Here is a 144,179-nt window from a genome sequence, read left to right as displayed (position 1 = left end):
GCAACAGAAGACAAACTGTGCATAAAGGGTGAAACAAAATAGATTAATAAATATTTTGCACATGTGTTTGCAAATATACCATACACAAATACAGGAGTGATTCCTGTATATCTTGAAGAGAACGGTATTATTCACATAGGAACTCATTTTTGCTCAGAGTTTTTATGATTTCTACATAATGTGGAGAAAATAATAGTAAAAATGTGCAGAAAACATAAAAAGTTGATGATAAATGCTTGCACAGGTGGAAGGAAATAAGTTGTTTGACTCAGCTAAAACATCCTACTTATAGGCCAGAAATAAGAGACAGAAAATGGATTGTGAAACATTCAATCTGTTTGGCACAGAGATTCAGATACAGGGATGAATAGACAAGACATACTATCATTCAAATTGAGGTTACTAGTTGGATTTACTGGATGCATTGAGAAATTTGGTAGCCACTGTAGGATTTTATAATAAAGAGAAAGATAAACAAAGGAAAGGTCAAAGAATTAAGAGTACAGGAAAAAAAAACCAAAATAAAACAGGGAACATAGCTGAATACCGACTTAGTTGGTTCTGATAAGATGTATGTGTAAATTGGAATTACATTTATTTTTTATTTACTTATTTTTTACAGTATTTCTGTTAATTAATTAATTTTTTAACATCTTTATTGGAGTATAATTGCTTTACAATGTTGTGTTAGTTTCTGCTGTATAACAAGGTGAATCAGCTATATGCATACGTACATCCCCTCCCTCTTGCATCTCCCTCCCAACGTCCTTATCCCACCCCTCTAGGGGGTCGCAAAGCACTGAGCTGATCTCTCTGTGCTATGCAGCTGCTTCCCACTAGCTATCTATTTGGTAATGTGTATATGTCAATGCTACTCTCTCACTTCGCCCCAGCTTACCCTTCCCCCTCGCCGTGTCCTCAAGCCCATTCTCTACTTCTGCGTCTTTTTTTTCCTTTTTTGAATTTTATTTATTTTTTTATACAGCAGGTTCTTATTAGTTATCCATTTTATACATATTAGTGTATATATGTCAATCCCAATATCCCAACTTATCACACCACCCCCCCCCGTCGCTTCCCCCCATTGGTGTCCATACGTTTGCTCTTTACATCTGTGTCTCAATTTCTGCCCTGCAAACCGGTTTATCTGTACCATTTTTCTAGGTTCCACATATATGCATTAATATATGATATTTGTTTTTCCCTTTCTGACTTACTTCACTCTGTATGACAGTCTCTAGACCCAGCCACATCTCTACAAATGGCCCAATTTTGTTCCTTTTATGGCTGAGTAATATTCCATTGCATAAATGTACCACATCTTCTTTATTTCTCTGTCGATGGGCATTTAGGTTGTTTCCATGACCTGGCTATTGTAAATAGCGCTGCAATGAACATTGGGGTACATGTGTCTTTTTGAATTATGGTTTTCTCAGGGTATATACCCAGTAGAGGGATGGCTGGGTCACATGGTAGTTCTATTTTCAGTTTCTTAAGGAACCTCCATATTGTTCTCCATAGAGGCTGTATCAATTTATATTCCCACCAACAGTGCAAGAGGGTTCCCTTTTCTCCACACCCTCTCTCCAGCATTTGTTGTTTGTAGATTTTCTGATGATGCTCATTCTAACTGGTGTGAGGTGATACCTCATTGTAGTTTTGACTTGCATTTCTCTAATAATTAGTGATGTTGAGCAGCTTTTCATGTGCTTCTTGGCCATCTGTATGTCTTCTTTGGAGAAATGTATATTTAGGTCTTCTGCCCATTTTTTGGATTGGTGTTTGTTTTTTTGATATTGAGCTGCATGAGCTGCTTGTAAATTTTGGAGGTTAATCCTTTGTCAGTTGCTTCATTTGCAAATATTTTCTCCCATTCTGAGGGTTGCCTTTTAGTCTTGTTTATGGTTTCCTTTGCTGTGCAAAAGCTTTGAAGTTTCATTAGATCCCATTTGTTTGTTTCTATTTCCATTTCTCTAGGAGGTGGGTCAAAAAGGATCTTGCTGTGATTTATGACATGGAGTGTTCTGCCTATGTTTTCCTCTAAGAGTTTTATAGTGTCTGGCCTTACATTTAGGCCTTTAATCCATTTTGAGTTTATTTTTGTGTATGGTGTTAGGGAGTGTTCTAATTTCATCTTTTTACATGTAGCTGTCCAGTTTTCCCAGCACCACTTATTGAAGAGGTTGTCTTTGCACCATTGTATATTCTTGCCTCCTTTATCAAAGATAAGGTGACCGTATGGGTGTGGGTTTATCTCTGGGCTTTCTATCCTATTCCATTGATCTATATTTCTGTTTTTGTGCCAGTACCATACTGCCTTGATTACTGTAGCTTTGTAGTATCATCTGAAATCAGGGAGCCTGATTCCTCCAGCTCTGTTTTGCTTTCTCAAGACTGCTTTGGCTATTCAGGGTCTTTCGTGTCTCCATACACATTTTAAGATTTTTTCTTCTAGTTCTGTAAAAAATGCCATTGGTAATTTGATACGGATTGCATTGAATCGGTAGATTGCTTGGGGTAGTATAGTCATTTTCACAATATTGATTCTTCCAATCTAAGAACATGGTATATCTCTCCATCTGTTGGTATCATCTTTAATTTCTTTCATCAGTGTCTTATAGTTTTCTGCATACAGGTCTTTTGTCCCCCTAGGTAGGTTTATTCCTAGGTATTTTATTCTTTTTGTTGCAATGGTAAATGGGAGTGTTTCCTTAATTTCCCTTTCAGATTTTTCATCATTAGTGTATAAGAATGCAAGAGATTTCTGTGCATTAATTTTGTATCCTGCAACTTTACCAAATTCATTGATTAGCTCTAGTAGTTTTCTGGTGGCATTTTTAAGATTCTCTATGTATAGTATCATGTCATCTGCAAACAGTGACAGTTTTACTTCTTCTTTTCCAATTTGTATTCCTTTTATTTCTTTTTCTTCTCTGATTGCCGTGGCTAGGACTTCCAAAACTATGTTGAATAATAGTGGTGAGAGTGGACATGTCTTGTCTTGTTCCTGATCTTAGAGGAAATGCTTTCAGTTTTTCACCATTGAGAATAATGTTTGCTGTGGGTTTGTTGTATATGGCCTTTATTATGCTGAGGTACGTTCCCTCTATGCCCTCTTTCTGTAGAGTTTTTATCATAAATGGGTGTTGAATTTTATCAAAACCTTTTTCTGCATCTATTGAGATGATCATATGGTTTTTATTCTTCAATTTGTTACTATGGTGTATCACATTGATTGATTTATGTATCTTGAAGAATCCTTGCATCCCTGGTATAAATCCCACTTGATCATGGTGTATAATCCTTTTAATGTGTTGTAGGATTCTGTTTGCTAGTATTTTGTTGAGGATTTTTGCATCTATATTCATCAGTTATATTGGTCTGTAACTTTCTTTTTTTGTAGTATCTTTGTCAGGTTTTGGTATTAGGGTGATGGTGGCCTCATAGAATGAGTTTGGGAGTGTTCCTTCCTCTGCAATTTTTTGGAAGAGTTTGAGTAGGATGGGTGTTAGCTCTTCTCCAAATGTTTGACAGAATTCACCTGTGAAGCCATCTGGTCCTGGACTTCTGTTTGTTGGAAGATTTTTAATCACAGTTTCAATTTCATTACTTGTGATTGGTCTGTTCATATTTTCTATTTCTTCCTGGTTCCTTCCTTTTCTAAGAATTTGTCCATTTCTTCCAGGTTGTCCATTTTATTGGCATAGAGTTGCTTGTAGTAGTCTCTAGGATGCTTTGTGTTTCTCCTGTGTCTGTTGAACCTTCTCCTCTTTCATTTCTAATTTTATTGATTTGAGTCCTCTCCCTCTTTTTCTTGATGAGTCTGGCTAATGGTTTATCAATTTTGTTTATTTTCTTAAAGAACCAGCTTTTAGTTTTATTGATCTTTGCTATTGTTTTCTTTATTTCTATTTCATTTATTTCTGCTCTGATCTTTATGGTTTCTTTCCTTCTACTAACTTTGGGTTTTGTTTGTTCTTCTTCCTCTAGTTCCTTTAGGTGTAAGGTTAGATTGTTTATTTGAGATGTTTCTTGTTTCTTGAGGTAGGCTTGTATTCCTGTAAACTTCCCTCTTAGAACTGCTTTTGCTGCATCCTTCTGCTGTTTGCCCTCTGGTGGATGAGACTATCTAAGAGGCTGTGCAAGTTTCCTGATGGGAGGGACTGGTGGTGGGTAGAGCTGACTGTTGCTCTGGTGGGCAGAGCTCAGTAAAACTTTAATCCACTTGACTATTGATGGGTGGGGCTGGGTTCCCTCCCTGTTGGTTGTTTGGCCTGAGGAAACCCAACACTGGAGCCTACCTGGCTCTTTGGTGGGGCTAATGGTGGACTCTGGGAGGGCTCACACCAAGGAGTACTTCCCAGCACTTCTGCTGCCAGTGTCCTTGTCCTCACAGTGAGCCACAGCTATCCCCCGCCTCTGCAGGAGACCCTCCAACACTAGCAGGTAGGTCTGGTTCAGTCTCCTATGAGGTCACTGCTCCTCCCCTGGGTCTCGATGTGCACACTACTTTGTGTGTGCCCTCCAAGAGTGGAGTCTCTGTTTTCCCCAGTCCTGTTGAAGTCCTGCAATCAAATCCCTCTAGCCTTCAAAGTCTGACTCTCTAGGAATTCCGCCTCCTGTTGCCGGACCCCCAGGTTGGGAAGCCTGACGTGGGACTCAGAACCTTCACTCCAGTGGGTGGACTTCTGTGGTATAAGTGTTCTCCAGTTTGTGAGTCACCCACCCAGCAGTTATGGGATTTGATTTTATTGTGATTGCGCCCCTCCTCCTCCTACCATCTCATTGTGGCTTCTCCTTTGTCTTTGGATGTGGGGTATCTTTTTTGGTGAGTTCCAGTGTCTTCCTGTCGATGACTGTTCATAAGTTAGTTGTGATTCCAGTGCTCTTGCAAGAGAGGGTGAGAGCACGTCCTTCTACTCCGCCATCTTGAACCAATCTGAGTTACATTTAATATTTTAACTTTTTAAAATCTGCAGGCATTTATAAAATAGACTATATGAACTCTGAGATCCTGTCCACGTCTAAGTTTAATATTCTGAGTTTCAGTTGCCTTTTGAAAGTTTAATTTGCATTCTTACTCTTCTTATCTAGGAAATAACTTGTAGCTTTTTAATATTTTGTAATTCAATCCTTCAGGAGTTCATCCAGGCATTCTTTCTTTTATTGTATACCTACGACAATATTTTATGACACTGTGGTGTATAGTGAGTACACAAAAGTGAATCAGATACCTTGACTGCCCTCAAGAAGGTCACTATCCGTATAGCAAGGATAGAGAGGTGTACAGGTAATTCGTTTATCTTTAAGATAAGAATAAGGAGTGAGGTTAAGAAGTGGGTTAAAGGTGTTTCAAGTAGGAGGAAATTTTGAAAGTGCACAAGTACAACCTGGGAAACGAGAATGCACAGTGCCTGAAGAAACTGCAGGTAGTTAAGTATTCTTGGGGAAAAGGGTGGTGAGTGATTGGGTGGCACAGTTAGGAGAGGCCACATAATTAAGGACTCTATTTGGCATGCTAAGGAACGTGGATTTTATCCTGAAGGCAAGGGGAAGTCAGATGAGGACTCCAATTAAGAATGTGACAAGATAAAATAGGAATTTACAATTTATCTGAGGATCAGGTGGAAGTGTGTTCAGACAATTAGAGGCATGTAGGGCAACTGGAAGACACAGTAATCCTGGCAGGAGTTATGCTCCCCTGGACCAAATAGGGGACAGTGGGCTCTCAGAGGCCACTGGGATAAAGCCCAGAGATATTGAGGAGGTGGAATTGTCTAAATGTGGTGAGGGTCCCACCCCAGGAAATTGGGTGGTCTGGAGAAGGAGCTCGAGGCAGATAGTTTAATCAAATTTCCCAGGTAATGCTCTTGCTTTGTCAGGTGTGAAACCCACCAGTGTAGATTGCTTCTCAAAGAGCTTGAGTGTCAAAGAAAAGAGGAGAGAGAGGATGCCAGTAGAGGGCCAAGGGGCACCTTTGGTTAAAGGTCAGAGCTATGACTGTTCACATCCCAAAGAAAATGAACCAGCAGGGAGGGAGAAGCTGAAGGAGCCGAGATCATAGAATTTTTCTTGCAGGGAAATGACTCTCAGTGGGAGCAGGATCTCAGTTCTGAGGTAGGAACTAAAAAAGTATAGAAATGTAGACACAGACAGTTGGAAAGGGAGGGAAAGGGACAAGGTTGAGGGAATTCTACCTTCTATCCTTCCACCACCACTGCCCCCCGCCCCCGCAAACCTATCCATCCCAAGCAGGTGATGAGAGAGGGCTGGTGAGAGAAAGATAAAAAAAGATCAAGAGCGCTGTTCAGGGAAGAAATTGTGTGTTTGTACTGGTACCAATGGGCACACTTTGTTATTTTCTTCCTACACAGTTGCTAGATTTAGCAAACAAAAATATGACACCCAGCTAAATTTGAATTTCAGACAAACGATGGATAACTTTTTAGTATGTCTCATGCAGTATTTGTGACACACTTAAACTTTTTAAAGTTTATTCTCAATACTAAGCTTATACATACTTTTAAAAATTATTCATTAGTTTTATAAAATTCAAATTTAACTGAGCATTCTGTGTATTACCTGGCAACCCTATACTAGAACTTGAAAAATCGGCCGTGAGGCTTATGACCTAATACTTAAAGTTAAGGTTGAAGTTTACTATGAAAGTCCTCTTCATTTATTAATACTTATTTTGTTTGTAAGCATGACACATTGTCAGCAGCAGACAGGGCCACAAACACATGCTTATAACATGGCAACAACTACAAGCAAGACTGATAAGCATGTGACTGCTGAGCTGTTTCTTTCCTACCTGCTCCTGTCCCATTTCCAGAAGCACCCTCCTTCACCTCTGGCTCTGGGAATCAGTGTTTCCTAACAGTGAATCATCTGTTAGGTTTCTGTTATCCAAGTCTGGAAAAATTTAATCATTTCTCTTATACTACCTTAAACCAGTTACCCTGATATTAACTAAAAGTAGGATAACAAACTGTCCTGGTTTGCCCATAAGTGAAGGTTCCCAGGACTTAGGATTTTCAGTTTTTTTGGTTTTTTAAAAAATTATTTTATTTATTTATTTATTTTATTTTTGGTCGCGTTGAGTCTTCATTGCTATGCGTGGGCTTTCTCTAGTTGGCAGCGAGCTGGGGCTACTCTTCATTGCGGTGCATGGGCTTCTTGTTGCGGTGGCTTCTCCTGTTGCAGAGCACGGGCTCTAGGCGCACAGGCTTCAGTAGTTGTGGCGCACGGGCTTAGTCGCTCTGCGGCATGTAGGATCTTTGCGGACCAGGGCTCAAACCCGTGTTCCCTGCATTGGCAAGCAGATTCTCAACCACTGTGCCACCAGGGAAGCCCGGATTTTCAGTTTTAACACTGGGAATATCCCAGGAGAAGCAGGATCTGCCTTGACCATGGTAGATTCCTTTAAGCCAGCGATGTCTCTGTGCTGATTATGAAGCTTTAATTCTGACAGAAGGATTATAATTTTTCTCCTCAAAAAAACTTTATCTTCATTACTTAAATTGTCTCTCTTTTATATGAAAGGTAAGAATTTATAAAGGAAAAGGTATATTTTTTATACATTAGGCCATATTACATTTTAGTTCTTAGGACATTCTTACTGGAAAAGTTTGTATTTTTTTTCTAGGCTAATTTGTTGTGCCATTTTTAAATGATTGGGTCAAGAAAAGAGGTGATCCTTATATATACGTTGACTTCATCCCTTATATACCAATTTGGAGATATCCTAAGGTTCATGAATAATACAGGATGACAAAATACATACACATGTATATATTTATATACTAAATGCAAAATACAAATGACTGGCAACCTGTCTTACTTTCAGAACTCAAAAATCTTAGTTTTGTACCTTGAAGTAAATTATCCTCATAAAAATTTCAAGGAAACTTGCATTCCACTGGCTCAAGCATATCTTTACCACAGGGCAAACAAAAACAACATAATTCTGGATCAGTGAAAACCTTCATTATGATGGCAGTTCTAGGGTCCTGATTTACAGTTGTGGAAGAAGCTAGCTACCAAACCAATACCAATTCTCTTCTTCTTACTTAATAAAAAAAACTTTGAGGGACTTCCCTGGTGGTCCAGTGGGTACGACTCCACGCTCCCAGTGCAGGGGGGCCGGGTTCGATCCCTAGTTAAGGAACTAGATACTGAAGGCAGCAACTAAGAGTCTGCATGTAGAAACTAATAGAAGTCCGCACGCCACAACTAAAAGATCCCGCATGTTGCAAGGAAGATCCCGCATACCACAACTAAGACCTGGCACAGCCAAAATAAATAAAACAAATATTAAAAAAAATAAAATAAAATAAAAATTTAAAAAGTTTGATTTTATTCCAAGTAACAATATGACCAACTAAAGAAGTCCTCACAGCCCACATTGCAGCTAGACATGGAATTCAGAAAGGATCCTTAATAGAGGGACAGCCAGCTTACAGGAACCCTTCTTACTTTTTATTTATTTATTTATTTTTGGCTGCGTTGGGTCTCCACTGCTGTGCACAGGCTTTCTCTAGTTGCAGGGAGCAGGGGCTACTCTTCGTTGCAGTGTGCAGGCTTCTCATTGCAGTGGCTTCTCTTGCTGTGGAGCACGGGCTCTAGGCACGTGGGCTTCAGTAGTTGTGGCACACGGGCTCAGTAGTTGTGGCTCGCAAGCTCTAGAGCACAGGCTCAGTACTTGCGGTGCAGGGGCTTCATTGCTCTGCGGCATGTGGGACCTTCCCAGACCGGGGCTCAAACCTGCATCCCCTGCATTGGCAGGTGGATTCTTAACCACTGCACCACCAGGGAAGTCCCTGCCACTTTTCATTTCATCCTGTTTTCTGTTTTGTTTTTTAGGGATGCTATGTTTGGGGGGAGGTTAGGAATGCACGAGGATGTTTATATTTGGGCATCAGGTTAGGAAGAGATGGTTGGCAGCCTTCTTTGGAGAAATATGAGGAACTAATACATTAACACACTTTCTAGGATCACTAGGAATGATGTAGCCTCAGAATTCTTACTTCTCAAAATGGCTTCAGGACTGCCCTTGTTTAGACTACGGAACAACATTTTTTTTAATTCAGATACAACTCAAATATGTGGATTAGGTTACAGTAGGTATTAGATAATCTAAGGGACCAAGAATGCTTTCTAACAAGACTATTTTCTTATTTTGAGCTTATTATATTAAGCTCTCACCAATATCAAAAGATCAGTTTAAACTTAATTTTGTCTTCTAATTTTCTGGATACAGGATTATTTAAGTTCAGAAGTAACTCAGACTGCTTCAGAGATGTTAGGTATTTGCCCAACTTTCTATTTTGATACTATGCACAGTAATAATTGAGGTCCACAAACTTTATCACACAGAATTATTTCCCTCAGCTTCCTTGTTATTTATGACTCTTTCTCTTAACTAGGCTAAACTTACACTTTGTAGTTCTCTCCATTTTTTGTTTGTTTGTTTGTTTTTGTCTTTACTAAAAGACCAATCAAGTAGCCAAAATCTATGCACCTTATCTAGCTGTCAAATTAGCTTCCGATTTGTCTCTTTCTCTCTCTTTTGTTTCCCCCCAAAAGGATCCAACTGTATTAACTTCCCATTATGAAGTTCTACAACAGTCTGGGCGGGGACAAATACCACAGCCTCACCCTTCCCTCCAGCTGGTTAGCCAACATTTCTATACAGGCGGAATTGCATTTAATATGAAAACAGGAGCAACTGGAATGTTGTTTAAGAAGAATAAGGTAGAAGCAATCCAGCTCTTTCTTTTGAAGGCAACGGAAGCTGGTATGTACCGATTATACAGACACAGACTTTAGGCCTGTCTCTAGTAGTGGCTGAGCCATTTCCTCTCTCTCAGAAGGAGTCGCTGCCCTGAGTCACTGCCTAGCTGTTGCTAGGTGCTTGTTTTCTAAGTAGTCACACACTCCACCCTCACTTCCCCACACACAGAGTTCTGGGGAATTGCCCCAATTTTCAGCTCTGCTGAGGTGGTTTGTGACTCATCCTCTTTTCTCTTTAATGACCTTTGAAAGCAACAGGAATAACCTTATTTTTATTTTATTTTATTTTTTAGTCATTTCTCTTGTAGGCCTCTTACTTATTTGAAAACAGGTATAATGAAGTCTAAAATCAATAACTCTGTTTTGTATACTATTTATATAAAATTGGCTTTCTATTCTGCTTCCTAGATAAAATATTTTCTTTCCATTGGGGGAAAAAGGGCAGGAGGATCTTATTTCCTATGGGACAGTGGATGATATTTCCCATTAAATGCTCTCAGTAATTGTCCTAAATAAGGTATAGAACTGCAATCCTAGGCATTCTATTTAGGTTCTGTTTATTCATAACTTTACATACAAGATCTCTCCTCAAATGACAAGGATTGCCAGCACAAGCAAAATTGCAGCATTTGATTTTTGTATTATGCTGCAATGTCAGGTAATTAAAAAAAAAATCTTAACTCCAGTATCTTTGTTTTATTTTATTGTTATAATTTAAAACTGTTATCATAACTAAATATCCTCACCTTTAATAAAACCTCCTTACCAATATTTTATGTTAGAGTTCTTGGCATGCTTATTAGCATTTTAACCTCCCATAAAGTGGAGAAACCCATGTGGATGGGCTATGGAAGATGTCTTTGTGTATGTACTTAATTCCCATCACTAGCCCTGGAGCCGACTGGATTAGAGAATTTTAAGCAGCCCAATTTTGTTGGAACATAAGGTGTGAAGGTGGGAATAGCAGGAGATGATGTAGGAGAGATAGTGTTAAAGAGCTTGAATTTTGTTATTTTAGAGTCTGTCGTAGGTCTGGAGAGAAAGGCTGGGCATAATCTAATTTTAGGAACTCTAAAATCTAATTTAGATCAATTCTCCTAAATTTAAGAAATTATATATTTCAAAAAATTTAGAGAAAAAAAGTAAAAGTCTCCTATATAGTTCAAGAAGGTTTAAAACTCCAGAAATACATTTCTCACTATATAACTCAAATGGCACTAGTAATCACATTGAGAAGTGTTATTGGTTAGTATACTCGCGAGTAGGTGAAGGAGGAGATATCAAAAGAAACAATGAGATTCACACTGAATTTTTTTGTAAACTCCATTTAAATTTATGTATATAGATATTTATTTTTATATATAAAATTTTTGTATATGAATTTGTATACGTGTGATATTACACACACACAGATGCATGTGTGTATGTCTATGTAGTGGAAATAAGAAGCATATAACTATGGACAATGTCAAATGATAGAAATATGTCTAAAGAATAAACAGATTATTTTTAAATACCATACATAGCAAGCTATTTCTTTTTTTTCCTTTCTGCTTGCTTCCCTCCCTCCCACCCTTCACTTCTTCCTTCTTTTTTTGGTTATATAAGAAGAAAGAAAGAGAGAGGGAGAGGAAGGAAGAAAGGACAGAGAGAGAGAGAGAGAGAAAGAGAGAGAGAAAAGAAGGAAAGAAGGAAAGGAGGAAGGGAGAAAGAGAAAGAAAGAAGACCAAGTTCTGGCTCCAGGGGCTGGCACCTGCATGTGGTGGGTCCCAGCCAGGCCTGCCAAGCCTCATGCGTGTTTGCAGGTTGGTCATTGCTGCCCAGTGCCGATGAGACATGATTGTAGTGCCATTGTACACAAAGAAGGCCTAGCAATTTTTATATAACCTATGGACCAGGTAGCAAGATGGTGTCTATGACAGAGAAAAAAACTGTACCTAGAACCTGGATGAGACACACGTAATATAGTTTGCTTAAGACAGTTTTAGAAACCATAAAATTTAATTATCCTGGAGTTTCAGGTGAGCATGATTTATGTAAGAAGAGCAGCAGCAAATCTAGGTTTTATGAGGTCTGAAATGTATTCAGTTTGGGAGAAGGGCCCTATTTAAGACAAAATAAAAACTAACAAATTCAAAATTTCTATGGTCTTTCCCAAGGCCTTGGGAAGGACTCATGCAAGCAAGGGACCCTAAAGCTTAAGCTTTAATCTGCCTTTGCTTCAATAAGGGACTTTCTTTGATGTGGCAGGACCTCATCCTGGACAATCACAAAACCATTTCCACCACCCAAACACATGTACTTTGTAGGACTCAAGAAGCCACATTCTCTGCCCACCTGAGCAAAAGAACATGGAAAAATGATTTGAGTGACAATTTTCTCAATTCTCCCCAAATGGTTACATAACTAGAACTACTCTAGATGCATAGGAGATAAGTTAATTTGTTGCATACAAGGGATGCCTTAGTGCAATTATGGCCTAATTTGCTCCGGGAACTAGTTGAGAAAGACTACGCTAGCTTCATATCTTCTGGTATTCTTTGCTGCAAATGTATCACTGGAAGCTACACAATAAAACGTGTACGATATATTTGTCAGAGTGACCACTTCTACTACTCTTTATTTTATTTTATTTTTGTTTTTTATTTTTTTTTGCGTACGCGGGCCTCTCACTGTTGTGGCCTCTCCCATTGTGGAGCAGGCTGTGGAGAGGCCTGGACGCGCACGCTCAGTGGCCATGGTTCATGGGCCCAGCCGCTCCGCGGCATGTGGGATCTTCCCGGACCGGGGCACGAACCTGTGTCCCGTGCATCGGCAGGCGGACTCTCAACCACTGCGCCACCAGGGAAGCCCTCTACTACTCTTTAAAGCCAGTTTCTACAAGACTGAGTCATCACTTTAGACTATGATCCCAGAAAAGGCTTACTCAGAGTGGACACATCTAGGCAGATATGATCTTCTGGTTATCAGAGGACTAATATAAATCATTAGGACCAAGAGGCAAAGATGAGGTCATAAGCAGGAAGTGAGGACAAACGTCCGGAACGATGGTGGTCAGAAAGTGGTATCAAGTCTAAACACAGGAAATGTTGCAACCCTGTTCTTAACTGGGGCTAACCACATGATACAAACACAAGCTTGACAGGATGGGTCCAAAGTGAGAACCAATGGTGTACTAATAATATAAAGAAAGCCTACTTCTCATTTTCTATGCTGTTCTAATATTTTCTCTCAAGGGAGAACAACTTTTTGGTGGACAATCATGAAATGAATATTAGTAAAAAAATAGAAACCTATGATTAAAGAAGAGGTTGCAAAGAACATGTCAATAAACTACATGAGATGAAGTCTCCTAACTTAGGTAAATTCCATGTCAGTTGTGGGATATAAAGTATAGTTACATATTAGCTATGCCTATGGGGAGGAGGCATCTAGAAGGATTCTCAGAAAAGGCAATGCTTGAGATGAATCTCAGAGATGAACAGAACATTACAGGTGGACAAGGCAGGGTAAAGAAGGCTAAGTAGTGTGAACAAGAACTTGCACGGGATGGGGGGCTTCCCTGGTGGCGCAGTGGTTGAGAATCCACCTGCCAATGCAGGGGACAGGGGTTCGAGCCCTGGTCCAGGAAGATCCCACAGGCCACGGAGCAACTAAGCCCGTGAGCCACAACTACTAAGCCTGCGCTCTAGAGCCTGTGCTCTGTGTGCTTCTAACAAGAGAAGCCACTGCAATGAGAAGACCATGCACCGCAACGAAGAGTAGCCCCCGCTCGCCACAACTAGAGAAAGCCCGCGCACAGCAATGAAGACCCAACACAGCCAAAGATAAATAAATAAAATAAATAAATTTATAAAAGAAAAAAAAAAAGAACGTGTACGGGTATCAGTGATGCTTGAGGGGCTGTGAAAGATGGATTCAGAGCAGGAGTAAAACAAAGATTATACAACATTCAAAAGAGGTAAGAAGATTATGCTACAAATTTCTAAAATGGTTGATCCCAAGGAGGATTTTAAATTGGATTACTAAAGAATGCTTCATGACCTTCTAGCTTCCAGCATGGATTAACTTGAAAAGATCAATACATCCTAACCTCGCCTCTCCAAATCCCACACATACCATTCATTACGGGCAGTAAAGGAATGTGTCTGAGTGCTTAAAAGAGGGGGAGAGGAGGAAAGGGGGCATTGGCTGAGGGGCTGCAATGAAAGTTAGTATAGCATGACCCTGGGGATTAAAGCAGGCAATGGAAGGCTATGCAATAGGAGATGTTAAGGCCAGATGATTGAGGAAAGCCAAAGAAAAAAAAATGTGCCAAGTTTCAAAAACGTTAGGAAAAAAGTTACAGGAATTCAAGGCAGAATATGATGCCAAAAATATGAATCTCAGGATAATAATAGCAAGTGCCAACAGTCTGGCATTAAATCAGAGGAAAGGGAGAAAAATAGGAGAAGACAGGAAGTAAGTCCTGAGTGGTTGCCCTAAAACATTGGTTTGTTTGTTTGTTTTAACATCTTTATTGGAGTATAATTGCTTTACAATGGTGTGTCAGTTTCTGCTGTATAACAAAGTGAATCAGTTACGCATATACATATGTTCCCATATCTAAAACATTGGTTTTTAAGTCGTGAAGCACCAGATGAGCATCACATGAGAATCTGTTAGAAATGCAGATCCCCAGGCCCTGCCCCAGACCTACCGAATCAGCAGCTCTGACTGGGATCCAGCAATCTGTGTTTTAACAAGCCCATCAGGTGATTCTGGCACAACTAAAGTTTCAGAAACACTTCCCTAGAATATCAGCTAGAGTTTGCAGCTTGCTTTAATGGGAGTAGGGAACTCAGTTTAACTCCAAGGGCCAGTTTCTATCTTGATTGTTATATGCTAAAGGTTTCTATTTTTAAAAAGCTACCCCAAATTTTTGCATTGTGTTTAGATTTCAGGGATCAGTCACAAATTGTTTTGTTAAAAAGGTCTGCTGCAGAGAAGAATGGCATTTTTTTCTAACCACTGAGAGTTACAATGAGCTTTTTATAGCACTGAAAATAAAAGACCTAAAAAAAGAGAAAACTTAGTGAACTTGCCGCTGATTCATTTGTACCAACTGATAAAATTTATGAACCATCATCAATTTTCACTCTAGCTATTATATCATGACTTTAGGCAATTATTTACAACAATGCTTCACAAAATTTTAACACTTACTCAAGCACAAAGGTTCCTATTGTGTATTTCATAACAGATAAAATCAGGTTCCATAGCACATCCTCTTCTTTTTGGGGACAGGAGCTTAGAGAACAGAAAGTACACTGTAAAACAAAATGTAATCTGATTTAGGACATTTATTCCTATCCTACTAAATCCAGTGAGCAAAAGACAATTTACTTGATGAAAAAATAAATGATTTTCTTCTCAAAGGGTTTATGAGTCAGGGTCCAGTCAGGAGACAGAAACCAAACCAATTATTCAAACAGGAAAAGTTCAATATAAAGAATTGTTAGATAGTAGAAGGCGGTCATCTACCGAAATGAGTAAAAGGAGTCCAGAAATGTCAGGTGCAGAAAACCCCAAAAAACAGCTACTATTTGTAGGCTGTGAATACAGACAATAAAGGAACTAAGTACAGTACCAAGAGAAGGCTTCCCCTACCCCGACCCCTACCCCAGACTAAGATTTGGACCTCTTCAGAAAGAAAGCAGCTACCATAGTAACACAGCCTGCCAGTAGCCCAAGAAGTTGCCAGAGTATAAGCTGGCACAGGTCTGTGGAAGAAGCCCACCATTGCTGGAGGAAGTGGTGAGTGGGCTGGAAGTGATACACTATTTGTCAGACGGTGAAGGCAGGCCAGAGCTGTTCAGGCATCTGGTAGGGAGATCATGACCTCAAGATATGATTGGAGCTCTTCTGCATAGTAGACTACTAATTTCCTGCTTTGAATAATCATATCTAAGGACTGGAATCTGGAAGGCAAGTGTCTTACTGAGGCTATTGCCTAGAGGGTCATACCAGTGCCCCCTACTGGCAAGTCTAATATTCCCTTAATGCATCTCAAAGAATTTCCTGGGTTCCAGACATACTATTCTTTGCCTCTATGTGTGGTAGCAACACAACTTCCCCTTAGTAATTGGGATCAGTTATACCAGCCAGTAGAGTAACTTTTTTTCCTGTCACCTTCAAATGACAAGGTGGTAATCTTATCTTCCAATTCGATAGAACCATTATTTTGTCTTCTGGTGGAAGCATTCCCTCCTGAGAACTAAGACCTTCAAACCAGTGGAGCTCAAAACTGCTAGGACAGGAAGCAAAGATTCTATAAGTGGGTTGCTAGGCATAGTAGTAAGAGAAGCCACTGCTACTTCTACCCCTTGATTCCTACTACCATACATTAGGGGTAGAGAGTACCATACAAGTCTCTGACTCAAAGTGTATAAATGTATTCTGTAAGACAGACTCCTTGGCTTCAGGGTATTTTTTTCTCCCAAACTGGAACTGTAATCGAGTTTTTACATTTACTAATCAATTAGGCCAACTGCTTCTAAGTCTCTGGCTTCATACATTTTTCTAAAAGATAGGACTTTTATGTTTGTTTTTAGAGCAGATAGTAAAAATGGCTTAGATCTAGTGTGACTTGAACCATAGTAGAATATATGACAAATGGATCATGATATACTTATAAACCATTTAGGGAAATATGGATTGAATGGATGGCTTGGATTAGAAAAGAGTGGAACACCCATTCCCAAAAGATTCACAGGTCAATGTCACCTGAGAGGGACATGTCTAGTATATCAATACAGAAGAGTATTCTTGGCCCAGTAATGTATCACACTGTGATAAATGGCATGGATCATGATATGATTGATGTTGAGGGCATACCCTTCAAATCTATGATAAAATAAAATTAGAAGGGATATAGAATAAATTGAATGAGTTAGGATATTAAAATCCTTAGACCTTAAATTTGGGACTTAATTTAACAAGATTAAATTTAACATAGAATCAATACAAATACTAATAAGCTCTTATGGAGTTATACAACTTGATACTAAAGTTCATATAAAAAAACAAACAGGCAAGAGTAGCCAGGAAAACACTGAAAAAAGGAAACACTACCAGGGAACTAGCCCTACCAGGTATTAAAACATAGTAAATATAAATCCTCCATAATTAAAATAGTGTGGTACTGGCACATGAATAGACAAACAGGCCAGTGGAATATAATAGACTAGATAGAATTAGATCCAAATATTTATGGAAATTTAGTACATGAGAAAGGTGACTACACAAATCACTGGGTTAAAGATAGACTTTTTAGTACATGGTGCTGTGACAACTGGGTAGCCATTTGTAGAAAGATAAAATTAGATTAATATCTCACACCATACACAAAAATAAACTCCAAGTGGATTAAGTATCTACATGTAAATTTAAAAACATCATACAAGTACCAAAGGAAAAATAGATGAATTCCTCCTCAACCTCCATGTAATGAAAGACTTTCTAATCATGACTCAAAATCCAGAAGCAATAAGAAAATAATAAATTTGACTACATAATAAATTAAAAAATTTTGCACAAGAAAGCCATAGGACTTCCCTGGTGGCGCAGTGGTTAAGAATCCACCTGCCAATGCAGGGGACATGGGTTCGAGCTCTGGTCCAGGCAGATTCCACATGCCGTGGAGCAAATAAGCCCGTGCACCACAACTACTGAATCTACGATCTAGAGCCCGCAAGCCACAACTACTGAGCCTGTGTGCTACAACTACTGAAGCCCATGCACCTAGAACCCATGCTCGACAAGAAAGAGAAGCCACTGCAATGAGAAGTCCACGCACCTCAACAAAGAGCACCCCGTTTGCTGCAACTAGAGAAAGCCCGCACGCAGCAATGAAGACCCAATGCAGCCAAAAATAAATAAATAAATTTATTAGAAAAAGAAAACATAAACTAAGACAAAGTATAATTGACAAATTGGGAGAAATGTTGATGATACATAATACAAAGTGCTAATAATCTTAATATGCAACTACTCTTAAAATTGAGGGACAGTAGCTAAAGCAGTGCTTACTAGGATATTTGTGGCATTAAATATTTATATTAGAAAGGAAGAAAAGTCTCAGATCAATAATGTAAGTTTTCAATTTAGGAACTAGCAAAAGAAGAGAAAAAATAAAACTAAAGCAAGAAGAATGAAGGAAATAATAAACATTAATCAGAAATCAATCAAATTGAAAACAGAAAAGCAATACAGAAAGTCAATGAAAAAAAAAGCTGGTTCTTTGGGAAAAAAAGTAAAATTGATAAACCTCTAGCAAGACTGACAAAAAAGAGAGAGAGTGGCACAAAATACTAATTCAGGAATAAAAGAGGGGATATCACTACAGACCCCACATCCAATAAAAGGATAATAAGCAAATATGATGAACAACTCTATGCACACAAATTTAATAACTCTTATGCACATAAGATGAAAAGAACAGTTACTTGAAAACATAAAGAAATCTTTCCCTTCTTTCCATTTTCCCAGGATATTATAACATTATCTTCTGATGATCCCAACCTATTTTGGTTAAAAAAAGCCAGAATTCCAAAGTGCAGTTTGTTTTAATATTTTATTTTTTACAAGATAGAAGTTCCTCCATATAAATAAAATGGATTTAATTATAGTTAGAACAAAGAAAAGTAATCCTGCTGAAAAACACCCCCAGGTTTTTCCTCACTTAACTGACATTCAAAGTAATTTTATAACTTAGTTTGCATGGTGAAAGGCAATATAATTATCTTGTTTACGAAACACAACACATGATGACGTACTGCAATTCCAAATGCCTGCTTCAAACATTGTTAAATGTTCCCTTTAGAAAAAGTGTATCAATGAAAAGGCCCATATTTATTTTAATCAGTGAGTTCTATTTCTATGAGTTCTATATTCTATATTCTATTTATGTAGAACTAGAGCTCTATATTCTAGTTTGGGGAATAGAAACAATTTATCTCATCAGCTTCATTAATAGTTGCTTCTGCTCAGATGGAATGTTAATATAGCTTATGACAACTACTAAACGTTAATTAGTACACATAATTTTCCAAACAAATGGCTAGAAAAAGAGTGATTCTATAATTCATAACTCTTATTTTAAAATAATTTAAGTACTTATTTTTGCTTTCTCTTAGTATATAAACTAGAATTATAAATTTATAAGACCGATATAAAGGAGTGTTATAGGCTGAATTGTGTCCCCCCCAAATTCTTATGTTGAAGTCCTAACCTCCAGTACCATAGAATATTTGGAGATAGTACCTTTCAAAGAGGTCATTAAGGTACAGTGAGGTCATATGGGTGGGCACTGATCCAACATGACTGGTGTCCTTATAAGAAGAGATTAGGACATAGACATAGTAACAGAGGAAAGACCATGTGAGGACACAGTGGGAAGGTGGATATCTGCAAGGCAAGGAGAGGGGCCTCCGAAGAAACCAAACTGGCTGACAACTTGATCTTGGGCTTCTTAGCCTCCAGAACTGTGAGAAATAAATTTCTGTTGTTTAAGCCACTGAGACCGTGTTACTTTGTTACAACAGCCCTAGCAAATGGACGCAAGGATATTCAATATTTTTTCCCACGTGTTGAAAAATGTCTGCAGTATGCTAGGCTCCGTGGGGAATACAAACATTTTAAGAAACAGTTGTTTCACTCAAGAAGTTTAGAATATTCAGACTTAAGTGGGTTGAAGACTGTGGCAGATCTTATATTCTGTAATAAGCAGAAAGATATATATATATATACATATATATACACATATATACATTCTCTTATAGCCTTTAAAAGTAAACAGAACGCTGAGTTTTCTCTTCATGATGGATAAAACAAATCCTACAGTGTTTTTTGTTTTCTTGCACTGTAATATATAAAGCCCCATAATAACATGTAAATGCAGTTTAATCATGGACAAATTATTAACGAAGAGCATTTTTTTCTGCTCAACTGCACTTTCACAAGAAGTACAAGCGCAAATAGTAAACTTTATACTACATTTAACTAAGAATGTATTTAGGATCTCCAAACAGATGCTCATTAACACTGAATACCCACTGAAAGATAACAATCTGAGGCCAGGGGACTGACAACTAGAGCTGAGTAGAGACAGGGTCCATGCACCAATGGAGCTAGAATCCAAACAGTTGTATCTGGGATTTTACTCTTCTTACAAAACAGGAGCTACTCTTGTATTTGTGATTGTTCCGAGGAGTAATTACAGGAAATTTCTTTCCAGTAAAAAGTTTTGAAACTTACACACTGCTTTTTGCACTGAAAAAACAACAACAACAACAACAACTGTGCTATTAGTTAAAAGAAGATATGTTGATAAATGAGAGTGTTGTCTGTTCTCTGTGGTTTGGTACAAGCTGTATAATCCATTCCCATCCCACACATCTACATTACTCAACTCTATCACTGAATAATTGAAAGTTAGCCTTGCATTTAGGCACTTACTGCATTGTCTTCTCATACATTCTTAATACTGTATTGTTAATAAGTTGATAATGTACCCCCTTGGATTAGAAATGAATAATCAAAGGCACTGAACTCTGGGAATATGAGCTGTCAGCTTTCCTTTCCTCACTAATATTGAGTTCATTACTTTGATCACTTGGGCCAGTGGTTAGGGTTAAGGATAGCTCATACTGCTGAACACTGAATCAGTATTTGGGGGAAGCTCCTTCTGGAAATGAATTAATTTTATCAGAAAGGGGCAGAGGCAAATTCACAGACAGACATGTTCATAGTACTTGCTAGGAAAGATTTTCAACACATAGTTATTGCTAAAAACTATATGAAGCTTTCTTAGGCTTGGTCTATAACTTTTATGATTCATATTAAACAGATTAATTCCATTCATTCAGTCAGTCCACAGAGATTTGCTGAATGCCTACTATAAGATGCTATCTTATGTCAAGTTCCCTAGAAGCAAAGCCTGAGATGGAGATTCTCGTTGAAATGATTAGTTGAGAGCGTGATCTCAGGAGAATGGGGGTGAGAGAGGCAGGTTAGTACAGGGGATAAAAGCTTAGCAGGGATGTAATCTTACTGGGATGCTAGCTTCAGTCCAGTCCCATGGGAAATTCTTTTCTCATCTTGCGGGAAGGCAGCCAGCTTTTGTGTCTCTTGTCAGTCAATTATTTGATGGGGGCTATATCCCTCAGGGTGTGGCTGCTCCAGTCTCCCGTTCCGCTGAAGGGAAGAGAGCAGTTCTCCTGGGTTAGGGACAGCTGTGAGTTGCTAACAAGAGATACTCATAAGTGCTAGGGGATGGACAGACCAGCCAGATCAAGCAGGGTGGGCACTAAAATAGTCCAGCAGATACGGTACTGACTTGTTAAATTTTTAAATTTTTGAAAATTTAGAGGTAGAAAGTACCTTAGAGATTACATAAAAAATTACCACTCGTTTTCCATATAAGGAGAACCGAGGTTCAAAGACAGTCTTAGAAGCGCCCGATTTGGCATAATACGGATTAAAGCACAAATCCGACTTCCAGCAATTTAACTTTTATTATATCCCAATTCCTAATTCCAGAAATTTTTCTTTTGATTAGTATATAGGTAGCAGAAAACTCACCTCTAATCTTTTTCTTTCAGAGAGCAAAAGGACTTGATAACATATTTTGGAACAAAATTAATTTTGTAATGGGAAAGAATTAACTGCTCAAGGTCAAATTACTGGACTTCTCCTTCTTGCAATGAGTTTAAGAATTCAACATCTAAATTTAGATGAGAACAAAAAAATAAAAAGGCAGCCCCAAACTGGCAATAAAAATAAGAGACAAAAATCAATTTCTTCCTATCACAAGTGATGAGGCAGAAAAACCCCAGGCTGGAATAATGCTAGAAATAAAAAGCAGAAAGAGATGCCTCATCACCGGATTTTTTTTTTTTTAACAGAGCTAAGTATTTTGATCACATTTTATGAGGAAGAATCTTGAAAGAAACTGCGAGTTAGGATTCTATTTTTGAGTCTTTAGACTTGACAAAACCAGGAATTTTCCTTTTCTCTTAAAGCATCTTGGCTTTATATATATATTTATGCTGTCTTTAGGAGTTATGTAACTGTACCAAATAGTCAAAATGTGAGGATTATAAATTCTATTTACTGTACCTGTTTATATCAGGAGTTCTTAACCTGGAGTCCTTGGATGCCCAAACTGTCCATGGATAGAATTCAGTGGGTAGTTGAACTTGATGGGTAAAAACATTTACATCTTTATTTTCAGTAATATTTAACTGAAATTTAGAAAGTCCTCCAAGTATGAATGTTGGCAAAAATCTTAGTCTCTGTGACCTTATAAACCAATAGGAATCACCGAGACTTTCAAATCACAGTGAAGTTGTTGAATATCTCTAAAAATACCACTTATGCTCATCACTCCCTCAAAAGTACTGCAGTGTTAGCTCTCAGCCTCCCTGTCCACAGACACCCTTGCATTGGAGCTGGCCAAATGCAGAGCAACTCTGGGCCTCCATATGGTGAAGCTATATAACCTCATAATAGAAATTTAACTCAAATAGCTTTAGAGATTTTTGCTATTCCTTGAGAGACTCTACCCATTCCTTGTTAAGCAAGCTATGGAAACTTTAATTAGATTTACGATAATATGTTTTTAAGAATCTGGATTGTCAGCACTTGAAGCCAAAAAACAAAAAGTGGAAGTCAACTGGATGTCATACGACATGTATATTGCTCTGTCAAAGAAAGTTTATCATTCTTATTCATTTTAAGTAACAACAGCCTTCACACTAAGAGTTGGGAAAAATAAAATTTAAATTTGAGTTGCCTATATTTTAAATCTATTGTTATTTAGTGTATTTTTTAAAGCTCATATATTTTTATAGTACAAAAATAATATTAAGTTTTTCAATATTTTGAAATATTGAAAAATTTTAAAATATTTTGAAATATTGAAAAAATTTTCAACATTTTTTCAATGATTTTCTTTGTAATCCTATATATTCAAACCATTTATTTTCATTTAATAAAAAAATATTTATTGAAACATAACAAGCCAGCCATTGCTAGGGACCACATGATGAGTATATCTATCTCATATATAACAGCAATAAATTTTTAACATGCATAACTTATTTAGTACTAATACAAATGTCCACATAACCACAAAGATGAAAATCAATCAATCTACATTTTTTTCAAACACTGTTGTCCCTTGAATTGCTCTTAAGCTCACCTAGGTTCTTAACATCAGGGCAGCTTTAATGGTCCTACTTGGCTACACACCGGCACTTATTCATGCCTAGTTAGACACAGAGTAACATATCAGATTAAAGGGGGAATGGATTTTACAATTAAAAAATGCAAACTATATAAGAAGTGCTGACTACATTTGAATTTAAAAACATTATTACTAGTAGGAATCCATAGGCTTTATCAGACTGCCAAAGGGGTCCATGTTATAAAAGAAGGTTAAGAACCTTTGATTTAGGTGCAAGTTGTTATTTATGCAAATCATGACTCTGAATGGTTGCTCTCACTGGCCTTCGCTTCTGTGTTCTGATTTAAATCATTTTTATTATTTCCTTAACTCATATTTCTTCCTATATTTTTTACCTTTAATGAGATATATTTCACATACCATAAAATTGCTCATTTCAGGTGTATAATTCAGTCATGCAATTAGTAGCTTTATTGAGTCAGTTTTAGAACATTTTCATCCCCCTAATAAGATCACTCATGGTTATTGATGGTTCTTAGATCATTATTAGGCATACTGAAATTGTATCTCACCTCCTCCTCATTGATTATAGTGTTTTCTAGATTATAAGAATTCACCTATAATGAAAGTCCTATGACTATGTTAACACTTAGCATGGCATGACTGGTATACATTTTAAAAACAGGTTTAATGAAAAGATATTCATTCTAATTAATTCAGGCAGTAGTCATCAATAGATGCTAACACTGGTGTGTAAATTTTTGAGGAGTATTAAGATAGTTACATAATCTCAAAGTATGTTTCCATAAAGCATTTATTAATTATAAGAGATAATAATGTTACAGTGGAGAAACATGAAAGATACCACCTTAGCCAAATGATCAATGTTAACTTCAACAATAATGGGACAAATAAACAGCATATGCCTCCTAATGTGGTACACTGAGAGGAACACAGCCTCATTTCTATGATATTCCTACCAAAAGTGCATAACTTGAATCTAATCATGAGAAAACATCAGACAAACCTTAATTTGAAGGGCACTCTACAAAATCCTTGTCCTGTACTCTTCAAAAATATCTGCTTCATAAAATACAAAGAACATCTCGGGACTTCCATGCTGAAGGAAAGTAAAAAGATATGACAACTGAATGTGATGCATGATCTTAAATTTCTTTTGCTATAATTGACATTACTGGACAATTAGTGAAATCTGAATAAGGAGTGTATAGTAAATAATAGTGTTATATCAGTATTAATTTCCTAGTTTTGAAAATTGTACTGTGGCTATATAAGATGTTCTTGGTTTTAGGAAATACACACTGAAGTATACAGCAGGAAAGAAGCATTGTATCTGAAACTTACTCTTAAAGGATTCAGAGGTTTGTGTGTTGGGGGTATGGTTGTGGGTGGGTATGTGCAAGCATGCTTGGATGCACGCGTGCACACACACGAGAGACAGAGAGAGAGAGAGAGAGAGGGAATGAAGAAGGTTGTGAGTACAATAAAAGTTAACATTTGAGGAATCTGGGTGGCGTGTATTCCAGAATTCTCTGTACTACTTTTGAAACTTTTCTATAAGTATGATATTATGTTAAAAGAAAACAAAATAAAAAACCTTTCTAAGTGTACTCACTGTCATACCAAATACTGAGAGTTCTGATACCCCAATTTATACTCCACTCAGTTATTTTTAGCTACTGGTAAATTTTGTCCATAGATTTTTCACTGTGTCCTATTTGCTTTTTTCATTTGAGTATTCGTGCTCTCCTCTTTTGTTTATTATTTCCCTAGGGCAGATGATGCTAAGCTGCAAACATACGGCCATTTTCATTTTCTGCCAATCACTTACAAACAAATGCCCCTAAAGACCAATAGTTGTGATAAGCTAAAATAAGGTGTGGAAATGTTGAGCAGAATGAGTCATATATTTTGCGAGTCAGCAGCTTTGGTTGGCTGCTGATTCAATTCGTGAACTTGGGAAAAAACCCGTCATTCCTTTGTGCCTTATTCTCCTCATAATCTTTTTCATTATGGAGTGTTGAAAGGATTAATTTATGATTGTACATCACTTTGAATCTCCATGATTTAGGTATTAAGGGAGTTACCACAATTAAATATTCCTATAAATAGCATACTTATGAAAATCTTCTCCTTGGTATTTTCATAGTTGCTTTAGAATTATAAAAGCTTTTCATAATGCTCAAAATATTACCAGCCTTGGCTTGTGGTAAACTTTCATCCTATAGACATTGTATTATTGAATATTATTGAAGACAATAGGAATTATGCAAGGGATTTATAGATTACCATTGTTTTGCCTATTTTATCTTTTCATTTCTAGACTGGAAGTGCATAAATTAATTTTTTCCTTCAAAGTTTTTGCCCTCTGCACAAGGTCTGCTGTATTTGCTTGCATGGTACCCAATCACCTTTTCGCTGGAATTGAGTTTAGGTTAGGGAAACATGCCTCCTCCAACTCAGTTCATATGGTTTAGTCGGGACTGACCCAGGAAGATGGGGTCCTTGATGCAGATCTGGCCAATCAGAGAGCACACGCCCTGTCTACAATGATTGTAGGAATAGGCAAGTGATACCAAGGACCATGAGTCCCTCTTATGACTCATTCTAAAATTATTAAGAAACAGGTGATCTCCTTCATCTGGGATTGCTTAACTGAGAAAATGTAAGCTTAGTCTTTCTAGTAGCTATCTTGTCATTATGAGGGGACAGCACATCTAAGCCTGTTTCCAATCCAGATAAAAGCAAAAGTGAGAGGTAAAAGGAAGTAAAATTTCCCAAAGATCATTTGAGTACCTAGATTGGGTATGCCTGTACAGAGATAACAGTTTGCTAATCTGGGTCAATGCTTTTTTTTTTTTTTTTTTTGACTTAAGTTGGTTGAGAGAGCTCCAACAAAATCATTTTGTACATGTGGCAGAGACAGCTGGTTGCTTATTCAATATCCACTTTCCTCTTTATCCTTAGTAACATAATCTCAATTTGATTCAGGGTACCAATTGTCCTAGCTTTAAAAAAAAGTACTTCCCAGCCTCCTTTATAGGTAGGAATGACCATATAACTGGTCAAAGAGATATAGGCAGAAGTCATAGGCTGGGATTTATTAGAAGACTTATTAACAGAAAGCTTGGATGAGTTTTTCTGCTCCTCGCCCTTCTACTTATTCCTTCCTGAATTAATAACATATGACAGTTGCAATTCTAGTGGCCATCTTGTGCTCTTGAGGATGGAAACCATGTATTAAGAAAGGATTCCCGTTGTCGTTGTAGAACTTCGTACCAGTGTGGATAGCCCACTTTTGTGTTTCTTACACGTAAAATGATAAACTCTTAGGTATTTAAGCCACTGTAGTCAGGCTTTTATTGCCAGTAGCTGATAAAATTCCTACTTGATATAATACAACTCTGCAATTGAACATCAATGGTACTTCAGGAGATGCCTGAATTTATTTTCTGTGAAATGAAGAGAAACGAGACAAGAGTATTTTTGCTTAAAGTTACAGGTAATTCTCTTTACTTTTGCATCATTTATGAATGTTAGGTGACAAGCAATTAATAATAATGGCTGCTACTTCTTCAACCTCTTTTCTGATCCTTTCTATACAACGAAGAAAATTTTAGATGGGTCAAATGTGGTAGCTCAGAGTCACAAAGCTCGCCAATATGAGCTTGTAGATGTTCTCATTTTTTTGGCCTTTTCCATTCTTATGATTATTGTCCCATTTCAGGAAATCATCAGTCTGTTACTTGGGGCTTCCTGCATCCAATCTTTTGTTTGCTAAGCCCAATTCTCTGCACTAGCATCAACGTTATCATTCAAATATACATCATGATTTTAAAAACTGCTTAAAAAAAACAACGACCTAAATAAGCTGGAGAGTGACAAAAGTCAGGTAGAAGCTGGAGAGAAGTCAGAACTTGAAGGAGATAGTAACAGGTTATTTTATCAGGTGATTTTTAACAGGCAGTCTCCAGTAAAGGAGCTAAAACTTGGATGGAAACCCACAGTCATACTGGCTTAAAGAAACAAGAAACAAAGCACCAAGTTTAGGGTGATCACTGCAGCTGGAAAGAAAGAGAAAAAATCTCTTAAAAGAGAGATCCAGAAAGGGAGAGTTCCAAATTCTCTGCTCAGATCATAGTTGAAACCTGAACTCTACTTGCACATGACAGATTAAAGGGGCCCAGATAAGGCCAAAAGATTTGAACAGAAATTTAGCTGCTGCCCTCTACGGGGAAAACAGATTTTGGAGTGTGAGTCCAGCTATGTTAACTACATATTAAAAAACAAACGAGCAAACACCACTATTAGAAAACTAGGAATAGAGAGAAAATTCTTCAACTTGATAAAGAACCTACAGCTAATATGGTGAGAAACTTAAAGCTTTCCTGATAACATCAGATACCAGGCAAGGATATCCCTCCTCACCACTGCTTTTCAACATCATACTGGAAATCCTAGCTAATGTAGTAAGACAAGAAAAGGAAATAAAAGTTATACAGATTGGAAAGGAAGAAATGAAACTGTTGTTGCTTGCAGATGACATGATTGTCCATGTAGAAAACCCAAACAAATCAACAACAAAAAAATAACCTGCAATTAATAAGTTATTATATCAAGGTTGCAGGATACAAGGTTAATATACAAAAGTCAATTGCCTATATACTGGCAATGAACAAGTGGAATTTGAAATTAAAAACACAGTATCATTTACATTAGCATCCCCCTTAATGAAATACTTATGTATAAATCTAACAAAATATGTACAAGAGCTATATAAGGAAAACTCCAAACTCTGAGGAAAGACATAAAGAAGAACAACATGAATAGAGAGGTATTCAATATTCATGAGTAGGAAGACTCAACATCATGAAAATGCCATTTCTTCCCACTTTGATCTATAGATTCAGTGTAATCTCAATCAAAATCCCAGCAAGTTATTTTGTGATTCTAACGTTTATATAGACTAAGCCCCAAAATAACCAATTCAACACTGAAAAAAATGAACAAAGTTGGAGAACTGACACTACCTGATATGCTTCGAGACTTACTATAAAATTACAGTAATTAAGACAGTGTGGTATTGGGACTTCCCTGGCGTTCCAGTGGTTAGGACTCTGTGCTTCCACGGCAGAGGGGGCTCGGGTTCGATCCCTGGTCAGGGAACTAAGATCCCACACGCCTCGTGGCCAAAAAAATAAATAAATAAAAGATAAATGAGTAGGGACTTCCCTGGTGGTCCAGTGGTTAAGACTCTGGGGGTTCAGTCCTTGGTCGGGGAACTAAGATCTTGCATGCCACCAGTGCGACAAAAAAAAAAAAAGACTAAATGGTAAAAAAAAAAAAAAAAAAAGACAGTGTGGTATTGGTAAAAGACTAGACAAATAGATCAGTGGAACAGAACAGAGAGCCCAGAAATAGACCCACATAAATATAGTCAACTGATCTTTTTTTTTTAATTGACGAAATTGACATACATTATATTAGTTTCAGGTGATTCAATCTTTGTATTGTGAAATTATCACCACAATTAGTCTAGCTGACATCCACCACCATACATAGTTAAAGAAGTTTTTTTCTTGTGATGAGAACTTTTACCATGCACTTTCTTAGCAACTCCCAAACATGTAATACAGTATTACATCTATACATTACATCCGCATGACTTACTTACTTTATAACTGCAAGTTTGTATCTTTCCGCATGCCAAATAAATACCATAAGTCCAAAGACAACTAAGTGGTGACACACATCACAAAGGGTTAATTTCCCTAATTAAGAGAGACAGCCTACAAAATTAATAAGAAAAGGATTGACAACTCAAAAGAAAACGAGCAAAGGATTATGAACAGTAAGCTCATGGAAAGGAAATACAAATAACTCCGACAGTGATAGCTCACTCATAATAAGAGAAATATATAATACATCTGCAACTAGATACATTTTTCATCTATTAGATTGGCAAAATTCAAAAGTTTGGTAACACTCAGTTGGCAATACTATAACAAAATGGCTCCATTGCTCCTGAGGGAATATAAATTGGTATAACCTTCATGATGTCAATATCCATCAACATTACACACTCACATGTCCTTTTACCTAGCAATCCCACTTTTGGGACTTTATCCTTCAGACATAATTTTCACATGTATAACATGGCACATGTATACAAGATTATTATTGAAGCATTATTTGCAATAGAAAAAGACTGAAAACAACTCAAAAGTTTATCAACTGGGGACTGGTAAATAAATTGTGATATATTCCTAAAAGGCACTTGCTATCTACTATACAAATGTCGAAGAAAAAAAGGAGTAATCTACAATAGATTTATGGAAAGATTTCCAAGATATATTAGTAATAAAAGCAAGATACAGAATAGGGTATATGATATGGTGCTTTTTGCATAAGAAAAAAAATAGATTAGAATAAGACACATATATATCTGTATATTCATAAAGAAATTCTGGAAGGATACATAAGAAATTAATAATGAATGTTTACCCATGAATGTGGAGGGGCTGAGCATTGAGCTGAGGGAAACATGTTTATGTTTTATTACATATGAAAGAATTACATTTAAAATGTGTCATATTTCAAAGAATAAAACCCAAAAGGTTGGGGAGGTAGCCAAAAGGGGATAGTGCTAATACCAACCTGGCTCCTTTGCTGGGAAATCTTGTTATTTTGTTCTGGATTTATCCAGCGCCATATTTAGAAAAGATTAAATAAAAACTGTGAAATTAAAAAAAAATACAATTGATAAGCCTCTATCCATATTGGTCAAGAAAAATAGAGAAAAAAATAAAAAATAAAATGTGTCATATTTTACCTATCATGTTCTATATTTGCAACTGGAAGGTTTTCATTTTAGTTCAGTCTACCTTACCAGAACCATAAATCTTGGTAAGAAAAAAAATTTTTTTAAGTAAAGGCTATTGGAAAAATAAATGGACAGAATTAATTTTAATTGCCTGCCATTTCTAAGTAAAATAAATGATAATGATATCTCTTTTTGTTTGGGAATATATTTATTATTTTAACAAGAAATAGGATATTCTTTTTAGTAATACATTTATATTATTTAAATAATAACTATATCATTTTTCAGAATCCAGCAGCTTTTAAAAGAGAAAATAAGTTTCTTTAGTTAAAAAACAGAACAAAAATGTTTGAGCTCCCTCTGCTGGATCTGTAGTAGCATATCAGAGTAAATTTTGGTTTTATTTAGAAACAAACTTGCTCATGATTAATGCCATTAATTCATTTGCCAATATTTAAGAGAGTAATTCTAAACTGTGTTTTCCAAAATTTTATAAATGTTAAGTTTTGCTAATATGTCACTAATATTGCCAAGTAAGATGAGCATTTCAATACAAATCTTAAAACGTTATTCAGTATGTGCCTTTAATACATCCTTAAATATGGTACCACATAATTGGGTTGTACAGGAATGAATTCTACATACACCACAATACGTAAAAGAGAACTTTAGTTTTTAAATTTATTATGGCTTTCAAGCTACAGTAATCATAAAACCTACCTGTTGGGTTAGCATATTAACATTTAATTGATTTAAAATATATGCATATTTTGAAGTTAGAAGGAATATAAAATATTTGCATAAACAATGGTTAACATGACAATTTAGAGTAACTGTAAATATTGTTTTGTTCTTTGTCATGATAGCATAATCTATGATTACGATGTGCCATGCAAAACTACTAGCTACTTCTCTTCTCTTTTTATTTCTATATTCCAGACCATTGATTAGTGTCTCAGTGGTGACCAACTTATCCTTCTATTTATCTACTAAATTATTTAATTATTTTCTGCTTTACTTAAATTTCTTTAACGATGCCTTAAAAAAGCAATTCAGGTTTTCATCTTTCTGTTTTATCAGTTGTATTTTCCAGTTGTTTGTTCTACTGACATTCCTCTTTCAAATTACTCATGCTTCTTACGTAAGATGTTGTTTTTGTTGGTTGGTTCATGGGTTCAATTCTGATTGTTGAAATATTGGGAATTCCCCATGTGGTGGAAGATAAAGGTGTTTCTAGTCAATGGTGTGCTGATGTCAGCTGTTAGCAGCTTATGAAACGTGACTGTTAATTTTTCAAGAATTTTGCAAGCTAGTTGTTAAAAACAGCTTCTATTAAAAATGAAATTATCTAAACTTAAAATAACATTAATTCTATTAAAAAGGCAAAAAAGTACTCAAAACTGATTTCCTAATTATTCTACTTTATTTTATTATTATTTATGCCACTCAGGTTATTTACATCTATTGTATATGTATAGTGAAAATACTGTATAATGGTGTGTTACTGCAAATTTCTTTCCAACTCTGCATTCAGTGACATCATGTCAGTAACTTGAAATTGGCTATGGTGGGAGCATTTGGAAATGGCAAGTGCTACAGAGCTGGGCTTGATTTATTGTTTTGTTGATTGTCTAGATGTAAGAAAGTGATGCAGAAAATGTTACACATATAAGCACTTGGCAAAAATCAACTAAAACATTTTGTGAGAACCAATTTGTTGTATGGAATTTATAATAAAGAGTATTGTATATTTCATTATTTGTAAATTGTGTGCTACACATCTTTTATATCAGTACAACTTATATACATACATATGTATCTATACATTTTGTTTTCTAGAAAGGCAGTTGATAAACATTAACCAACATATCATTAAAGTCTCTATCCCACAAGGTAGTATAGGCAGGCAAACAGCCAATTCTCTGCTGAGACTGCTGAAGGAATCACTGATGTGGTATTCACCCAGCCTCAAGGGTAGTGCCATAGCTTTAAAATAAATACGTCCACAAATTCTTTCATACATCTCACTTCTAAAGGTGAGTACTAATTCCTTCCCCCTTGAATGTGGGCTGTATTTGACTCTAATGAGTAAAATGTGGTGAAATTGAAAGTATTAGACTTCCAAAGCTAATTCATAAAAGATATTGTGGTTTCCTACTTGCTCTCTCTTGGATTGCTTGCTTTGGGGGATGCCAGCTGCAATGTCATGAGGCACAAACATCCTCATGAAGAGGCCCACATGGTGTGGAACAAAGGACTCCTGCCAACAGCTATTTTGGAAGAAGATTCTCTAGCCCCAGACAAATCTTCGAAGACTGTGGCCCCAGCAGACATCTTTACTGCAACTTCACGAGAGACCCTGATCCAGAACCTCTCAGCTAAGAAGCTCTCATAGATCATTATTGTTTCTTCAATTCCCAGTAAGTCTTTCACAATGATAATTTCCACTGGTTTTGTTTGGCCTATACGGGTGCTTGTGTGTTTTACTTGTGATTTGAATTTGCCTTTTAGACATACAATTCCCAAATTAAATTAATATCCATCTTCTGGAAAATTACATGCAAATAAGGTAATTATTGAAGAAAAAGAATCAGAATTTGATTCCTGTTAAAGTGTTATCTGTGATTACATGCCCTGTCCTCCAATTTACGCTGGTAATAAATCCCTCTTCCTTGGTGAAGAGACAGACATAGACTCAAGCTCAATCGATTAGCTTCTTTATCCTGATCATTTGTATCTTGAACAGAGAAGCCCAGGGTAGGTGGTTGCTATTGTGTCATTGGAATGCAGGAGCACCCTATAGAAAAAGTCCATGAAGGAACAAATATTGGCTGCTCTGATTCTTAGAGGTGTGCTGGTTCCTATTGCCTAGGCTTGCTGTTCAGCACTCTTTGATGCCATAAGTTACCTTAATTTCATTCAAAACATGAATCTCCTTTTTTTTTTTTCAGTAAGCGGGCCTCTCACTGCTGTGGCCTCTCCCGTTGTGGAGCACAGGCTCCGGGCGCGCAGGCTCAGTGGCCGTGGCTCACGGGCCCAGCCGCTCCGCGGCATGTGGGATCTTCCCGGACCGGGGCACGAACGCGTGTCCCCTGCATCGGCAGGCAGACTCTCAACCACTGTGCCACCAGGGAAGCCCTGAATCCCCTTTTATAAAAGTAAATCAGCTACGAATATTGGCTGAATGAATGATAGAAGGAAAGTTAGAGCTGTGTCATAAGAAAAATACATGTTGATAGAGACCACGAGCCTGAGCATGTGTTTGTTGGGCTCTGTGTCAGTTAGTGTTCACTACATAACTAACCACCTCAAGTTAATGGCTTAAAAGCATTTATTATTTCTTATCATTCTGTGAGTTGCTGGGACATTATAGTTTGGGCTGGCTGGGCAGAAGCTGAGTGGTTTAGGATGGTCTTTCTCACACATCTGGTGGTTCACAGGCTGGATCTAGTTGGGACTTCTTCACATGGTGGTCTGGGGTTCTCAGGGTTCAAAAGGATGTGCAAGTACTTTTCAAGTTATTGACTTGTATCACATTTATCTCAGCATATTTGCTTTAATCTCATTTAGTCAAAGCAAATCACATGGCCAAGTCCAAAATTGCTGTGGGAGGAAACTGTGAAAGTGGATATGGAAAGTGTGAACAAATTGCAGGGCCATTACTGTAGTAATTTACCATGGGCTTGAAAGTATGAGTAGAGATAGCCTTTAAACTCCTTTGACTTTCTAGCTCCTTAAAATAGAAGACAAACCCAAAAAAACCTTTGTTAATTCTTTTTTAAACCAGTTCATTTTATTTTTTCCCCTTTATCTGGGAGAATGACAAATATCAAAGAAAGGCCATTAAAAAAAAAACAACAATCTCTCTTGTGACTAATGTTTCACTTTCTGGTACCCTGAGAGATAGACCAAGTGTCAATTACCATCATGAGCACAATACCATCACAATTACTATACAGAACCGCCCCCCCCCCCCCCGCCAATGACAAATGACAATTTAAAAAAATGTATTATCTTATTATTCCCATTTTAGAAATGAAAAAATTAATGTGCAGAAAGTTTAATGACTTGTCCAAGATAAATCAAGGCATCAGGATTCAGACCCTGCTGGCCTAACTACAGCTTAGGCTCACCACATGCCTACCATTGCCCCTGGTAGGGACAACCACAGGGCCAAAGGAACAAGTCAATCTTAGGTTAAGTTAACCAGTTAATGCAATTAATCCACGAGCATACTCTACAGAAAAAAATAATAATAAATAATTTCCTTCATTTCCAGAATGTACAGTTAGGGCTCACTAGCTGCTGCCATTACCTTTTCCCCGACGCTGTGAAGAAGTAGAATGCCATACCCCAAATTAACAAAGATCATCACTTGTCCAGAGACAATGAAGATTTCTCTGTGCCCACAGCTCCTAATGAGGCTACCTGTCATTAGTCAAATAAGAAAATCACTAGATTGGTAACAGAAAGGTCAACACTAACACATCTGCTAATTGTCTAATGAGCCCATGTCCCAGAAAATCTGAGGGAAGCTCCATTGCCCAAGGGGGATCAGAATTTTATGCCTTAGTTTTTTGGACTATTTCTTGCTGTCCAAGGAGTAACACTGGGTTACTATTTTACTGGACACTACTTAATCGATACCAGTAAATGCCAATGATGTATGCAAAGAGGGGTGGGTCTGATACAGAATGTGCATGGATTAAGGTCCAACAAGTCCCCTCCTCTTGGTCCCACCACTGCTCTTGCCTCTCCTGACTACTAGCTCTCCATGGCATTTGACTGCCTGCTGTGTTTGGAATATTCTGCACTTTCACAAGCTAAAAGAACACACACTTCTTGGGGCTGTATGGCAGAACAGGCTCTGTAATCAGACAAACCAGGTTGAAATCTTGGCTCTACCAGCTCCCACTATGTGACCTGCCCAAACTCCTGAGTCCTCTGAGCCTCAGTTCTCTCATCTATACAGTTGGGTCATGAACGATACCTACCTTATGGGATTGATGTAAAGAGTAAATGCATGTCAGATCCCAGAACTCCATAAATAAAAGCTACTATTCAAGAATCTGGATTGACTGAAAGCGGTGACATAAGAATATCTCTAAGTAGTACTTTTCCCCTAAAGGTCTCTGCTTAACACACTTCTAGACCTTCTCTTTTGTAACTGCCTCCAGCATGAGTACCTTTGGTAATGACATATCTCTTTCCTTTGGGGATGCATTATGACCAGAACTGTTTTTCAGAGCCAACAGTGGTACTGAGAAGAGGAGCATCCTTTTAGTCAAATGTGAGAGGTGACTGTGAAGTCCAAATCTGGTCCCAATACACAAGTCTATCAGCTGTCACCACTCCCCATCCTATGCATTCAGATTTCCTCAAACCTCACCATTCCCCAAGTGAGCAGAGACTTTCCTGCTCCCAGGGCTTCTCACAGGGTTCCTCCTCCGAATAGAACGGCACAGCCTTGTTTCTCTGACCCATTCAGAAATATCCTACTTATCCACCACACCAGCCCATTCAACCCTTCTGTAAAGCTTCTTCTCTGCCAGGGAGGCATAATGGCACAGCAGTTAAGAACAAATGTAAGAGCCCAATAACAGTGCTCAGGAGAAGCATCAGAAAAGGTGGTGATGTGCATGGACCACGAAGCCAGGCTGCCTGGGTCTGAATCCTGCCTCTACAATGTGGTCATGAGCTCTGTGATCTTAGATGAGTTACTTTATGTCCCCATGTCTCAGTTTCCTCAATAGTTAAATAAGATAAAGAATGGTGGTTACTTCAAAAGTCTATTTTGGAGATGAGATAAAGCACCTAGAATAGCACCCACCAAATGTTTGTCTAATAAAGTCCTCAATCTATCACTTCTTAGCTGGGTGACCTTCAATGGTTTAATTAACCTTTCTGTATCTCAATTTCTTGACTTTAAAATGAGGATAAGAAAAATAGCACCAATTTCATAGGATTGTTGAGGATTAAATAAAATAATATATGTAACTTGCCTACTACATAATTGTATATAGATCTTTGCATATGGCAGGATTTAAACAAAATGGTAGTTTTAAAAAAAAGTTAGTTATTTTTCCTGAACTCTGTAACGCCTTACTCATATATCTATTACAGCACATATCAGATTATATTGTAATAGCCTAGACTGGGAACTCCTTGAGGACAGGAAGTTTGTCATTAATCTTCTGGTAAAGGGAAAACCAGTTCAGCTGGCAACTAGGATGTGAGGGGGGAACTGAAACAGAAACCACAACTTGCAAAACTATATAATGAGTCACAAAATAGAAAAACTGTACAAAACCATGATATGCAAGACAAACTAAGTTCAGACCCTTAACGACATCTCATGGTGTTCTAAATAAGACAACAAACTAACCTAACAATAACTCCACACAAAGGCATGTCTTCTAAAGATAAGACCGCTGATTATTCCAACAACTTCCTAGTTTACAAATTCTGACCTGTCTCTGCCAAGGCCATCCAATGACTAACTAGAGTCCTGCAAACTCTGTAGATAATCTTCCTTAACTTCCACCTGTTAAAATGTTGAACTCTCCATTATGTGTGCACCTCCTTGCTGCAGCAAGCTAATAAACCTTTGTTTGAAAAAAAAAAAATACTACCTATTGTACGCTGGACACTGGGAATAAAACCGTGAATGGAAAAAGCTTTTGCCTTCAAGGAACCTAATCTTTTAATGTGGTAACAGACAAATATTAACAATACAGTGTGATATAATTATAAGCAAGGTAAGCACTGTGAACACTTGGCCTAGTCAGGGAAGTCTTTCTGGAGGAAGTGATTTTTAGGATAAATCCTGAAGGGTGATTAGGAGTTAGGTAAAGAATAGGGTTGGGCATGGTAAACATTCTAAACAGCAAGGGCTCCTTGTTCGAAGAAGAGAATAAAGGACAGCATGCTTGGAATAGAATAAAGGACAGCTAGGAATAGATTAAGGACTTTATAGGCCCCATGCATCAAGAATACTGCTAAGTTCTTCCATTTGAAATTCAAAATAAAAATTAATGCTAATTATAAAACACATGCAGGGAAAAAGGCACACAAGACCCAGGGCACCACCTCCAGGCACTTGGAGGAAGGAGGGTCAGTGCAGAGCTGGAAGAGCACGCAGCCAGGCGGGGGGTCGCAGCTCCTACAAAGGTGCAAAGAATGTCAGTAAGAGGATACTCTGTGGCTGAGACCACTGGTAAGAGGCTTCTGGCACTTAAAATATCAGAGCCGTGTGGCTGACAGGGTCTTGGTGCTCCCGTCGGGTGTCAGGCCTGTGCCTCTGAGGTGGGAGAGCTGAGTTCAGGATATTGGTCCACCAGAGACCTCCTGGCTCTGCTTAATATCAAACAGCGAAAGCTCTCCCAGAGATCTCCATCTCAACGCTAAGACCCAGCTCCACTCGATGACCAGCAAGCTACAGTGCTGGACGCCCTATGCCAAACAACTAGCAAGACAGGAACTCAACCCTACCCATTAGCAGAGAGGCTGCCTAAAATCATTCTAAGTTCACAGACACCTCAAAACACACCAGACACAGCCCTGCCCACCAGAAAGAAAAGATTCAGCCTCATCCACCAGAACACAGGCACCAGTTCCCTCCACCAGGAAGGCTACCCAACCCACTGAACCAACCTTAGCCCCTGGGGGCAGACACCAAAAACAACGGGAACTATGAACCTGCAGCTGGCGAAAAGGAGACCCCAAACTGAGTAAATTAAGCAAAATGGGAAGACAGAGAAATATGCAACAGATGAAGGAGCAAGGTAAAAACCCAGCAGACCAAACAGATGAAGAGGAAATAGGCAGTCTACCTGAAAAAGATTTCAGGGTAATGATAGTAAAGATGACCCCAAATCTTGGAAATAGAATGGAGAAAATACAAGAAATGTTTAACAAGGACCTAGAAGAATTAAAGAGCAAACAAATAATGATGAACAACACAATAAATGAAAATTAAAATTCTCTAGAAGGAATCAAAAGCAGAATAACTGAGGCAGAAGAACGGATAAGTGATCTGGAAGATAAAATAGTGGAAATAACTACCACAGAGCAGAATAAAGAAAAACGAATGAAAAGAACTGAGGACAGTCTCAGAGACCTCTGGGACAACATTAAACGCACCAACATTCGAATTATAGGGGTTCCAGAAGAAGAAGAGAAAAAGAAAGGGACTGAGAAAATATTTGAAGAGATTACAGTTGAAAACTTCCCTAATATGGGAAAGGATATAGTCAATCAAGTCCAGGAAGCACAGAGAGTCCCATACAGGATAAATGCAAGGAGAAACACGCCAACACACATATTAATCAAACTATCAAAAATTAAATACAAAGAAAAAATATTAAAAGCAGCAAGGGAAAAACAACAAATAACATACAAAGGAATCCCCATAAGGTTAACACTGATCTCTCAGCAGAAACCCTACAAGCCAGAAGAGAGTGGCAGGACATATTTAAAGTGATGAAAGGGAAAAACCTACAACCAAGATTACTCTACCCAGCAAGGATCTCATTCAGATTTGATGGAGAAATTAAAACCTTTACAGACAAGCAAAAGCTGAGAGAGTTCAGCACCACCAAACCAGCTTTACAACAACTGCTAAAGGAACTTCTCTAGGCATGAAACACAAGAGAAGGAAAAGACCTACAACAACAAACCGAAAACAATTAAGAAAATGGTAATAGGAACATACATATTGATAACTACCTTAAATGTAAAAGGATTAAATGCTCCAGCCAAAAAGACACAGACTGGCTGAATGTATACAAAAACAAGACCCTTGTATATGCTGTCTACAAGAGACCCACTTCAGACCTAGGGACACATACAGACTGAAGGTGAGGGGATGGAAAAAGATATTCCATGCAAATGGAAATCAAAAGAAGCTGGAGTACCAATTCTCATATCAGACAAAATGGACTTTAAAATAAAGACTATAAGAAGAGACAAAGAAGGACACCACATAATGGGGTGGTGGATCAATCCAAGAAGAAGATATAACAATTGTAAATATTTATGCACCCAACAGAGGAGCACCTCAATACATAAGGCAAATGCTAACAGCCATAAAAGGGGAAATCGACAGTAACACATTCATAGTAGGGGACTTCAACACCCCACTTTCACCAATGGACAGAGCATCCAAAATGAAAATAAATAAGGAAACACAAGCTATAAATGATACATTAAACAAGATGGACTTAATTGATATTTATAGAACACTGCATCCAAAAACAACAGAATACACTTTCTTCTCAAATGCTCATGGAACATTCTCCAGGATAGATCATATCTTGGATCACAACTCAAGCCTTGGTAAATTTAAGAAAATTGAAATTGTATCAAGTATCTTTTCCGACCACAACGCTACGAGACTAGATATCAATTACAGGAAGAAATCTGTAAAAAATAAAAACACAGGGAGGCTAAACAATACACTACTTAATAACCAAGAGATCACTGAAGAAATCAAAGAGGAAATCAAAAAATACCTAGAAACAAATGACAATGAAAACACAATTATTCAAAACCTATGGGATGCAGCAAAAGCAGTTCTATGAGGGAAGTTTATAGCAATACAATCCTACCCCAAGAAACAAGAAACATCTCAACTAAATAACCTAACCTTACACATAAAGCAATTAGAGAAAAAAGAACAAAAAAACCCCAAAGTTAGCAGAAGGAAAGAAATCATAAAGATCAGATCACAAATAAATGAAAAAGAAATGAGGGAAACAATAGCAAAGATCAATAAAACTAAAAACTGGTTCTTTGAGAAGATAAACAAAATCAATAAACCATTAGCCAGACTTATCAAGAAAAAAAGGGAGGGGCTTCCCTGGTGGCGCAGTGGTTGAGAGTCCGCCTGCCGATGCAGGGGACACGGGTTCGTGCCCCGATCTGGGAAGATCCCACATGCCGCAGAGCGACTAGGCCCGTGAGCCATGGCCGCTGAGCCTGCGCGTCCGGAGCCTGTGCTCCACAACGGGAGAGGCCACAACAGTGAGAGGCCCGTGTACTGCAAAAAAAAAAAAAAAAAAAAAAAAGGGAGAAGACTCAGATCAATAGAATTAGAAATGAAACAGGAGAAGTTACAACTGACACTGCAGAAATACAAAAGAACATGAGAGATTACTACAAGCAACTCTATACCAATAAAATGGACAACCTGGAAGAAATGGACAAATTCTTAGAAAAGCACAACCTTCTGAGACTGAACCAGGAAGAAACAGAAAATAGAGACAGACCATCACAAGCACTGAAATTGAAACACTGACTAAAATTCTTCCAACAAACAAAAACCCAGGACCAGATGGCTTCACAGGTAAATTCTATCAAACATTTTGAGACGAGCTAACATCTTTCCTTCTCAAACTCTTCCAAACTATAGCAGAGGGAGGAACACTCCCAAACTTATTCTATGAGGCCACCATCACCCTGATACCAAAACCAGACAAAGATGTCACAAAGAAAGAAAACTACAGGCTAATATCAGTGATGAACATAGATGCAAAAATCCTCAACAAAATACTAGCAAACAGAATCCAACAGCACATTAAAAGGATCATACACCATGATCAAGTGGGGTTTATCCCAGGGATGCAAGGATTCTTCAATATATGCAAATCAATCAATGTGATACACCATATTAACAAATTGAAGGAGAAAAACCATATGGTCATCTCAATAGATGCAGAGAAAGCTTTCGACAAAATTCAACACCCATTTATGATAAAAACCCTCCAGAAAGTAGGCGTAGAGGGAACCTACCTCAACATAATAAAGGCCATATATGACAAACCCACAGCCGACATCATTCTCAATGGTGAAAAACTGAAACCATTTCCTCTAAGATCAGGAATAAGACAAAGTTGCCCACCCTCACCACTATTATTCAACACAGTTTTGGAAGTTTTAGTCACAGCAATCAGAGAAGAAAAAGAAGTAAAAGGAATCCAAATCAGAAAAGAAGAAGTAAAGCTGTCACTGTTTGCAGATGACATGATACTATACATAGAGAATCCTAAAGATGCTACCAGAAAACTACTAGAGTTAATCAATGAATTTGGTAAAGTAGCAGGATACAAAATTAATGCACAGAAATCTCTTGCATTCCTATACACTAATGATGAAAAATCTGACACAGAAATTAAGGAAACACTCCCATTTACCATTGCAACAGAAAGAATAAAATATCTAGGAATAAACCTACCTAAGGAGACAAAAGACCTGTATGCAGAAAACTATAAGACACTGTTGAAAGAAATTAAAGATGATACAAACAGATGGAGAGATATACCATGTTCTTGGATTGGAAGAATCAACATTGTGAAAATGACCATGCTACCCAAAGCAATCTACAGATTCAATGCAATCCCTATGAAACTACCAATGGCATTTTTCGCAGAACTAGAACAAAAAATTTCACAATTTGTATGGAAACACAAAAGACCCTGAATAGCCAAAGCAATCTTGAGAAAGAAAAACAGAGCTGGAGGAATCAGGTTCCCGGACTTCAATACTATGATGCTACAGTAATCAAGACAGTATGGTATTGGAACAAAAATAGAAATATAGATCAATGGGACAGAATATAAAGCCCAGAGATAAACCTACACACATATGGTCACCTTATCTTTGATAAAGGAGGCAAGAATATACAATGGAGAAAAGAGAGCCTGTTCAATAAGTGATGCTGGGAAAAGTGGACAGCTACATGTAAAAGGATGAAATTAGAACACTCCCTAACACCATAGAAAAAATAAACTCAAGATGGATTAAAGACCTAAATGTAAGGCCAGACACTATAAAATTCTTAGAGGAAAACATAGGCAGAACCCTCTATGACATAAATCACAGCAAGGTCCTTTTTGACCCACCTACTAGAGAAATGGAAATAAAAACAAAAATAAACAAATGGGATCTAGTGAAACTTAAAAGCTTTTGCAAAGCAAAGGAAACCATAAACCAGACTAAAAGACAACCCTCAGAATGGGAGAAAATATTTGCAAACAAAGCAACTGACAAAGGATTAATCTCCAAAATTTACAAGCAGCTCATGCAGCTCAATATCAAAAAAACAAAACACCCAATCCAAAAATGGGCAGACCTACACAGACATTTCTCCAAAGAAGATATACAGATTGCCAACAAACACATGAAAGAATGCGCAACTTCACTAATCATTAGAGAAATGCAAATCAAAACTAATGAGGTATCCCCTCACACTGGTCAGAATGGCCATCATCAAAAAATCTACAAACAATAAATGCTGGAGAGGGGGTGGAGAAAAGGGAATCCTCTTGCACTGTTGGTGGAATGTAAATTGATACATCCACTATGGAGAACAGTATGGAGGTCTTTAAAAAACTAAAAATAGACCTACCATACCACCTAGCTGTCCCACTCCTGGGCATATACCCTGAGAAAACCATTATTTAAAAAGCTACATGCACCCCAATGTTCATTGCAGCACTATTTACAATAGCCAGGACACGGAAGCACCCTAAGTGTCCATCGACAGATGAATGGATAAAGAAGATGTGGTACATATATACAATGGAATATTACTCAGCCATAAAAAGAAACAAAATTGAGTTATTTGTAGTGAGGTGGATGGACATAGAGTGTGTCATACAGAGTGAAATAAGTCAGAAAGAAAAATGCATATACCATATGCTGACACACATATATGGAATCTAAAAGAAAAAATGCCTCTGAAAAACCTAGGGGCAGGACAGGAATAAAGATACAGACGTAGAGAATGGACTTGAGGACACAGGGAGCTGGAAGGGTAAGCTGGGACGAAGTGAGGGAGTGGCATGGACATATATACACTATCAAATGTAAAATAGGTAGATAGTGGGAAGCAGCCACATAGCACAGGGAGATCAGTTTGGTACTTTGTGTCCACCTAGAGGGGTGGGATAGGGAGGGTGGGAGGGAGATGCAAGAGGGAGGAGATATGGGGATATATGTGTATGTATAGCTGATTCACTTTGATATAAAGCAGAAACTAACACACCATTGTAAAGCAATTGTACTCCAATAAAGATGTTTTAAAAATAAATAAATAAATAAAATACATGTAGGAAAGTCCTTCTGGTTTTTCTCATCATGTGTAGTTTAGTACTTTAAAAGAAATCTTGAATTCTCTGAAAAATATACTCATGTTCCTGCTTTGGCACTTCAGCATATATGAGTTTGTCTATTGCATCATGCACTACTGTTTCTTTAGGGAACTACAAATACTTTAGTGTGGCAGCACTGTAGAGTGTGAAAGGTAAGAGATAAAGCTGGAGAACTAGGCAAGCACCAGTTAATGAAAGATCTAGTAAAGATGTAGTTAAAAGATGTGGTCTTTGTTGTCTACTGACCTGGGTTCAATCTCTGCCATGCTTGGGCACTCACTGTATATGACTGGGCAACTCAAAGCCTTAATTTCCTCAGCAGTAAAATGGAAATGCTAAGCTGTGATGATTAACATAATAAATATAAAGTGCTTAGCACAGTGCTTAATATAAAACACACTAAATTTCAGTTCGGTATTTTTTTAAATAAATTTGTTCTTCAGCCTGAGAAATGGGGAGTCAATAAAAAGTTTTAAGTAGTGAGATGATTAGAATGGGATTTTATGGATTTCTTTGCTGCAGTGTATAGTCTAGGTTGAATGACAATGAGTAGATTCTAGGTGTACTTAAGAGGAAGACTCAAATAATAATGGGGCTTCCCTGGTGGCGCAGTGGTTAAGAATCTGCCTGTCAATGCAGGGGACACACGTTCGAGCCCTGGTCCTGGGAGATCCCACATGCCGCAGAGCAACTAAGCCCGTGCGCCACAACTACTGAGCCTGAGCTCTAAAGCCCCCGAGCCACAACTACTGAGCCCACGTGCCACAGCTACTGAAGCCCACGTGTCTAGAGCCCGTGCTCCACAACAAGAGAAGCCACTGTAATGAGAAGCCCGCACACCGCAATGAAAAGTAGCTCCCGCTCGCCGCAACCAGAGAAAGCCCACGTGCAGCAACGAACACCCAATGCAGCCAAAAACAAACAAATAAATAGTTATAAAAAAAATAATGATTGGATGGAGTTTGAAGATATATATGCATATATCTATATGTTGCATGTATACATATATTACATATTTATACATACACACATATTTACAAAGTCTCCTATATAAACTGCCACAGATGATGATAGGTGTAAATCTCAGTTTCCAGAAGAATCAAATATGTAACATTATTAAAATCTTCTGTCAGTGAAATGATGTGATAATCTGTCAAAATAATTTAAAATGGGCTAAGGAGAGAAGATGGAGTGTCAATGAAATAAAATTGACCAGGAGTTGATTACTGTTAAAACTGGATGACAGGACTTCCATGGTGGGGCAGTGGTTGAGAGTCCGCCTGCTGATGCAGGGGACACGGGGTCGTGCCCCGGTCCGGGAAGATCCCACATGCCGCGGAGCGATTGGGCCGGTGAGCCATGGCCGCTGAGCCTGTGCGTCCAAAGCCTGTGCTCCGCCACGGGAGAGGCCACAACAGTGAGGCCCGCGTACCGCAAAAAACAAAAACAAAAACAAAAGCAAAACCTGGATGACAGGAAAGATTATACTTTTTTCTGCTTTTGGATACATTAAAATTTTTTCCATAACAAAAAACATTTTAAAAAATATACTAAGGTAGGGAGACCCAGAAAACAAAAAGATCCCTGGGGGGCCTAATAGACTGGCTAGAATACAAGTTCCATGAAGGCAAAGACCTTGCCCGTCTTGTTTACATCTGTATCTCCAGGGTCTAGAGCAGTTCATACCCACACAGTAGGCTCTCAGTGTGTATTTGTTGAAGGAATGAACGCTGGAGAACAAAAACCATAACCTAAGTGAGTCTGACAGCTTAGACTGAGAGCCAAGATTCCTGGGGATCATCTTTTATGCTACATATGATATCTCCCTAGCTACTGTAAGGAAAAAGAACTCGAGAAAACCATCCCAAGAGAGAGCAGAGCAGATTCACAAACTTCACTTTGGTATTCCATGAGAAGTAGGTATTTACAATGGTAATATGCATTTGATCCCTAGAAAGCTTCTCTGGGGACTCTGTCATATCATTCCATGCCATTGCTTTTTAAAAAACAAATATTTATTGTGGAGATGTCTTTGTCTTGTCTTCAAGCCAAGAATTAGAAGAAAACTATGTATACCCTATCCTCTCCTTCCCTCTCTTATGGCTAATACTACTATGGCTAATAGAAGACACGGAAGGAATAAACAGTCTTTTGAAGAAGGTTCATCTCTACATTTTGTTCTTATTTCCTTAGTAGCCTTAGGACAAAACTGTCTATTACAAAAGTAATGATGTAGAACCTTAATTAGGGTTTTTGAAATTCAAGCCCACTCTTATGGGGGGCAGAAACTGAGCAGAGGAAAACGACCAATAACACTGAAACAACAGACATCAAGTACAATTAAATGCCCACATGAGGCACCCTCTAAAGTTTTAAAGCTGCACTGTTCAGTACCATAGCCACTAGCAATGTGTGGCTACTGAGCATTTGTGATGCAGCTTGTCTGAATTGAGATGACCTGTAAGTGTAAAAATACACGCCAGATTTCAAAGACTTAGTAACAACAACATAGTAAAATATCTCAATTATTTTTATATTAATTGCACAGTGAAGTGAAAATATTGTGGATAAGTTACAGAAAATATATCATTAAAAGTAATTTCACTTTTTTTTACTTTTTGAAAAAGTAACCACTAGAAAACTTAAAATTTCATATGTGGCTCACACTATATTTTTATTGCACAGCATTTTTTTTTTTTGTTTAGTAATTTTCCTCTCCTTACGTGGAATAAAATAAAGAGCTCAGGGTATTAATAGCACAACTCCTAGTCTTCTTTCTCTGTACTGTTTTGGGTCCCTTCTATAAAAGTACTGCTATAGGAGTCGTTATAAGCAATTATAGGTATAAATGGAGTGCCCACTGAAGAACTGGTGATTGTCCCACAAACTCTTTTTTTACTAGAAGTGCTCTGAACTTATTAAGGGGGAAATGATAGAATGTCCTCTGATCCCAATTTACACTATCAGCAATTGCTGAAGTGTTTCCTCTTAAATTACCTAAAGATATACCTTACCACAGCAAGCATTATTTTTCTTTCCAAGTCATCAGTGCCTAGTCTCAGATGAGAAAACTGTATTCCCTTTATTAACATGCTCTTGATTCACTTTTTTTTTTTAAATAAATTTATTTACTTTTGGCTGCTTTGGGTCTTCTTTGCTGCGCGCGGGCTTTCTCTAGCTGCGGCAAGCGGAGGCTACTCTCCGTTGCAGTGTGCATGCTTCTCCTTGTGGCTCACGGGCTCTAGAGCGCAGCCTCAGTAGTTGTAGTGCACGGGCTTAGTCGCTCTGGGGCATGTCGGATCTTCCCGGACCAGGGCTCGAATCCATGTCCCCTGCATTGGTGGGCGGATTCTTAACCACAGCGCCACCAGGGAAGTCCAGCTCTTGATTCACTTCTAGCGAAATAAAAATCCTGGCATTATTATGTTAAAAGTGATTTGCCTCCCTTCTGTTTTTATTTAAAAATTCCCAAATTTAATTAAGCTTTTTCTTTTAAAAGAAGTATGTACATATGTTCATGTTTTCAATTCATCCTGTCATACTGAAAAACTTTTCAATGGTTGTGTATCATATTTTAAATAAAATCTAGTTCAAAAATCTTAATGTGGCTCTTGTTTACCTAATTTGACCTACAGCCATGTTTCCCCCTAACTTGATACCCTCCTACCTCTCTGGCTTTCTTTAAGAGCCTAGCTCTTCCTTACCTCTGGAACACCCCACAAGCTATTATGTCTGCCTTGAATATTCCTGTCTCTATTTTGTTTCACATGGCTAACTTCTACTCATTACTCCCTTTCTTAACCATTTAAACACTATATTCTAAGAGAAGCCATGCTTGAGTCTTTCCAGTCTAAATTGTTATAATGGTTCATATTTCTATTTTCTTTCATAATACCTAAAATAATTTGTATTAAAATTTAATTACAAAAATTAAAAAAAATTTTCCTATATGATTTTCCGTTAAATGTCTCCCTTTCTAAATTAGGCTATAAGCTCCATAGGGCAGACACCATGCCTTGTTTGTCCATACTGTATTCTCAGCAAGTAGTAGTATATCTGAAACAGAGCCGACCTTCAGTAAACATTCGTTGAGTGATGAACTGGAAAGACCCAACAGAGTACAAGAGTTGCAAACATGAGAAAAGGAAGTAACTGATGAAACAAGGTACTAAAGAGGCCACAGGGGATAAAGTATATGTGCATTAAAAAATAAAACGATAGGGGCTAAATCAATGATGGCCATAGAAAGTCAAAGGTTTGTTAGAATGTATGTCCTGAGAGACATCATATTAAATGAAGGTGGCTAAGGATGGTTTCAAAGAAGTAATTGGGCCAGAAGGGACGGTTAGATTTTATTAACTATAATTTAAAAAATATTTATAAAAATAGAATGAATCAGATGACTTGTGTCATAGGTTAGGTTCTCTAGGAACTAGATGTTGAGGTGGAGTTAGAAGTACAAAAGGTTTACTGGAGGATAGCATTTGTGAAAGAGAAAGGGAGAAAGTAGGATTAGGCAGGGGGAGGCATCAGACTGCCATGCAGGCCTGAAAAAGCCTCTGTCATCCTAATGTTGACATTAGGTCCTTATACTATGCCTTACTCAATCTTTAGTTGAGGATGGGCATGGGAGAGAGCGGTAGCCCTGAAAATAGTGTAACTTCAGCTTGGAAGCTCAGGTGAACCCAGAAGAAGTTAATGACTGAAGGCTGTCAGCTAACTACATGCCTTCGGCAGTGAGTCCTTTCTCAAAAGTAGATCTGAGCAAAGTACCTGTGACTGCGACACAGGATGCCAATTCAACCCAAATTAATCTATAAATTCAATAAAGGATCCTTTTTTTTTTTGCTAAGCTCAACAATCTTGTTCTAGGAAGTATTTAGTAGACCAAGGGTTCACAGTTAGCTAAGTCAAATTTGAAAGACAAGAGCAAAGGGGAGGGATTTTTCACTATTACATATTAAGACAGTCTATAAGACAATGGTAAATAAAAACAACATGGTACTGGCGTCATCATGGACAAAGAGACCAACTGAAAAAGAGGTCAGAACCAGAGCCATACATAAATGGAAATATGAATGTATGATAAAGGTGGCATTGAAAATCAATAGGGAAGGGAGAGACTGTTCAGTAGAATTATAGAGAAGAATTGGCTTGCTGTTTGGAGAAAAAATAGGCTAGATCCCCACCTTACACCAAATAAAGGCATGTATTCCAGAGAGAATATAGACCTAAACGTGATTCTCGGGACAGAGTACTGACTATACAATAGAAGAAAAAATACAGAATATGTTTGTGATGTTGAAATACAGGCTAAGTGTTTAATCAAGACCCCCAAAGCACCACTGAGAGTAATAAGACTGTCTCCACCAGCTAGGTGAGAGAACTGGAAGAACCTAAGGAGGAGTTAAGTATACTCTAGAGAATATTCCTAGGATCAGGGCAGCTAAGTAAACTATAAGGAGATGTAGGCCTACTGGGAGGTATATCATTATGACTTGCCTATCGAAAATATTTCCCCTGTCTCTACTTCCTTCTTATATCCTTCAACAAACATTTCTGAGTTCCACACACTGTGCTACATGCAGAAAGAACAAACAGGAATCAACTTGAGTCCTAGTCCTTAAAGAGCTCATAATCTAGTTAGACAGACAGATGAAAAACTAAATAAGACGTTTTAACTCCTATTCTACAGGTAAGAGCCAAGAGGCAACAACCTTTGCCTAGGGCATCTGGTATTTGAGCTATAAGGAAAGTCATTCCAGGCAAAAGGAACAGCGCTAACAAAGTCACAGGGCTTTGAAGGAACATGGTATGTTGGAAAATGTTAAGGAGGTAACCTAATAATGGACATTCTGAAATGTTTGTTACTGAATACATAAAGTAGTCTATGGGGGTTGTTTTAGTCTTTTCTTAGTTGCACTGCTTATCACATTAGCTAATTATCACCTCTGAAGACAAAGCCAAAGAAGATGAAGCACTGAAGTGATGAGGGATAAATGATAATAGTTAAGAAAGAGAATCATGCTAGGAAGCACTGATGACTAGTCGTGGAGTGATAACAAGCACTGTAACTAAGGATTTAGAGGTGGAAGAGATTGCTATCAGCTACATTGTTCAGGGAAGATTTCCTGGAAGTGGCAGGGCTTCATTTGATCATTCAAAAAATTGAGAAATGACTGTATATATCAGGGGCTGTGCATGGAACAGGAGATTCAAAACCATAGTCTACTAATGAACAGATAATCAGATAATTGCAAAAATAAAGCAATGAGTGTTACAATAGATGCAAGCACAGGCTGATGTCATAAAACCTCAGAGGGACTCCTGCTTTAGAGCAGGGAAGTCAAGGATGGTTTTCTAAAGGTGATGCTGTATGCACTGAATTTAATGGACAGGTAGGATTCAAGTGTAAGGGAGGGAAACACATTTTGCAATGGATCAGTTTAGTGAGAGAACACACCTCTTTCAAGGAGCATGAAATAGTTCAGGGTGGCTGAAGCGAAGGCTGAAAGGCAGTGAAAGAAGTTTCTAAGGCATATAGGAAGAGTTTGATTTTAAAAGGTCCTTTACAGATGTTAAAGAATGTAGATTTTTTATCCTGAAGACAACGTGGAAGTTGATGAAGATTTTAAGCAGGGAACTAACATGATTAGATCCAAATTTTACAATAACTGCTATTAAAGGCAATGATGATGAAGGCAACTGAAGATGAACTGATAAGAAAGCAGCTAAGAGGCAGAGAAATTAAAAGCCTGTTACTATTGTTTAGGAAAAATAAGGAAGGATTCAAAAATACAGTAGTAGTGGTACTGAGAGAGAAGGATGGGCAAGGTTTGAATAGCCAGAGAAAGAAGTAAGTGGAAGCATTCCCTGTGGAAATGATGTGAATAAATGTTTGGAGGAGGGAAAGGTGAGCAAATCTGTTTCCGTGGATTATATAGCATTTAACAGAAGAATGATGATTAGCTGGAGTGCAGAGCCAGAGTTACCCAACAGTTGGTGATGAGGTTGAAAACTGGTGGAGTCAGTCCGCGGCAAGGCTATTAAACAGGCAGGCTAAACAATTAGGATTTTACATTTTCCCTAGCAATATTAAATTTATAAATCATTTTTTTATTGTGGCAAAATATACAAAAATTTACCATTTTAACCTTTTTTTTTTTTTTTTTTTGCGGTACACGGGCCTCTCACTGTTGCGGCCTCTCCTGTTGCGGAGCAGAGGCTCCGGACGCGCAGGCCCAGCGGCCATGGCTCATGGGCCCAGCCGCTCCGCGGCATGTGGGATCTTCCCGGACTGGGGCACAAACCCGTGTCCCCTGCATCGGCAGGCGGACTCTCAACCACTGAGCCACCACGGAAGCCCTCACTTTAACCATTTTTAAGTGTACAGTTCACAACACTCACATTATTGTGCAACCATCAACACCGCCTATCTCTAGAACTTTCTCATCAACCCAAACTGAAATTCTTTACTCATTAAAAAATAGCTCCCCATTCTCCCCTACCCCTCTTGCCCCTGGCAACTAAGTGATAACAAGTTGATAAAAATTCTATTTTTCTGTCTCTAGGGGTTTGGCCACTCCAGGTACCTCACATAAGTGGAAACACAGAATAGCTGCCCTTTTGCATCCAGCTTATTTCACTTAGCTAAATCACTTGTTAATTAACACCTGGTTAATCAGTAGCAGCCTTCTAATTTGCATACTACTTTATATGCTATATTTTAAAACAAATGTCAAGCTTTTCTGACTTTATCAAATCTTTTCCACTTAGTGCTTAAGGACACTTCACTCTAGCAAATTATAAACTCAGAGTTCTTAACAATTTAGTCTACCACTGTGTCTGCCATAAAAAGCTTTTTATTGTTCTACTTTAAATGTCTATATTGTGAATTATTTTCATTACAGTTAACAGGCACTAGACTTTTTGTAAAATTCCACCTAGTACCTTAATGGAAGTAAATAATAGCAAATAGAACAACTGAGGCAGGAATCAAACTTATTTGACCACCCAGGAAAAAGGAAGTTACTTTATTTAGGATGCTGATATGAAGGCTCTCTTTTGATATTATGTAATTTCCCTATCTGGGGCTGAATCGGCTCTAAACGGAGGGAATTAAAAACACTAACACTAAAAAAACACAAAAAACCCCCCCAAAACCACAAACACTCATCTCCTTTCTGGCTGGGGAAAAGTCCGAAAGTTTCAGATGTTTGGAAACTATTTCAGCACTGTCAAGGGTTGAAGGAATCCCTAGGTCATTAGTGCTCTGCCCATGCATGAAGTCGAGTAATTCTGGACAAGACTTAACTAAGCCTCTGGCAGTCTCAGTGCGTTATATTAGACCAGCCCGTTCTTCCCAATCTTGTCCACAGCACATGCAGAATATAGTACTGCAGGACCCTGAGGTAAACGGAGGAGGCAGCACAGCGCAGCACACCTGTAATCCCCAGGTCGCCTGCATCCCGCCACATCCGAGTGGACGCTCTCAGAGGAGCGCTCCCGTCGGTCGTTCCAGCCGATGCGCCACGCCGTCAGTTACAGAGGACGGGCTGGGGTTCCCGCTGATTCTGAAATCAGCGGCCTTTCCCTCCTTGCAAAAAAAAAAAAGCCTTTATTTCTTAAGAGAATCAAGGCGCGAAAAAGCAAAGGGCCCACAAACCACGCAAAGACGCAAAACTCGCCGAACTTGCCTAGCGCGCTCTCCGCAGATCTTACGTCTCTTCCCAGCAGGCTCCGGGAGTCACCGCGACACTTCAACAATTCTCGCGAGATTTATCGGCAGCCATCTTCTTGGGGGTGCTGGGAGCCGGGAAGACCCCCGAACCGTTCCCATTCAGCTGCCCTTCGTCTTCGCTTTTTTCACTTTTGCCTCTTCTGCGTTGCCAGCCAGCACCTGGTCTCAAAGCTGAGAGAAAGCCCGGGTCTAGGAGCGTGTCGCGCTCTGGTCCAGGAAGATTCGCTGGGGTGGAGAGAAGGGGGAGGGCCCGGGCAAACAGTCGCTGCCTCAGCCGGGGCCGGGGTCCGGGGAGGGGAAGTTCCTGGCACCCCGTGGACTCGCGGCCTGCGGCCGTCCCCCCGGAGCTGTTGGCCCATCGGGGCTCGCGGGAGCCTGCCACCGGCGCCTCCCACCGCGGCCCACGCGGGCGGCGCGCGGAGGAGGGGGCGGGGGCAGCGGCGGCTGTAGCGACCGCGACCTGGGCGGGCGGACTAGTGTGACGGGCCTCTGGGCCGCTGTGGATGGTTTCTAAAATGATCATTGAAAACTTCGAGGCCCTCAAGTCCTGGCTCAGCAAGACTCTCGAGCCCATGTGAGTATCCGGGGGCTATTTCCTTGCAGGGGTGGAAGTGGGAGATAGGTGGCCTCACGGTTGCCTCAAGTGCCTTCCGTGGAGGCCGAAGCGGTGAACGCAGGTCCCAGGGCTCTGTGTTTTCTCGTCCTCTACCACCCTCGTTCCCAGGTTCAGAATACGCCTGGGAGCCTGAGCTGACCTTTACCTTATCGCTGAGTTGGTTCTTAAACCAATGTCTCTTCCTCTTGTTTTCCCGTTATTTGTAGACCGACCCCAACAACCTACACACACAACTCGTATTTGCCCAGGGCCCCCAGATCAATTTCTTCTGGTGAATCCGAGCATAATCCGCTGTCCACTAGACTATTTTTGTTTCTTTAAATGAGGTGAATAGCCCTTATTACGGATTAGAACAGTTCTTGTCTCAGCCACTCACGTTTTACCTACATACAATCCCTGAAAGAAAGGCCATGTCTCCCATGTGCTGTCTGGCTCATCAGCACCTCTGTTAACTGAAGATGTAACAGGTGCTAAGGTGCCCAGTAAAATTCCCCTTTCCCAACTACACGTTTCTTAGGTTGGAGGAAGAAAATGCAATCTATCCATATGGACTATTTAGCAGTTTTAAGTAGGTTTCTATAGGTGGACTCTGTGCATGTGTGTGTTTGAGGGGGTTCAGAGTGCTGAAATGCATTAGATTGGAAAAATTGAGTGTTTTAAGGATTTATCTTTTAATACACGCAAAATATGGGCCAAGTGTTTTATCAAAATTGGTTGATTTACAATAAACAGCTTAAAATACAATGGGGAATATCCATTCATTTAATAAATTTATTAGGCTCCTTCTATGTACTGTGGGAGGGTCAGGGCTAAAGTTTTTAAATTCCAAAATCAGTAAGACATAATAAACAAGTAAATAAGGTAATTTCAGGTAATAAGAGTAATGATGATTGTAACAGTAGAGAATCATGTAAAAGAGTGATTAGAAGGCCTCTCAGAGGAGGTGACATTTGAGCAACACCTAAGGAACAGAAGGAACTATCTGTGTAAAAGTCTGGAGAGAGAATGCTCCTTACAGAAGGAACAGCGAGTGCAAAGCCTCTGTAGTGGAAATGATCACGGTGTGATCTGGGAAGAGAAAGCAGGCAGTTGTGGCTGCAGGGAACCTTGTGATGGGGGAGAGGATGGAAGGTTGTGAAGTTTGAGAAGTATGCAGGGGCCAAATCATGTAGGATCTTCTAGGCTGTGGTCAAGAGCTAGGATTTAATTTAAACTATAATGGGAAGACATTAGATGATTTAAAGCAGGCAGGGATTGATTTGATTTTGTTTTAACTCTGCCTGCTTCGTGGAGGTTAAGGGGTCAAGAAGAGAAGTAAGGAGACCATTCTGAAGGACGTTGTAGGCAGAGCTGTAGATAGTTTGCATTAGGGTGATAGTGGAGACAGAACTAAATATGTTTAATGAATAGATCTGGTAGAACTTGCTGATCGATTGGGTGTGAGAGATAAGGGAAAGGGAAGTCAAGGGTGATAACTAAGAAGTTAGCCTAAGCAACTGAATCCGTGTTGGAGAGAACAGGTTGAGGGGAGAAGAGTAGGTTGGTTGGTTTTGATCATTAAGTGTAAGGTATTATATACCTAAGTGAGATGTCAAATAAGTAGTTGGTTATGAGTCTAGAACTCAGGCCAGGACTAGAAATATTTGGAGTCATGCAGATAGTGTTTAAAGCCGTGAGACTGGGAAGTTTCTGAGGAAGAATGTGTAGATAGGGAAGCGAAGAGAGTCCAGGTCTGAGGTAGGAAGAAAATTGGGATACATGTCACTAATGAAACAAATGTATGACAAAAGAGGAGGGTTGTCAACTTGATGTGATACTGCATAATGGATGAAAAAGGTGGAGGCAGATTAGTGGCCCTTAGGTTTGTCAAGGTAGAAGTCATTGGTGAACTAAGTGAAAAGTTTCACTAGAGTAGGGTGGTATGGATAGAAGCCTTGTTTAAGTGGATTGGAGAGGGAGTAGGCAGGAGTGTAGTAATAGTGGTTGAGAGGGAGAACCCTGGAGCCAGAATGGCTGCCTTTGAATTCTGCCTCTGCCACTTAACCAGCTGTATGATACTAGGTAAGTTACTTAGCTCAGTGCCTCCTTCCTCATGTCTAAAATGGGGAAAATAATGAGTATGTGTTAAGAAAATCTTTGAACACTGCCTGGTTTGTAATTAGCACTCAATAAGTGTTCGGTGAACAGAAAACTTAGAAGAATGTTTTGAGTTAAAATAGCATTCCCGGGGCTTCCCTGGTGGCGCAGTGGTTGAGAGTCCGCCTGCCGATGCAGGGGACACGGGGTCGTGCCCCGGTCCGGGAAGATCCCACATGCCGTGGAGCGGCTGGGCCCATGAGCCATGGCCGCTGAGCCTGCGCGTCTGGAGCCTGTGCTCCGCAGTGGGAGAGGCCACAACAGTGAGAGGCCCGCGTACCGCAAAAAAAAAAAAAAAAAAAAAAATTAGCATTCCCTTTTTTTTTCACTAATTGAAGATTATAGCTACTTTGCTTGTAATTTTTCTTGAGTTTTAATAAAGCATCTTCGGGTATCATATAGCCTACTCAGATGACTGTAGCAGTGCAGTCATTACTGCTGGAATAAAGCACTACTTGTAGAACCTAGACAGTGATAGGAGCTGGGATTGGTCCTTTTATAATGTACACTACTGTGGTAAAAATGAGCCCTTATCCAAGTTCCTGTCCCTTTAATTGCATTTCAGGTGAATACTTTTTTTTTTTTTTTTTAACAAGCCTGCATCTGACGTTAATTTATTTATTTTTGCTGTGTTGGGTCTTCGTTTCTGTGCACGGGCTTTCTCTAGTTGCGGCAAGTGGGGGCCACTATTCATCACAGTGCTTGGGCCTCTCACTATCGCGGCCTCTTTTGTTGCGGAGCACAGGCTCCGAACACGGAGGCTCAGTAGTTGTGGCTCACGGGCCCAGTTGCTCCACGGCATGTGGGATCCTCCCAGACCAGGGCTCGAACCTGTGTCCCCTGCATTAGCAGGCAGACTCTCAATCACTGCGCCACCAGGGAAGCCCCTCAGGTGCATTCTTTTAGATGACTTTTAACGCTGATTACAGTTATTTAAGATCTATGGTTTCTAACCTTGGTTTTGTGAAACTTGAAGATGTATTTGTTATCTAAAGAGATTTTTTTGCTTTACTTCGTAATTGCCATATAGCACCTATTTGAGGCAGGACCATATGAAGCACAAAGGATAAGACAGAACTCGAAACGTGTATAGAACTTTTTTAGCTATTTGTGCTAGTAAAGTATCTGATGGTTTTGGACTTGCCTCGTAGTTTAAATGTATTAATTCAGCACATATTTATTGAGCACTTAATCTACTCTGTGCTAAGCACTGTGTTAGATATTGGGGAAATAGTAGGAAACATGACATGAAATGACCATCTTCATATTGTTTACCGCTTAGCACGGAAGACCGATGGTGAACAAGTAACCATAAGACTAGTGAGTGTTATAAATCCAGAATGCTGTCAAAGTATATGTCTGGGAGGTCAAGAAAGGCTTTCCTGGCATGATAATATTTCATCTCAACCGGGATGGATGAAGAGCAGTTTGCTGGGGCAAAAGGATGGGAATGGAGAGCTGTGACAGCAAGGTTTTAGAGGACAGATGGTATGAAGGCCCTAAAATAAAGGGAAAAAGAGGTGTCTTGGAGGAATTGAAAGAAACTGAAAAAAGAGCCAGTGGATAGCTCCAGAGAGAGGAGCCAGATCGCACGAGACTCTTGAGTCATTTTAAGGATTTGGGATGTCATTGAAGGGTAGTGGGAAGCCAGTGAAGGGTTTTAGGGGAGGAAAGTTTTCATACGGACATTAAGAAAAAAAAAAAAGTCAACCTGGTTGCAGTTTCAACATGAAATAAAAGTTGGTAAATCTGTATTTTATTTGATTATAAGGTCTGTAGGTATATCAAGATTCTGAGTTTTTTTCATAATTTATTGAAAATATAGGTGTTAAAATTGTCATCTTGAAATACTTGATGTTTTTGTTCTCCCAAACATTTGCTTAGTCATGCATGCTAATAATAAAATTAGATGTTGGTCTTCCCTTTTACATTGATTTCTTTTTCATAATGTGCAGTCCTGGAAAAGAATTAAGCTATCTTCTTTCGATGTTTTTTTTGTTTTTTTAAACAGAAGAGGTTTTCTGCTGTATTTTAAAACTTTTTCTGAGTTTACACATCACTGAATGTGGTGATTTAATAAAATCATGGATTATTTTTAGTTTAGGGGAAACCTCAAAATCTAATCAAACCCCTTAATTTTTCAGAAAATAAAATTGAGAGACAGATGGACTTAATGATGTGCCCAGATTTTGTTGAGTTTAGTAGTAAAGAACAAAACGCCTAGTTTTGTGCTCCTGCTACTATGTAGTGCTGTGGAGGTAGCATTGTGTAGTGGAAAGAGAACATTTTTGTGTCCACATAGACCAGTGTTCACATCTCAGCTCTGCCACTTATTAACTGAGTAATCTAGGCAAATGAACCTCCCTTTTCCTTGTTGGTGTGATAGGGAGAATTATACTTGTTTCTTTCTGTAGTTGAAAGGATTAAATGAGACATTTTAAAGAGCCTAGCCCTTCCCTCCTTTCTTAAATACCGGATTGATTAAACACAAATAGGTTACATTACTATTATTGCTACCATTAACATTTGAACACATTGTTAAAGTTTTGTATTTCAAGTTCTGTGAGGTAAATACTGTACCTCCATTTTGCAAGTGATGACCCCGAGGCACTAGAGCATGAAGTTGAGATACTTGCCCAGAGTCACAGCTTTTACATGTGACTAAACAGTGATTTAAACTCAAGTTTTTGACTCTGGAGCCTTGTTCTTAATTTACTACAACACAATACAATGTATTGTTTCCTATTACTCTGTGTGTGTGTATATACACTTTTTTTTTTTTTTTTTTGCGGTACGTGGGCCTCTCACTGCTGTGGCCTCTCCCGTTGCGGAGCACAGGCTCCGGGCGCGCAGGCTCAGTGGCCGTGGCTCACGGGCGCAGCCGCTCCGCGGCATGTGGGATCCTCCCGGACCGGGGCACGAACGCCTGTCCCCTGCATCGGCAGGCAGACTCTCAACTACTGCGCCACCAGGGAAGCCCTATACACTTTTTTACTATTACATTTTTGGAGTAGTAGCTGCTATTGTAAAGGAACAAAGTTCTAAAGCATCATGGTTATCAGTGCTTTAGAGTTTAAGAAAGAAACCTAGAGTTTTTGTAGTCTTTTCCTCTTCACCCACGCTTGTTATTAAACCTTTCTTACCACATTAAAATTTATTTTTGTTCCAGTTTTACAAGAAGAGCTGAAAGGTGATCTTGTTATTTCTGAACTTTATACCTGTTTCCCTCCCTTGATCTTTTTTTTTCTACAGACTCCTTTGGGCACAGAGTCAGTCTCCCATTCCTTAAGGAAGAAAAGCTTAGCAACAATAGCAAAAAATAAAACAAAAAGTTAAATCATACTTCTAGTCACTTTGCTAGCTTTCTTTTCCTGTCAGTGTTAAATCTTGAAACAGTAGTCAGCCTTTAATTTTTCACTCATTTGCCCCAGCCATTTACTTCTTAATGCCTGTAATATAGTTTCTTGCTACTTGTATTCAACCAAAATTGCTTACCTCAATGTTACCAATGAATTTGTTTATTAAATGTAAATACTTTGTATAAATTTTAATTCTTTGACCTCTGTATATAACATTAGACAGTGTTGATAGCTGCCTTTTTCTTTTTTTTAAACTTCTCATGCCTTGGATCCATAATATTTTGGTTCTCTTCTCAAATCATTCCTATCTCCTTAAGTTCTTTTTCTTGCCTTTGAATTGTATTATTCTTAGTTCTGTTCCCAAGACTTTTTTTTCTTAATCATTCTACTCCTGCTCCCTCATTCACATTCATTCCTATGGATGGTTTCCATTGTAATACGTGCCTGTGGTTTTTAAAAACTTTGTGTGTGTGTTGTAGATGCTTTGAAAGTTTGATTAAAGACTGTTTTCCCCAGGATACTGCATATACACATTTGCATTTGAATTTTAGAGCTTTTCCAACACATACCTGTATGCATTTATTTTTCACACAATTATGTTTAGGCTTAACCACTTCAAAGTTTTAAGCTCTTAACTCCGATTGCTAGCTCTGTACCTGATCCTCTCATCTGAACTTCAAACTATTGTATGTTTCTGAAAATAAAAAGTTCACTTATTTCCATTTCATTTCTCTAAATTATCTGGGCTTGAAGTTTCATTTTTTTGGCTTCTCCTCCCTTCATTTCTTTTCTCCCATTCGAGTTGGTCATTGGGTTCTGTCTCTTTCTTTTAATAATTCTTACTAATGACAGTGCTCAGTAGGGGACTCTTCACTCCTTATCTAAACCATTGCAGTTTGTTTCCTAACAGACCTCCCTATCTCCAGTCTTTTTCTCTCTTCCAGTTCTTCTGGCCTGGATGCCCAACTTGTTTATATCCTATTGTTAGATCAAAATCTTCAGGACTCCTAAGTAATTAATTGCATACTTTTTAACTTGGTTTTCAGGACTCTAATGTCTGTTTCAAATTATCTTTCCAGTTTATATCTTCCTACTTTTTATGTAAGTCTTAATTTCAGCAAAACTGAACTTTACATTCTGATTCTTTATCACATTGGTCATACTGTCCTTTTCCCCTCAACTTTAAGTAGAAGGTAAGTGCTTCTGCTTCATTGAGTGCTATTTGCTAATGCTTGTGCATTCATTGTATGTGAGCTAGGTTCTGTTATACCAATTTTAAGGATGAAGAAGTTGACTCTTAGGAAGATTAAGTAATACACTTCATTCATAGCTTATAAATGATAGAGACAGGATTAAAAACAAGACACTTATATTCCAGAGCTTTGTTGTGCATTATCATGTACTGCCTTTCTCCGTTTCTTTTTTATGTTGAAATCAAAGGTCAAGTGTGATTCCAGTTCTTCCAGAAAGCCATTTATCATCTATCCAGTTGGAAGCAGTGACTCTCCTCCATGACTCTCCTCTCCTAGCTCTAGTTTGTACTCATCACTTGCAAACTTGTTCAGTAGTTAATTCTTACTTGTTTTAAGGGTACTGTTAAGAGTCTAAGGTCCTTGAAAATAAACTCCAAATCTTAAGGTTAAGTGTTCTCCTGTTCTGTGTGAGCACCCAGCACAATGCCATGTGTGGGGTGTGCATCTGAGTTTCAAATGCATTAGTTGAAATTTCTATTTTGTGCACCCATGACTTAAGAGAGAAGAGGCATTTCTGTAAAACTTTTATTTCAGAGAAGCAGATAAGTGAGCAATTTGAAGATTTACTAATCTCAGGGCCTGTTTTGCTTTATTTTTACCTTTCAGCAGTTTCAAATTTACTAAAGCTTAAGTGATTTTTTTAAGGGGGAAAGGACACTGAAGAGTATTAACATTTACTCATTAAAGTATTAGTGAATGCTGCTGTATGCTAGATTGCGCACCTCCATGGAGCTGCACAAAAAATTATGTATGGTAATTCTAGTCTGATGAATTTTACAGCTGGTAGAAGAGTTTTTCTGTAATTAATTATTGGCTAAAATATTTTTCATGACCTTCATTACCACATTTTACTGCTGCAACCTTAGTTGGGTTTTCCATCTGAGTGATGAGTAGTTAAAATGCATTTAGCATTTTCTATTTTAGCAATTCCTTTTCTTTGGCTTACAGTCTTTTCAAATGAATTATTTTACATGCATAAATCAAGATATAGGGATAGTATTATGAACAAAATGGAAAATAAGATATTACAGTGTTTGGTGTGTACATATTGAGAATGAATAACTCAAACTTGAGCTAAATGTAGGCTTCTAGGAATTTTTTCTCTTCCTCCTGCTTCCTTAGTCCCAGAGAATAGAGAATGAGTGAAACGAGTGGATGGTAAATGCTTCCTACTAGACTTACTCACTACCCTCCTACCACCTTGTTTCTGTGGGAAAATCCTTTTCAGTTTACAGATTGTAACTTCTGAAATAGGTAAAAGTTTATTTTTAACTTAGGGTTATATTTAGTATTTTGTGTGTATATGAAACAATGGAGTATGTTGGAGATATGTTACTCATTGGTTCTCACTGCGATATTTTGCTTATGTACAAGCAAATATGTTTATATATATTTTTCTCTTTTTTTATATAACTGGTTTCATACTTGGAGGTCATTCAATATAATACATAAGAGACTTGCCCCCTTTTTAACGGTTGCATGGCATTTTAATGTAACGTGTGTACCATAATTTATTTAACCAGCCTTTATTGATTTACTGAAAAAATAGTACTATGGTGTATATATCTATCATGTGTCAATTTATACTTAACATAAACATTAGTTGCATAAGGTTTTTTTTTGGCAGATTCTTTTTTATTTTTTTAAATTTTAATTTATTTATTAATTTTATTTATTTTTGGCTGTGTTGGGTCTTCGTTTCTGTGCAAGGGCTTTCTCTAGTTGCGGCAAGCAGGGGCCACTCTTCATCGCAGTGCTTGGGCCTCTCACTATCGCGGCCTCTCTTGTTGGGAGCACAGGCTCCAGACGTGCAGGCTCAGTAGTTGTGGCTCACGGGCCTAGTTGCTCCGCGGCATGTGGCATCTTCCCAGACCAGGGCTCGAACCTGTGTCCCCTGCATTGGCAGGCAGATTCTCAACCACTGCACCACCAGGGAAGCTCAGTTGCATAAGTTTTGACAGTTATATATGCCTATGTAATCACCGTATAAAACAGGATCTAGAACATTCTCTGGAACATTCTCTTGTGCCTCTTTCTGGTTTTTTCTTTCCCTCTCCAACAAAGGCATCTACTTTCTAACTTTGGCATTATGAATGTGGCTGCTATGAATATTCTTATTCAAGTCTTTGTGGAAATATTTTTTTTGGGGAAATACCTAGGAGGATATTTGCTAGATCATAGGGTAGATAGATGTATGTTTTCTATTATAAGAAACTGCCTAATTGTTGCTACCTGTGATTTATGAGAGTTCCAGTTGCTCCATATCCGCAGCAATATTTAGTATTGTCAAGGGTTTTTTTTTTGTTGTTTGTTTTTAAACCTTTAGAGTGAGTATAAAATGGCATCTTTCCTTTTTTGGACTGACAGTTTAATTCTCTTTATGGTTTTAATTTGCATTTTCCTGATGACTAATGCTATAGAGGACCTTTCCATGTGCTTATTGACTGTCATATCTTTTGTAAAGTATCTAAGTCTTGCTTATTTTTAAAATTGGGCTGTCTTTTATTGTTGACTTATAGGAGCTCTTTATTCATATACAGTACATGTACTGCAGATTTTTTCCCCACTCTGTGACTTTTATACAGTAGTCCCCCCTTACCTGTGCTTTTGCTTTCTGTGGTTTCAGTTACCTGTGATGAGCTGCTGTTTGAAAATATTAAATGGAAAATTCCAGAAGTAAACAATTTATAAGTTTTAAATTGCATGCTGTTCTGAGTAGCATGATGAAATCTTGCACTGTCCTGCCCGAGATGTGAATTAATCCTTTGTCCAGCATATCCCACCTGTTAGTCACTTAGTAGCTGTCCTGGTTATCAGGTCAGCTCTCATGGTATTGCAGCGCTTGTGCTCAAGTAACCCTTATTTTACTTAACAATGACCACAACACGCGAGAGCAGTGACGCTGGCAGTGTGGATATACCAAAGAGAAGCCATAACGTGCTTCCTTTAAGCGAAAAGGTGAAAATTCTCGACTTGATAAGGAAAGAAAAAATTCAGTACTGAAGTTACTGAGATTTACAGTAAGAATGAATCTTCTGTGAAATTGTGAAGAAGGAAAAAAATTCTTTCTGGTTTTGCTGTCACACTTCAAACTGCAAAAAAGTTGCAGCAACAGTGTGTGATAAATGCTTAAGATGGAAAAGGCATTCAATTTGTACTAAAGTATTTTGAAAGGAGGAGAGAGAGACTACACTTACATAACTTTTATTCCAGTATATTGTTATAATTGTTCTATTTTATTATTGTTGTTAATCTCTTACTGTGACTAATTTACATATTAAACTTTATCATAGGTATATCTGTGTGGGAAAAAATGTAGTGTATATAGGGTGTATTTGTGGTTTCACTGGTTTCACACCCCCCCTCCCAGTGGGTGTCTTGAAACATATTTCCCCCATGGATAAGGGGGGACTATTGTATAATGATGTCATTTCGTGAGCAGAAATTTTTAATTTTTATTAAGTCCAATTTATTTTTCTTTTATGGTTAGTGCCCTTTGTGTCTAAGAAGGCTTTATCTCCTCCAACATCATAAAGATATTCTATGTTCTAGAAATTTTCTGCCTCTTGGTTTTATGTTTAGGTCTGTTCATCTCAAATGAATTAAAAAAAATGCATATGGAGGAGTTTGGGTTTTTTGAGCACAAGCCACCTGTTCTTACTTGGCCCTGCAGTAATCGTTTCTCAGTGCTAGACTCCGACATTTTGGTTTGTTTGGCCTAACTGTGTGTCTCTCAGGCAAACGAACTTGCGTTTGGTATCAGTTTTGGTGAGCCAGCCCAGTAGTCTATTCCTGTGGCAGGTTGACCCTGGCCAGGAGCAGCCTCTTCCCTGAGTCCCCAGCAGCTGCCAAAGCTCATTTCGTTCAGAGGCACTCAGAAGGACTCCCAGACAAGCACTGGCTGCCCTGGCTCAAGGCTGTTTGGAGTCGAGAAACGAAAAACAAACAAACAAAAATGGATGTGGAATGAGATAGGGCTAAATGGCTCCTTTTTTTTCTTTAATAAGTATATTAAGTTTTCCAGAAATGGTTCCTAAAAAGACATTCCTTTTCCCATTGGGTGACTTGGCACGTTGGTTGATAATTAAGTTATGTATAAGTCTATTTCTGGATTCTGTCTTGGTCCAATGATATTTGGCATGTTGGTTGATGATTAACTATATATGAGTCTATTTCTGGACTCTGTCTTCGTCCAGTGATATTTATTTATTATGATGCTTATACCACACTGTCTAAAGCCAACTGCCTTTATAATAAGTTTTAAAATCAGGTTATATAAGTCCTCCTAGTTTGTCCTTTTAAAAGATTGAGTTATGCTGGCTTCTTGGCATTTCCTTATAAAGATGAGAATCAGCCTTTCAGTTTCTGCAAGAAAGCCTGTGTGATTGTTGATAGGGATGTGTTGAATGTAGAGATCAATTTTAGAAGAAAGAACATCTTCATAATATTTAGTCTTCCAGTTGATGAATGTGGTAATCTCTCCATTTATTCAAGCTTAATTTCTCCTGGCAATGTTTTGTAGCTCTCCGTGTGGAGTCCTTGTAAATCTTTTGTTAGATTTTTTTTCGCTGGGTATGTGATGTTTTATAAAATCATTTTAAAATTTAATTTTTCAATTTTCTTTGTTATTTATAGAAATATGATTGATTTTTGCATATTGACCTTATTCTGCAACTTTCTAAGTACACTTATTAGTTATAGTAGCTATTTTATAGATTCTTTGGAATTTCTTTTACCAGTCATGTCATCTGTGATTAATGACAGTTTTACTTTCTGATTTTTTATGCCTTCATTTCTTACTGAACTGGTTAGGAACGACAGACAGTACAAGTTAAATTGATGTGGTAAGCGTGGACATTCTTGTTTTGTCTCAGTCTTTGGAGAGAGAGACTTAATGTTTCAGTATTAACTGATGTTAGTGCTAGATTGTTTTTTTTGGCCGTGTCAGGTCTTAGTTGCAGCACGCGGGATCTTTGTTGAGGCATGCGGGATCTTTTGTTTTGGCGTGCAGGCTTCTCTCTAGTTGTGGCCTGCGGGTTTTCTCTCTCTAGTTGTGTTGTGCGGGCTCTAGGGCGCATGAGCTCTTTAGTTGTGGCGTGCGAGCTCAGTCGTTGTGGTGTGCGGGCTTAGTTGCCCTGCAGCATGTGGGGTCTTAGTTCCCCGACCAGGGATCGAACCTGTGTCCCCTGCATTGGAAGGCAGATTCTTTACCACTGGACTACCAGGGAAGTCCTCAGTGCTAGATTTTTTTTTTTTTTTTTTTTTGCGGTACGCAGGCCTCTCACTGTTGTGGCCTCTTCCGTTGTGGAGCACAGGCTCCGGACGCGCAGGCTTAGCGGGCATGGCTTACGGGCCTAGCCGCTCCGCGGCATGTGGGATCTTCCCGGACCGGGGCACGAACCCGTGTCCCTTGCATTGGCAGGTGGACTCTCAACCACAGCGCCAGCAGGGAATCCCTAGATGTTTTTTATAACTGCCTTTTAAATACCAGATTGAGGAAATTCTCTTTTATTCTTACTTTGCAGAGTGTTTTTGTCATGAAAAGGTATTGAATTTGTCAAATTCTTTTGTCTACATTTATTGAGATGATCATAGGGGTTTTCTCTCTTTTTCTGTTAATATCGTGTATTACATGGATTGGTTTTCAAATGTTAAGCCAGCCTTGCATTCGGGAGATAAACCCTGCTTGGTCATGATGTATTATCGTTTTCATACATATTACCGGATTTGATTTGCTAATATTTTGTTAAGAGGTTTTGGTTTTGTTTATGAGGGCTATCTGCATTTTATTTTTTCTTTAAAATGTTTGGTAGACTTCACTGATGAAGCCATCTGAAACTGAAGATTTTGTTGTGAAATGGACTTTTTATTACGAAATCAGTTTCTTTAATAGGTGTAGGTCTGTTTAGGTATTCTGTTTCTTCTTGTGTCACTTTTGGTAATTTATGTTTTTCAAGGATTTTCCTTTTAAGTTGCCAGATTTATTGACATAGAGTTGTTTCTGTTGTTGCCTTACTATTCATATAATGACTAGAATCTATTGTGATGCTCTCCCTCCCCTTTTAAAAATTATACCTGACGTTGGTAATATTACTCTTTTATTGACCAGTTTTGCTAAGTTTATCAATTTTATTCATCATTTCCAAGAACAGTATTAGCTTTGTTGATTGTTTTCTGTTTCAATATTATATTTTTATTATTTCCTTTTTTCCTACTTTGAATTTAGTTTGCTGGCCTTTCCCTCTTTATGTCATTGGTTTTATATTTTTCTTTTAGTTTCAAAAGCTTGGAGCCTGGAGGTAAAGCACAGGCAAGTATCCAGAATCTTGTTAATGCTGAGATTCCAGTTTTTATGAAAGGGAAAATCCTGATCATGCCCTCAAAACATTTGAAGCCAGTGGTGAACTGAATCAAACTAAAGCTTCTTACAAAGCCCAAACCATGTCAATTACAGAACAAGTGACTCCACTCTAGTGGCCTGACGAAAGGGCATGGCATTTACTGAAGGTAAATCTTATTTACTTCAGTCTCCATTCATCTCAGTGTTCTTTTACACAAAACGTTCAACATAAGATCAAATAACAAGGAACACAAAATAGTAAGAAAATAAGATCCACATGAGAAGAAATAGTGAATGGAAACATACCCAGAGATGACTCAAATAATAGAATTATTAGTCAAGGACTTTAAAATAACTATGATAAAAATGCTAAAGAATTTATTTGAACATGTGGACAGCATGCATAAAGATATGGGGAACTTCAGCTAATACACGGAAGCTATTAAAAAGAGCTTAATGGAAAAACCTAGAAATGAAAACTGTAACAGAAATAAAGAATTCTGCTTTGCAACAGACTGGACACCATAGAGGAAAAAAACAGCAGTGAACTTGAATGTAGGAAAATAGAAAATATCCAAACCAGAAACAAAGGGACAAAAGTAATTTTAAGATACATCTGAGATCTGTAGGATAGTATCAAGTAATCTAAAATACAAGTTACTGAAGTCTTAGAAAAAGGAAAGAAAAATGAGGCAGAAAAAATGTTGGAAGACATAATGACCAAGGACTTTCCAAAACTGATGAAAGACATCAGAACATAGATCCAAATTGGCAAAACCAAACAGGATAAAATACACACACACACACACACACACACACACACACACACACACACACACACAGCCTTAAGCATATTGTAGTCAAACTGCTGACCAAATAAAAAGAATCTTAAAAGTAGCCAAAGGGAGAAAAAAAGACAGATACAGGAAAACAAAGACTTAAATTGTCGCTAATTTCTCTTCATAATCATTGGAGGACAGTGGCAATAGAACAATATCATAAAACAACTAAGTGTACAACCACTCAACACTTACCAACTAAAAACACAAGAGTAGTTCTGCAAGCAAGGAAGGAGAAGTAGAAGAGATCTACCAAGGCACTCCCAGCTTTCAGCTAGCAAAGTCTGAGAGTAGAACAGGAGGGCTGAGCAAAACTCCTCTTAGGCATTCCAGGCCTTCACAGAGAATTGGGTGGTTACCCTACAAAAGAAAAGGGAAGGAGCAACAAAACAACTGCTTTGCCTATATTCTCCATTTATTAATTTTCCGCTGCTTACTGGCAGTTTAAAAGTTGATACGGAAAAAAAACCCCCAAATCTTGAAGTCAGTTATTATAAATAAAAAACATTTGAATGATGTCAAGTCCTGCATATAAGCACTAATAGCAGTTCAGCAGATCATTTGTTGCTCTTTTTAATATAGTTTAAGTGCAAGAAGTATTTTGAAACCTATAACTTAACCTTTTTAGGGCATTTTAAAAAGAAATTATCAGTGTGACTCTTGTTATTTTTATATATTTTCTTTAATGATAGCTGAAGTACTTATTTTACATTTTCAAAACGTTTAATTTTTTATAACAACAGACTGTGAAAGAGATATATCTTATTTTGAAAACTGTTTTATAAACTTGTACTTACCAGGCTGTGAAAGTTTTTCAAGAACTTTCTCAAATTGGATTGTGTTAAAGTTTTTTTTTTTTTTAATTAATTAATTAATTTATGACTGTGTTGGGTCTTTGTTGCTGGGGGTGGGCTTCCTCTAATTGAGTGGGGGCTACTCTTCGCTGCGGTGTGAGGGCTTCTTATTGCAGTGGCTTCTCTTGTTGCGGAGCATGGGCTCTAGGCGCATGGGTTTCAGTAGTTGTGGCACATGGGCTCAGTAGTTGTGGCTCGCGGGCTCTAGAGCACAGGCTCAGTAGTTGTGGCGCACGGGCTTAGTTGCTCCGCGGCATGTGGGATCTTCCCAGACCAGGGCTTGAACCTGTGTCCCCTGCATTGGCAGGTGAATTCTTAACCACTGTGCCACCGGGGAAGTCCCTGTGTTAAAGTTTTGAAGCTCCTGATGACATTGAGTGCCCCAGATTGGATGAATAGTTATGTTCTATGAGGAATTATGACCGTTCATTATGGGTAGGAAAAGGTTTTTGACTCCAGCTAGCCTTTGTTGGTTTCAAATTAAAAAGATTTTATTACCATGTTGAAGTGTTTGGACATTTTGGGGACTAGATTATGGGATACTGGGAAGGTTAATTAAAGTAGCAGAGTAACTTGGTCACATCTCTTTTTAAGAATGAAACTATGGTGTTTAGAGATTTGATTAAGTTGTAACATTTTGGAGACAAGGAAGATTAAATCGTTTTTTAATTCTAGTTTTAAGAGTGAGTTGTAAAATGCCTAAATTTGGGCTTTGGCAGGAGGTAGGAAGAGAGAGGTAATATACTTAGAACATATGTACTGGATATATATGAGGGCCATTGAAGCAGTCAGAATATGGAAGAAAAAGCAACTAGGAAGGACTTGTCAGAATGCTTGTGAGCTTTTTTATTGACCTTTTTTGGTATCTGTGACAGCTTTTTAAACTGTTGGCATACCTTTGTATTTGTAATAATTGGGTTTGACCTAAACTGAGAATTTTTTTGTGTGAGTTTCGGTTGATATGCCCCTGACTTAGTATGCTATTACATACTGTGATAATTAGTAGATACTTCTCAACCAGTGTGATTGGTTCTAGGGAAAAGGTAGACATAGTTACCTAGTCTGAAACAGACGAGCACACCAGTAGTAACATTTGAACAGTGGTAGAAATATGTGCAGATCTTAAGGTCTGGCAATTCAGAAAAATTATGTAAAGTGTTTCTACCTAGTAGAATTTAGTTATTCTTTATCCTTCCCAGAGGCTCAAACTTTGCTCATGAGTGTTCAGAAAAGGGAATTATATGGCTTTTGAAAAAGACCTAGAGGAAAAAAAATTTTTTTCAGATTACATACTGAATTATTTTTAAGTTCAGTTAAAGTTCCTGGGAATGAGAGTAGGGGAGTGCAATGACGATGAAAGCTTTGCATCTTATTCCTAAAAAATGCCCCACTTTGTCAGATTGTATGGTTCAGCACCTTTGTTTTAAAAATGAGAAAACTGAAGCCTAGAGAAATAAAATGCTAACCCAGAATTATATAACTAATGAATAAAGTAAGATGATATCAGACTAGAAATCTGAAAACCCCTGGGCTTTTGGAGTTCATTTCTGTGCTTTTTTTTTTTTTTTATAATACCAGACTGCTTCAAGGAAAAGCTGTTAGTTTGGCTTAGAAGACAACATAGATTTGAAAGGGAATAGTGCTTAAAATATAGTAGCTAGATTTTAACACCTATTCTAAGGGGGTGGCAATAATAGGCATCTTATTACTTCAAATTTTTATTTTATTTCATTCTTTAGTGGTCCATTTGTTCCGGTGTTTGGCAGGTTAATAAAATGCTTTCTTATTTGCAGTCATATTTATTTGTAATTATTTCTAATTTGGCAGAGCAGCTGTTCTCTCAGATAAGGAAACTGAAGCTTAGTTTCTTTAGTCCTGAGATTTGTGAGGTGAAAAGTATCCCCTTTTTAATGAAAAAATTTCGCGTGATTTGATAGCAGTATTAGAAAACTGTTGTGGCAATATTGGAAAAAATCCAGAAGTATACCATACAGCCACACAGCATTAGCCCGAATTTTTTTTTTTTTAATATATGAGGAAACAGTTTGTAAGAATTTAGTTGAAAACAGAATGACAGAACTAGGTTTTTCACATTTCTAGTCTTAGTGCTATTTCTTTTGGATAATTCTGCCCCTTCTTGGTCAAGAGAGAAAATGTTCCTTAGCCTCTCCTGTCTCTTAGTAACTGAAGGGAATAAGCGCTTCAAATCTGTTTTGTAACTAGGTAAATGTGAATCCACATATAAGTAACTGAAGGGGTGGCCTTTGGAAGCCCCAGAGCCCTTTCCCAGAGAATTTGATTCTTCCTCAGCTGTGAATTAGAATGTAAAACGTACAAGAAATAATGGAGTTTTGTTGTGGGCTGCCATATCAGCATTTCATCTGCAGTTCCACTTTTCTTTTAAGAGAGAATTCTGTGACATGATTCTATAACCACACCTATCTGTGCTCAATTTGCTCTTTGGGCTACTGCTTTTTGCACTGAGCAGTATACAGTCTGATTATTGGGTCTTTGGGAGTGTGAAGACTGACTTTGTCTTTGAATTAGACGCTTAACACATACTTTCTGAATCACTTCTAAAGCAGCGATTCTCAAATGTGGTGTGAGGACTCCTAGAGCTTCCTGAGACCCTTTCATGGAGTCTGTGAGGTCCCCACTTTCCCAACTGTATACCTGTGTGAGGCCAGATTTTATATTTCAACCAAAACAGGGTATCACAACAGATTGAATATAAAAGTAGATGTAAGTATCAGTCTATTATTTAAGGCAGACATTAATAGTATTTGCAAAAAAAAAGAAAAAAAAAGAACCATTGTCAATCTTCTTACTAAATTTTCATTTTGGTGTGGGAATGTAACTTTATTCACAAAAAAATATAGGGTACAGGTTTCCCCTGATATCTGAAATAGAGTGTTCCTGTGAAACTTTTCGTAAGCTGAAATGGCGTAAAGTGAAGAAGTAGTTACTTTAGGACACATCTTGTCAATGGATGCACAAAATAAATTGAGATAAAACATAGCTGCTCACAGATACAGTTCAAAGCTATGGCAGCTTGATGCTGAGATGCCCAGTGTAGTTCTTGGGGAAGGATCTGGGCAGTGCCACTCTGGCTGCTTATGATACGGGCTACCTCTATACAACTTGCTGCAAAACAAATGCTGGACACTATTTATATTTTTCACCTTTTCTCATAAAAGTGAAAATTCTTTCTGAATTTCTTGTGGTTAGTAGTTACCAATGTAGGTATTCTGTAAAAGCTTCACAAAGGGGCATAAAGCAAACTTTTGAAAAGCAGGGGATTCCTGTGTTTAGTTTCAGGTGAGGCTATTAGTTATCGAGCTCTGCCCATCCCTGCATTGCAGTGGGGGTATAGCTCAAACTGGGAGAAGGTCAGTCATTTTCAAGGACCAATATGATGCTCTGGGAGAGAGGGGAGGCTATTTTCTCTGGCTTCACTAGCTGTCAGAATAATGTAAGCCCAGAACTGCTCAGGGCTATTTTTGTTGCCACATGTGCCTGCCTCAAAATAAAGCAAGTTCAAAGGAAAGCAGAATAGAAAGGGAGTGTCCTGGTAACATCATTTTAACTCCTGGATCCAGCTCTGCCTAAAGTCAATCCTACTCTTGGACTTCCCATTTATTTATATCAATAAGTTCCTCCTTTTGATTACTCCTCCTACCCCCCACCCCCAGGTATTTATAGTTAAATCATAATGGATTTATTTAGTTATTTTAAACTAAATAATTTAGAATTTTCTCATTTTTAAATTTTAATATGGTAAATACTGGCTTTTAAATAAAAGCTTTTCCGGGTCCTCTGTCATTTTTAAAGTGTAAAAAGATTCTGAGACCAAAAAGTTTGAGAACCACTGCTCTCAAGGTAAGGAGAATTCCTGCCATTTCTTGGGGGTAATATAAGGGAATGAAGGAACTAACTGAATAGTATTCAGCATTATAATTACATGTTTTGTACTAAGTTTGTGCAGTGATAAGTGGTTCATGTGATGCTCATGGATGTATCACGTTTACATATGCTTATTTTGTGGTGGTCATTTTATTTTGTAGAATAAAGTGGGTATGTAATAATTCTTTATGAGTAACCTTTGCTGTAACTAATTACTACATACAAATAATCTATGTTTTACTCTTTTTTTGAATTGGATGAAACCGTATAATAAACTATGGTAATTGAATTTTTCAATGTATATAGTATGTTTGTTGCAATGGAATTTGGGTTTTTAAAAGAGTAATTCTGTGTACAGAATATAATTGCATGACTTTGATGTAAATTAGATATTTTTCTTGAATATAAAGTGAAAATTTGGTAGGAACAGACGTGGGTGTATATCCGTGTTCTAAAGTGACTGAGTTAACATATTTAAATTTAATTTTTAATTCCCACTGCCACCTCCAGCTCCTCCTTCTCAAGATTACTGAAAATGGAAGCTTGGGTAAAATTTCATCAGTTATCTTCCACTGAATTTCTAAAGCCTCCAAAAAACTTGGGCAAAACAAAACAAACTTCTTTTTGAAATATTGTACTGGTGTGTTAGCTTTTTGTTTTTTGCTTCACTGTCTCGTTACTATTTTGAAAGTACTAAATTAAAAAGTAAAAACTAATATGATGAGTGTGTTAGGAAGATTAATTAGAACCTTTATATCTAGGGGTGATTCTTTTTTTAATTGAGGTATAGTTGATTTACAGTGTTGTGCTGATCTCTGCTGTACAGCAAAGTGACTCAGTTATTTGATTCATGTTTTTTGAAGTTTTTCTTAAGAAAATTAAGTTCTTTTCGGAGATTTTATTAAAACATTTGATTTTCTGCATTGCTTTGGCTTTTCTAACTTATTTAGTGCATGTGCTCTCCTTCCCAGATACAGCTGGAGGAGAAAGACCCTCTTAGATATTCACCCATGCTTTTCAGGGGTATTATTATTAGTTGTATCCTTAACTGAATATATTCAGAGATTGATACAATTTTATTTTTATGCCTTTAAAATCATTGGTTTGAATGACTTCATAGTGATCTGATGTAAATTTTAAATCCTTAACAAAGGTGAGAGATTAGAAATCCAAATGTGCATGACACATTTGGATGGAATGGAGCACTGGACTCCTATCCCTCATGAGTCAAGTATCAGTAGATACCCACCTCAGCCCTTTCCTGTTGGTTCCCTCTGCCTGGGCTGACCTTTTTCCAGAAAGCCAAAAAGCTTGCTTGCACTACATTCTGTTCCCTATTTAAATTCTGACCCTGTTTAAATATCCTTACCTGATAATCTTATCTAGGATCTCCTCATTCATTCCTTCTCCTCCCTCCGTTTTCTTTCTTCCTCTTTTTTTCCCTTCATTCCTCTTCTTCTATACTTTATCCCATTACCTGGCATTTTTTTTCTCTTCGGAGCACTTGTTTATATGAGAATGCCTTCTGTGTGTGTATTGTCTGGCTACACAAGAATCCCTAGCAAGTTATCTGATAATGATATCCATTTACCATTCTGGTCATTTTCTAAGAATGTTTGACTTTGTTTATATATTTATAAAAGGTGGCACCTAGAAGTGAAAGCAGTGGCACTCCCTACTGCATGGGAGAGCTGCACTGTTTCCTCTCTGGTTATGATTTGTTTTCCTCCATTTTAATGCTTTATCTCATTTGACTTTTGTAAGTTGAAATACTTAGTTGCTTCCCCTTTACCCCACCTTCCACAGTGCTATTGGTAAGCCATGTCTTCTTTATTTTGTAGTTTCTGGTTTTTGTTGTGTTTTCCCTGCTCCCCTCCTTCTATCCCCTCACTGCTTCCACCCTCCTACCCCCAACACACACAGAAGGGTAATTGAAGTTGGAGCACTCTGTGGTCAGAATTGTACTTTATTGGCAGATTATGTTTTTGCTGGGCTTAGAAGTACTTATGGAACAGAGACTTAGTGGGAATTCAGCCTGTTTTCTAAGGTAGGAGTGAAGTTTGTCACTGTTTCAGTATTATTTTTTTGTCCTTAACATTTTCAAAATCTGATTCTTTTTTTCTCTTTCCCTGATCTGAAAGAAGATTTCAGCCCCACTTTTCTTTCACATGTTTCTAGAATGCTGGCAGTGTAGCAGAGGGTAAAGACTAGCTTTGACAAGATAATGTGTCATTCAAATCACAAACCTATCATCAGCAGTACCAACTGGTATAGTAAAGTACCTCGTGAACTATCTTGCTTACCATGGAGACAGTTTTTAAAAGTAACCCCTTACTATCAGAATATAGTTTTCTTTTGATTCAGTAATTTAAACATTTTTACTTCATTAATTTTGCATAGCAGATTATTATCGCTAGATGTTCAGATGAAGTAGCATTGGTACTTTTAATTAAGATAAATAGAAAAGAGAACACACAGTTTGCCTTTTGTCCCTGATCCATAACATTTTGGTATATTATTAAACTTCTGTGGTTCAAATTATTTTTTACTTAGCTATAATTTGTAACTACATACCTTTTTTTGTTTTCAAAAGTTATTAAAATAAAAATGAAGTGGCTTCCTATAGGACTTAAGAAAAATTACCTCCCAAATGCATATTTACCTGTTCTGTTGTTAAATGTGAAATTGTAAACCTTGCTTCTACTATGTAATTTGCAGTCTAACAAATTTTAAAAAGTAATCTATCTTTCAGACGGTTTTAAGTATTTAACATTTTTTTGTATGGTAGTTAATTCATTATGATTGTTGTGGCTTTTTTTGGTTCTTGATTTGGTTTGAATTGCTTCTAATAGAAGATGTTGAGCAAAGATTGTTCAGGAGTTTATCTTGCTGTTTTATAAAACTGTATTCTAGGCCACAATAATTTTTTAAAAATCGCAAAAGTCTTTCTCCACATTTTTAGCTGCTAACATTTTAATTCACTTTTAAAGTGTCCTGTTTAAAAAATAATGGAGGGAATGGAATAGATTTGGTGTTTAGCTAAGAGAAATATAAAGTGACAGTTATTAGAAAGGCTGTTATTAAGTTGAAAATTCACTACAACAATCAAACCAATACTCAATCAGACTATAGCATTTGGACTCAATGTAGAGATTCTGAATTTGTTCATTAACAGTTGCAATAAAACTGTATAACACAGTGATAGTATTATGTATCACAGTGATTTCCAGTAAACTGAAGTATGTTCAGCTTGGTGTCTAGTTAGGTTAATGTTTAGTTGATTGTGCTTATTCAGGTTACCTAACATGGGAAAGTACTGTTTCATGGTCTCTCATGCAGTGTTACCAGATTGCCAGATATAAGTGTATCTATAGATACATCATGAGGTTATTGTCCCATTTCTTCATGCTTATTTCATCACAGAGGCTGACCCCAGCCTCTCCAGTTTCTTTGAATTCGTTGTCCAGCTCTTTCCTATATCCTTATCTGTGGACTTTTTGCTAAAGGAAATTCCTTGTTTAATTGGTGTTTCAGAAAAATGGGAAAATTCATGGCCCATTGTCTCTGGAGTCATATCATCACCTTCACTAGCAATTAAGTGAAAAGCAGGCTCTAAAATTTTTCTCACAAAATTACCAACATGAATATTATCTTTAATATTGTGCATTTAATATTAATGCACAATATTAACGTTAGCATTATTAATATTAGCATTATTTAATAATGCTCATTGTGATAAACATGAAAAAATTAACTTACCACAAATCACTTTGTCTGCATTTAAAAAATTGTTGGTATAAATAAATATATTGAAATAAATTTCAAAGAGAAAGTGTTTAAAAATCTCATGTACCATTGAAATGATTTTTTTTTTTCCTGTTTAGGTTATAACCCACTTCAAGTCTTTGTAAATAAATGGAAATAGATCTATGAGAAAAGTTGATATATAATTACTAACAGATTACCCTGAAACTTAACTTAGTAGCACAGCAGACCTTTATCATCTCATGACATATATCATTCCTGTGGGTCAGAAATTTGGAGCAGGTTAGTTAGGTATTTCTGGCTCTGAGTCTTTCATGAGATTGTGGTCAAGCTTTTGGTCAGTGCTGCAGTCGTTTCAAGGTTCCACTGGGTCTGTAGAATTGGCTTCCATGTTCATTCATGTATGGGTCTTGGCAAGAGACCTTAGTCCTCCCTGGAGCCCTCATTTCATAGCCACATGGTGCTCTCTGTAAGGCTGCTTGAGTGTCCTTGAAACATAGCAGCTGATTTCTCTAGAATATATATATAATTGCAAATGACCTAGATGGTGTCTGACCATAAACATCAGACACCATCACTTCTGCCATATTCTGTTTGTTTAGAAGCAAGGCACTAAATTGAGCCTACTCTCAAAGAATGGGGAATTGGGCTCTGCCTTTTGAAGGGAAGATTGAAGAGTTTGAAGTCACAGTCACCACAAAGATGTACACTAAGGAGTCTTAACATTATATAATAAATGCTGTACTAGTTCCTTAATAGAGTAATTCTCAACTCTGATACTGTATCAGACTTATCTGTACAGCCCTTATAAAACAAACAAAGCAAAATGCAGATGGTTGTATTAGACCTGTTGATTCACTTGCAGTCAGATTTTCCATAGGTGCAGCCTGTGCAGCCAAAGCTGTCCAGTGTCTTTAAGATGTACTTTTTGATTCAGTGACATGTTACTGCTATAATTCTGTAAAACTGTTACTTTCCAGATATGTATAGGAATTAAGACTTTTTGGTATATGTATTAAAGTATTTTCTAGCTTTAATGTGTATAAGTTCCTTATTAATATTCTAGCATTTGAACTTTTGGTAGAACATGTGGAATTTCTATTTTGTGTTTAGTATTGTTAGAGTTAAAATTGCTAATAGTTGTTACAATAAAGAGCGATAAAAATGAATTGAAGGATGTCATGTATCATGTATGTATCTGTTTTTCCTCAAATGAACTATTAGGTTATCCTGTCTCTCCCCCTCATTTGTAGTCATCTCTCCCTACTGTAATTCCCTAATGTATTTGTCTTTTTTTAAAAACTGTAATTGGTAAGTCTTTTTGTGTCATCAGTGTCCTTTGAAAATTTAATTTACTGAGCATTATTTATGTTACTGGCATGAAACTAAGAGAAGCTAGGAAGTTAAATCTAAGCTGGGGGTGGATTCTAACTTGGGATTTTGCCAAGTTGGTGGCATAGAAGAAGAGTAGAAAGAAAGTGAGGCAAACGTGGCTGAGGAATTTAGAGGTTGTTTGAAATAGTGGACTCTGAGGGGAGAGTACAAGAGGAAGTAAATTAGAGGAACTGTGCCTTGGACAGCAACTAAGGGAGGTATTGTAGGGGGCTTTTACTAGGATGGATAGGGAGTTGGTGGCTGTAACTAGATGTTTGTAGCAGTAAGTAAATTGGAGGTCTGGTTTTTGGGTAGCTTGTTGTAAGAGCAATTTGGTGTAGTGGTTAAGAGAGCAGACTTTAGAGTAAGAAATTTAGGTTTAAATCTTGGTTCTGTTACTAATTTACATGTAGTCTTGGGCAGTTTGCTTAACTTTTTCCTGAGCCTCAGTTTCATCAGTAAAATGAGAACTAAATATAGAATGTAAAGTGTGGAGCACTGTTCATGGCGCAAATGAGGGTTCAGTAAATGTTAGTGCTTAGCTATTGCTATTATTTTATTATTATTTACCCTAACTTGTAAAATGATCTTTAATTAAATAGGTAGCAACTTTAGCTTAGTTGAAAAACAATTATCTGCTTTTTAGCAATTGGATGGGCATGGTTTGGGCATCAAAAACTTTCCCTCTTCCCTCCTGACCCTGTTTCTTTTTCACTTCCTACTCCCTACCCCCATCAACAAATAACCATAGTTACTTGTTTATACTTATAGCTATTCATTATTCAGACATAAGCCAACCCAAATATATAATCTCCTTTTCTTCCCACACAAATGGTAATACGCTATACAAGTTTTTTCTCTATCTCGCTTTTTAAACTTAACAAATTGATAGGAAAATTTCTCCATGATATGAAAACTTCCTCATTCTTTTTTGTCCTTTTGCTGTATCCCATTCCCTTGTGTAGATTTAGTATACTTTTTTTTTCCAGTCCTCTGTAAATGGACAGTTGCAGATTTTTGATTTTACAATCAGTGTGACACTGAATGACTTGTACACATATCATTTTGAACATGTAAGTATATCTGTAAAGTTAATTCATTGAAGTAGAATTGCTGGGTCAGTTGTATTTGTGATCTTTTTACTGCCATACCCTAGGAGCTACCAGTTTACCCTCAGCAGCAATAATGTATGAAAACTGATTGTTTCTGTCTTGCCTCCAGAATATGTTTCCATATATTTAGATTTTATCAACTTTATAACAGAAAAATGATATTTCAGTATAGCTTAAGTTTGAATTTCTCTTATGGATGATGTTATATTTTTACTCATATTTAAGAATCATTTTTATTTCTTTTTCTGTTTAGTATTTCATTTGACTTTTAAGTCTTTTTTACATTCTTAAGTTTTTGCTTCTTTTGTATAATCAAATTACTCTTGTGCAATATATGGATTTTCTCTCATAATTCAAAAGGTCTTCATTACTCCAGAGTTGTAAAATAACTTTTTCTTGTTTTCTTCTAATACTTTAATGGTTTCATGTTTTTACTGTGGTATATGGAATAAGTTATGGGTCCAACTTAATTTTTTAGAAAGACAGCTGCCAAGTTTTCTCAGTACCATTTATTTTGTAGTTCATCCCTTCTTCCTTGACTTGGATGTCACCTTTATAAAATTTATGTTTCTATATATATTTGGGTCTATTTCTAAATTTGCTTTTCTTTCGTTAAAATTCTGTATTGTGTGGTATGTTTTCAAGTTTCCCTTTATTGTCCTCTTCTTCAGGGTTTTTCTGACCATTATTTACCTTGTTCTGGGGGAGAATAGGCTCTTGGTTTTTTTTGTTTTTGTTTTTGTTTTTTTTTTGCGGTATGCTGGCCTCTCACTGTTGTGGCCTCTCCCGTTGTGGAGCACGGGCTCCGGACGCGCAGGCTCAGCGGCCATGGCTCATGGGCCCAGCTGCTCTGCGGCATGTGGGATCTTCCCGGATCGGGGCACAAACCCGTGTCCTCTGCATCAGCAGGCGGACTCTCAACCACTGTGCCACCAGGGAAGCCCGCCTCTTGGTATTTTTATTGGTACCACACTAATTATTAGTTTTTGATGTTTTGGTGTTGTTTATAATTTGTCATAACTTCTTTTTTTTAATAATAGAGCCTACTGAATCTTTAATACATGTATTAGTGTGTATTTGGCAGAATACTGAATGATGACTACATATACCACGTAAAGCATATTAAGATAAGGGAGAGAAACTTATATTTCTTCATTGCTTTCTATGAACCAGATGCTTTTTTACATATATTAACTCATTTAACTATCATGCTATTAGTTTGTAACTGGAATTCGTAGAATGTGCAATTGTTTATGGTTAAATTTCCTTCAACATTGCTTTTTTCTTCAGCTGTGATGCAGATCCATCAGCCCTGGCAAAATATGTTCTCGCTTTGGTAAAGAAAGACAAAAGTGAAAAAGAATTAAAGGCGTTATGTATTGATCAACTGGATGTATTTCTTCAAAAAGGTAAGATCTTTGGTTTAAAAATACTAATTTAAAAAGTTATTTAAAATAAGATTCAGAGAGTGTTAAAGGAATTCAGTAAGAGACAGACTCTAACTGTAACAAAGTTGAACAAATAGTATTATTACTGATTATATCCATAGCTTATTTATAATGGAAATCTTTTCTTTCATTAATGTCCATATGCTTATTCTTAAAGAATGCTGTTATTTTTTTCTTGAGAGATTAAGAAAATGACTGAAAGATAGTACTGCTTAGGAACCTACTTTGGATGTTGTCTAGCACAGTGCTTCTCAAATTTTTTCACCTTGCCAGCATTTAGGTAATGATAATATTTCTGTTTGGCACACTAGGCAGGATACATGGAGACTAGTGATGGCTGGGAGCGACTGACCCAGAGGCTCTAGCCATTCTAGCCCTCAGCATCCTGAGAATTGAATGGATCAGTATTACCATGGGACTTGTGCCATAGTACACTGGTTGGGAAGCTGTTGGTCTTAGTATAATTTTTAGATTTATAAAAATCAAGGCATATTTCATCATACTGATGTGGAGAAGTAGAGAATAAATATCTTAGCAAATGATTTTTAATCTATGCTGGTTTTGGTTTTATTTTTAGAGACACAGATATTTGTGGAAAAACTTTTTGATGCTGTGAATACAAAGAGTTATCTACCTCCTCCAGAGCAGCCATCATCAGGAAGCTTAAAGGTAGAATTTTTTCAGCACCAAGAAAAAGATATAAAAAAAGAAGAGGTAAGAATTTGTGTTAAACTTTACATGTTCTTTAAAAACATATTTGGAGTGATTAAACTGAGTTTTATTTTTTTTAATTTATTTTTAGTTTTGTTTATTTTTATCTGTGTCAGGAGTCCTCAAGACCACCTCCAGGTTTGATTATTTCACTAGGAGTACTCACAGAACTCAGAGTGTATAGTCATACTCATGGCTATGATTTCTTACAGTGAAAGGATACAAAGCAAAATCAGCAAAGGGAAAAACGTATATGGTGCAAAATCTGGGGAAAAACAGGAACAGATTTCCAGAGGTTTCTTCCAGTGGAGTCAAAGCAGATATGCACTTAACAAGTAGTGACAACATGTGTGAACCAGGGGTGCTCATTAGAGACACAGTGCCCAGTGCCCAGGGTTTTTATTTAGTGCTGGTTACATAGGCATCTTCAGCCTCATATGTACCAAAATTCCAGACTCTGAGGAGGAAAGCAGATGTTCAGCATAGACCATATTGTTTATCCAGACAGTTTAGGCATAGTGAGCTATTGTTATCAGGGAATGATGTGAACCTTCCAGAAATTGTTGTTTGCAGATGCCAGCTAAGGGCTTACCTTATCAGCAGGTCTTTCTAAAGATAACAGTCTCAGGAGTGCTTTTAATTCTTTTCTGCACAGTATTTATAGGTATGGACTCTTATTATCTGTGTTCTATGAAAATACTTAGATTGTCAGTAGATCGGTTTGCTTCTGCCTACATGCATTTTGTAGGGGACTTTTTTTTTTTTAATAGATTTATTTATTTATTATTTATTTTTGGCTGTGTTGGGTCTTCCTTGTTGCACACGGGCATTCTCTAGTTGTGGTGAGCGGGGGCTGCTCTTCGTTGCAGTGCACGGGCTTCTCATTGCAGTGGCTTCTCTTGTTGCGGTGCGCAGGCTTCAGTAGTTGTGGCACATGGGCTTAGTTGCTCCATGGCATGTGGGATCTTCCCAGACCAGGGCTCGAACCCATGTCCCCTGCATTGGCAGGCAGATTCTTAACCACTGCGCCACCAGGGAAGCCCTGTAGGGGACTATTTTTAAGGTAGTCAAATAAAAGGACCTTCACAGGGCAATGTAAATGACTTCATACTTTAAGAGGTGTTTACCTTTCATACAAGATTACCCTCTTGTTTAATAATCATATAATAGTTCAAATTTCCTCAGTTTGATGTTTAAAGATTGTAATTTTAACAAAAATAATCATTGACAATTAAGCTATTAATATAATATATCCATGGTTAGCCTAGTTTTAGGTCAAACAAATCTTGGTTAAATTTTTACCACTGTTTGGGGCTTCCCTGGTGGCGCAGTGGTTGAGAGTCCGCCTGCCAATGCAGGGGACATTGGTTCAAGCCCTGGTCCAGGAGGATCCCACATGCCGCGGAGCAATGAAGCCCATGTGCCACAACTACTGAGCCTGCGCTCTAGAGCCCACGAGCCACAACTACTGAGCCTGAGTGCCACACTGCTGAAGCCTGCACGCCTAGAGCCCATGCTTTGCAACAAGAGAAGCCAGCCAATGAGAAGCCTGCGCACTGCAACGAAGAGTAGCCTCTGCTCGCCGCAACTAGAGAAAAGCCTGTGCACAGCAACAAAGACCCAATGCAGCCAAAAATAAAAATAAATAAAATTAATTAAAAAAAAATTTTACCACCGTTTTGTGACCTTGAAATTATTACTTTTCCAACCCTTAGTTTACTCAGCCGTGAAATGGAAATATTATAGGACTGTTGTGAGGAATAGTAAAATAAGGTCTGTGAAGCACTTGGCAGAGTGTGTGGCACAAAGTAGGTTCTCAGTAAATGATAGTTGCTATTATTGTTGAGACATTGTTGTGTGTTGGGTGTGGTTGTGGCCCTTGGTTTTTTTTCACCTGATAATCTGTTTTTTTCCAGATTATATAAGTAATATATGTTCGTTATGTTTACATATGTGTTATATAATAATATTTACATATGTATGATATGTATTGTAATTTACATATGTATTTACATATGTATTATATAATTCTCAAATGTATTTTTGTCTCTGTATATCTGAACATATTTGCACACATGTGTGTGTGTGTGTATATATATATATATATATATAGTTACATGCACATATACATAAGACACCCCCATCACTTCTGTCTTCAGAGGAAGACCAGAAATAATTTTATAACTGCATGTTTTGTACCTAACGGTATAGGGGGTCTGTTAGTAAGGAAGAATGGGATAGTGGATATTGTCTTGGCAACTGCTTATGCAACATAGAGATATACAATAATTTATTTAAATTTTACCCATTGATGGAAGTCTGGATTGGTTCCAGAATTTTTTCCAGATAATTGCAAATTATATTTTAATTCTTGGAAATCTTGAGTAAATCATGGGCTCTTTGTTTGAGAAGCAGTAAGCCTTAGTCTTACATCTGTTGATATAATAATATTTCACCACAGTTGTCTTGAGCAGTTGTGAAGGATATTTATCCCTCCATCTTTCAGAACCGAAATGTCAGATGGCAGTCTGGATTTTAAATGCTGTGGGTGTTGTGAAAGTTCGCAGTTGGGCAGGTACCATGGAATGTGACAGTCTGTCAACCTAACTTACTTACAAGAGTGCATGGAAGCAAACTGAAGGGAAAAAGTGCATCAGGAGGGTTTTTTGTTTTGTTTTGTTTTTGCAGGGGGGAAGGTTGAAATGGATAGGAAGAGTAGAACAAAAAAAGTACTTACAAGAAAGAAAAAGGCAAACTGTTAAAAGAAGGCTTTTAAGTATTATTTCTCAGAGTTTGGTCTGTTGATAGGATTTCCATTTAATTTATCATCCAGTGTGAGACACTTGACAGTGAGAGGCTTTTACCCAAAGGAATGCTGAAACAGCTGGCATAAACTGGGACATATTTATGCTATCTGTAGACTATGTGCATAAGAATATCTTAGGGTTTTTATTAAACATGCAAAATCTTGAGCCCTATCATATTTACAGAAGCTCATGTTCAATATTTTCTGAATTTGTTTATGCTCTGAATCCTTTTTTCTCTAATAACACCTCTTAATGTCCTGTGGAACCAGTTTTTTGGGCAGCATGGAAAACTGGTCTAGAGAAAGTAGCACTGATCAAGGGAATGTTTTTCAGGGCTGCATTATATTAATTATATAATATGAATTGTAGGAAAGAGGAATGTATAGCTGTCATACTGCTGTGAGAAACTAGAGAACTGTTTTCACTTGTTTATTTTCACAGGTATTTTTTTCTCAAATGTTTTCTTTTTCTATGACTTGGTTAGTTCTAATGCATTCTCCTTTAGTCCCTAATGTGTTTGGTGCCAGATCAAATCCATGAAACCAAAACTTGAATGGACTTTTGAAAGAAGGAATAAAATTGGCTTTCCATTAATGATGTGTAAAATGAGGACACTTGCTTAAAATGTTTTTCTTGCTACTGTTATCTACGATAAACATTTATGAATTTCTTTACCATTCACTTTAACTTTCAGCAAGCCTGTCTTTTATTGTTAAATTAAATGATTGTACTTAGAAGACAAATTTATTTTGTTTAATGCTTTCACAAGAAGACTCTATTGCTCATATTTTAATATCAGTTAAGTCATTGAAACAGTAACATGGCAAGGAATAACTGTTGTTAAATTTGCACACATTTTTCTTTGTGTATCAGATCACAAAAGAGGAAGAGCGAGAGAAGAAGTTTTCTAGAAGGCTAAATCACAGTCCTCCTCAGTCAAGCTCCCGATACAGAGAAAATAGGTGATTGATTCTTTGAACCATGTTCAATGTTTAGACATTACTTTTATTTTATATGAATATTTAGACTTGATTTTCTTTTACATAGGGGTAAGTAATATCTACTCTTTTATTGGTCTAGGAAAGTGATAACTCACTCCTTTTCTACCAAGAATATCTAGGTGTGATTTGTTGGTCCTGGAAGTGAGATTTAGAACAGTGCTTGGCATATGTTGGTTATTGTTATTATTTTTATTCCTAACTGCAAATTCCAGTGAAGTCTTAATGTGAGACCTTTTTTGCCCAAAGTTTCCCTTTAGAGTAAATACATTATTTTTCCCATTAAGGCTTCAAAAGCATTTAGAGTGCAGTGCATGTAATATATACCTATAAGTATGAGACTGTGTACAAGACAATATATACTACAGGACATATGTACAGATCCCTTAATGTATAGATGCATTTGTGTATAAAATGAAGACTTCAAAAGAGTTCTTTTTTTCCTTAGAGGTTTTAGAGTACTTTAGCAGGTCATGTTCAGGTTTTCAGTTTTTTGAGTTTCCTATGTTTGTATTCTGATGATGGGATAAAGAATCATGGTACAAGAATAAAATAGAACTTTTGCATTTAATTAGAGTTTTTCCTGTATCCACTTAAATATTTTCATAAAAGTGATCATATATTTCTTTAGAAGTCGTGATGAGAGGAAAAAAGATGATCGTTCTCGCAAAAGAGATTATGATCGAAACCCTCCTCGAAGAGATTCATACAGAGACCGGTACAATAGAAGACGAGGGCGAAGTCGCAGTTACAGCAGGAGTCGGAGTCGAAGTTGGAGTAAAGAGAGGCTTCGTGACAGGGATAGAGATAGAAGCAGGACTAGAAGCAGAAGCAGGACCCGAAGCAGGGGTAAATAATCCACATATATGTGTATTTTGGTTGGCACTTTCATTGTGAAAAAAATTCTGTATTTGAGGGTTTTAAAAATTGTTTTAATTTTGTCAGTGTTATCTTTATTTTTTTCTATTTTGATGTATTTTGTGGGTCCAAGTGAATACTTTTTAAAAATTTCTTTAAAAATTTTTATTTTATACAAATTAAAGCTACAATGAATTACCACTGTACACCCATCAGAATGATTGAAATTAAAAAGACTTGCTTTACCCAGTGTTGGTGAGGATGGAGATAAGCTGGAACTCTTTGGAAAACACTTGAACAGTATCTTAAAAATGTTAAGCCTGTACCTACCAAATGATCCAGTCAGTCATTCCACTCCTAGGTGTTTACTTAAAAGAAATGAAAGTGTATTTCCACACAAAGACATACACAGATGGTCATGGCAGCTTCATTTGTTATAGCCAAAAGCTAGAAACAATCCAAACGTCCATCAACAGGTGAATAGATGAACAAATTATGGTATATCCATAGAATGGATAAAAAGGAAAGAACTATTGATACATGCAGGAAAATGCATGAATCTCAAAATAATTATGCTGATTGAAAGAAGCCACACAAAAAAGTGTGTGTGTGTGTGTGTGTGTGTGTGTGTGTGAGAGAGAGAGAGAGAGAGAGAGAGAGAGACAGACAGACAGACAGACAGACAGACATAGAATTTTAGAAAATGCAGACTAATCTATGATGACAGAAAACAACTCAGTGGTTGCCTGGGATAAAGTAAAGGAGAGATGGATCATAAAAGGGAACAAGGATACTTTTTGGGGGTGATGAGTATGTACAGTATATACCTTATTTTGATTGTGATGTTTGGTTTCACAGGTGTATACATCGATCAAAATTCATTAAATTGTACATTTTAAGTATGTTCAGTTTATCATATATCAGACCTCAAAACTATGAAAACAGTTAAAAATTTTCATTTCAGATGTGTGAGTTTACAGGAGTGTCTCATTTCCAACATGCATATTTTTCTTTCAATGTGTATTATTGAAAGGGATATATTGCAGGCAGTAGAACAACTAAACACCTTAAGAGTAAAACACCTTTACTCAACTTAGATTTTTACTACCCTTGCGACCTTTATTGTATAGTTACTTTTAGTCTTTAGGAAGTAATATTTATGGCTTTTGTATAAGCCCTGTATTTCTCTGTTACTCTTAGAGTTTTTCCCCGCCCCGTGATCTAGGTGTATTAGGCCTTTCTGCACATTGCTTCACTTAACTGATCTCCTTAATGTCTTTTCTCTTTCCTTGGTAAATTTTCTTTTCTTGGCCCAGTTAATTTCTTTGTGTTTATTATGTACTCCTTTTTCTTCCTCTTTACACATCCATTCTCATCTTCAACAAATAGTGTTCAGTGTATAAAGCCATGCTAGGACCTTTGAATGGATGACAACTAAATATTCACCACAGAAAAAATAACCATACTTGTATATTTTGTTTTGTTGGCTAAAGTTATGCATACTAAGATTGCAATGAAGAAAATTTAAAAATTCTCTGCTAAGTAAAGCTCAAAGAAAAATCTCATTAGGTACAACAAGTTTATGTGTGGTTTTTTAGTTTAGGTCATATTGAAAAGAAATTGCTTATCTTGGAACATTGTATATACATTGAATAGTTTTTAAAAGGTGGATTGTGTAAAATTTGAACTTTTTCTCTATGTTTAGCAAAAATATTGGGTTGGCCAAAAAGTTCATTTGGGTTTTTCCATAACGTCTTATGGAAAAACCCAAACGAACCTTTTGGCGAACCTAATATCTATTTCTTAGCTTGGGGACATGTGTGTTTTTTGTTTAATAGAGTGTAGTTTTATAAGTCATTTATATTTTATTGCAGAAAGGGATCTGGTAAAACCTAAATATGACCTGGATAGAGCAGATGCATTAGAAAACAATTATACTCCAGTCTCTTCGGTACCTAATATTTCATCTGGCCACTACCCTGTACCTACTTTGAGCAGCACTATTACAGTAATTGCTCCTACTCATCATGGTAATAATACTACCGAAAGTTGGTCTGAATTTCATGAAGACCAAGTGGACCATAACTCGTATGTAAGACCACCAATGCCAAAGAAACGGTGTAGAGACTATGATGGTAAGCCTGTCAACTATTTCATGAGGTATCGAATTAATATTTCCAGCTGAGTAACTTCTGTAAATTTAGGTTATACACGCTCAAAGACTTAACCTATTGGAAATAGTGGGAAATTAGTTTTAAGCACTTCATGAATTCCTCAGTATATTACTGAAGTCTTCATTAGTCACCACTGACTATTGAATATTAATTTAAATAGTGTTTATTTGCACCAAGTCTTAACATATTTTTGGAATTTGCCAAACAAGAGTAATATCTACTGAGTAACCTACCAGGGAATTGGCTACTGAAACATTCTTGACAAAACTTACTTCTTTAGAAATCAGTGGTTATTAGAATGTTAGTAAAACCTAGAAATGTGAATATCACCTATATAAGCATTTTATAAATGAATTGAAGACTCTTTAAGATTTTACTGTAAAAGTTTTGTAAACTGTATTAAAGCTGTATCATGTTGCTAGCTGGGTATACTCATTTTAATTTGGTAATATTTTTTAGTGGGTATGTTAGCTATATTTTCACTTAATATATATTTTATATTACTGGAAATGAGTAGGTAGCTCTTGTGATATGGTTACTTATATTTGCCCAGTATTAAAAATATTCCTATTTTTAAATATCTCCACTTTTTTTAACTTAGAGAAAATGTATATGTCCAGCGGTTTTCATATTTCTTTCTAATTGTTCTTCCTCACAGAAAAGGGTTTCTGTATGAGAGGAGACATGTGCCCTTTTGATCATGGAAGTGACCCGGTAGTTGTAGAAGATGTCAATCTTCCTGGTATGCTGCCTTTCCCAGCACAGCCTCCTGTTGTTGAAGGACCACCTCCTCCTGGACTCCCTCCACCACCACCAATTCTTACACCCCCACCTGTGAATCTGAGACCCCCAGTGCCACCGCCAGGCCCATTACCACCCAGTCTACCACCTGTCACAGGTAAGTAAATATGTTTGCCTATGCTTATTATCTATCCATTCATAGTCTTTTATAAAAGTTGATAGTTTGATGCTTGATTTTGTTAAAAGTATCTAAAGTAATCCTATAGATGCCTGTTAGGAACTAAGAGTAAGATGCTCCCATCTGGAATATACTCCTTATTTTTCAGGCTGTGCCAAACCTATGGTTTACTGTGGTTTAGGGTGGCCCTGAATTATGCATGTTACTGATGAATCCCAGCTATCTGTAGTCCTTTATAGCTTAAGACAAACCTGTTTTGGAATACATTAAATGAATATTTTACCCTGAAAAACTCATATAGTTGTAAGAGCTTGGTGTTTGTAGATATTATAATTTGCTAAAGGAGAATATCACGTTTGGATATACAATAACTTATTTTATTTGTTTGCTTTCAGATGATATTTCTTATTCTTTGGTTTTGACAGGACCACCACCTCCACTTCCTCCTTTGCAACCATCTGGCATGGATGCTCCCCCAAACTCTGCGACCAGCTCTGTTCCTACTGTGGTAACAACTGGCATCCATCACCAGCCTCCTCCTGCTCCACCCTCTCTTTTTACTGCAGGTGCGGTTTTGGCCCTCTCTGTATTAATAATGTAGTATAGTTTAGAGAAGAGTTTTAGGTGAGGAATTTAAAAATGTCTAGAGAGTGAATTGCTCTATCAAGTCTGTTTTTCTTACTAAAATTATATGGAATAAAATGTAGACATGGTGAATGCACATTAAATATAAGTTCTCAGTTACACTTTTTAAAAAACTAAGTTTTTAATAACATTTAATTTTTATAAGACTATTTTTAAAAATACATATGCATGTTAGTTATGAATTAGTAATATGTTACGTAGTTGACTTTTTCTATTATCAGTATAAAAAAATTACCAAGAGGAGTTTTATAATTGTTTTTTAATTGCAGTTTTTGTATTACCAGATACATATGACACAGATGGCTACAATCCTGAAGCCCCAAGCATAACAAACACTTCCAGACCAATGTATCGACACAGAGTGCATGCACAAAGGCCTAACTTGATAGGACTAACATCAGGGGATATGGATTTGCCACCCAGAGGTACTATGATGAATCTTTTCTTCTTATCATTTTCATAATATCAAGAGTGGCAAAGCATTTGAAAAGAACAGTCGGTCCTGTGTTTATTGGAGTTGAGTAAGGGATGATGCTTATGTTTGTTCCTTGGATCCTTTGGTCTCACATGAGAGAGAAGGTAATGTGTGGTACCCTATTTGTGGTGTTGGTGACATTTTATTCTGTCATCCAAGGGGAAAGGAATTTCCCCAAAGTCCTTATTTTCTAGCTTTTTGGGGGTGTATGCTATCATTTGCAGTCTTAATTGGTTCATTTAAACTCTTTAAGAATAATGCTTTAATTCCTAAAGATAAATTCTTTTGTAGTTTAGATCATGAAATTAGCTGTACAAATTTAATGCTTGATACATATTTTATTTTTGTTTGCTTTTGACATGTTAGAATTTGATACTGGTTTGCTTATAATACTTTAAGCAAAAAGAATTATATTTTAGAAAGTGACTTGTTAGCTTTTAAAATTTTCTTAGAGGAGACAGACTTTTTGGTATAATTTCTAAATGGGAGAAGAATATAGAATTTAGACTGGTCCACAAGCCAGGGCAGGAAAAGTGCTATACAGAGGTGCAAACTGATACAAAGGTTCAGAGGAGGGAGAGTTCACATTAATTTGAAAGATGGAGCAATGTTGTCAGACATTATAGAAAATATTATACAGGCCAATAAAAATATATCTTTTTTCCTAACTACTTCAACTAACTTTTAAATCCCATTTTCTTTCCAATCTTTCCTTGCCATCTTTTATTTCTAGTAAAAAAAAAAAAGTCATGCATTGTCAGTTGTGAATAAAAGTCCAACTTGTTTAAATAAGTAACAGTCTGTACCTAATGTGGTTTAGTAAACTTGTGTTTACTTACACTTTGCACTTTTTTTGTTTGTTCATTAGAAACTGTCAGATTCTGAGCATCTACTTTGAGTGTTCAGAGAACTTTCTGTGGTGGAGGACTGAGGAACATTTTAATTTCTATCCTGTGAGATCACAGGACAACATTTCATGTGGATGTCCCTTTCCCCCCACACCTTTTAAAGTCTCTTTGAGGCATTCTAATGACTTTCATTAATAACAGCAATAGAAAAAAGGTTTCTTAACAATTTTTATGTAAGGGAAATAAGATTGTTTGTAATTGAAAAGTAGCCACTTAAGATTATGGCTGTTCATGGTATTTACTCATCCCTTGAGTGTCTCCTACCTGACTAGTTCAGAGAAAAACCCTTCCTTCTTTGGGTCACTACTTAGCACTCATTTTCTTTTCATTATACCAGTATTCCTTGCTCTTGCTGGAACCATCAAATCATCTCATTCTTACCTTGCTGCTTTGGAGTGGCATAAATGTATGCCACTATAGATCAACATTTATTAGATCCATCCCAAATCTAGGACAGTTTTTTGCTGGTGATTGAGAGAAGACAGAAGGATCAAACCCCTTGCACATAAATCTTACCATATAGAAGTTGGAATTGTGGTAATTTCAGCTCCACATGCATGTAGTTACAAGTTATAGGAAATGGCTCTATTGAGATATAAATGTCTGGTATGCCTACTTAGAAATTTGAATGCCTTTTCTTATAGAATCATTATACATAATGATTATTTTATTACTTTTTAAATTTCTTTAGGTACATCATGTACTATTTCTGTAAGCTGGTTTAGGAATATATTTTCCATTAATAACATTGTTTTTATGTACCAGACAACTGATTTAGCAAACCATTTAAATTGAGGATTACCTATACTTCTGGTTGCCTTATCTTTTTTCAGTCCTCCTCCCCTCAAAATGTTCTCATCTATTGCCCATTTGGTTTGAAATTTACTGGCCTGGATTGGGACATATACATAATTAAAAGTTTATAATATTGTTCATTATATAATTATTATACATTTCTAATAGCCTATAGATGGCCTCATTTACATTTGTCACAGACTATTATGTGATAACTATATTTTTATGCTTCATACTTTCAACTTTATAGGAAATTATTGTTATTAAACAAATGAAAAAACTTTAGGCCTTTTGATGCCTTGGAATCAAAAAAGTGATAATTGTACTTTCTAGATTTCTAAGGCAGTGGAGAACTTGATAGACACTCCCTTGACTGGATATAGATAGGTAGGAAGAAGGGCTAAGTGGTTTTTCATTTGCCATCAACAAAACCAGTGCTGAAAACGTTAAGCAGAAAAACAATTTATTAAAAAGATATCAGGGGAAAACACAGTAAATAAAACTAATAGACACATTTACTAATTGTATATCAAGAGGAACTTGCTTCTGTGTGTTTAGCACTCCTTTTAAATAAATAACAGTGAAAGAGAATATGAGTGAGAGAATACAGATGAGTTGGAGCAAACACATCACTGCCTTTCTTGGTGAACCTTCAGATAAAAAATATATTAAAGTACAAAAGGATATTGGATAGCTCAAAGACTCTTTAAAAGGGCTAGTGAACATGTTTGGGAGGCAGGAATAGGCCAGAAATTCTGTTGCAGAACTGGTCCTGTGAAGATACCACTCGGCAAAGAAACTACAACTTGCACCGTGAATGCCAGCAATGCCAGATACTGGATGTTTCCACCTGATCTGCTGTAGAGATGTGGGATAAGTCAGAGTTAGCCGGAAAAAGGGGGTCAATAAAGCACATATATCCTGTGCTACTTTTGTGAAACTGGAAGATCTTTTTGATTAGGAACAGAGGGAGTAAGGGATATGGGAACGGGGAGGTAGGAGGCCAATTAAAGGCGTTTGAAAAATTCTAGAAAAGAGATGATAAGTAGCTAGACTAGGGTAGTAACAGTGGGAAGTAAGAGATTTAAGTTTAGTGGAAAGAGTTGACAACACCTTTAATTTATTGAATTTGGGGACTTAGAATGGGGGTAATGGAGAAGGTGAAATGAAAGACACCAGGTTTCTGTTTTGGATAATTAGGCAGATGATAATATCATTCATTGAGAGGAAGAACAGATTTGGTAGGAGGATCTCCTGCATGGAGACTATAGTGGTAGCCATAAGAGAGATTGTGCTGAAACAGATCCTAAGTTCTTTTGGTTAGTTATATGTTTAGAAATACTCAGAATAGGAGTTATATAACCAATTTATCCATCTTTTAAGAAAGGAGTTTTAAAATATATTTTTTCCGTGTGGACTAATGTTAGCATGTTTTAAACTTTGGCGTCATTTGGGAATAACAGGTTAAATGTAGTTTTGTGTTTGTCAAACTCCATCTAAGTGTATGTAAAATGTTGAAAGTAGCACATATTTACAGCTCTTTTGCACTGCATTTCAATGTTGAATATTTACCTTTTTTAATTTAACATGATTTTATTTTGTTAATATGCTGATGTTTAAATAAGCAACTCATTTCAGTCACAACTCCAAGTTATTGAGTCTTAGGATTACTAGACTAGTGTTAAATTTTAAATCTTGTAGATTGTGCATTTAATTTCAAAACTATAAACTCAGCCCCAAGATGATTTATTTATTATTAATTTGACATATGAGAATTACTGATTATTGTTCAGTTAAGCGTGAAAGGAATTCAAAATAAGTTAAAATCCCTTAGATGACTGTATTTAGATGTACTTATATTTCTATTTCTTCTAAAATGTATATTTGGACAAAAATCCAGAACTTTGTTTTTAATGCAGATTTAAGGAGGTGGCTACGATTAACAGAAAATATTAATCTATGCTTTCTTTTCTTTTGTTTCAAACAGAAAAGCCTCCTAATAAAAGCAGTATGAGGATAGTAGTGGATTCAGAGTCAAGGAAAAGAACCATTGGTTCTGGGGAGCCTGGAGTTCCTACAAAGAAGACTTGGTTTGATAAGTAAGCTGGCAGGGGAAATTGAGGAATTTTATTATGCAGTGATCTTTAGGATCGTTGCAGTATTATTGTGACAGTATAGTGGTCTCTTTCAAAATAAAATTTATTCTGTAGGCAGTCCCCAACTAAAGTGTATAGTATTTGTTTTCTAAAAATATGTAAGTTAGTAGTCTGGTACTTGGAAGGTACTTTCTTATAGAAATGGTGTGGTGGTTGAGCACATTATTTTTCCTATTTGTACCTCCCCCTACCTTCACAAAAACAACAACAACCCACACCTTAATTTAGCAATGTTGTTGAATACTAGCTGTTTAAAGGATAGTCATGAGCCTCCTCTTAGGGAAGGAAGGAAGGGTTAGGTATGAGAGGAGACTTTACATGTGGGCAGTTCCTGTTAGGAGTTAGAAAGCAGCCTTTGTGGGGGTAGGGGAGGCTGTGTGTTTGATGATTCATTTGCATGTTTGAGGAAAGACTGGAATCACACTTTTAGAGCTTTAACATATGTTTAATAATGGATAATTTCTAGTTCTGTTTCTGCCTTTAATTCTGTGATTTAGGGCAAGCAATGTAACCTCCCTGGGCCACAGTTTTGACCCCCTTTCTTCAAGTGTCAAACGTATGGTCTACAATTCTGACTTTTTTTTTTAATTGGAAGGAGGTCGAGACAGTCATTTCTTGCTTTTAATCAATGTTTTGAAGTAGGAAATATCTCAATAAGTTAGCCTTTGCAGAAATGGCAAAGGTTATATAGGCAAATTGACTGAAAGAGGGTGCTAAGAACTTTTCTGCTAAGAATTTTAAGTAGGAGTGGAATAGAAGTGAAAAGGAACAAATGATGAGGAAGAAACCTTCTCATTTGGCTTCCATGAAAGATAATGAACACTACTCATTTGGAAACTTCATTTTTTGAGGGGAAAAAAAATTCCCTTTATCAACTAGCAATTTCAATTTTGAAAAAAAAATTGAACTTAAGTTGCAAAACTTTATTCCTTTGTACTTGATAGGGATCAGGATTTATAAATGAATGTATTAATTAACTTGATTTTTGTTACAGGCCAAATTTTAATAGAACAAACAGCCCAGGCTTCCAGAAAAAGGTTCAGTTTGGAAATGAAAATACCAAACTTGAACTTAGAAAAGTTCCTCCAGAATTAAATAATATCAGCAAACTTAATGAGCATTTTAGTCGATTTGGAACCTTGGTTAACTTACAGGTAAGAGCTTTGAAGTGATTCTGTTGTCTCTGCTTAATTATCTAGAGAGGGAATCTTAATATAGTAAGAAAAATAGTTTTATAAGAAAATATTATGGAAACTTTGGTAATATTCTAAGTTTAGAAAATTGGATATGAAGTGAAACTTTTTATTTTAGGAAAATGTGATTTTGAATAACTATTTACTTTCAAAAGGCAGGAGACTTGATTGATCTTATTATACACTTTTTACCTAATAGAGATTATCATAAAATTACAGCAAAGTTAAATAACCACAGTGGTAAAATCTAATCTTAAAGTAGTTTTCATTTCCTTAGTTTCACATTAGCAGAATGCTTCAGTCAGATTTATTTTTGCTGCCGCTATGGTGGGACACATTTAATAGATACTTTGGGGGCCCAGATACCAGGTAATCCATAATCAGTTTAAACATTTACTTTTTACTCTTCCACTTTTGAACATCTTTTAAGATAAATATCAGTGTAATTTGTATTTGATTTCCCTTAAAATTAGACCTTGGCTTAGCTATATGTTACTTGTGAGGTTATTTAGTATTGAGTTTACATTATGTAATATGTTGAAAGTTCAAATAATGTTGGGCTTCTTCTCCAGTTTGTGCAGCATTCTTTTGAACTAAATTATTTCCCATAATTGGATAAGAATAAATGTTAGAGAGTACAGCTTAAGTTGATATTTGGAAAAATTTGTTTTCTTTCCATTTAAAAAATAATATTATAAAAGTAATAGATGAGGGACTTCTCTGGTGGTGCAGTGGTTAAGAATCCACCTGCCAATGCATAGGACACGGGTTTGATCCCTGGTCCAGGAAGATCCCACATGCCGCGGAGCAACTAAGCCCGTGTGCCACAACTACTGAGCCTGCGCTCTAGAGCCCACGAGCCACAACTACTGAGCCCACGTGCCTAGAGCACGTGCTCCGCAACAAGAGAAGCCACCGCAATGAGAAGCCTGCGCACTGCAACGAAAAGTAGCCCTCGCTCGCCGCAGCTAGAGAAAGCCCTCAGGCAGCAACGAAAACCCAACGCAGCCAAATCAGTCAGTCAGTCAATCCCTAAAATGAAAAGAAAGTTCAACAAAAAAGGGTGGGGCAGTAGAGATTTACATAGAATTTAAAGAAAATGTGTTCAGCTCTCTGTCTCTTCCATTCTTCTTCTCATATATACCCATAATATTATTACTTTATTGGTAACAATTTACCATGTGTTATTTTGGATTTTTTGTTTTGTATTTCTGTGAGTATGTATCTACCTATAAATCAGTATGCAAACTTAAAAATATGTACATATTTAAAAGTATGTGGGTCTCTAGTATACATATTACCCTGTAGTTATTTACTGCATCTTGAATATCTCTAAATATCTTTTTATGGCAATTCGATTTATCTAGCACGTTTAGATCTAGACTTTAAAAAGTTCTTTTCCTTACACAGTTAACTACATTAGTAATATTAAATTTAAAGAAGTTTAAAGCTGAGGGTTAAAACATGGTATCTCACCATTGTTTCAACTTGTATTTCCTCAGTTACTGGTGAGATTGGTATCTTATCTCTGTACAGGTCCTACTGCTGTATCTGTATACTACCTGCATTATTATTTATAAAATACATATATTTGAAAGTTAGTTTAAAAAAACCCTTCAGCTTTATCCTAATATAACTGCCCCCCCCTCTGTTTTACATGAATTACTATTTAATTCTTAACAACTACTGAGTGGGTATTGTTATCTGGAGCGAGGTTGCTTGATTCAGGGTCTGTGTGCTTAATCCTTATTTTGTATTGCTTTGCATCACCAGTAGTTTATATAACATACTTCGGAAAGTACTGGTATTATTGAATGAACAGGAAATTGAACACTAAAAAGCCCTGGATCTACTACTTACTCATTGTATGGATCTACAGAATCACGCACTCTTTGAATCTTAGTTTCCTTATGTGTAAAATGTGATTGTTGCTATTGTTTTGTAGATCTTACTCCCCCTGCCCACCTTAAATTTTCTTACGCTCTTGGAAATATTTTTGTGAGGGTTACCAGTTTGGAAAATTTTACAGATGGATTTTTCTGTGATTTTCAATTAGAGATCACTCCTTTCAAAGTAGTTTACTGACTTTTTCTGACTCTGGGGATCTAAGTCATGTCACTCAGTGACATAAGGATTATTTCTCATAGCCTTAATATTGGGGGTAAAAAGTGAAACATTCTAATGCTTGTATTTAACATTTGTGCAGTGAGCATTCTCTACTAAGTGTTATATAGAGGAGGCTCTGATTCCGCTCTGAACGGTCCTCAGTTACCATTTCTTCTGGAGTGAAAGTAGGCTACGGTAATAATCTAGATATAAGGAAGTGTAAAGGTAGACTCTTACTTGGAGGACCAATATTTCATTTCTTGGGGAATTTTACTGTATAAAGCAATAGATTCATTCACAAATTCACTGTGCTTAATATTTTAAATTTTAGGTTGCCTATAATGGTGATCCTGAAGGTGCCCTTATCCAATTTGCAACATATGAAGAAGCAAAGAAAGCAATATCAAGTACAGAAGCAGTGCTAAATAATCGCTTTATTAAGGTTTATTGGCACAGAGAAGGAAGCACCCAGCAGTTACAAACTACTTCTCCAAAAGTAAGAGAGAAATTTGTGTGAAATTAAATGCTTTTCTTGGAACGCTCTTGGCACAGTGTTTTTTTTTGTTTTTTGTTTTTGTTTTTTTGCGGTACGCAGGCCTCTCACTGTTGTGGCCTCTCCCGCTGCGGAGCACAGGCTCCAGACGCGCAGGCTCAGCGGCCATGGCTCACGGGCCCAGCCGCTCTGCGGCATGTGGTATCCTCCCGGACCGGGGCATGAACCCGTGTCCCCTGCATCGGCAGGCGGACTCTCAACCACCGCGCCACCAGGGAAGCCCTTGGCCCAGTGTTTTTTAAAAGCAACTTCTCTAACCTGTTCTCTCATTTTATTATGACATTAATCCCTAGTTTAGATAATTATAAGATAATATGTGTAAAGCCTATAGAACAGTCCCTGTTACATGGGAGATACTCCAGTACATGGTAGCTGTGTGTATTCTAGAAACTCAGACTGTGGGTTCATATTGGAAATCCTTCCTTCGCTCTCTTTTTCTCTCTTTCAATCAGTGAGCCAATGAATATGTAAAGTTTAATTGTTTGCAGATGTGTACTACAGCAGTTTGTTTTTCTGTTTATCTTTCTTCTGTTAACTAAAAAAAGAGACAAGATAGTGAAGGTCAGATTTTGATTTTTTTCCTCTACTTTGTAAATATTTTATGCATCTGTATACATGCATGAAGGAATTTGGGAGGTGGTTAGGTTTTGATTATAAGCTGCACTTTTAAAACTTTCTCTGCATGGGCAACTTAGTAACAAAATAACAAAGGTTACCTTCCATGCTCATGAACTAATCAACTTGTTTAACATGTTTTTCTTGTTCTGAGGTAATGCAGCCTTTAGTCCAGCAGCCCATTTTGCCTGTTGTGAAGCAGTCAGTCAAAGAGCGGTTGGGTCCGGTACCTTCAAGTACTGTTGAACCAGCAGAAGCCCAGAGTGCCAGTTCAGAACTTCCTCAGGTAAATGAAAAGTCTTACTGTGCCTGTCCTGTAATAGGTTCTCAGTCAATTAGTTTCCCTTGGTGATTTGAATTATAATTAATTGTGTGTCTGTATATATATATATATATATATATATATATTTGTATTATATATACGTTTTATGCAGAAATATGATTGTCTATTCGTATTTGAACACCACTTGTAAAATTTTTTTTTACCATTACCATAACGTTTTCACAGTCTACTTTTCCTATAGTATTTGAATCTTAAATTCTTTCGTATAGCTAATATAGCTAATACTTATTTATGAGAATAAATACTTTTTCACTTTGTAGAGGAGACATTTTCCAGCAAAACTGTCTAAAATGTAAAGTTTTAGTACATTAAATCTTATTTTTCCCATCATCTTTTACTTAACTAGAATGTTGTTCCAGAGATAATTATGCAGTAGACTACACTGAAAGCTTTTGGAAAGGGAAGGCTTAAACCTTGAAGTTACTTATGCAGCTCTCTCAGAACTTTGCATCGCTTATTCCTGACTCTCAAATTCTCTTCTCCATATGCCATTCCCTTCCCTCCCTTCCACACTTGAGTGGCACTTTCTTGTTTCTGCACCCTCAGTCTCTTATGTTTCAATATTTGCTGTGTGAAATAGTTAGGATGTCGTATCCTACTTAGCTAATGGATGCCACCTTGTTAAAATAAGTCTTTGTAGATAATTCCTGAAGAGTAAGATATTGAGATTTTACAAAAACATGCAGAATGTAAATTAGTAAATTATTAGGTACTAAAAAAAAACTCCTCCAATCCTGCTATCCCAAATCATCACCAAATACAGTGTATTTGGCTATAAAACAAACGTAATTTAGGAAAGAATGGCATTTGTTTTAAGCTCACAAAGCAGGCATGTATTTTAACTACTCAGATCTAATATTTAGAATGTACAAACTTTCTACTTGTCAACATAGGATTCTAAGAATGTATGGTTCTGTATCACTGGAGGGGACTTTAGCAACCACCTGGTTCAAATCTCTTATTTTACATCATAATTTTCCATGATTGAGTAATACTGTATACTGTTCGTTTTTCCAAACATTTTCTTTCTGTCTCTGTCTTTGCAGAAGGCCCAAGGTTTTGTTATTAACATCAGTATACTTACAGAGTCAGTATATGTTAGTAAAATCAGAATGTTCAAAATTCCTACAGACTTATATATGTTTGGGGAAACACTGAATATGTCCATTTTAATTTTTTTAGAATGTAACTAAGTTATCTGTGAAGGACAGGTTGGGTTTTGTATCAAAGCCATCTGTTTCAGCAACTGAAAAGGTAAGAAGAATAGCATGATGTGTGTGTCTTGGCTTCATAAATGTTTTCAGGTGGCATCTTAATTTTTTAATTTTTTTCATAGTTCCAAACTCTTGCTTCTTAATTGTATCTTTTATTCCTACCTTTTTGCTTTCCATTTGCTGAAAAAGAAAAATATTTGCCTACCTCTTTTTGCTTTTTGCATCAGCATTTTAATACTTGCTGCTCACTGTATTTCCTTATGCTCCATTCTTTTTGTTTTTATTTACTATTTTTTCTTTAGAGATATCATACATTTTAATTTGAAAACTCTGACAACCTTATAGAGAGGGCCATGAATTAGGAATTTTACCTGAGTTTGAGCTCTGGCTCTTCACTTACTAACTGCATGACTTTGGGCAGTGCTCTTAACCTTTCTGAACCCTTTTCCTCATCAGTAAAATGGTGATGGTAATATTTGTCTTATGGGGTTTTATCATGATTAAATAAAATCAATTATTTAAAGAGTATTTTGTAAATTAGAATGATATAAATAAGTTTTTTATTTATTACAAACAGCTATTGTGTATAGCCTGACAATATAGTTAGTTATTTCTTTTTTTAAATGAGGGGAGCAAATGCTGATTAAATTGAGAACATTTTTGGACCTGTCTTATAGTTCTGTGTAGATGTGTTATTTTTTTCTGTTTAGGTATGAGTGAATGGCCCTGATCTTTAGTCTTTTTTGAGGTATGTCGAATCACAGAATATTAGAATTAGATGATCTTTCTCATTTCTTTATCCTCACCTTAAGGAAGGTAACCCCCAAATAGTTTTATGATTGACCTATACACTATGAGTTACTGAGCTAGGACTGGAATCTGGGTCTTTGATTTCTTTCTAGTCCATGGCTCCTTCCATTATGAAGATTATGTGGGAAATTGACATTATAGTTAATTAGAGCATCCCATGAAATAGCTGACCTGCTCTCTTCACTGGTTCTTCAGTATATTATTTTCCTATTTACTGTGTTAAACTTTGGCAATTCTAGAAATTTGAGTATGAATCTCATTTTGTATATCACATTTTCTTCTTGGGTACCTCAGCATTACTTTAGGCATAAAATGCCTAAAATGATTCATTATTTCCCCTATAAAGTAATTTCTCCTCCTAGCCACCCACCTCTGGAAGTGATGCCACCATTTTCCTTGTGCAGTCTAGAAGCCTTAGAGTCATTCACTTGTGTTTGTAGTCCATTTGTCTCCTTCAGTTCCCTGGCCTCTGGACTGGCATCCCCCTCCTCTAGTTTACACTGCCACCATTCTACTCTCAGACTTTTTTTTTTTTTTGTGGTACGTGGGCCCCTCACTGTCGTGGCCTCTACCGCTGCGGAGCACAGGCTCTGGACACGCAGGCTTCGCGGCCATGGCTCACAGGCCCAGCCGCTCCGCGGCATGTGGGATCTTCCCACACCGGGGCACAGAACCCACGTCCCCTGCATCAGCAGGCGGACTCTCAACCACTGCGCCACCAGGGAAGCCCCAGACTTATTTTAATGTTAACTTCGTACAGAAACTTTCATTTCCTCAGCTGAATTTGCTTGATTCATAACTCATCATACCTCAATTATTGTGGTTCTATTACCTCTGCTTTAGTTGTTCCTTTCTACCCTAATGAGCCCTTTTCTGTTCATTGTCTCTTGCTATTTCCTGCCTCTTTTTTTTTTTTTTTTTTTGATGGTGGTTTTTCTGGAGTAATTTCCTTCTGCCTAACAGATTTCTAGTCATTCTTTTAAAGATTGAAAATCTCTCTAACCTCTACTATGAAACCTCCAGAGTTTTCCATATATGCCCCCCTCCCGAATTTGTGTGGCTTAGTCTATGCCACTAAATTTAGCAGCATCTAAATATTTACTTTGATTATTTTTATCCTCCTTGATAATAAGTAACTAAGGAATAAAATAACAATATAAGGGCTGTTACTTAGTATAGTGCTGAGCAATTCTGGTGAGGTCTACAACCCTGATTATGTGTAGGATCTGTTTATGTCAAGATTTGGATTCTGAAATTGAAGTGTACTAATTATAGCTTTTACAAAACTTTTCTAGCGTGTTTTGCTACTTGTTCTCATTATTGTTTTTTAACGTGTTTTATATAGCTTTAGATGAAAGGTGTCCAAATTTGGAATTGATAGTATAAATTTGCTAATATAGTTAGCATTAAGTATATTTGTGAAAAATCACGAATGGTAGTGGGCTATTTATGAAAAAAAACCTACTCAGTAAATATTGTAAAGAATCTTCTAAGGAAAGCAATTATTTACAAGTATGTAACTTCCTGTCATCTTCAGTGAACGTGTTTACAGAATAGCATTTTGTTTTTGCTTATTCTTGGTTATTTCTGTTCCCCTAGTCCATAGGGGTTTTTACTGCATAATCCTTAGAGCTCAGTGATTCAGAGAAGTCTTAGGAAGAGTAGGAGAATGTTCCCCATCATCAAATGTTATTTCAATTTTTTTTTAAATTGAAGGCTGGAAAAAACTCAAACCTTGCATCCAAACAATACCTTTTGTCATTGTTTTTGCGGTACGCGGGCCTCTCACTGTTGTGGCCTCTCCCGTTGCGGAGCACAGGCTCCGGACGCGCAGGCTCAGCGGCCATGGCTTACGGGCGCAGCCGCTCCGTGGCATGTGGGATCTTCCTGGACTGGGGCGCGAACCCGTGTCCCCTGCATCGGCAGGGGGATTCTCAACCACTGTGCCACCGGGGAAGCCCTTTTGTCATTGTTAAAGCAAACAAGTACACAAATGTAAAATTTTATCCCCTTCCTGTAAATAGCACCCACTAAACTCTCTAGTGATTCTTTGTTATTCTAAGATTGCATGTGAGAGGGCTAAGAAAGAGGAAACTTAAAACCTAATTTTTACTGCTAAATATTAAGATACTGTAATAGCTATTAAATAGGTATTGTTTGAGTAGAGTGATCAGTAAAATGATGTTTGAGTGCCTCAGCTTACTCTACAGAGATTTATGAAGAATAAAGGTGGCACCTGCATATACCATCCTGGTTAGTTTTGTTTTTTTTTAAAATAAATTTATTTATTTATTTATTTTTGGCTGCATTGGGTCTTTCTTGCTGCACGCGGGCTTTCTCTAGTTGTGGCCAGCGGGGGCTACTCTCATTGTGGTGCACGGGCTTCTCATTGCGGTGGCTTCTCTTGTTGTGGAGCATGGGCTTTAGGCGCACAGGCTTCAGTAGTTGTGGCATGCAAGCTCAATAGTTGTGACTTGCAGGCTCTAGAGCACAGGCTCAGAGTATTGCGGCGCACGGGCTTAGTTGCTCTGCAGCATGTGGGATCTTCCCAGACCAGGGATTGAACCCGTGTCCCCTGCATTGGCAGGCAGATTCTTAACCACTGCACCACCAGGGAAGTCCATCCTGGTTAGTTTTTTAAAAAAGGTTTAGACTGTCCAAATTATCCCCGTAAAGCTCTTCTAAATTCTAAGAAGGTAAACTGACTAATCAGTTGAATATTTAATGTTCTTATATCAGTTTTAGGTATATCATACTTATGGTACAGGATGTTATTGTTCCTTAGCAGGGTTTTTTTTTGGTAATCTAAAAATATATCCTGGTCCCCTTGCATGATGATAAGCTGACATCTGTACCATGGAACTTTTAAAAGGGAAATTGTGTGGCATAATTGAAGGAACATTGCATGTCATATAGAGAATTTGGCTGTTAGGTTTTAGCAGCTGACATTCTGGATGATCCTGGATAAGTCTTACTTTCTCTGTTTCCTTAACGATAAAATACAGTCATTTAAGTAACCCTTTGATTTTTAAAATTTGTATTTGTTGTGTAATTTTGCTATGTTATTATAAAGATTAAGGAAATGTATGATCATTTCTTTTCATAACTGTTATTGACTAATCTTAATTTTAAAAAATGGATTGGCCTCTGTCAGGATTATTCTGTGGATTACTCAGTCAGTATTATTACCAGGATTATTTTTCTTACAGAGAAATATGATTTATATAAAATTATTTGCTATGCTGAATTTTCTGGGAACCGAGCTGTTGTAGCAAAAATTGATTACTGACTTAAACATGTTTTTCTTTGATGTTAAGATATTTCTCTGCAAGATCTTCAATCCCTTTGTCTCTTTTAAGCTACTTGGTATTCTTGTAAGAAATAAAATCGTTAATTCCTGAAAATATTTGATAAACTTAATTTTAAAGTAAACTCCTGTCGTCCTCACTGGAATTCCCAGTTAAGTTTTGCTACAGAAAACACATCTGTATGCTGCTTTAAGGGAATGTCATAAGTGAACATTGAGATTTATTGAAAGGCTGATTATTTACTTAATATAAAAGTTGACTATATGGTAATTATATATTAATAAGTTTCCTACACATAACTCCTCAGAATACTGTCTTTTTTTTTGTGGTACGTGGGCTTCTCACTGTTGTGGCCTCTCCCGTTGCGGAGCACAGGCTCCGGACGCGCAGGCTCAGTGGCCACGGCTCACGGGCCTAGCCACTCCGCGGCATGTGGAATCTTCCCGGACCAGGGCACGAACCTGCGTCCCCTGCATCGGCAGGCGGACTCTCAACCACTGCGCCACCAGGGAAGCCAGAATACTGTCTTTTTATTGCATTTAAGCAAGGCACTTCTGCTTTAGACACCTGTGAGAACTAGCTTATTGGGAGTGTTGCTTTGGGGCATCCTAACTATGTTTCTTTTGTATTTGATTTTAACTTGGGCACTGGTTATTAAAAAATGATACTTGGATGACTTAATTTGTAATAACCTTCTTTTGCAGTAGGTAATTTTTACAAAATACTTCTTTTATTCCATTTTTATCCGTGAGAAACATCTATTTTTCTTTTTTTTTTACAAGTACTAATAATAGTCATGGCTTGTAATATTTTATATAGGAAGTAAGATAAGGAGGTGTTAATGGATTATAACCTCTATTTTATTGGAGAATTGGCTTTTATCTTGGGAAGTAAGAGGTATTAGTGATGCATATTTTAACAACAAAGCGTGTGATACTTTTCAGCTCATCTTACGAATTGAAGAGAGCTTTGATACCCGACCTGACAAGTGTACTACAAGAAATGAAAATTACAAGCCAATATCTCATGAACATAAACGCAAAAATCCTAAGTAAAATGTTAGCAAATGTACAGTGATATGAGAAAGATAATACATCCTGACCAGGTAGAGTTTATTCCAGAAATGCAAGGTTGATTTAACATTTGAAAATCATTTATTTCACCATATTAACAAAATAAAGGGTTGGGAGGAGGTATGTGGTAGATGTTGGAGGGAGGGAGAAGGACCCCATGTGATTATCTCAGTAGAAAAGAAATGTGGTAAAATTATTTAGTCACATTAAGCATTCTGCAAACTAGGAATAGAAAAAAACTTCCTTAATTTTGACAAAGTATATTTGCAAAATAACAAACCCCTACAGTTAACATATTCAATGGTGAAATATTGAATTCTTTCCCCCTGAGATCAGGAACAGCAAACGATGTCCACTCTTGTCACTTTTTTCCAGTAGTATAGGGCCTAACCACTACAATAAGGAAATAAAATAAAATAAATGGCATAAACATTGGAAAGGGAGAAACAGAACTGTGTTTACTCACAGATGATATATGATTGTATATGTAGAAAATCCAAAAGAATTCACAGGCGATTGGAATTAATAAGTGAATACAGTAAGGTCACTGGAAATAAGGTCAATATGTAAAAATACAGCACATGCAGAAACCATTTTGGAAAACAGAGGTGTGGTTGTTTAGAAAGACCACTATGTTTTTATTATATTCTTAGAATCGTAGCATCATCTTTTCTTTTGGGTTCATTACATTCTTCTCTTCTGTGACAACTCTATCCTCATCTTTCGAAAAATACAGATATTTCTTGTTATTCAAACTCTTACTGTCTAAACTCTGGAACCTAATAGATTCAGATAGTGAGCAATATTTGTAATCATATAGTTCACTGTTTCTAAGACATTTTATTTTCACATTTTTACACCTCTGAAATTGGGCTACATCTTATAGTTGTTGGTATTTATGATTATAATTGGCAGCCTTTTCCTTTAGTAGGGTTATATTAAATGACAGTGTGTCTCCTAGGCAGTGATATCTTAAGCTCAGTGAAATATATTAGCTGATGTTCTGTTTTTACAGAAGGAAGTTCCTGGAAAAAACAAGGAAGTAAGATGCTTGTAGCAATAAAGGAGTCTTCTTACTGTTATCATATACTTTTTTTTTTTTTGCGGTATGTGGGCCTCTCACCGCCGTGGCCCTTCCCATTGCGGAGCACAGGCTCCGGACGCGCAGGCCCAGCGGCCATGGCTTACGGGCCTAGCCACCCCGCGGCACGTGGGATCTTCCTGGACCAGGGCACGAACCCGTGTCCCCTGCATCGGCAGGCGGACTCTCAACCACTGCGCCACCAGGGAAGCCCTATCATATACTTTTATTCACCTTGCAACAGCAATCCTTAGTGTGATATCTGGTGTTAATAACAGTACTTGGAAAGGGAGTGTTCCCTACTCACTGAAATTGGAGAAATGCTGAATTAAACAAATTATATAGGTTTCTTTACTTCTGGCTTTCTCACAGCTCTTACGGTAATATACATTTTGAAACTAGAAAATAGGGTTATGATATTGTTTCCAACTTTATTTGAGTATAGAAATCCTGTTTTGGTCACAACTGTTCAACTTGTTATGGAACCATCATGACGAAAACAGTTTATAAACACTCAGTCACTTTCTTATGCAGATTATCTTACGTTTCTCCCTTTATAAAGTTATTATCTCACCCTATATAATCATACAGTTTGACATTGTATGGTGTGGTAAGGTAGCATGGAATAACTTTTCCTCTAGAGTTACAGAGAATGTGACAAGTTAGACTATGAACTAAATCTGTGTCTACTTTATATTTTACTGAATGCAACCATTTCATACTTGTTAGTGATATCTTAAGTATTTTCATTATTGAAGAAAATTATCAAAGTTTGATACACATCAACTGTTGTAAAGAACCTTTATTTTTAAACGTCAGCTGTGCTATATGGAACTAGTGTAATTACAGTATTCTAGGTTTTTATTTCATTTAGAGGCTAAGACATTCTTGGATACTTAGAATAGTGATGAGTTGCCTAAGCTTTGTGATGTTCCCTAATCTAATTTCATGATAAAAGATTAGAAAGTATTGTCCAGATTGCTACTTCTCTGATATACCCAGTTATTTACATTTTAGTACCGAGAAAGTAGGGCTCTTTTTCTCATTGATACTCTTCTATTTATGTAGTTCTTCTAACCTCTTTTAGGTCATGAACTCCTTTAAGACTTTGGAAACTATGTTTTTTCCTCTGGGAAGTTACACTCTTCACACACATGGTTTCATGTTTAGATTTTATAGCATTCATAGCTCTCTTTGAAGGGATCTCTAAACTCCTTTCCAAGAACCAGTAACCAACCACTCTTTGGAACCTACAACTTTCTGCTTTCGGAGGATAAAAAAGGCAGCCTATACACTTTAATTTTCTTAAATTGACCTTTGTGTGGAAAATATTATCCACTCTGATCTACCATCATTTCATTTTAACTTGGTGCAAAAGTGTTTATTGAGTATTTGCTGTGTGCCCCGGTGCTGTTCTAGGCCCTGAAGGTAAAGCAGTGAACCAAGCAAAAAAATCCCTACCCTCATGGAATGAATTTTTGGGTTTGTGAGGACATTAGGCACCATCAGGTTGAACTTCTTATTTAATGAGCAAACTGAGGCCCAAGAAGGTACCTGAATTTACCCATTGTCTCATAATTAGTTGGTAGTAAGGTTTAGGTACTAGAAGAAGCACAAAGAGGAGAAAGACATGTTATTTTTGTTTCAGGGCTCTTACAGTGAAGATAGGGAGAGAGATATAAAATAAATTAATATGTCATCAGGTCATTTTTACTAAATATTTTAATAGGAATAATATTTCATCAAAGGACCTAGGTAGAAGAAATAAATGATTAGAGCTTTGTGGAGGTCTGGAGTGGTTGTGCTGAACCTGAGCTGAGTTTAAGGGAATAAGGTCACTTAAAGTAGGAGCAGTGCTAGCAAAGGAATGGAGATAGAAAGCAATAAGGTTAATTTCCGAAATGTAAATTACAAATGATCATTTTAAATTGTTTGCAGGACAGTGTCTGATTTCCTCCTGTGCTGTGTTCTTGTGTACAGTTTTTGCTTTAGTCACTAGGAATACTAGTAATGTATTCAACAACTAATATTTTCTCAGTGATACAGTAATGGCAGTGTTTTTTATTGATTTGAAGTTTCTGTATGTTTGCTTTTTGCTTTTCTTCTAAAGGTATATGGTGTTAATTAAAAATTTTTTTACTTTATAGTTTATCCCTCACTCATACCCTTTCTTTCAAATCACTAATGTGACTTAGTTATTACAAATATATAATACTTTTAGTTCAGTGTGGTAGATTTTGACAGGAGTGCTTTAGAGTTTTGAAGGAAATAGTACTCAGGAAATCATGAATGCTTGATACATTTTTTGAGAAATTGAATTTGTATTGGTAGGTGTTGTCTACATCTACTGGCCTAACAAAAACGGTGTATAATCCAGCTGCTTTGAAGGCTGCACAAAAAACCTTACTTGTTTCCACCTCTGCAGTTGATAATAATGAAGCACAGAAAAAAAAACAGGTAAGTATAGTAGTGTACAGAATTTGCAGGTCGGGAAGCTTTTCTGCATGTATGTGTTTTTTCAGTGCTTATCATAAAATAGAGCTAAAAGAAAGGTATATGTTGGCTGCCACTGAACTTTTATTTTCCCTAGTATATTAGTAAATATTAATTTTCATCTTGGAATGAAAGGCTCTCCTGATTGATTTTTGAAACTTGTGTACTTATTTAAGCTTTACATAGGAAAACTTTGCATTTCATTTTTGTTGCCAAGCTTCTTCAATTACAACCAGTTCTGTCTTCTTGGGTAATTTCATTTATTGGAAAGGTACATGGTAAATATTCTAATAATATTTTTGATCCCTTCTCTAGGAGGCACTGAAACTTCAGCAGGATGTAAGGAAAAGAAAACAAGAAATTTTAGAAAAGCACATTGAAACACAGAAGGTAAAATATTAAAGTTAGATTTGGCAAAATATATTTATAAGTGTCATAATTTTTAGTGAATTTAATCTTACACTCTATAGATAGTCCTGAGAAACATATTTACTGTAATTGATAATGGTAAAACTGAAATATTTATCAATAGTAATGTATATATTAATTGATAAAATGTTGGTGATGAAGTGTATTACATTGTGTAATATACATTGCACAGTGGACTGGGAAATGGATTAGTTTAAATGGAGCTATGACTATCAACTTGAAATGAAAATAAGGAATATTTATCCAGGTATGTTGCTGCACAGTAGTTCAATAGATAGTAAATGGAACCTTTTTCTCATTGTTGACATATGTACCTTTCTTTAATTGGCTTGTGATCCTCTAGTCCTATGTTGTCTGGTACAGCAGCTAAGAGCCACATCTGACTATCAGGTACTTGAAATGTGTCTAATCCAAATTGAGATGTGCTGTAAGTGTAAAATACATACCAGATTTCAAGCACGTAGTATGAAGAAAAATGGTAAAACATCCCAGTAGTTTTTGTTGAAATGTTACTTTTGATAAAATGAGTTAAATAGAATATGTATTTAATTAACTTTAATGTATCTCTTTTATCTTTGTAAGGTGGCTGCTAGAAAATTAAAAATTATGTGGCTTGCAGTATTTCTTTTGTACAGTGTTGCTCTAGTTATGGCATTTAATTAGTGTCAGTTCTTGATTATGTCTGGTAATAAAAGTTATGACACTTGAAAATATTGAAAATACACAAACTTTTTACCTTTTGGTTTAAAATGTATGTCTTTTCTAATTTAAATTTGTATGTACTTGATAAAGAGACATCACAATGCTTTACACCCAAAACTGAAACCATCTTGACTCAGAGAACCTATAATACTTTGTGATGTCTTCTCCATATTACCATGTTTATCTTCTTACTTCCTATCTATGTTGGGCATATTGTTCTTAGCCTAGCCAGTTACTGTTCCCTCTGACAAAGAAAGTAGGTAACTAAATATGCCATTTTTCTAATATCTCATATGGAGGGAAACCGTAAAACTTTTCCTCTGATTCTTTCTGGGTTACGGACTATGTTTGGAGTGGGAATACTTAGGATCAGTAATATCAGCAAGTGGATTAGAAAGTAAGATTGTTGCTATTTCAAAATGACAACTTTTCAGGGATTGAATTAAATTTCTTGTGGTTGTGTGCTTTGAACTTATGTTCTAAGAGACTTAAGTAGTAATATAGTTCTTCACAACGTAAACCAAGATTAAGACTTGAATTGAGAAAGTTAGCATCACCAATCTGCTCTTCTGCTATCTCAGTGATTGTAAGCCTTGTCATGAATACATAAACTAAAAGTAGCAGTTATTTATATTTACTTTGCCATGTTTGCTTTTTAAATAATAGTAGGAATGTATCATATATTTGTTTTTAAAAATTTGCCAGATGTTAATTTCGAAACTGGAGAAAAACAAAGCAATGAAGTCTGAAGATAAAGCAGAAATAATGAAAACTTTAGAGATTTTGACAAAAAATATTACCAAGTTGAAAGATGAGGTCAAAGCTGCTTCTCCTGGACGCTGTCTTCCAAAAAGTATAAAAACCAAGACTCAGGTATTTCAATTTGTATTGTTATTCATATTACTACTTGTTAAAAGAACATTAAAACACTACATTATTTAAGATTCAGTTTTCCTTTAGCTAATATTCTTTGCTCAAAATTTGATCATTATATACTACCATTCTTCTCCTTCTCTAGTAATTAATAAGTAAATAAACACAAACAAGCAAACTCTACTCATCTTTTGAACCCTGCACATTGTAGTTAGAAAGTCAATTTTAGTTAGAAAGTCAGTAATTAGACAAATAGTTATGGATAATCTTAAAAAGGTAGCTAGAGGACAAAACAATATAGGTACTGGAATGCTTGACTGAGGAGTTTGAGATTTATTTTGTAAGTAATTGGTGGTATAAAATATTAATGAACAGAGAAGTACCAATCTGATGTCACTGTACAGAATGAATGATATTTTCTTTTAATAAATTTATTTATTTATTTTTATTTTTTGGCTGCATTGGGTCTTCATTGCTGCACACGGGCTTTCTCTAGTTGCGGCGAGCGGGAGATACTCTTCGTTGTGGTGCGCGGGCTTCTCGTTGCAGTGGCTTCTCTTGTTGCAGAGCACGGGCTCTAGGTGCACAGGCTTCAGTAGTTGTGGCACACGGGCTCAGTAGTTGTGGCTCGCGGGCTCTAGAGCACAGGCTCAGTAGTTGTGGCACATGGGCTTCATTGCTATGCGGCATGTGGGATCTTCCCGGACCATGTCCCGAACCCATGTCCCCTGCATTGGCAGGCAGATTCTTTAACCACTGTGCCACCAGTGAAGTCTCCAGAATGAACGATTGAAAGGGAGAAAATTCAGGTAGATTAACTGATTAGATACAAAAAAGTGAGCAAGTTAATTTCAGATGACAATAAGTGATTTAAAAAAAACCCGTGGAGTTATACAATACTTATACTTAGTGTGTGTGTATTTGTTGTGTGTGTGTGTATGTATATATGTGTGTGTGTATATATATATGTATATATATAAAATTATGAGTTTATATTGATATTTCTCATTCTAATCTAATACCACAGCGTTCTTCTTTTCTTTCTCTTATGCCCTATCTCCCTGTTCCCACGATGACAACTTGGTTCCCACTAACATCAATACAGTATGCGTTTGCACAGTCCTGTAATCCATTCGAATAGTTCCAGAATTGCTAAAACAATACCACTTCCAACAACTAACTAAATATAAAATTAAGAATTTGTTTGCATTCTTTACAACCTCATAATATACTCCACTAAGAGTATAGAGTCAGACCCGTGGTGTAGGATCATGTGTTTTTCCGTTCGTGTGGTTATGTTATTAATTTGATAAAGTTAGGTTTATTTCTGTCTGTATTCAGTTTTGGATCACTCTCCCTGTCATTCTTGCTGATTTAATTTTATTTTTTGAATAAGTAAAACATTAACATGATTCAAAAGTTATACTATATAAAAAGGTTTATATAAACAACCATTCCCCTTTGAGCCCTGACACTCTGTTCCCCACTCTTCCCTCCCTCTTGGTGTGTGTGTATGTATTCTTTCTTACATAAAAGCGTACTGTATATTCCTCATTAACACCTTGGTGTTTTGCTTTTCTTTTCAGTTATTTCCTGAAAATTACTCCATATCAGTCCGTAGAAATCTCACTCTGGCTTCTGTCTGGAAAATGAATTATAGGGAAATCAGTGGAAGTAGGAACAAGTTAGAAAGCTGTTGCAGTAGTGTAGACCAGAGGTGACTGGTGGCTTGAACTAGGATGGTAGGACTGGAGATAGAGAAGAAATGTACGGATTAAATGAGAATGTGTAAAAAATTCTTTGTAAGAAGTTTGGTATAAATGCAGGATATTGATTGTCATCACCTAAAATATTTATTACTATTTTCTAGATGCAGAAAGAATTACTTGACACAGAACTGGATTTATATAAGAAGATGCAAGCTGGAGAAGAAGTCACTGAACTTAGGAGAAAGTATACCGAATTACAGCTGGAGGTATGTTTCATGATAGCCACACAGTACGCTAAAGAGGAGTAGTTACAGTCTTGATGGTTTATTTGAAAATACATTCCTCTCATTCTGGTCAGCAGTCGTTGGCATGTTGGGAGTTGATGTAGAAAAGAGGGAAGAGGTTAGCAAATCTTTCAGAGCTAATAGAAAATCTCTTAGTATTTAATGAGGGGTGATAACCATTCTACTTTTATACACAAGTCCCTCTACTTCTAGTGAATTTTGTTCCTTTTCTATTTTCGGTTTGTTTTTCTTCTTAGGACCAAAATCTATTAAAGGCTTTTCATTTATTCTTAGGGAGATATTCTGTGCATGTATAGGCATGTTACGTTGAGTTCTTATAAGGATCAGACTTTTAGTGGTAGAATTATATTGAAGAACATGCTTACTTAAGTTTTGCCTATAGATGGTGCTGTGGATGTTAAAGAGAAAAAAAACTAACTTCTTATAATTTAGTTATATGATTATATAAGAAAAATCTAGTAAAATTGATCTCTATACATGAGAATTTTTAACATTTAGCAAAAAGATGTTTAAGAATCAGAATTACATTTTGAAGTACAGGGACATTTATGTCATTAGTGTAGTTGGTACTTGCCTATATTTATCGTTGCCACAATTTAATTTTTTGTATTTTAGCTTATTCCTTTTGCTTAATCTGAAAATAATGCTTTTTTTCCAAATTCGTTAGCAACTTGATTTTCTTTTTCCAACATAGTAGAAATCTGTATTGAGTACTGGTATCCAGCTATTAAAGACTTTAACATTTAGCAGCCATTGTTCTTGTCTTAAGGCTCTTGTCTTGTCTGTCATAGGAAGCCATAGGATGGTATATTAAACCTGCATATATTTTGCGTTCTCTGGAAAACTGATATGGTTGTCTGTGTGTCCTGCCTAAGATAACAAGTTTTGGAAAAGATAGGTTCCTTTTATGTTAATATAGAAATTGTGTTTTCACCATTCTGGAGATTTCGTGCCTGTGTTCATGCGACTTTAAAAAAATACATTATCATTTTTAAAATTTTGGCCCATAATTTTAGCAAATAAATAATAGTATTACTAATATCCTTTATATTATTGGTCCATGTTTTCATTCTTATCATGATATAGCTAAACACTGAATGACATCTTCTGTTTTTCTTTTATGATGGCCAAACTTTAGTTTGCAATTAATATTAGTATATGCAGTAATGCAGTGTTTGCCAGAGTGTGTTCATTTACCACATCAATTCCATATTTTGTTAATAGGTATTAGTGAAAAAAGCTTTTGAGGCCAAATAAGTTTGGAAGAGGTTATAGTAAACGTGTGTGTTTTTTTTCCCCACATTCTATTTTTTATTTTTTTTAACATCTTTATTGGAGTATAATTGCTTTACAGTGGTGTGTTAGTTTCTGCTGTATAACGAAGTGAATCAGCTATACGTATACATACATCCCCATATCTCCTCCCTCTTGCGTCTCCCTCCTACCCTCCCTATCCCACCCCTCTAGGTGGACACAAAGCACCGAGCTGATCTCCCTGTGCTATGCAGCTGCTTCCCACTAGCTATCTATTTTACATTTGGCAGTGTATGTATAAACATGTGTTTTGTATATGGTTTTCTAGAGGCTTGTAATCTGTGAATCTCCAGAAACACATGTTTAAATACTCAGTATTGCTCAAACTTACTTGTCCAGGGACCCCTTTTTTAAGGAGCATTTTGAAGTTCCTAAGAGTATACTTTTGTATATGCTGTGCTGTTATTGACATTAATCCTTGACCTTTGAAGTTTGTTATTTGGATTTTAGATGATTACTTTAGCTAATGTTAAAATGAACTGTCTTGAGATGAATGAACTAAAATATTTATACTTGCAGAGATTTTGGCAGTGGTGCCTGCTTGACATTTTCACTTGGATGTCTCACATCCTCAGGCTCAACATGTTCAAAATTGTGCTTATTTTGTCCCTAAACTCATCTACACAATTACCCAAACCAGAAATCTGGGAGTCATCATTGATTTCTCCCTTTCCTTCAGTATTCATACACATTTAATTACCAAGTTTTATACATATTACTCCCCAGTGTATCTTTTTTTCCTTAGTTAATCAATTAATTAATTTTTGGCTGCGTTGGGTCTTCGTTGCTATGCGCGGGCTTTCTCTAATTGCGGTGACCAGGGGCTACTCTTCATTGCAGTGTGCGGGCTTCTCATTTCAGTGGCTTCTCTTGTTGCAGAGCACGGGCTCTTGTTGCAGAGCACGGGCTCTAGGCACGCGGGCTTCAGTAGTTGTGGCTCGTAGGCTGATTAGTTGTGCCTCACAGGCTCTAGAGCACAGGCTCAGTAGCTGTGGTACACGGGCTTAGTTGCTCCGCGGCATGTGGATTCTTCCCAGACCAGGGCTTGAACCCATGTCCCCTGCACTGGCAGGTGGATTCTTAACCACTGCGCCACCAGGGAAGCCTCCTCAGTATGTCTTAAAAGTGTTTATTTTACTTCTCTCTATCTCCATGGCCACCATTGTAGACTAAGCTTCTATCTTCAGTTGTTGGCACTATTGTAGTAGCCTGACTGGTTTCCCAGCTTGTTCTCTTTTCCTTTTACCAGAATAATATTTTAAACACTGATTTGATTACATCACCCTACATCTGAACTTTAGATGTTTTAATTGATTTTCATGGCTCTTGGGATAAAATCAAAATCTTTAACGTGGTTCTTAAAGTTGTTCATTATCTGGCTCTGCCTGTCTCTCTAGCCTCATCTCTTCATCACATGTGGTCCAGCTGTACTGGATTTTATTCCTTCTTAGAAGTACCAAGTTCCTTTCAGCCTTGGTTCCTTTGTTCATGCTCTAATCCCCACCCCTCACCCTTGCCTTGCTTGTTCTTTGTACCTTCTTTGATGCATTGAACAAATAATTAAGTTTCTACAATCTGCTAGCTGCAATTTTAGGTGCTGGGGATAAAGTAGAGAGTAAAACAAGGAAAAATATTCCTCATGGAACTTTTATTCTAGTAGTTTATTCATTGCAGATCTTTAATATTCTATTCAAATCTTTAAGTAGAGCATTTCCTCATTTTTTGAATCACTTCTCATTAATATAATCAAATAACTAGATTGCTTAATGTCTCTACCCTTCTAGGATTTGAGCTTCATGAGGGTAAAGACTAGACCACAGGAAGTGCTCATTAAATATTTGTGGAATGAAGGAATGGTGTGCTATTCATATAGAGCGATAAAGTGGAATGTGTTACTGTGCTGCTTTGGTTGTATGATGGTGTTAGTGTAAATGATCAAAATGATGAATTTGAAATAACTGTACATATTGAAGTCAACGGGCAAACAAATGGAAACACTGTATTTGAAAGCCATAACTAGAAAAAATACACTTATATATATAGGTATCTTGTATGTCTACATTATGCTAACTTCTTTTTTTTTAAATAGATTTATTTATTTGTTTATTTTTGGCTGCGTTGGGTCTTTGTTGCTGCGCCCGGGCTTTCTCTAGTTGCGGCGAGCAGGGGCTACTCTTTGTTGTGGTGCACGGGCTTCTCATTGCGGTGGCTTCTCTTGTTGTGGAGCACAGGCTGTAGGCACGTGGGCTTCAGTAGTTTTGGCACACGGGCTCAGTAGTTGTTGCTCGCGGGCTCTAGAGCGCAGGCTCAGTAGTTGTGGTGCACGGGCTTAGTTGCTCCGTGGCATGTAGGATCTTCCCGGACCAGGGCTCGCACCTGTGTCCCCTGCATTAGCAGGAGGTTTCTTAACCACTGCACCACCAGGGAAGTCCCTATACTAACTTTTGAAGTAACATTCAGCTCTGGGCCTTATTTGGAACTCAAGAATTGCTGGTCTTTTTGTGATATAGTTTGATGTCTTAGTAGATAAGGCACATTTATTAATTTCAAAACATTGCTTAAATTAATGTTACTTTGTTTTCTAAATTCATTAGCTGTCTAAATTTTTTTTCACTTTAGAAACTAAAGCCCTAACTTAAATTATGAAATCCTTTTGTAGGGCATTATTTGAATATGTAAATATGTATCAAATTGTATAACTCATGTCAGATTGTATGACTCATCTGACTGAGTATAACACTTGGCTCGTGTTAGTAATTGTGATGTTTAACCTATTTGTCTAATCTCTTCTAGGCTGCGAAACGGGGGATTCTCTCATCTGGTCGTGGTAGAGGAATTCATTCAAGAGGTCGAGGGGCAGCTCACGGCCGAGGCAGGGGTCGAGGTCGAGGTCGAGGTGTGCCTGGTCATGCTGTGGTGGATCACCGTCCCAGGGCATTGGAGATTTCTGCATTTACAGAGAGTGATAGAGAAGATCTTCTTCCTCATTTTGCGGTACTTTCTTACTGTCCAACAAAACAAATACTGATAATCATTGTTGGGGATAATGGATATTAAAGGGAAAGTATGAAAATGAAATGAATAAGCCCATTAATCTCACCAAAGGTTTTGATTAATCTATAATAATCCTTTGTTAATTACTTAAAAAACAAGCTCTAGTGGTTTTTTGTTTAATCATTGTCTGGAAGAAATGTTACTATTCTTACACTTAGTAGGCCTTCAGCTTATGAAAGGAATGATTTAGACCTTATTGTTTCAGAGAGGGAAGTCCTATCGTTTAGTTTCATTTGATATTTACTTTTAGGAAAAATTTAGCATATTGCATGGGCCATCCATATTTTTAAAAATTAAGATGGAATTTTATTTGTTAATACTGTATTCTTGACCTAGCCAACCTAGAAATGACACAAGACACAATTTTGGAATACGATCTTGACACTGCCTTATTTGGTGCCAGGGTATAATTAAAGGGAGTCAGTCTAATTGCAATGGACTTCCTTCTATGAGGAAGGAGAATAAGATTCTAGTCCCTGCTAATCCATTATTTTACTTGGATTTCCTGGGATCTGTTGGGTTCATGTGCAGAATGGAGATCATATCTGCCTAAAGCCCTTTCAACTTAAATGTTATGATTCTTAGTGGTATCCCAAAGGTTAGTTACTAACCATTGGTCTTGCCTGCAGCATTAGAGTAATTGCTCTGGAGATAAAAAGTAAATAACCAGTTCTTTACCCTCAAGGATTTTACATATAATGGTTTAACACAAACCAGTTAAACTACAAATAATTTAAAATCAAGTTAAATTTATTAAAAACTATAAATACTTCAGTAACTTAGAGAAGTATTTTTCACACAGACATACGATGGTGAAAGAACAGTAGAGGAAAGTTTCAAGAGGTAGTAAAGCTGGAGCTTGGGTCTTGAGGGATAGGTAAGCTTATAGATAGGTACACAAATAATTTAACGTTTTGAATATTCAGATTTAAATATTTGACAGTTATATTCCAGACTGTTAACTGCAGTTACAAATGTAAAACTGTACTTTTTCAGGACATAGAGAGGTATTGAAAGAAATAGTATATGTTTAAGAAATAACTAAAATGATTACTATTTAAGGATGGTGAGTCTGGAAAGTCTGCTTTATGGCTTCAAAGGGAGAAAATAAGGAATCAGCTTTCTAGCTTGGAAATAACTGTAGCTCGATTCTTCCCTACTACACACCCTGTTTCTGCACCTTCCCAAGGGGAAGAAGATCCAGATAACTTAGGTGTACTACATATCGTTATACAGCTAATCAGGAAATTATCAGAGGATATGCTCAAATAATCCAGACAAACAAGGTGAGTTTAGGAATGTGTTTTGATGAGACTGAAATGGTTTTGGTTTTAGAAACAGTCAGAGCCTCTAAATGGATATTCTTGGATGTATTTGGAGATTCGAACTCTTCTCAAAGTTAGTAGTGGTAATGCACATTTAAAAAATTGCCAGTCTTTAAATAAGATAGCTTCTCTATCTCAACCCGTGATTTGAACATATGACAGGTATCAGAGAAAAAAAATCTACATTACTAAAGGATCATTGACGGTTACAAATTGTGATTAACAAAATGCTTTCTTTAATTTATCCATTGGAACCAGTAGCAGTAATAAACATTACAGCTAAAACTTACAGAGCACTTATTTTGTGGCAGGTATTTTTCTGAATGCTTTTTATATAACTCACCATATTATGAGTTATTTTGACAACTCTATGAGGTAGGTACCTTTATTCTTATTTTAGAGATCGGGAAAATGAAGCATGAAGAGATTAAGTAACTTGTTCAAGTTTACACAGCTAGTACTAACAGAGCTGGGATCTGACTGATTCTGTGGTCGTTTTCTTTACTATGCCCTACAGAATTTTTCTGTGTGGAGTGTGTGTATTTAATGAGATTGTGGTTATAATTTTATTTGGGGGTAAGAAATAAGGAGGTATTAGTAATGATATATAAAGGACTAAAGTTTTATGTGATAAAGGTGCTGTTTTCTGCTGTTTGCAGAAAAATCTTCCTACACAGGGAAAAATAAAATCCAGCACACCCAAAACAAGCATAATTTAATATGTTTAGCTTTTAAATGTCCTAAAAGAGTGTGGTCTAGAGGAGGGTAAAGTAAGAGTAAAAGCAGGGTCAATTAAAGTTTTGAATCGAAAACTTTTGAATGAAAAACTGGACTCTCATCCTGGTAATTAACTTAGTTACTTTGGAAAAATTACTTAAATTCTCTGAACCTCCCCCCCATCTTTAAATTGGGAATGATACAAAAAACTGACACAATATTCTGAGGATTAAATATTCTGCTTTAGAAAGAATTTAACATACTCTGGAATTGGAATAATGAGTATAGAAGGAATGGCAATAAGGAAGCTCAATCTTTCACCATTGTTTCCCTATTTGAAGAATAGTTCAATCAAGTGTAAGTTACCCTGGTTCTAGAAAGTATAGAATTGTAAATAATATTGGAAAATAGGAACACCCTTTATCATACAATATTACGTCCTAAAATGAATTATTCATAATTTCTTTCTGCTAATCACCCTGAATTGTTATGCATTCTGGGTTATATTTATTGGTGTCTTAATATTTTAAAAACCATTAGGATTTTGGATGTTTCAAAATATTTATTTGGAGGAAATACTTTTTTTTAATTTAAAGCAATATGGTGAAATTGAAGATTGTCAGATTGATGACTCTTCACTTCATGCAGTAATTACATTCAAGACACGAGCAGAAGCTGAAGCAGTAAGTATTATAAATATTCTAATTTATTAAAATTCAGATTTAAATGTTCTATAAATATTGCCTCTAAGTTTTAATATAAATGAATTTTTTTTGACTTACTAAAGAACTACACTGTGACAGTAGATAGACCATAGGAAGTGGAATTCATGGCTACAAAGAATGTCCTAAAGCAGTTAGGCAGTTTTATATATAACATGAATATTTAGAATACATAGTTAATCACCAAGTTGAATGTCAAGTTGTACTCTCTTGAGACATCAGGAATTCTTCCATTCTCTTTCACAGGAGATAGGGCCACTCCACTTTCCATTATCCCTTTCTCAGCTGGCCCAGAACAAGTCTGCTTTGGCAGAATGAGTGGTGAGGGGTAAGATACAAGCGGAGATAGAATCCTGATGGCTGCTCTTCTTAACCATCCCTCATCTGCTACTTCCTAGTCCCAGTTGGCTGAACCCTACAGTGTCCGTAGCTCAGCATACCCACAACTAGGCCTCTACAACTTTTTGCCCAAGACAGGAATATATAGCGCTAGCTTTTAGGGTCCTTTTAGTATAGTTGTCTTAAAATGTGTATCTTGAATTATCTTTGTAAAGAATGACCAGAAGTATATGCAGCCTTGTCTTTCTTCTGGGTTTAAAAGATTTAAAAAAGGAAAATGAGTGCGAGGTGTAACGGGTTCATCGGAACATTTTTAGTATTCTTCAAGGTTGTAGAGAAATAGATGTACCATTTTGACCTTGGAAAAACGCGTTAAGCGTTCCAAACAGTTAACCTAAGGTGAATGAAAGAGTAGGATGGTTTTCAGAAGTTTTAAGATGATTGTGGTCTAAATAAGTTTTGAAAATCTTCTAAATTGATTTATTCTCTTTGTAGTGAATACTCCCTGCTGGTACATTGCTGGGAACTTACCTGGTAGGAGTTGCTCTTGGCACATTGCAGCCTATAAAAAAGACTGTTGGTCTGATAAGTCTCAGAAAAGTGTTTAACTGGGCCCTAGAATAACATAGTTTCAGGGTTAGGCGGGTGGGTAGTGGATAGTTTTATAGAATAGGAATTCCTCATCCTAGAGTTTTATTAAGTTTTAAGAAATCTTCTATTTAAAGGTCTTTTGTGAAAATAAAAGGTAATTTATAATTGATGAGAGTTTAAAACTTTCTTATAAGCTTACATGTATATGTGTTATATTGAAAAAGTAGATTTTTGATCAAGTTTTCTCTGAGAGGTATTATTGAATATAAGTTAAGAATGAGCCTCCTTTAAATGACAGCTTCAGTGACAGTTTTCAGTGTAATGTTGGATACGTTGCTTGAGTACCATCTTTTTATGTTCTATTTACTTTCTAGGAAGTAGTCTTATTATAAAACAATGGTAATTGTTATGTTCAAATGGTTACAGTATTACCAAGTTTGTGAATTTAGTAACTACTTTAAAAATATATATTACTACTTGTCCCTGTTTACTTATGTGGCTGAGAAAAAAAAAACAAAAACGCTCCTGCCTCTTAAATAATTTTTGGATGTTTTGCTTTTGGTAAGTAGGACCTGTTGACATATATCTTCTTGGGTTTTGCTTTTTTCTATCTCAGATATAAATTCTAATATATATTTTTATACTATGTATATATCTTCCAAATGAATAGCAGTTATTTCAAAGACCTGGGATTAATGTATAAAGAAAGATTTTAACAGTGAATTATATGAAGGTTGAATAAGTGGCAGAATAACTTAGCTTAAGTTAGATCTGATGAGAGTTAGCTTTTCAGGGTAAATACCATTTTAGTTGGATTTACGTAACAGACTAAAAGGAACAACTACCATTGCTATGATAAACATTTGGAATTAGGTTATAGAAGTTGTTAAACATTTCCTTAAGCCAAAAAAATTTCGTAAAATTTTGTAACATTCTATTTTAGAAGAGGATAGAAAATTAAGTTGAAGCTAATCTTATACAAGCAGAATATAGGCTAAAATAGTGTTTTTCAAACTTCTGGATTTTAGGGAACAGTGAGGTTTAGGAATTTAAAAACTAGTGTGTTTGACATTAGGTTTCCAGTGTTTAATTTTGTCAAGGAAGAATGCTTAAAAAGTACAAAAAAAATTGTACCATCATTATATAAAATAAAGAAAAATTTAATACCAAATGTAGGTGGATATAAACTCAAGGTAAAGGATAGTCCTTCCCAAGAAAAGAAAATTGTAAACCTTTGCTAATGTTTATTTCCAAATATTTCATTGTTCATAATTTCTGAATCATTGTATTAGATGGCTGAATGTATGTCTATTTCCTTAAGTCAATAGATGCATAATATTTCAAAGGAAAGTACAGGAATAAGATAATCGACATTCAAATATGACTGAAAAGTAAGAAATTTTCCTCAGAAAAGAGATTGAAGTATTTTAAGGAGTAATAATATAAACAGAACCATTTTAGCTTTAGGTTAAGATGGCTAAGGTTTGATTCTGGTTAGTTAGAAGATGGATCCTACTGCTTTATTTTCTGTTTTCCAATTTGTCTGTCACCACCCCTAATGTACTAATTAAAGGTGCATAAGTACCCAAACAGGACAGAAAAAAGTAACCTCTTCCCATGACTGGTTAGAATGTTAGTATTCCTACTCTGAATTGTTCCTATACTTTTGTAAGAAGCCAGGATCCAGTTTTAGAATAGGAATAGTTAAGTTCCTGTTTTATAAGAATCAGTCCCAAAGATGAAACTCTACAGTCCCAAACTCAAAGAAGGTATATAGCTTTTTATATCACAAAGAAAGAGAATCTTGTTCTACTGGTGCGTTTTTGACACCCATGCCTCAATTCCCAGTAGTTGTGTGGATTCACTGACTCAGAACTTGTAAGGTATACTTAGAACAGTGCCTGGAACATAGTAAACCCTCTTAATGTTAGCTATTTTTAATATTTGTGTGTGTGTGTATGTTTAAGAATGAGAATTGATTGGTAAATCAGTGAAACTGAATACAAACAAGATAGAGTGATTTCAAAACTCTCATTCTTTAGACCTGAAGATAGAAGCACAAAATTGGATTCATAGAGGATAGTGCAGCATGAAGAGTAGAAGTTGATGGGGCTGACTGAGTAAATAGTAAATTTATAGCAAGAAGTAAATGTATAAGTGGATTCATTCAAGAGAAATCAAATCATGTATCTCACAGTCTTTGTGTGTGTGTTCTTGCTGATTTACTCAATAGTTATTAAGTGTTGCTATGTGATGGGCACTGTGCTATGAGAATTAGTAAATCTAAGTCTGAAGCTTGTGAGACAGTGGCCATGTAGTCTTTCCCTATAAATTCTAAAAATCAGAATTTACATGTTTTTGTGGTCCTTTAATGTAACTTCTGCCTAAACATTGTATACTGTGGTTATTACAAACATTAATAAGCTTGGTTTTAACCTTCTTTTATAGATAGCTTTATCGATATGGTTACTAAAAAAAAGTTAGGTACACTAGGCTTGCAGCTTTAGCTCTTCTGGCCTTAGGTCAGATTTCCCCACATTGTTTTTACAGAACACTGGTTCTATAGGAGCTCCTCTAGCAAAGGATTCTCTTGTCAGTAAATTTGTGAAGAGCTGCATTTTGTATATTCAATTTAGAATTATAATCTCAATGACTTGAAAAGGCAAACACACCTGTTTAATTTTGCTTAATCCAGCCTTTTCCAGATGTTAATTGTTTCCAGAATCATTTTCCATGTAAGATATGGAACCTACCTCCTAACTACTTTTCATACTTTTTTTTCTTCCTTCATTTGTCAGGTCTTCAAAGCCTTTTTTAAAATTTTTTCTTCTGTCACTGGGTGTGCCTGCTTTCCTTACGTCCTAATATGGTGCAAACTTTGAATGACTATGCAAGACTAAATAGGCAAATGTCTAAAGCAAGCCTATGAATAAAATGCTTCAGCTTTTAAACATACTTTTTATTTACACTTCAAAGCATAGAAATGAGAGAAAATTGTAAAATGAACTTCTACACACTCATCATCAAGCTTTAGCAATTATCTACTTATGGCCAATCTTATTTTGTCTGTATTCCACCCACTAACAACCCTCTGCCTCCTTATTTTGGAACCATTCCCAGTCATCATATCATTTCAGCTGTAAACCTTTCAGTGTTTATACTGAACCTGTTCTCTCGATATTAGAGCCTTAAAAAAATAAAACAATACTATTATCGTACCTAAAAATGATTAATATTTCTTAAGTATTACCAAATACCAGCGTTTACATTTCTCTGGTTTGCTTATAAATATTTTACTTACTTCCTTTAAGGATTCAGAATAAGATTCATATTTTGATTTAACTTGATTGGTATTGTGGAATTATAAATTCATAGATTTAAACATTTCATGGGCATTGATCCATTGTCCTCAGTTATTGATGTCCCATCTTTGGCTAGTGGCTAGTATATAGGTTTGTTCCTGAGTTCTTTTGACAGGACTCTAGTGGGTTATGATACTTTCTCTGCTTTCTGGTATGAAAAGGTGTTCTAGGTTCATCTTACAAATTTTCTCTTCCAGACTAGGAACTGGCCATTTCTCTAAGGAGCTCTGATTCTTTTTACTGGGAAAGGTATTTAAAGACCACAATCTGAGTACTAGGGATGCTCATTACTACTGAGTTTGTTACTATAATCTTTTTCAGTGGTAAGAGCTGGGAGTGGGGAAAAAAATGCATATGTTCATATAGACACGTGTACATATACATACATATCCTACTGATATTTCCCATTTAATTCTGTACTATATGGTTTTTATACACACACGTATACAGGTATACCTTGTTTTATTGTGCTTTGCTTTACTGCAATTTGCAGATATTGTTTGTTTGTTTTAACAAATTGAAGGTTTGTGGCAGCCCTGCATTATGCAAGTCTGTCAGCGCCATTTTTCCAATAGCATTTGCTCACTGTATGTATCACATTTTGGTAATTTTTGCAGTATTCCAAACTTGCTTCTTCATTATATTTGTTCTGGTGATCTGTGGTTATTTAGGGGCACCATCAAACCATGCCCATGTAAGACAGCAAATTTAATCAATAAATGTGTGTTCTGACTGCTCCCACTGACCAGTCATTCCCCATCTCTCTCCCTCTCCTCAGGCCTCCTTATTCCCTGAGACAAAACAACATTGAAATGAGGCCAGTTGATAACCCTGCAGTGGCCTCTAAGTGTTCAAGTGAAAGGAAGAGTCACACATCTCTCACTTTAAATCAAAAGCTAGAAATGATTAAGCTTAGTGAGGAAGGCATGTCAAAAGTCAAGATAGGATGAAAGCTAGGCCTCTTGCACCAGTTATTCAAGTTGTGAAAGCAAAGGAAAAGTTCTTGCAGGAAATTGAAAGTGCTACTCCAGTGAACACATGAATGATAAGAATATGAAATAGCCTTATTGCTGATATGGAGAAAATTTTAGTGGTCTGGATAGAATATCAAACCAACCACAACATCCCCTTAAGCCAAAGTCTAATCCAGAGCAGAGCCTTAACTCTCTTCAATTTTGTGAAGGCTGAGAGAGATGAGGAAGCTTCAGAGTAAAAGTTTGAAGCTAGCAGAGGTTGGTTCATGAGGTTTAAGGAAAGAAGCTGTCACCATAATATAAAAATGGAAGTGCCGATATAGAAGCTGCAGTGCGTTATCCAGAAGATCTTGCTAAGATAATGAAGGTGGCTACTGTAAACAACAGATTTTCAGTGTAGATGAAACAGCCTTATATTGGAAGAAGGTGCCATCTAGGACATTCATAGCTAGAGAGGAGAAGTCAATGCCTGGTTTCAAAGCTTCAAAGGTCAGGCTGACTCTCTTGTGAGGAGCTAATGTAGCAGATGACTTGAAGTTGAAACCAGAGCTCATTTAGCATTCTGAAAATCCTAGGACCCTTAGATTTATGCTAAATCTACTCTGCCTGTGCTCTGTAAACGGAACAACAGAGCCTGGATGATAGCATCCAGTAAATAATTTTAAAATTAAAACTTTAGAGAGTTGTAGATTCACCTTACAAATTTGAAGTATGTGCTAAATATAGAGATTTACAAAATTAGGTCATAAGAAATTTTTAATAAATTAAATAAATTTATGTATGTATGGCTGTGTTGGGTCTTTGTTTCTGTACGCGGGCTTTCTCTAGTTGCGGCGAGCAGGGGCTACTCTTTGTTGTGGTGCACAGGCTTATCATTATGGTGGCTTCCCTTGTTGCAGAGCATGGCTCTAGGTGCGCAGGCTTCAGTAGCTGTGGCTCGTGGGCTCTAGAGCACAGGCTCAGTAGTTGTGGCGCATGGGGTTCGTTGCTCCGCGGCATGTCGGTTCTTCCCGGACCAGGGCTCGAACCCGTGTCCCCTGCATTGTCAGGCGGATTCTTAACCACTGCACCACCAGGGAAGTTCCCATAAGAGATTTTTGAAGAACTTACTATAAAAAAACATCACTTAACATTTTTTGCCTTTTTTAGCTGGATGAAAACATGAGTTTTATGAGTAGCCATTTTGCATGAGACAATTGGAATTCCTTACAGGAATATATTTTTATGTAATAGTTATAGCTTCAAAAAGATTACAGTTTGTTTCTGGCCTTAAATATTATATATAAGTACTTAAAAATTTTTAGTTCTATGACATGATGGGGTCATGGACTAAAAACTCCTGAGCTGCATTTTAATAGGCATGAAATATTTTAAATTTATCATAAATTTATATGTGCAGGTTTAAAATTTATACCTGGGGACTTTAATATCACACAATTCATAGTCAGATGTCATTGAACATGTAATTGTTTCTACATATCACATTATGCTGTACTTTGAGATTGTGCTATAAATCTTTTGTGACTATGAGTTATTTTGGTATGTTGCTAACATTGATTTATGTTAGTTCACATTACTTTAATTTGAAAGCATTCTTTCTAAACCAGCCATTTAATGTAACAAGTACTTAGACTTGACTGTTTACTCAGTTTTACCATATGCAGGTCTGAAAGCTTTGTAGGGAAGTGCTTTAGTTTTCAATAGAAAAGTTCAGGGTTTTTGTTTGTTTGTTTTTTTCTTCTTCATTGAGATATTTATATTTTGTAATAGTGATACGTCAGACATTTTATGGTATTTTTTGATTTTTTTGATGTAATTTAAAAATAAATACACATGCAAAATTATTCTTATATTTGTTAAAGGTTTCTAGTTTATAGTTATTATATGAGCCATTTGTGAATTAACAAGAATTAAGATCTACAGCCAGAATCTTGAAGTGCTTTGAGATTGTTGCCTTAAGTAGCAGTTATCCTTTTACTGTAGACATGGAGACATAGTTCTTCTAGTCAGATATTGGCCAGTAGTGAAATAGCTCTACTCGATTATGAGAAATTGTTCCTGTTTTCTTTTTATAAAGGAATTTACAATCACTAGGCTGATTTTAGAAGTAAATAACAGTATAAAGTACATTATAAATTGCAATAATAAATAATAAATAAAGAAGTAAACCACAAAGCAAAAATACACAACTGTCTTTCACTTGTGTTTAGCTAATTTAGTTTAAATATTAGGTACTATAACATTTCATTTTTTTCTTCACAAATTATTAATATTCTATATTCCAATGTTCTTAATTGTTTTAGGCTGCAGTTCATGGAGCTCGTTTCAAAGGGCAGGATCTAAAACTGGCTTGGAATAAACCAATAACTAATATTTCAGCTGTTGAAACAGAAGAAGTTGAACCTGATGAAGAGGAAGTATGTTTTTTTTCCACTTGTTTTTACCCTTAAATGTTTACGTTTTTATATAAAATGTGATTTTATGGCTGTGATTTTAACATAAAACTTTTATTCCTGAGCCATCTTCCAGGCAGGGGATATCAGATAAATGCAGACAACTTTAAATTTTATGTATTAATGAGAACTGTGGATTGCTAATCCAAAAAGAATATATGAAAATCATATATATACTCAGTTTTCATTTACTCTTAGAAAACATTAATTATTCATTAGATTTTTATCCACAGGAAATCTTGTGATATTTTAAGTTTTAGAGTATATACTCTATTCAGTTGCTTTATTAACATTTCAGGTTTCATTTTAATTCATACCATTTTAGTTCATTAGAATGAATGCCTGCTATATGGTAGATACTGTGATAGGCACAAAAATGAATAAGACACGGTCCCTGTTATCAAGGAGCTTATAATATGGAAGAGGGGGTGGTGACAGACACATAAGAAACTAATTATAATAAAAGGCAGACTGATATGGTAAATAAAGATTTGAACAATATGCTGTGGGAACCCAGAGGAAGGAGTGATTGTTTCTTTCCAGAAGAATCTTGAAGGAGGTGGTGGCAGTGGAGCTGAACCCTGAGTGATAAAAAAACTTTTCATAACCAAGAGCTGGGACTGGGAGTATAGTTGAGAGAGGCATTTTAAATGGCAGAAGTATAGGTGTGGAAGAGTATATTTTTTCTTGGGTAACAGCAGGTAGTCTGATGGCTGAGAGGTGAGAGCATGAAGAACAGTGAAGTGGAGAGCCCTTTGAAACCAAAAACCTAAAGATAAGCAACTCTGTTTTGTTTAATCATGAAATAAGCTGTAGGAAAAGTTGAGGAAGTTAAGGAATGAAAGGTAAGGTGGGGAAACTAAATGGTTCCATGTTTTACATTGGTTAGATTTTCATAATGGCACTTCATTTTGTTTGAAGAGCATTCAAGGCTGTTATACATATCCATAGTCAAATGCAAGAATAAAATGTGTATTTTGAAACTCATATACATGATTTGTCATTTTATATTTTAGATTATACCTTTGTCCTTCCATGAGTTTGAATTGAATGGGGAGAAAAGCAGGAGAGCTCCTGGTATTAGGTATTTTGAAAAGTTTGAAAAGTAGACTGAGAAGCTTTTATGAAGGGAATGGGGAAAAGAAAAGAATGCTATAAAAGAAAATGTTTGTTACATATAGCAGAAAAGAAATATAAATATTGATAAACTTTATTCAAGTTGTTGGTTGATTTAGTGTCAGAGAAGACTTATTGATGTTTTCTTTAAAACAAAAAAAAGGTGTGGAGCAATGTTTTGTAGGTATAGAAGATGGCATAATTTGATAAAGAGAGGCAGGAGAAACGGCATGTACAAAGGCTTACTTTGATTTTTTTTTAGTGTCTATTTGATGCAAGCAATAGAATAGATAGTATTGAGAAACCATTGAGTAAAGATTGCTTTTCTTTGTTTCTTGAATGTTCTAGCTATAGAAATACCTTTTGTATTCAACTCTGTTGAGAGTAATCAGTGTTTAAAAGTGTCACCTTTTTTCTTTTCTTTTTTTTTTTTTTTGGGTAAATTCCTAAATGCATTTTAACCTAAAGTTTCAGGAAGAGTCTTTGGTGGATGACTCATTACTTCAAGATGATGATGAAGAAGAAGAGGACAATGAATCTCGCTCTTGGAGAAGATGATTTGACTGATCATTGATCTGCATATGATAGAACTCTACCTGTGTTTCATTAGTATTATCTAATGTACTTTTACATATTTGTAAAAACAATTTTTGGTAAAATGTGATGAAGATGGATTTCACAAATAGACAAAAGAGAAGAAAACTACCTTCTGAATCCTGTATTTTGAAAGATTGATGTTTGAGTTTTATTTCAGTAAACAATTGGTAAAGACATCACACTAGAAACATATGCAATGTTTTTATTACATACTTCTACTGAACATTACAGAATTCTTTGGGTTCTTTGTAATTTAATGAATAGGTCTGAAGACTTAATGACCAATACTTGTTATAACTTAGAGGATTTTGTTTTACTCCAAATAAGGAATGCATTTGCATTTAAGATCTTAATGAATGTTTTCAAAAATGAGTAGGTAACATAGTACTCTAACTAAAGTCTCCAAGTTATGTATTCATAATATTACATAGTAGTATGCTTAGGCTTTACTATGTATTAGCCTTTTGTTGGACTTGTGTATGTATTTTACAATATGGGTTTTAATGATAACGGTGTATGACTGCTTTGCATTTGAGTCCTTATGCATTCAGATGTTAAAAATAAAGTGGAATGGTCTCTTGAAAAGAAAAGAAAAGAAAAAAGCAATGACAAAAAAAAAGACAATGTTCCTTGATTTAAAAAAAGAAAAAAAAAAAAAGAAAAAAAAGTTAAAATAAATAGACCATTCCAGATGGTGATCTACCCTTCCCCCCAATTATCACAAAAGGAGCTATAATCACTAACTTATTCTTAATAATAATAATAATGGTTACCAGTACCTTTACAATAATGTTCAATCCATTGTTTAAAATTTATACCACTTCAGTTTGGTTTGATCCTATAAACTTTCAACAGATGTCTTAAATTAAAAGCAGGCTGATTAGTTTGGAACCAGACTTCAAGTAGAGCTAACATTTGGTGAATAAGAAAACATCACATTACATTTTGGATGTATGAAAGAAAACTTGACCATTTGAAGATGTATGAATAAAGAAATGTACTATAGATACTACTTTAGGAAAACACTGTTTGGTAAGTGTTCCAGTCTGATATTTTAAGTGTGCATTTCCTATACTTGTATAAAAAATCTTTGACATTTGCAACAATATTGTGATTTTTAAGTGGCTTTCTCTGACAAGTGAACATGATCATTGAAAGTTGATACAGCAGTTTCCAGGAAATAAATGCATTCTTTGTAGAATGGAGGGTGGAAGATTACATATTTATCTTTTACAGTTTATCCTTTTGGTTGCAAGTGTTTCTACCCCTCCTGAGAATATAGTGATTATATTAAAAGTCACATAAAAAAAAATTACTTTCTTCCCATACTGGGGTCCTCACAATCACAGACTGTAATTTCACCACCATGGTCTTTTGCCAGTGGATAGCTAGTGGATGCTATTCCTCTTTTCCTTTTCTTCCCACACTTAGGGTTAAAGTTGTATATATATTCTTGATGGTATTATATTTCATAGGAATGTTTTGGCTTGCAGTTGATGCACATGTTTATATTTAAAATTTCACTATCAGATTTCTTTTGTCAAAATAGTGACTTTACTTGAAACTTCTTTACTCTACTTAGAGCTGTGATATATTTTGATGTAGTCTCTTGTATGTTGACTATGTGCTATTCTGATTCATTAGGTAAGTTTGTTTTCTTTTCTTTTTAGTAGTCGTGAAAGATGCCAAATTGGCAGAGGCTCACGTTTCTTCTCTTTACACCAAACAGGTATTATAAAGAAAGAAAATCTTGCAAAGGCCAGTTAAATCTCCATGCTGATTTTTGGCTTTATAATATGATTAGTAAATTTTAGCATGATGTTTTGCAATTATTGTAAAATTCCCTTATAATGTAACTGAAATCACATACTATTTACTTAAACCCATAAATAGCTAATCACTTTCCCTAATCTTAAATTCTGTAGTAACCTAAAATTAAAAGGTTTTACACCATGTTGCTTTGAATGAATCAGAAGACAAGTATGTTTTGATAGGGTCCTGCAGTATGGGGATTAAATATTAGCAACAATCATTAGGTCCATAATTATATTTTTATTATCATTAATATGATTTTAATTATAAATATTACATAGTATGAAATTGCTATTGGATTTTTTTCAGATTAATGCATATGTTTATAAATACTAGTACTCTACATGTACTTTCATGTGTTCTCATTTAAAACTTAAAATATCCCTTTGAAGTAGTTGTTAATTCCCATTTTACAGATAAGGAAACTTAGGCTAATAGAGATGAAATGACTTGCCCAAAGTGACAGCTAGTAAGTAGAAGGACTAAATTTGAATTGCAGGCATTCTGATTTCAGTGCCAACTTTTTTTTAAACCTCTACATTGCTACCTCCTTCCTAATTATTGATTGGGCATGAGATTGTGTTCACAATAAATGTGGTAGTTGTTACACAAAATTAGTAGACTTCTTGGTCATTAGCCAGTTCATAGCTTAACCATCCCTTTTAACACAGCACTTTGTTCATATCTCTGTTACAGTACTTATGTTGTAATATAATTTATCTGGTTTATATGTCTGTCTTCCCCACTAGATTACAAGCTCCTCTAGGAAGGGGACCATGTCTTATTCATCTTTTTATCTCTAGTTATTATCATAAAGCCTGGCTCATAGTGGGCATTCAGTTGTTTGTTGGATGAATTAATGGATGAATGCATATTTAAATCTCCAACAATGGAGTGACAATTACCTCCCTTGTTAATTCTTATCAATTTTCTAAAAATCTCTCTTGAAGGTCTTCTCAGTCATTGGGACCGTCTTAGTAAACAATTGATACTGTTAAGTATTGCACCAGTGGGGGTTACAAATACTGATGGAGGAATATACAAGTAGTCTTAGTGGAATTTCCATAACAATTAGTAGGCTATTAAAATTTTGGAGTTTTAAATGTTGTCCATTCAGGAGTAAAATCGCCTTTTGGTTTCTATCAGTGTGTAAGAATAGAAATGTCAAGAGCCACTAATCTAGTCCATCCCGGTTAATTTTTTATATCCAAAGATGAGCTAGTGTAGAGTACTGGACAAGGGTTAAGAGATTTAGCTTTTGGTCCCTAGCTCTGTGATTTGACTCTCTGGCCTTAGACAAGTCTCTTAACTTATCCAGGGTTGTTTCCTTGTCTGTAAAATGAAAGGGGTTGGACTAGATGATCTCTGAGGTCCGTTCCATGTCTTTAGTTTCCCTGGTAGTATATTAGTGTTTGATCTAAAACAATTTAACATATCTATATCAATTCTCCCTACCTGTTGTTGCTGTTGCTGTTTCTATCATCTTATCAGTGGAAACAACTTAGATTTGGTTATGATAATTCATACAGTGTGTCTTGGTACAGTTTTGTATATAGTGTTCCCAAATGTTTGCCTTTGCTACCCAAATTCCTTTTAACCTGGGAAGTGTAGATTAACTTCTGTATTCACACTTTTTCTTCTTGCTTGTAACTTTCCTTTCACTTCCAAACTTAAAGTTTAAAACTCTTTCTTATTACAGTATGCTACCTAAAACTTGATACACGCTTTTAAATTTTGCAGTTCTAACAAGTTCTTTGCTGTAGTATAGATCTGGGCTGAGGTGGGAGTGAAAAAGGGATTGAGACGTAGGTAGCTACTTTTTCCAGGAAAAAATTGAAGGAAATTATGTATCATTGGTTTAAAAGATTGATTAGGATTACCTCAAGGGATGGTTGAGTTGTCATTTTACGTACTTCACTCAATATTTTATGTCTCTACGTAAGCAGTGTTGCTTTAACTGTTATTGGATAATTGTAACATTTAAAAATTAATTTTAGTATTTAACCAGTACTCAAGCATTTAATGAAATCATGTTGCATGAATGGGAGAGTATTCCATAGCTCTTGTTTTATTTTGTAATATAATCAAATGTATCAAACAGTAGTTTACTATAAAGATAAGACTTCACTGTTTTAGCTGATTGCCTGTAGAAAGTATGGCTGAGCTTAACTGAAGGAAATTTCTTGTTACTAGAACTGTTTTATGGGGACTGTATTTTCAGTCTTACTTGGAACACTAATCACTGGCTCTAAGGGTTACAAAAAGAAGGCAAACAGTTGCTTGTTTGGTATGTTGAAATATCAATGGCTATTGTAGAATATTATACAAACTTTATCAGTCTATATTTTCTTTCTTTTTTCCCCTTACCTATAGTGTGAACTAATTATAGAAAATCAGTTTTAGTCCTTCCAGAATTTATGTAAATATTTGTAAGATTTTCTTTTTTCTTCCCTTACAAGAAGTCTTTTAGCCTTTTAAAACAAAAATGTCCTGCATAAAATTCTGGCTTATTAGGTTAGTTCACCTTTTGGTCTTTTGCAGGGCTTTTCTCATTCTTCCAAAACCATATAATTAAAGCAGAAATGTAATCTAGGAATAAATTGTCAGCATACAGTATCTGTAAGGCAGAAAGAAAATTTCCTTTTCCCAGATCTCAGGAACTACCTTGTTCTTGTTAACTTCTTGAACTGGCTAGTTGCTCCGAGGTATGTATACAGCATACAGGCTTTTAGAGAAGAGTAGATTTTTTCTCTCTGATCATTGTATACCTATCAGATGACAGCAGATTATCTTCCAAAATAGCTATCTAAAAGACCTAAGAAAGGAAGAAACCTTGGTGAACATGACTGACATACTCAGTAATTTCTAATGAAAACTTGTTCAAAGAAAAATTTCATACTTGTTCAGTAGAAAAATTCCTAATTTGGTTAATAACTTTCTTACAGTTTATCAGTATTATGTACTCATTACTTAGTATAATTAAAAGCATTTTTATTTTACTTTTTTGTATCAATTTATTATATTTGCTTCTTCCTCATCCCTCCCTCCCTGTCACTTTACTTCATCCATCCTCTCATCTTCCCAATCATCCAAGTTAGTCTTCCTTTGTATACGAAGCAGTGTCTCATTTTGATATGTTCCTTTTTATTTACTTTTGTTGTTAATCATTATGCTTAGTATAGTATTTTATGTCATATATTGTGATTGAAGAATGAAATGGTTATCACATGGAGTTTAAGGAAATGAAGTCCTTGGGAAACTTAAGACAATTGTTCTTGCTTTTATTTTATATCAATATTTTGGAATTTGTTCGTGATTTCTTAAAATTACTACTTTGCCAACCCACACTGATAAAAATTTACTATGTGGTCAGTTATGACATTTCCTAATCAAAAATTGTAGATCGTAACCATGTTGCAGAGCTGTGATCTTTGCAGCTTAATGTTTCAGTGAAGCATGATGCAGAGAAGTTTTGTTAAATCATTTTAACCCAAGGCTGATCTTTGTGAAATTTGTCTGGAACTTTCATTTTGATTCCTTTCTCAGATTTTATTTAATGTTAAAAAAAATTAGAGTTCAGTGTATGGTATGATTCAGTTTTTAGATTTATTTACTGTTTTCACAGTTTTTTTTAATAGTCTTCTCTTTTTCCAGCAGAGAGAGATCATCATTGCCTGAATTTAGCTTTGTGACTACAACAGCAAGACCTGTTCCTGTCTGGAGACGACTGTTATAATAATATGATACTATCGTTTTATGTTTGCCCTTTATCATTTTGAATAGATGTTTACATGTACCATAATTAGCATTTTATCTTTACAGTTCTTTGAGGGTACATCTGAGTCCAGAAGTAAATCTGATTGTGTGCTTTGTCTGACCTTATTCTTAAATGTTTTCTCCCCTTTATAGCCATTTATTTTTAAACAGTCTAAGAAGGAAAAAAAAGAAAATCCTCTTGGTTTTCCTAACCTGAGATAAGTTTTCAGTCTCAGCCAAATTGAAATTGTGTCTAGGAAGTCTGTAAAGCCATGATACTATGTTCATTAGCATGAACAACTTAGAATGATGAAAATGATTAAAAAGTTAAACCTCGGTTTGGCTTTAATTTTCCTGGGTTTTTAGGATACATTTCTGGAGTTAGGATAGTCACTTAAAACAATTTTGAACAATTAGTAAAATACTTTTTTCACATGGTGATAACTTGCCTGTTTCTTCTAAATATACTTATTGAAGTCACTGCCAAGGCCACTTACCCAAATAATTTTTAAAAAACTCTTAACTCTTCAAAGTAAACAAGGAAAATAATTTTCTTTCTTTTAAAGTAGTATAAAATGATCTGTGGATTGTAGATATTGAGAAATATCTATTAAATGTCTAATTTACACAGTTTTTCCTTATTTTCCTCAGTTGCAACCAAGATATCAAAGACAATTTTAAAAGCAAGGGGAAATAGTGTTGTGTGTCTAGCATTGTTAAAACTATAGTTTCCCTGCCTTAAAAGGTGTATGTCCGTATCATTTATTTATAAGCAATATGGCTTGGAATTATTTATAAAGAGTGTGATTAAATTTTATTCTAAATATTCACCCAAAATACCCTCTTTATAATGGGCACCATAAAGTTTTCAGAAAACTAATTTCTTAGTATTCCTTCATAGATTCTCATTAGCATTTGAGAAGTCGGAAGTTACACTTGATAGCAACTCCTTTAGAAAAGTCCAAATTATACTTGATTCTTTTCTCCCTTGTTTTTTGTGTTTTTTTTTAGTTTCATTCAGCCATGCTCATATTTTCACCTTTTTGTGCAAAGTTAACTATTCTGCAAGCACTTTTTCTTGAGTATGCATTGCATTTGTCTTCATGAAAAAAAGAATGAACCCGTCAGACATAATGTAAGTTATCTATTTTGATCCACGTTAGTTGGAGACAGCATGGTTAATGTAGGCTTGGTTTAAAGGAAGGTCTTGTTAACATAATTATGACCTTATAGCCTACAGGGCATTTTAAAAATTGGACTTCTCTTTTAGTTCACATTTATGAACAAACATATAGTTGCTGGGAGTTCACAAATATTTTCCCAGATTAGTTCAGTAGTTTTTTCTTTTTAAGGAAAGATTCTCTGCCTGTGTAATAGAATAGTTCTAACCTGCTGGGCGAAAAACCCAAAAAACATTCTCTGAAGGGACCATACTTGCTGTTAACAGTTTTGGTTGGTTAATAGATGTGGATCATATCCCACCGCTCTCAATTTTATTTTGTCATCTTCCTCCCCCCCCCCTTGCTTTTAAATTAAAAACAAACTAAATTGAACATGCCATTGGGAATCAGAAGTCGAGATGATTTAATTCTCATTGAGATCATTGTACTTTCTGAAAATTGCTGTGAGATCTGGTAGGTCAGGTACATATTTGAGTTCCCATATGTTTATTAATTAAAAATAGGGATTTTCATTATTTCATTTTCCTGAAGAGGATTCTTACGGAGCTATGTGTAGATAACTGTACAGAATCACTTTTGTGTAATTGAGTGAAGCAGTTTACCTCTGCATGATTGCATTATGGAAGCCTTTTATATATCTTTATATTTTTCAATATACTTAGATTTTACACTATCAGCTGCCCTAGTCATGCTATATTTGTTTTTTTTTAATAGAGTTTATAAATATTTGTGCTCAAAATACAGATCAATTGAATATTTTTGGTCTTGTTTACAAGATAAATAATACTTTAAAGTGATGCAGCCCCTCAAGTGTCTTAGGAAAAAGTCATTGGTGCTACAAAACCTTTCAATATCATTTTCAACCTGTTATCTAGACTTTGCTAGGCTTAAATCTATGATTGCTTATAACTTAATCTAATCTAGCAGCATAATTATAAAAGTGGTCTGCGGTGAGTCAGGTAAAGAGCCCAGCCAATTAGAAACATCCCATAATTTAAAGATAAGATGGAGAATGACATTATACTAATTTGTGTCCAGCTTCCCCAAAAGAAAATAGTTTCTTCAGTTTTTCATTAGCTCTTTTGATAAAAGGAGTGGTGTGTTAATATGACTAGAATAAAGAAAATGATACATTCAGCATGGCTCAGTTTTCCCACATTTCAAATGGAAAACTTTTCTAGTCCTAAAATATGGTGTAATCCTGTTCTGCTTTAAATTCCCATCTGTCTTTTACTCAACAGGAGGCAGGGTAATTCTTAAATATTTATAGAACATTTGATAAGTTCTAAAGAGATGTATTATTTACATTGTACAAGTTTTGTGTTGATGTGCAGATTGTTTTCTACATCTGCAAGACTTCATTCCAGCACCTTAGTGAATGTTCTTAAGATACAATTTTTAAGTATCAGCAAAGCATTCATAGATGTTTACTTTTGATTCTCAGAATCCTGAACCTGTTTTGGGTATGATGTTACTTCACAACATGTCTGGCACAAGATTTCCTTTAATAGTGGTTTAGTCTAACTCAATTTCTGTGGATTGTTGAACCGAAAAACACCAAAGGAGTTCTTTCTTGTCTGGAGACTGGATTGTTCCAGTTTTTAATACCTGTGCCCATAAGTATCCCATTTCACGAATGTGTGTTGGCATGGGGGAAAAATTCCCTGCTCTTTGAGTGGAGCGAAAGTAATTGGTTAAGCTGTAGCAGCTTTTTTTGTTTATTTTTTAAAGTGATAATAAAACTTGAACTGAAAATGGTAAAACTTGAACTAGAAAACTACTCTTGTATGCTTAGAATGTTTATAGTATTACGTGTTTATGTGAGGTTGTCAACATTTTTATTATTTATAGTTGAATTATGTTTTGTTTGTTAAATATCCATAATGTTTATTATTTTTATATTTTGAAAAATTTTAAAATAAAATAGTCTTACTAAAAGCAGTTGTTAACTTTTTAAAATTGTCTTGCATTTTGCATCAATTATAGTAACATAGAATAGAAAGGAAAACTTGCAGCCCTTGGGCACTGCACAAGTAGAAACATAAAGTGCTTATACTGTCAACTTCCAAGGCCAATGAAAGTTTTTGGAACTTCCCTCCATAATTTTCAGTTTTCATCTGAACATTTCTTCTCCTGATCTAATTTGATATACTTTTCCAGCATTCAGCATGTTCATTTCATATTTATTTTTATTGAATGATAAATATTGCAATATTTGTTTTTTGTGTTTGTTTTTCATTGCAGATATCCCTTCCATCATCTATAACTTGGGTTAAATAAGTTTGGTAATAACCTGTCTTCCACTGCTTCTACAAGAAAATACATTATCATCTCAGTATATAAGTTTTGATAAAAATCTAGTTAAAGAGATCTGGTTATGAAATAGTAGAAGTCTCTGGCTTAAAATAGAGGACTTTGGTTAATAAATAATGATACTTGGTAAAATTATTAAAAAGAATTATATATAGAGATATATACCTATATATAGTACAAATTACACACAAAAATGTAAGCCTTTAAAGTCTTTCACATTTTGAACCGTGTTTTAATCTTAAAATGACATTTGTCCCTAAGATCTCATTTAAATCAGAATTTTCAGGGACATTACCAACCCATTATTTAAAAAAAATAACATCTGTGATTTAAAACTTCGTAGACAATCCTGTATTTTTTATTAGAAGTCAGTGTTAGGAAGAAATACTTAGAAGTTATAGCCGTCTGCAAGTTTGGAGTTGGATAGCTTTCAAATTTGTACTAAGTTTAATGCAGTATTTGTTGTTGCTTAGGGTTTTTTGGGGGATAAATAACTGGATAATATGCCAACTTCATATTTTTTTTCTTATCAAGTTGATATTCAGAGTTAACAGAAATTAAAGAATGATGATAAAAAGGAAGATCTCTGGCATTTAACAATTGTCATGTCTGAATGAGGTAAGAATTTACATAGAAACCAAACAGGTAACTCTTTGACAAAAATATTGAATACTGAGCTGATTATTAGTCATGACAGCCCTCACATACATCATATTTATAATATTAAATGGATGAAAACTGCATATACTAATGTAATATAATCCTAACCAACCATTTTTTGGTCAACCCAAAAGGAGTAGGTCGTTAAAATTTTGTTTTGTCAAGGTTTCCAGTGAAAAAAGAGAGAATCCCCAGATTGGGAGTGCTCACAAAAGAATAGAGCCATATAAGGTGCCAAGGATGGGAAGAGGAGAATGGATTATAGATTTAGTCCTGCATTTGTGAAAATTCTGACTGAAGCAGCCTGGAAGCAAGTAGTACTTTTTATTTTTATTTTTCTCCTCGACTGATAAGCTTTATGGAGCATCAAAAGACATGAAAATTTCATAGAAAAACATGTATCCAGGGCACATCTATTCAAGGTCCTGCTTGTGTTTCTCATGGGGATCCACTTAAGGAAGGGATGATGATAGCAACCTGAGCGAGTTACATTGCCCCCCACCCCAATAACTCCCTCTTATCTGCCACAAGAGCACCTCAGCACAACTTATCACATAAAGCCGTAAGCCACGCCACTCAGACCTAATGTCCAGACTCAGTGTCCCAAGATTTTTACTGCTATGTATGTAACCTGCCTGTGACTGCCCTTACCCACTTGGACCTGGGAACATTCCAAATGTGAACAATTAGGGCCTTCCTGTGTGCAGTCCCAACTATGGCATACTGCAAACTATAAACTTAGAAAAATCAATTGCATTTCTATATACTAGCTCTGAACACCTGGAGGCTGAAATTAAAAATACAGTGCCAATTATAATAAGCGAAAAAGTGACATACTTGTGTGTAAATCTAAAAAACTGTGTACAGGACTTGTATGCTGAAAACTACAAAATGCTGATTAAAAAAAAAAGAAAAGGAGACCTAAGTAAATGGAGAGACTCATGGGTCGGAGAACCCAATGTAGTAAGTGTGTCACTTCTCCCCAGACTGATACACAGGTTTGACATAAGTAATTTTCTTTTTGGTAGATACAAGATCATACAAGAATTTATATGGAAAGGCCAAAAAGAACTAGAATAACTAAAATGATTTTTTTAAAAGAAGAATCAAGTGGGTGAAATTATCCAATTTCAAGACTTATAACTATAGTAATCAGGACTGTGTTCTTGATGGGAGGGATAGACATATAGAGATCACAGAAGTAGACCCACATGAGTGTGCCCAACTGATTTTTAACAAGGTGCAAAAACAGTTGAATGGAGGAAATAATTGCCTTTTCAACAAACAATCCTGGAACGATTGGTCATCCCTCGGCAAAAACAAAATGAACCCTGACCTAAATCTCACACCTTACTCAACTCAAAATGGATCATGGACTTAAATATAAAGCTATAACTTTTAGGAAGAACAAAGCATCCGGAAAAATCTTTGGAACCTAGGGCTAGGCAAAAAAGTTCTTAAGACTAGATACCAAAAGCTTAATCCATAGAAGTATGATAGATTGAACTTCATCAAAATTTAAAACTTCTGCTCTGTGAAAGAATCTGTTAAAAGGACAAAGAGATAAGCTACAAAGTGGAAGAAAGTACTTGCAAACCACATTTCTAGTATGTGTCAGGATTGGTATCTAGATTGTATCATTAACTCAAAGCAAAACAATGAAAAAGCCAGCAATCCAATTAGAATATAGGCAAAAGACATAGAGACATTTCCTCAAAGATGACATTCAGATGACAAATAAGCTTGTGAAAAGATATTCAACATTCTTTGCCATTAGGGAAATGAGAAAATTAAAACCACAATGTGACATCACTACATACCTATCAGAATGGCCAAAGTAAAACAGTGACAACACTAAATGCTGTCAAGGATGCAGAGAAACTGGATCACAAATACTCAGTACATTGCTGGTGAGAATTGGATAGCAACTCTGGAAAACAGTGTGGCAGTTTCTTAAATAGCCCAACATACAACTATCATATGAACTAGCAGTTATACTCCTGGGCATTTAACTTATTTTCACGCAAATACCTGTACACATTCTCATAGAAGCTTTATTCATAATAGTAAAAAACTGGAAATAATCCACAGCATTCAATGGGTGAATGGTTACTGATAACATCCGTTCCATGAAAATACTACTCAGCAGTAAAAAAAAAAAAAAAACTATTGATACATGCCACTCCGGGATGAATCTCCAGAGATTACACTGAATGAAATAAGCCAGCCCCAAAAAGCTACTGTGTGAATTCCATTTATATAGTATTCTTGAAATGACAAAATTATAGAGATGAACAGACTAGTAGTTGCCAGGGATTATGGAGGTGGTGGCGGTAGGAGGAAAGCAGATGTGGCTGTGAAAGGGAAACGAGGGATCCTTATGGTGATGGAAACTGTTCTCATCTATCAATGTAAGCATACTGGTTGTGATAATTGTACTATAGTTTTGCAAGATACTACCATTGGATTAGCAGAAATTTGGTAAAGGGTAATGGGACCTCTGTGTTATTTCTTACAGCTGCATGTGAATTTTAATTATCTCGAAATCAAAAGTTTAATTTTAAAAACAGTAAAGGCAGAATAACATCTAACTAGTCCCATTTTAGGGTGCAATCTAGGGAAATGCCTTGGATGTGTGCCCCCCATAAAGAATGAGGTTTTGGGAATTCCCTGGTGGTCCAATGGTTAGGACTCCGCACTTCCATTGCAGGGGGCACAGGTCCCCTGGTCGGGGAACTAAGATCCCGCATGCCGTGTGGCGCAGCCAAAAGAAAAGAAAAAGGTCTTGAGAACAAGTATTTGAGGTGTATAAAAGCAATGAATTGAGTTTGCACACTTGAGAACTTTGGGAATTACTGCAGACTTATTTCTCTCACTGGTTACACCACAGCCAGTGCCAGTAAATGAAGTAGTTCTATATATATGTTGCGTGTTAATTCTTCCCATCAGCATTGCTGCCTGAAAGGGACTTCAGACTGAGAAATAGCACAGCTCACCTACCTATGAAAAGGTGGGTGAGGAGTAAAACAATTGATTCTTATCTCACTCTTCCTGCCCTTTACCATAGTTCAGGAGGGTTGAAATCATCCAAAAGGGGAAGGAAACAGAACAAAAGCAAAATTTTAAATGCTCTGAAGGAACAGAGTTTCATGAAAGTATAAAGCAAATGGATCTGACTTAGGAAAGGCTTCCCGTAACAAGTGATCTTTCATTTGAGATGAGAGCTAAGCAGTCTACTATGGGGGAGCATATTCTTGAGGGAGTGAACAGTTTTGTACAGAAGTACTATAGAGGGACCAGATGTGCATTTGAAGAATGAGAGAAACCCAGTGTGGCTACAAGGCAGAGATACACAATTTGAGAATTACTTATTACAGAAATCTTAATCTGTCAGCATGAAATTCCTAGAGGTCAAGTATAGAGTGAGGAACTCTACATTTAATCCAGATAATGTGGACAGATTCTGCAAAGGAAAATTAGAAGGGGCAATGACAGAGGTAGAAAAAAACCCAGGAATGGGAGTTATAGAGGCCAAAATAAAAAAAGCCCACTTTGCTTTATAAGGAAATGATCAACAGTTTTAAATGTTGCAAGGTAAAGTAAGATGAAATGTGAAAATGTCCATTGGATTTTAGGATAAGGAAGTCATTGATAACCCTGGAATGTGTTTTTGTCTTTTTTTGTTTTGCTTATTTGCTTTTTAATGATGGATATCGGAGACAAAATGTATAGGCTAAGGAGTGAAATGAGGGTAAGGATATGGAGACAGAGTATAGACAAGTTTTTTGAGAAGATTTTTAAGGGTAGAAGAGAGATTAGTAGTTTGCAAGGCAGATGAGATAAAGGGAGGCCAGAGGCCTAATCATCTTTAAATCACTGCAGAAAGGAGTCCCAATTAGAAGACAGAGTAGACAATAATGATAGTTTACAGTGCCCAAAAGATGGGATGAGAAAAGATCCAAAGCACAATTAGAAGGACTGCTCCTAGGTAGTAATACACACAAGTCGTCCACTGGAGGACTAACTGGAGACAAGGAGAGAAAGAAAATTTCATTATGATTTTAGGTTTGGTAATGGAATTAAAGGAGTTCCCATCAAATGACTCCAGTTTTCTTTACAAGTAGGAATATCATTTGCTACATAGCCCTCACCTGTGTAACTGCTGTATAGCATCCCCCTTTTACCATCTTTCTCAGTTATACCTGAGAATCTCCTAAATATCTAGTCTTAACTAGTCCCCTCACATTCTTCCTTACCAGAATCATCTGGACTCTTCACGAAGGCCTCTATCACTATGTGGCCTCTGTTAAAACACTGCTTTACTGGTAACCCTCATAGTGTCCTTCTCCCCTACCCAGGACACCAGAGCTGCACTGAGCTGTGAGAAAGTCAATGACCCTTCTCCAACTCTGTCAGTCTTTGTTCCTGGGATCCAGTGTATAGCATCTGCTCAGAGCCTGTCTCTCTTGAACACAGCTCTTCTATTTCCTGCCCTAAACCTCTCATGCCAGTGGGTAAACAAACATCTTGCTATCTCAGAATCCTTTTTTTGCCCTTTCTACTCTCTTTTTTTATATTTAGGCGAAAAAGTAGTTTTCATAAATATCAATTAATGAAAATAAGCGGTCAGTGGAGTGGCAAAAGCATGAAGTAATTAGAATGTAAAGGGTTTTAAGGAAAATAGAAGGATAGAAGGAGTCTGAAAAGAAACAAGGTTTAGAGCATGGTAAGAACTTTGAACTTCATACTGTGGTGTTGCCACTGAAAGGTTTGAAAGTTTATAAGAAAGAAGGTGATGGAATGAAAGGAAGACAGGGATGAGGGCAGGGTAGTGTTAAATGATTATATTTGCAGTTTTGAAAGATCATTTTTGCAGTGGTAAGGAGGGTGAATTGGAGGCAGGGAGGACAGTGAGCATAACAAGGGCAGAGAAACCCCAGGTTTCTGGGCTGAGCAGTAAAGCTGACTGGTTGTGGGATTGGGAACTGGCTTGTAAAAAAGGAAAGAAGTTGAATTCATTTCTGACATGTTGAGCTTCAGGGCCTGTAGCATATCAAAGTGGAAATAACCTGTGGGCAGATGTCTGCTATCTGAAGCCCAGGAGAGAAGTCTGGGATGCAGATACAGGGCTGGGAACCATATATAAGAATGAGATTTCCCAGTGAAGGACACATAGCATTCAAAGAGGGAAGACAGGATGGTGAACTCCATTATTTGCAAGGACTGGAGGAGGAGGTAACCATGAAGTAGATGAAAAAAGTTGCTAGAAGACCAAACTGAAGTGATGTCACAAAAGCCAGTGAAGGAGAGAACTTCACAAATGGGGGCTTAATCAAATAAGTCAAGTAAGGTCAAGATGGATTGACAATTCATAAGTCTGTACGTAGCTTAATGGAAGGAAAAGACATGCTGATGTGGAACGAATAACTGGGATGCTAGGTGAAGACAATGTAGGAAACTCAAAGTGGAAGGCAAAATTCAGTGTGGTAGCTTGCTGGGTAAAGGAAAGGTGGTGGTTGATTCTTTTTAGAATGGCAGAAACATGAGCTCATTTTATAGACTGAAGGAAAAGAGTCAATGGAAGGAAGAGATTAAGAATGTAAGGGAATTTGTTTATAATTGATAAGGTGTTTCAGGGTACACCGTGGAAAGGGATGACAGAGCAGTTGTGAGAAGAGTGATGAGAGTATGCTAGAATGTGGTCGCCAAGGCCCAAGTGGAATGTGGCAGAGAGAAATGCATGGAACTAGCCAAATTCTGTATTTTAAATCAGTTTTGATAGTGCTTTTGGTCATTACTGAGGCAGGTGTCAGGTGCTGGGGGATGCTGGTTGTCATTTGCAACCAATCCCCACAAATCTAAACACAACTGGAATATTGTAATTGTCCATTACAAAATGTAAGTACTTTGCTCATAATAAGCATCCAAATGGATTAGGCTGCTCTGGACTTTTCTGGAAAAGAGAGAAGGGAAATTATTAATAATAAACGTGTAGGAAGGGGTAGTGAGGAGAGGGAAAATACCAAGGGAAGAAAGATGAAATAACAAAGCCTGGCACCAGAATTAAAAAGACCCTGTGTAAGAAAAATGTGTTTGTCTATGCTTTCCAGGAATAAAAGAAAATTTTGGGTTTTTCTTTTCTTTTCTTTCTTTCTTTCTTTCTTTTCTTTTTTTTTTTTTTTTTTTAACTCTGAACTGTTTATTTCTTTCAAGCTGTGTCTTGATGCCTGGAGTAATGAAAATCTTCCCAGGGCAAGAGTTGTTAACTTTGGCTCCTGCTACTGCTTCCTAGAAATGAGTAACGTAAGGTAAGTAGAGAGAGGAAGCACCTGGGTTTAGTAATTGTGTGACCTCCAGCAAATGATTGGAGTAAAGATCTGTCTCCTCATATGGAAAGTGGAGCTAAAAACAGCACCTTTCTCACTGAACTATTGAGAAAATCTGATGAAACCGCAAAAAGTAAGGATTTATTTGGGGCATAGCAATGACTCAATGGATTAGTAATTGTTTATAAAGACTTGGGGGTTGGAAAACACTGCCTATGAGCTCCCTGTCTGGGGGAAAGGAAGGCCCAGAGGAAGGTCAATGAAAATGGATGCAGGATAGTTCCATCATCCACTCCCAGTGCCTCATCTGGGAAGGTGAATTGGATTTACCTTCTCATCTGCTCTGGTTTAGTTGTAGGGAATCCTGGGAAAAGTCTCGGTATTTCCCCTTCTTTACTCCAGCTGCTTCTAAATACTCTGGAGCCCTAAATTAAAGGGGCATGGAGCCTGTGGAATAGTGATAGCTGAGCTTTTTGTATTGCAAGGAATTAAGGCTGCTTCAGGTACTCCCTATGAGCTCTGTGTCTTGGGGGAAACTGGCTTGAGAGTTTGGTGAG

The 144,179-nt window shown here is 36.5% G+C and overlaps 1 protein-coding gene and 1 long non-coding RNA gene across 14 annotated transcripts; one reads left to right on the top strand and one right to left on the bottom strand.

Moving 5' to 3' along the window:
• Nucleotides 1-23,575: 23,575 nt before the first annotated feature.
• Nucleotides 23,576-34,996, bottom strand: LOC138842413 (uncharacterized). The gene is made up of 3 exons (XR_011376911.1): nucleotides 34,183-34,996; nucleotides 29,702-29,779; nucleotides 23,576-24,143 (listed from the first exon to the last, which is right to left on the bottom strand). It is a non-coding gene; the product is annotated as an uncharacterized lncRNA (long non-coding RNA).
• A 16,781-nt stretch (nucleotides 34,997-51,777) lies between these two features.
• RBM26 (RNA binding motif protein 26) lies at nucleotides 51,778-136,264 on the top strand. 13 transcript variants are annotated; one of them, XM_060288200.1, is made up of 24 exons: nucleotides 51,778-52,332; nucleotides 78,600-78,718; nucleotides 79,335-79,471; nucleotides 83,149-83,237; nucleotides 83,905-84,122; nucleotides 86,006-86,266; nucleotides 86,964-87,203; nucleotides 87,620-87,790; nucleotides 88,139-88,294; nucleotides 92,035-92,146; nucleotides 93,198-93,357; nucleotides 95,834-95,998; nucleotides 96,825-96,956; nucleotides 98,196-98,267; nucleotides 106,831-106,956; nucleotides 107,308-107,382; nucleotides 108,829-108,996; nucleotides 110,867-110,971; nucleotides 115,118-115,318; nucleotides 118,017-118,103; nucleotides 125,712-125,825; nucleotides 127,446-128,606; nucleotides 129,245-129,303; nucleotides 133,044-136,264. In XM_060288200.1, the coding sequence occupies exons 1-22, from the start codon at nucleotides 52,262-52,264 to the stop codon at nucleotides 127,533-127,535; spliced, it is 3,069 nt and encodes a 1,022-aa protein (XP_060144183.1). In that variant the 5' UTR covers nucleotides 51,778-52,261; the 3' UTR covers nucleotides 127,536-128,606; nucleotides 129,245-129,303; nucleotides 133,044-136,264. The 13 variants fall into 13 exon arrangements, with proteins under 13 accessions (XP_060144183.1, XP_030712794.1, XP_060144184.1 ...); XM_030856934.2 differs by having other exon boundaries at nucleotides 133,041-136,264; XM_060288201.1 differs by having other exon boundaries at nucleotides 83,908-84,122; nucleotides 127,446-129,303; nucleotides 133,041-136,264.
• Nucleotides 136,265-144,179: the final 7,915 nt, after the last annotated feature.

Source organism: Globicephala melas, chromosome 18 (genome assembly GCF_963455315.2).
Source record: "Globicephala melas chromosome 18, mGloMel1.2, whole genome shotgun sequence".
Classification (NCBI taxonomy): Eukaryota; Metazoa; Chordata; class Mammalia; order Artiodactyla; family Delphinidae; genus Globicephala; species Globicephala melas.
The sequence above is the reverse complement of the archived record's forward strand: the minus strand, read 5'-3'. Positions and strand labels throughout refer to the sequence as shown.

Bases quoted from the DNA above. Each gene is read 5' to 3' on its own strand.
- RBM26 (XM_060288200.1), top strand. From the start codon at position 52,262: ATGGTTTCTAAAATGATCATTGAAAACTTCGAGGCCCTCAAGTCCTGG. The intron at 87,204-87,619 runs GTAAGTAAATAT...GTTTGCTTTCAG, and splicing joins CAGTCTACCACCTGTCACAG to ATGATATTTCTTATTCTTTG. The intron at 96,957-98,195 runs GTAAATGAAAAG...TAATTTTTTTAG, and splicing joins CCAGTTCAGAACTTCCTCAG to AATGTAACTAAGTTATCTGT.